The sequence below is a fragment of the Apteryx mantelli genome, chromosome 3 (assembly GCF_036417845.1).
Source record: "Apteryx mantelli isolate bAptMan1 chromosome 3, bAptMan1.hap1, whole genome shotgun sequence".
Classification (NCBI taxonomy): Eukaryota; Metazoa; Chordata; class Aves; order Apterygiformes; family Apterygidae; genus Apteryx; species Apteryx mantelli.
This window is the reverse complement of record NC_089980.1, coordinates 99,465,428-99,609,606: the sequence shown is the minus strand read 5'-3', so window position 1 is coordinate 99,609,606 and position 144,179 is coordinate 99,465,428. Positions and strand designations below refer to the sequence as shown.

The 144,179-nt window shown below is 39.1% G+C and overlaps 2 protein-coding genes across 7 annotated transcripts; one reads left to right on the top strand and one right to left on the bottom strand.

The window, feature by feature from the left end:
- The first annotated feature begins 47,737 nt into the window (after positions 1-47,737).
- On the top strand, positions 47,738-75,930 carry NT5E (5'-nucleotidase ecto). The gene is made up of 9 exons (XM_013948776.2): positions 47,738-48,131; positions 52,845-53,067; positions 58,375-58,563; positions 63,592-63,789; positions 65,280-65,431; positions 69,279-69,387; positions 70,214-70,363; positions 71,933-72,133; positions 73,153-75,930. Exons 1-9 carry the CDS (start codon positions 47,808-47,810, stop codon positions 73,308-73,310), a joined length of 1,704 nt encoding a protein of 567 aa, XP_013804230.2. The 5' UTR covers positions 47,738-47,807; the 3' UTR covers positions 73,311-75,930.
- On the bottom strand, positions 75,531-137,014 carry SNX14 (sorting nexin 14). 6 transcript variants are annotated; one of them, XM_067294031.1, is made up of 29 exons: positions 136,928-137,013; positions 135,991-136,111; positions 135,071-135,147; positions 134,880-134,958; positions 127,750-127,793; positions 122,254-122,341; positions 118,985-119,069; positions 116,231-116,387; positions 115,425-115,500; positions 114,547-114,591; positions 114,376-114,456; positions 114,123-114,237; positions 111,761-111,916; positions 111,404-111,528; positions 110,252-110,310; positions 106,153-106,179; positions 102,166-102,298; positions 93,450-93,651; positions 92,505-92,588; positions 92,269-92,369; positions 91,848-91,959; positions 89,656-89,696; positions 89,360-89,479; positions 80,625-80,748; positions 79,987-80,151; positions 78,847-78,942; positions 77,875-77,966; positions 77,661-77,717; positions 75,531-76,143 (listed from the first exon to the last, which is right to left on the bottom strand). In XM_067294031.1, exons 1-29 carry the CDS (start codon positions 136,930-136,932, stop codon positions 76,105-76,107), a joined length of 2,706 nt encoding a protein of 901 aa, XP_067150132.1. In that variant the 5' UTR covers positions 136,933-137,013; the 3' UTR covers positions 75,531-76,104. The 6 variants fall into 6 exon arrangements, with proteins under 6 accessions (XP_067150132.1, XP_067150130.1, XP_013804382.1 ...); XM_067294029.1 differs by having other exon boundaries at positions 136,793-136,932; XM_013948928.2 differs by lacking the exon at positions 136,928-137,013 and adding an exon at positions 136,333-136,411.
- Between the last annotated feature and the right edge of the window lie 7,165 nt (positions 137,015-144,179).

Below are 144,179 nucleotides of genomic sequence, written 5' to 3'. Positions count from 1 at the left end.
GAAGTCAGGCAATCAGCTTAAGGTGGCATGTGTAGGAACCTTCTCTAATTGAGAGGGGGGCAGATACTTTGAGAGGGCAACAAAAACACCAATGACTACTTTTGGATGGGATAAATCCTTTGGAACTGTCCAATTTTCCTCTGTCATGTGTAAATGGAGATTAGACAACTGTTTTAGGCTAGACACCTAACTCTTACATAGAAAAAGTTAGTTAAGTGGTAAATTTTGAGCCACCATCCTTAAGGAATGAGGGATATATCATGCCATGCCCTTTCCAAAACAATTAAATGTCAATCACTATCCAACAAGAGATTTTATTGTAGAATTCCTTGGCACTCTTTATTCATCATTTGTGGTCAAAAGTACAGACAGTATTATCTGTCAGTCTATAGAGGGTTTTAAGGCAACATCCATTGAAAGTCTGAAATGCTGAAATGCTGAAAGTGCAATTTTCCTTTCCAGCAATATTAATGGATAGACAGAGGCAGAGATATAAAAGTCAGACAGCAGAGCTGAGTAAGCACTGGCTTTCAGTCATAGCAAGCAAACCTATCACCACGTCAGTAGGATGGCATTCAGATTTTTTTGTTTTCTAATTAACTAATCAATTCTCAATTTAGTACATCTTTCCTCCACATACAATGTCTTAACCAAATGCAAGCCCTAAATTCCTCCAGTTCTTTTCATTCTTTTATCAACCACAATCTATCACTGATACTCACTTCTGGAACTGCACTGGGGAAATACATCACTCCAAAGAATTCTTCTGCAAATTTCCCCAACACTATGGCAACAGAAATTTGAAGGACGTATTAATTACTGACTCAGTAATATGCCAACAGCCCTCAGCTCACCCATTACTAAAATGTATTCAGTTCTTTCATCAGTAAGGTTGAACAGTTGTTAAAAATCTGCCCGAGACTATTCCAGTTTATTCCGGGCTATTGCTATTATTCCAATAATCTACAGTTTGCTTTTTTTTTAATAAGAAATTTTTTTTACATTTTAAAATCAACATTTCAGAATAACATTTTTAGATCAATAATAAGCACAAAGTTTTTTTAACTCTTGCAAATGTTAATTGAGAACATCTCCCATTAGATCCACTTGAAATTAACACTTGACAGCCCTTAAAACATATTTTGTAGTAAAAGAATATGAATGAAAAAGGAAACAGTTCAGAATGTTGTAATATATTTTGCAGTTTTTACTATGGTCTCCTTTATTTTTCAGAGTAAGAACGAAAAGGAGAGGAAGAAGATGAGTTGGGGTTGATTTCATATTTTCCTTGGCCTGTTTGCACCTACTTCTAGCGGTAACTCCTTGCATGTTTTACACAGTGTACAATCTTACTTTTTTAATACCTTCATCCTGTCACTTATTTCCCTTTTTAATATCCATAATATTCTCCCTGCCCCAGCTATTAAATCCACTGTGGGAGCACAATGCAGAATATGATGTTTATAAAGCTTGTTGCCTATTTTGACAGTGTGGCTCCATGGCCTGAAGGTTTTGTTCTTAAGCCTGACACAGGCAGCCTGCAAGGGAATCATACTGCTCTAGAGAAATGCTTTTATGTTCCCTAGAAAATGAGAATTTAGCGCCAGAATCCCCTCTTCTTCTTACAGCTTCCATAGGAGACAGTATTTCTCTAAGCTGATCCCCAGCTGCTTTATTGGCCCCTTGAGTCCATTGCCAGGTGATACATAACCCCCCAAAGCCTTAACTTTGCTGGAAGTTCCTCCAAGGGTCTGGATGCAGGAACATTGCATTCTAGAAAAAAGGCAGCTTTACACTTCCTCCCCTGGGTGTCCTTTTTGCTCCTCAGACAAAGCAGAGTATCTGGACTCTATATTTCATTTCCTTCTCTTTGCTTTGCCCTTTCTGCAGGCCTGATATATCTCAGGCCTTCTGGCTCTTTGTAAAATCCAGGTGAGCTTACTTTAAAGTTAGGAGTTGGTCTAATTACTGCAGATTGGATGTTTAATCCTCCTGCTGCCTCTCTTTAAGCATCACAATGCCTGAACTGTCCAGCGTTGGCAATGCTTCTCTGGGAGCTTTTGTTCTTATATAATAATACCCATCTTAGTTGTGACAATTATGAAATGAAGGACCTTACCCTCTTTCTAAGCTGGTTTTGTTTAGTTCCAAAGTGCCTCCAAATTTTCTGAACTTCAGGGTAGTAATTGTCATCAAAATAAATAATTTTTTTCTTATACAGCTCTTCACTGTTCTTCCAGGCTGTCTGTAAAAAATTATTGCTGAGTTGGATATTTCTGGAAACAAAAAACTACATATTTTAGCTAGATCTTTGGATTTTTGTGCTTTTGTCATATAAGCTTTTTACATAATACTACCAAAATGCAAGGATTGTGTAAGTGACAGAGGCAACATTCCCACATTTTTGTTATTTTCTGCATTTTTGGGAATGCCATAAATACTGTCAGTGCTTCTCCTTTGAGCATTTTCTAAATCACCATGTTTTGCTCTTTGGAGCCTATTCTGTTTTACAAGGAAAAATGAGATGTGTGTTCCCTGCAAAAGGTTAAGCAATAAAATCTTTGCAGGCTCTTCTTGTCTGGCCAGCCTCACTTTCATTTCAGTAACAGTGCTAGTCAACTCACTAAGAGAGGCAGCTTAATCTTTCTGAAGTCTTCGTAGTTTGCTTTCCCATTCTTTTATTCATTGTTGCCAACCCTTCTGAATGTATTATCAATGTTTCTGATACTTGGTGATTTCCCACCACAAAGTCCTAGCCCTTGGAGTCAAGTTATCTGATGAAAATCTCAGTTTTTAAGAGTACCTATTATCCATCAAAGACATGGAAGAAAACTGAAAATATGTCCTTAATGTATAGTAAAGATTCAAAAATCAGGACACGAATAGCTCCAAGTATGTACTGTTTCTAAAAATTCTCCTTTTCTTTTTAATCTTGTGATTTCTAGGGCCTGATTCATGATTTTGGAATGCTTAAGACTGGCAGTACTATTTGTTATCAAAAGTACAAATTTTCCTTTTGGCCAGCTGACTTTCTCAGGAGAGCTCTGGACAAGAGTCATCTTGCTTTTCACTGCTTGAGCCAATCACTTCCCTAGCGCTACTTACTTAATATCATACTTTCTTTCCTCTTTTCTTCTGAGGTAAGAGTCTTACACAGTTTTCCTAGTACTTTCAGATCTATTTTTTCAGCATTTAAGTGTAGATGTGGATAGAGTGGGGCAGGCAACCTGTTTTTGAAACACATTCTGCAATCCTAAAGTCATATTTACAGATGCATTTCTTCAGTGTCAATACTAAAGTAAGTAGCCCCTATAGCTCATTCTCTCTTGCATACTCCCTCTTGTATTGACACTACTATCTGTGTGCACCTGTATGTGTTTCCCCTATAGGGAAAAGCATCAGCGAACTGGGGGATCAGGCACAAATGGGGCAATGAATGCTCAAGGACAGTTAGGGTTTATTTTTGCCGGCTTATTCAGCCATAGTGCCAAATATCTCACCACAGCCTGAGATATAATGAAACTGAATGTTTTGGAAAATGTGTCACTGTTGCATTACAGAAGGCTGCTAACACTATCCTTAAAATTAAAACAATCCATTAAATGTTATTTTCAATTTTCTGACTCTGAGAAAAGTAAGTCCTCTATACAGCGTAAGCTGTATGATTGTAAAAGACTTTTTTTTTTTAACTAGCATTTCCACTGTACTCTATTTTTTCAGAATATCTGCTGTCTTGTAGGGAGCAGGACTTGATCTGATGCAAAGTACTACAGCAAGATATCAGTGCTGTTTTTATTTGGATTTTATTTGGAATATGTGTACTAAAAATACTTACACTTTATTTGGTCCTGTCACTATAATATCTGAGAACTCAAGATTTTATAGTCATGGCATACTAGCTTTTAATTGAGGACATTAAAAATAAGATCAAATTATGGACATTGAAAACAAGGAAACAAGAACAGGGAAAAATAGTTAATCAAATATAGTTCAACGTGCATCTTTGTTCTGTCATGGCCTATAGATTAGTACATGGGCAGCAAGCTCAAGTGTGTTCCAGAGTTTCCAAATGAAAATGACTCTAGACAGACCTCAGGTGTGGAAAGCTGGGTTTTGAAAACAGTGCAAACCAGAAAGCAGTAAATGGTCTCTCTGATAAAATCTGTAAATAACACTTTGAACTGCAACCTGAAGAAAACTGGGAATCACTGCAGAGGTTTGCAAGGTAGGCTAAAACTTAGGTGAGGGAATGGTAAGAAGTAAGAAGTCAACAATTTTTGAGTAGCATGAAGAAAGGTTCAGCTACTCATGGTCTCTTCTGCTACTAAGAACTAGAAGCCATCAAATAGAGCAAATAAGAGCCAGATTCAAAACAAACAAAAGGGGCAGTAGTAGGTTGTAAATTCATGTAACTCCTTGACAAGGAATGTTGCGGATGAGGGAAGGGTACTTAGTGGAGAGATCCACCAAAAATGATTGAATAGACAAACTACAACAGAACGAGGAAATCTCAAGCTGACAGTAGCTGGAACTGGGAGAGCATGGAAGCTGTGGGGGGAGCATTGACACAGGCTTGCCCTGTTCTTGTTCATTCCTAGCACCTGCCTGTGGCCACTGCTGGAGACAGGACAATGCGTAAGAGGGACCGTTGGTCTGAACTGCTAAGGTCATTACGTTTTCATGACTTGAACCCAGGTATTTATGTCTTTGTATCAACCTGCTGGACCTCTAAGCAATCCACTGCAGTGACTTTGACAAATGACTTCCAACCGGAATGAATATCCTACAAATTTTAGATTCTCTGGTGTCACATACTTTATTTTCTTATAAAAAGATGCAAATTGCTATTATTCCTGTAATCATAGATTCCATATTAAAAACAAACTTATATTTTCATTTCAAAAAACTCCTTTTAGAGAGCTTTTTTAACTAAAAAAAAAAAACTCAAAGTGAAATGTTCTTCTTTAAGTAGAACAAGAAGAAGTGAGAAGCATCATGTGTGTTTTAAAAAAATCCAGCTCAGTGTGTTAAATAAATACATAATACAAGAATATTTATTTTTCTGTTCCTGGGTGTATAAAATTAAGGTAAAAATGTTTTTAAACAGCTGGATTAAAATATTGCATATAAATTATTATGCTATCAGCAGCTGCACTGCCATTTGCAAGCTTAGTTTTTCCAAATGATTAGAGCTATATATTACAAAATCAGGCTTTGTTGACTTTTCTATCTAATACCTTTAATTGGCTCCCTGAGTAGAAATGCTTTAGGTTCCAATTCAAACAACAGTAGGTCTTGAAGCTGTTGCCATGAGCACTTTAATCATGTGCTGTATGGAACACGTTCTAATTACTAAGGAGAATATGAGCTCTACTGGCTAAATAAAAGGCTGTGATTCAGGCAATATTTCTTTGCAAACACAGACTAAATCTCACTCTCTGTGTGACCTTGAGCAAGCTACTTGATCTTCTTGTGCCTTGTCAAGACAGTTATTAAAACCTGGACTTCTCTGACAAACATGTTACTGTACATCAATATAGAGAACACTAGAGTAAATAGATTACTGAAAACAATCACAATAATGAAATGATGTGGGACCAAATTTCTTTCACTCTCTGTGATTTGCGTCTTCATAATTCTTACTATGCTCACTGACAGAGCCATTTAAACCATGAGATCACTTGTTTTCCAATAAATTAAGTCCCAATACTTGCCAATCATTCTGTTTTAGAGGTCAAGGAAGATAAAGTCCTTCTTTTCCTTGCATAGATCCTTAAGACCACTAGAATTACATCTATTTGCAAGAAGTGCTCACAAAGCTAACAAGTTCCAAATGTTTCCTTTTCTTAAATGCATGTTTGTTTCAAATCACATGTTTTTAATCTGTGTAAACTGCCCACATTTTATTTATCTCAAGCTTGGGTTGTCCCAGCGATATCATAACTAATACAAGTTATGCACACACTTTTAAATGGCCTATGGACACAGGCTGTTGATCAAGACAAAAACACTAACTTCTCATAAGCAAGTTATGAAACCTGTAGTACCAATAAGTAGAAGTACTAATTGTGTACAGTATCATTATTAAAGCTCACTACTTAAAATGGACCTAGCTATAATTCTAACTAAATACATCATAGTAATAGCTTTTGAACATTTTGGAGTTAAAATTGTATTTACCCAAAGAGTATAAATTCATTATATCTCATCTATATGTGATCATTCAAAGGTTAAACACTCACTGAAAGCTCATCTTAAATTATGTGTTTAGTCAAAGGAGGAAGGTACTCCTGATCATAGGACACCCCAGCCTAGACCAGCTGTTTAAAACAAGCAAGGTGAATCATGGGAGTGACTGTCTCAGTGACAGAGGCAGTCTAGACTAAACCTCTAGTTGAATTTACATGTTGAACACCTAAATTCAGGTGAGATAAATCCCACCTAGAAGTATGACAGTCTTTTTTATGGTGACAGACAAAAAAGGTAAAAATGAGCCATAACCAACAAGTGTATCTGATACCAAAATACTTTTACTTCTCTACTTTTGTTAGGTGCATTTTTTGGTCATTCTTGCTTAGAAGAAATGGCTTTGCAGAATAATAAAACTATATACTTTGTATTTAATTTATGTTAAAAAGAATATGCTTAATATTATTGCAAATATATTAATATTATATTAATATTATAAAAGCATATGGAGAAAGAATATGCTTCAAAACATGTGTCCAACAGTTCTACTGTAAAAAAGGCAGTGTTGAAAGAGACAATGTGCAAAACAGTAGAGAAAATATTAAATTTTAAATTCACAAAAAGCACTATTCCATAATTAATGTCATCTCTGGTAGATGCAGATTAATATTATTTAAGCTAACGTCACAGAAACACCCATTAGAGCCTGCAGCCCAGCAAAATTATAGCTAAGATGGCATTTTTATGCTTTCTCAACCGTGCTCTATTCTGAAGACTTAGGATGGCCCCATGAAACTTGCACTGTCCTAGAAAACATAATTAAACGTGCTTTCCTGAGTTGCTTTCTGGTCAGTTCCTACAGCCTGCCCCAGCTGTTGCCATACTGTACTGCACCCAGCTCTCACCTTATAAAAGAAAGTCTCTCTCAAGGCTGTTTTCCTCAGTGTCTGCTCCAACTGATAGCTGAAGCTATCCGAGTCCCTTAACAGCACATTTATTGGGTGTAAAAGATCCAGAGCAAGGGACTGGATTTCATCCTTAGTCACTGTTACTTATATAGGTAACAATGTTCAAACAGGTAAAAGGCAAAGGTAAAAGGCAAACCTGTTCTCCGTCTCTGGGATGGTTAGGGCAGGATGGGAGAGCTTACAAATAACAATGAGGCAAATTCAGAAATGAAAACCTTTCCAGTAGTAAAGGCAGTGAAATGTTAAAGGAGATTTTCCTGGGGAGACTGCAGAGACTCCAGAACTGGAGGCCTTCAGGGACAGGGTGGGCAGACATCCGGAAGTACTGAGACAGGCAAAGTTAACTGTGCTTTGGGCACGGTGTTACATGGGATTCATTCCCCTGTCCTTCTGTTCTGTTATTATTCACTGCTATCTTTCTTGCCTTTTTGAGAACTGCCTTCTTTCAAGACTGAATACTAACTTCTACATTCCCTACTTAAGAAGGTGGTTATGCCTAAACCATTTTCAATACTGAATCACACTACTGCACCTTATATTCTGGACATTATTTTATTTTCACAGCTTTGATAAGCTTTTTTTCCTAGGGTAGTTAAAATACAAATGTTCAAACAGAGGTTGGGTTTGGGGAGTTTTGAGGGGATTTTTTTGCTTTCCTTGTCAAATGGTTAACAGCAAACTGGTATGTTCAGTAAAAATCATCACTTTCACACAGGGATATTCCAAGTGAAACCATGTTTTCCTAAGGATACATTATAGGATGTTTAATAATTAGGGTTTGAAAAAGCAGTTCAGGTAGAATAGGGATTCCAGAAGGTCACCCAGCAACAGCAATGATGTATTTATTTGCATGTTAAATATATGTCATCTTGTCACATCTCAGCAATAAACTATTTAATATCAAGTGGAATCTGAAGAGATTTTGTTGAGGAAACTACAAGAGATCCTGAGGACATGTAAGCTAGTACAGATCCACTAGCATCCATTTTTCCATGGGGAATGAAACTAGACGCAGAGCTGGGAAGGAAATATAAAAGGGTAATCATAAAACATCTTTGAGCAACATTGTTGGAATTATGCTTCTAGTCTGAATCTGATGTGAATGCTAATGAGGTTTCCCAAAGAAAGTGGAAAATAATCTCTTTTCCACTCCTATTGAAATAGCTTCAGCAATTTTGCACTTGGTTCTTGCTGCAATGTCCTGAGTTTCTCTCTATTCTTATCTGATTCTTATAGACATTAAAAAACTAACAATGCCAAATGCTTGAAAGATGTCTTTTCAAGACAGATTCTGGCACATAACACTGTCAAGGCTGTCTTTTCTCTCACCTGTTTCTATGCAGTGAATGAAATACTGACATGTAAAGATACTAATCCAAGAAGCCTTCTTCCACTTTTAGGTTAAGAAAACCTTATGGACAAACCCTGCTGTATGTCAGCATCACACTGGCAGCTGTCATTACAACCCACCCTGTCCAGCCTTATTACTGTGATCAGACCTTGATATGAAACCTGAGGCCATTTGCCATACCTCTCAAGAGAAGGAAAAGAAAAAAAAATGCTAAAAAACTGACTTAGGCTTCCCAAAGATGTAATTGCCAAGTAATGCTACTCAGTAGGTTTCTAATGAACTATCTGTATAACTAATCATTTCTCTCTGAGGCAAAACAAGGCTTCAGACTGTAGCAGTAACAATGCTGACTGGAGGAAGATTTTTTTTGTTAATTTTCTTGAGGCTTTTTTTAAGAGAGTGGGAGTAGAAAATGACCGGGCCCACTCCAATGGAGCGCGGTCACCTAGCTGTATGTGGCAACCACAACATACAATTCTTCCCTAAATTGAGACAGTCCCAGCATAACATTTTATCCCCCAAGACCTCTACAAGGACACAGCTTCCACCAACTCATGGGAGCCTTCCTCATCAACCTCCTCCTGTCCCTGGCCAAACCGGTCACCCAGGTCCCCAGGAGCAGGATACCTGACAGCAAGGATCGCAGCAAGTGATGGGTCTCCATGTGCTCCCTCCTGCACTCCCCTTTCTGAGCAGAGCAGAGCAGAGCACATCAGGCAGTATACACCAGCTCCCAGGCACTTGGTGCCCCCTCCCTCTCCCCTAGTAATGTCTTTCCAAATCCTCCACCCTCACACCACATCCTTTTATTTTTCATTAGTTCTCCTCCAGACTTAATTCTTCTCCTTGTATTTCCTGTTTCCTTGGCCCTTTCCCAATTGGGGAAGGCTTGACGCTTTGGTTAGGGCTGGGCATTAGCCCTAAAAGGAAAAGAACAAATGATTCAGGATTTTGTTGCTCTGATGGTTACAGACCTTCTTCTAACTTTCAGCCTAAATGTATTCATACGAGTTTCAGCCATTCGCCTTCCTTCCAGCATTATACAAGACTGAGTAGCTCTTCTCAATTATGTTTATTCTCTATGCCCCTAATTCACAAAATGTATTTACAGAGACTATCGACATCCCTTTTCAGCCTTTATCAGTCAGGCTGAATACCACAAATCTTCTGAGTCTCCTCTCCTAAAGCAGGCTTCCTCTTCCACTGATTATCTAGTAACCATCCTCTGCACCTGCTCCAGTTTGAATTGTTTTTTCTTTTTTTAAACACAGGCAGATAAAATTGTATAAGAATTCAGCTAAGGTCATATCAGTACTACACAGAAAAATTCCTCTGTTATTTAATGCCTCTGCTGGCAAAACCTTGCCTGAGATTTATATTTCTTTTTCTTCCCAGCTGCGCTATATCCTTGGCTCACTCAGAGACCTTTGTCTTTCACTTCTTTCAAATGAAGCTTTCCTGCTTCATATAAAATTTAAGAGAAGCTATGGCAATGAATTGAAATGTGTTTAATAACTTCTTGTTTCACTTGATTTAGTCACAATGAAGATTAAATGTTATTTATAGTGCTATTTTACTTGTCTAGATTAGAAGAATTTCTTATTCTTGAAATTCCACTAATTAAAAAATTATGCCAATAATTATAAACTAAATGCAGAGTGAAGAGCACTAATCCATGCCAGTTTGGGAGTGCATTTGCAGAAGCTTCAGTTTTGCTGCTGTCAGTTTAGAAGCTTGACTACAATTTCAAAGATGTCATCATGTCACTACAAACATTTAGGCTATTTTAGGAGGTTCACCAGCTGTTTATAGGGATTCAGATCTCAGCACAGTCATTGAAAGAGGTGGGAGCACATGCTTTAGGATATCTTTTGACTCGTCAGACATGTGCTGGACTATCACTCAGTGCAAGTTCAGTGACCTGTAGATCCTGAGAGTTATCATGGAGATTAGCGATTACCTGAGCATAGAAAGCCACAGCCACATTAACCTAAGTCTACCACAGGAGTTGACTCATGAGGTTCTTTGTTTTCCCCTACTGCTTGAAAAGGACATGGTAAAATGACAGATTTCCAGACAGGTAATCTTTCTCCAGCTGCTGTTGAAGCACATGGGTTATATTCTTCCTGCTCATGCTTCAGAACACAGGAGCCGTTGTATGTGCACAACATAGCTGCTGTTTCGAGGCTGAAGAGAAAGCTCTGTCACACCCAATGCTTGATAAGTTAAGCCAGCATCAAGGTCATGAAGCATGAGTGGAGCAGCAAAGCCAGAGACAAAGGCCTTTCACAGAGTATGAGGCCAGATGGATTATCTGATTTCCTTTACAATATGGTCAATAAAAGTCCTTTAGTCTATATATCACAGAGCTGAATTAGTTTTATCAGTGTTATTTAATTCCTCCAGCAAATACATTATCTCCTCTATCATTTTATTCTCTCACTTTGCTCTGTTTCCTGGAATGCGACACATTAGGAAGCTGGCATTCCAGACCAGGCTCTCAATTCTGTTTTTACTTTTATTCAATGATTTGCCATTGGATAAAATAATAGAGTTCCGGGAACATGGTCTGGAATCCAAGTTCTGCCCTCTGCCCTGTGAGAGCCCTCAATACAGGCCAAGAGTCAGATTCCCTCTTGCCTCCTGCACTCTGGCCCCATACAATTTCCAGACCTCCCACTTCCCAGGTGAGTGCTTTTACCACTAGCCCATCACGCAAACAGCAGATGACAGCATGTCAGATGATGACAGTAGCTTTCTTGACCAGATCCAGTTTTCAAGCTTATCTAGAAGGCTTCAGCAAGTACCAGATTGCCTAGTATTTGAATATCAACATAGTTCTAAGTGGGAAATGAACTCCTATCTCTCCAAAGTGAGGAATAAACTCAAATTAGACATGAGTTGCTAAACGTACATGTTCAGGTTATCTGGGTAGGTGTCTAACAAATCTAGGTGCCTACAGGGTTGGTAAGCAAAAGTTAGGTAGGTTGGGTCACTCCTTGGGACTCAGATGGCCCATTCCAAAATACTTCTGCCTTTTATCATTCCCATGCAGGGGTTAATATGGTACAGGCTGTAATGAGCTGGCCAGCTCCTGACATGAACAGAATCTGATTGATTATATGCATAGTACACTAACTCTCTGCAGATGATAATGGCCATCCATGTATCACGCATTTAGCAATCACCAACATCTTTAATACAGATGTAAACCTTTGTATTGATGCCAGTTAAGCTACAATGAAGAGAGATAGAATGTCAGAGAACATTCATTGTATTTCAAAGGGTCACTCCCAGCAGTGCAGCATACAGAACTACACACTGTGTTGTGCTGCCGTTGTTTCTCAGACACATAATTCCTGGGAGTGTACTGTTCCCAGTTTCAGAGGTAGAGATGAAATTAAACTATTATTTAGATAATTTAGATAAAATGTATTTATCTATTATTTTATTTATCTATTATTTTATTTAGATAAAATAAAAAAATTAGATAAGCTATTATTTAGATAATAGATAAAATCCATTGTAGCACAGCACTTTGAAATTGTGATGAGACACCAAGATGGAGATGGTGACCACCGTGTCCAACTTGACCAGCTGTGCTAAGAGAGGCATGAAATGATTTTCAGTAGGTTTTTCTCACCTTCACTTAAATCTATTTTCAGGTATTGACTTAAAAACGCCCTGGAGTTTTCACAGCTTCTGAATAAGCTCAGATTCTTTTAGAATCATTGGGAGATGCAGGTAGATATCAGAAAAGGAATTTGCAGAAGAATAACTCAAGGATAAATTTCTGTAGGGACTGGAAAATAGTTTTAAGAGGTAGGGGTAGAGTGGAGGATGATGTGCAAAGGCAAGAAGAAATATCCCAGAACAACAGTAAGGAAAGAGTGGTGACATACCTACATTTCCTAGCTCTCAATATGGCGATAGCTCATAAAAACATGCATGGCAGACTGGAAAGGCAGCAGTAAAGGACAACAAGGATACAGTGGATGGGTCATAACACAGACCTCCAAAATGGCCAGTATAATTAATTTGAGCTGAATATGAAGAGGGGAGCCAGAAAATTGATTCAAAGGATATGTTTACATTGCAACATAAGCTGAGATCAGTACTGCTAACTGTGAGCTCTGTATCATACTGATAAATCCTAACTTTGTGTTGAGCGCTACCTACTGCTACAGATGGCTTGTTCAGCCCCTGCCCTTGCTTGCTGTCAGCCCCCTTTTTCCACTCTCAGTTCACTTCTCCCTTGAGCCAACATAAGCATTCAGGCAGCAATGCACCGAAGAGCTTGTCTGGCTGAAAAATAAGCAAGCAAAACAGCCTTTTCTCACCTGCATTCATCCCCTGAGCTGTTTCAGTATGCACATTGCAAATGGCTGTGTCAACATAACACAGGAGTCAACAGCCAGAGACTGGCATGAAGCAACTGTTCATGGAAGGCGACAAGACACTCAAGAAACACACTGAATTATGCTCTTAACTTGAAGTCTGCTGCTTCTGCTTCAGATCTGAAAGACAGCTTGTACGCCTGAAACCTTGTTTGTACTATTTTATGAGTTAGTCTAACAAAAAATAATAACAGAGAAGGTTGAGAATTAAGATCTGAAGCAAAATCTATTCGATTTTGCTAAAACAGCTGCTTCCTTAAATAGTTTCACAAAGTTATCTCTGATTCATCTCTGAATTTCTGAGGACTACAAGCCAAGTTTTACAGTGATCAGAATTAAATCACAGATACAGGATTGGTCAGAAAACAAATGGCAAAGTAGCATAGCTTAAAGGCCAAAACCCCAAAGAGCTAAATACTCTTTGAGGAACATTTCCATCCCCTCAGGTAGATGGGTGTAACTCTCAGATTTGATCCCCTTGAGGTCCAAGTATCCCCTGGCATCAAATTAAATAAAAGGAAGGCCTACTTTCTCTTCTGCTCTCTGCCTGGTGCTTCTTGCTTACTTCTTCTCCCCCCTCTCCTCTGCACTTATTTTTCATATCCAAATTTTCAGTGGGGCTGCTTATCCTATTCTGATAGTGCTAGGTTGTCTTGGAAGATGAACCTATCTGATACGTCACATCAACTACTATGGAAGGTTTTCAGCAGATCCGCACTTACCTACACAAGACTGCATTTGGCCAACATCTTCTCAGGATCCATTTAACACTGGCACAAGTGAGATGTTTTTAGGCATCTGTATTTTAGGAAGGATAGGGAACATATGTGGCACTATTATTTTTATACCTATGTCATTCTGACAGATTTGCATTTTATGATAATTAACAGACGTTTGGCCAGAAGACAGACAGATGTGTCAAAATGACTACCAATCAAACTTATTCAGCAATTATTGTGTTAAGATGCTCAGAAAAAAAGCTAAAAGTGAAAAAAGTTTGTGTGTTGCAAAAGAACAGTCCTGGACTCCAGAAAGACAAAGGAAGCCATATTTACTTAAAGTATGAGCAATTCAAAGAGGCTTGTAGAGGAATTAATTTTGTTTCTTTCCATAAAATAAAATGGTTGTAATAGAAAGCGTAATTGATGAACCTATCAAGAAATGTCAAGCCTTCCACAGGTGTAAATCAGAAGCTCAATTTAATTAGTAAAGCACAATTAAAAAGGAAAACAGACATAAAGACTTACTGGATCTCTCAATCTGTATAGCTAATGCCTATGTCTACAAACTCCTCGCAAAAAAACTACTGGGCCTCAAAACTTCATATGTAAAATCAGTCAGAATTAAGCAGCCCTTCTGTTCAGAAGATGTTCTTTCAGGAGTGTTAGCAGCGGTATTTGGACCACTCAGCTTAAGCATTTGATGTAAATGAATTTGTCTGACTCTTCTAAAGAGATTATTGAAAATATGCCCAATTGCTACTTTCTTTTTCAAGCCACTACAGGAATTTCAGACCTCTATGTTTCCTCCCCAGGAAAGAGTCCCATTCAAACATGGAATTCTGGAGTGGCTTCAGTTGCCTGTAGTTATCTCCAAACTCTCCCACCTCCCATTCAAGTGAAGACAGATCTAGTCTTTGCGGAGCCACAAAGTTACACAGAAATCAGCTCAACAGAGTCATCAGGAACACATGTAGCAGTCAAATTTAAGAGAAAATAAACTGGGCTGGTGAACTTCCCTTTTTCTCCTGCTCCAGAATTAATCACACAGAAACTGATCACACTACTGCCCTGGCTGACGAGGAAAGTTCAGTGTGGCTACCCAAATCCTGATTCAGCTGACCAAATGTTGATGCTTATATGGAAACTTGTTGTCTAAGCTAGTTTTTCTAGCCAATGGAGAAAAATGAGTATTTCTCGGGCAAAATCTGTCTTGTAGGATAAGCATCTAAAATAGGCCATGATTCATGTGACCTTAGACCTCTAGTTCTCTGGAGGTACAGTGACTGAGTTACAGACATCCAGAGCAGCCTAAAAATAAGATACAGACATCTTCATGGCTTGGGATCTCAGCCTGTGGCAGATTTTCTTGGAGCTCACTCTGTTATTTTTCAGTGGCAATGCTGCCCTCCCAAGAACAGCAGGCAGCAGGACCTGCTTTGAGGTCTCTAACCCTACAGCAAGGTGGAAGCTTGCTCCTCTGACATATCTTAGAGTATCAGTGGAGAGTTCCCTTGCCCAGCAGGGACAGGTATCTGTTTAGCTAATGCCTATGTCCTGCAGCAGCAGGTTTGTGTTGAGCATCCCTGTGGATAAATTTCAGCACTACATGCTGAAACTTCAAGCCCAAATACAACCTCCGACTACCAGTATGATAACATACTGTAGCATGTCCTCACTACCACAAGCTTCCTGGCTAACTAGAAGGAAGAAATGTCCAGAGCCAAAAAAAGAGATTAAGCAGAATTTAGACACAAACATCCAAAATTGCAGTATTTAGTTCTTCTTCTCTGCCCCCCCTTAGTAACTGTCTAAGCCATATACCTAAAACACATAGTTCCCTCTGCACTTTAAAGTTCATTTCTGGGCAACCCCTGGGAAACACCTCACGATTAGTAGCCTGGGCAGCTCAACACCTATCTTAGACCTGAACCCTGTCAAGAGCCGTAAACCAGGCACTCTCTGTCAATCTCCTCTGTGACACTCAACCCAGCAAGTGCTCTTAATACACTCAAATTGCAGCAGTGGCTGCCATTCTCTTTCAAAACAACTCAGTTTAACCAACAGCATTTCTGCTTCCTCTCTTGCTGCCAGCTGTGGAGACCTATCCTTCCCTTTCACCAGCTCTGGCATTCATTTAACCCCTTAGAAAGGGAATTTAGCTCACTAAACTGGCGGAAAACTAACCCAACAAAACAAAACAAATCAAGAAAAAGTGAATAGTTTTCACCACTTATTGAGCTAATGGATCAGACACATCCCAGAGATGACAGAAGGGAGACAAATAGAACATGTGCCCAGGAATGGGCCTGCCCCTTTCATCAGCAGCCAGTTTTTAGGCTGACTCAGCTGCCTCGTGAAACCTCACCCTTAGGAGAAGAGAAAGCCTGTTGAAGAGACCAGATACACTAAAGAGAACAAGGAAAGACAGACTGAAACTCTTTCCAGTCTAGCCCATGTGGGAGGGCCCAAGTCACCGGAAAAGCAGAACTAGTTAAGACTAAATGTGCTTGAAGGAATGCTGTGAGATCATCTGGCCTCAAATTTGGTCACCCATCAGCAGAGAAATGGAAGGATGGAAAGGAAGGAAAAGATGGAAAGGAAGGGAAGGAGGGAAGGGAAAGAAAGGGAGGTTGTCAAAACCTATCAGTTCCTGGAAAAGGGGGCACTCCTAGACTAGTCATGCCTTTTAAAGCATAATGCAACAGCTGGCTGCGAGCACAAAAAACGATGTGTTCTTTAATAAGAAAATTTAGGACCAATAACATCAAAGTTTACCACAACTGTTGAGGACGTTAAGGACTGAGCTGAAAGGAAAGCAGATCTAATAGAGTAAAACTGGAAGACTTGCAACATTTTCTGGTCAGCATATACAATTGAGAAACATCAGAGAGCTAGAAGTCTGGGTTGAAAAAGCAAGTAAATAATTTGTCAAAGAGAAGAACCTGCCCCATGTTAAATCTATGTATGGATATAATTGACCACATTTCATCTTAAGAGAAAAGAAAAGTTGTGGCCAACTTCAAAGGATACTGAACAAAAGTATCTCTAATGATTAATGAATTAACATCACTGAGTAAACGAGCTATTCTGAATGCTTGCCCAGAGGCAGTCATGGGAAAGTTTCCAGAACTATTGTCATTTTTCCTGGAACTCATTGACTTTAAGGACTCCACAGCTGCAAGAATTGTGTGAGCATTTCAAGACGGTCAATTTCACCACTGATTTTCTGAAAAATTCTTCCTGAACTGATTTTTATTGGTTTCAGCTGGGGAATCCATTGCATCCAGCCAGGAAATGCCACATGCCTCCTAAGCTACTGCTCTATTCTTCTTGCACTGATGCTATCAGAGGCTCAAATTCATTGAAGGGAGAACACTGGGGGCCAGATTTGCCCTCTGATGTATGCACGCAGCTCCCATAGAGCTAATGCAGAATTTTTTAGCCTTTGATGCCTCTTATAAAATGAAGTTTAAATAAGCCTGGAAGTATTGCATTAGAACAGGGAGTTCACACTATTGGTGGTCCCCATTGTCATTAACACAGTTAGTGGCATTCCAGTGAAAAATACAGAGCAACTCTTTTGTTTGTTTGTTTGATAAGATGATCTTTCAGGGTGGGATCTGACTTGCTCAAATCCCGCCAAAGATGGAACTTCAGCATCCAAAACTCACGTACACCAACAGCGATCCACTTTGCCTACTCTCCAGAATTGCCTAACCTTATAGGTGCCTGAATTTGTTAGGCACTTCCCTCCTCTGCCTAAAAACTCCTCAGGCAACTAATTTGCAGTTACACATTCAGCAGAGCCAACAGAACTCACTCCCAAAGGGGGAGAGAGAGAGGGTGTCTCATTCCCCTTCCCTCCTCTCTTATTCCCAGCCACACAATACAACCCTTTCTCTTGTGCTAGCTGTGATGCTCATGGGACTCTTGCTGTGGCAGTTTAACTCATTACACAGAAGAAAAGCATCCATTTCTTTGCTGGGTTTGTTTTCTGCCATTTTAGTGAGTTGAATCAGCTCCCAGAAGGGTCTGAGCTGAACTGCCAGCCCAGGGAAGTTGAGCATGCAGATGGGGAGGTGGAGTGAGACCACTTTTCTGGTAGCACTGACCTTACGTCTCATGGAACTGGTGGCTCAACTGCCAGTCCACATTTGGAAGCTCCTTTTCTGAGAGAGGAGCTTACTCCAGCTGAGACCTCTGCTGCAACCTGTAAGCAGGAAGCTTTCAGGCTCTACCTGTAACCCCCCCAAAAATCTGAAAAATTAAATGTGGCCAGGGCTACACCTAATGGCAGTTACTGACCCCTGGGAAACCTGATGCCTACATCAGGCAATTTAGTTCAGTTGGCTTGTCTTTTTCTAAAATATAAGATATAGATTTTTTTTTTGTAAAGTCGAATAAAGAATGACAAAATAGAGTAAATTATCAAAGTAAACTAAATGCATATAAACGTACGTTCACCTTAAAGAAAATGTAAGCGAAGACATGTAACTTGGAGCAGAACTGAAATCGGTGCCCGTGTGCTGTATGCAGCTCATCTCAATATTCCCCCAGAAGCACACATCACTGGTGTGCTGTTTTGCAGAAGTGCCTCGGTCCTGTTTCAAGACTCCAATTTTCCGTCCAGCAGGAAGCTTTGATCAGAGCTCCCTCCTGAATGCATTCTTGTGTGTTGGAATAGCCATGTGAGGGCCCTTGATGGCAATGTGCTGAGAGCAGAAACAGAAACTCATTTAGTTTGATGTGACAAAACTTCTCCTCAGACAAATGCTCTGTGGTGGTCCCATGGTAGGAACATGTGCAGAAGACCTTGCTGAAGTAATAATACTGAAGTAATTTCATGCCTCCGCCCACTTCCAGGCCTCTGATTAATACAGACCTTGGAAATTTGTTATCCTCAACCGGTATAAATGGATGCAACTTCCCTGATTTCAGTGCTAATTTACATTTAAAGTTTGCTGAGTATCTGGTCTTCACGCTCCTACAATAAACTATTTTAAGGAGCTTTGTTCTGAGTCCTATTTAAAAATAAGAGCTGCTTTTTCATAAGTTCAAGCTTCCCCAAGTTACAAAAATACCCACTCTCTGTTAGTCCATGATTAGGGAGAAGACATATGGACTATCTGTATGAAATATTTAAACTTTTTTGCTTTCCAAAATTAGAGATCAAGGTCTTTAGGAAGCACCCCCCATAAAAGCATTCTTTCCCAGATCTGCAGCTAGGTTTCAGATTTGAATATCCACAAATTTGATATCCAGAAATTACAGAGAAACAGCAATAACCTCTAGAGCAAGGAAATCAATGTATGAACTTTTAAACCTTTCTGAAGCACTAATTCTTTGCACACATGAATTCGAGTTCTTATACTTAGCTTGATATCGAGCCATTTGTTAAACAACTCCATCATTGGTATAACTGGCATCAGTAACCTCTCCTCCCTTCACACATAGGTACACACCTCATTCTTGGTAATCCACTAAACTGCTGGCAGCATTTCTCTGCAGGTACAGCAATTTTTCAAGGATACCCTCTGCTTTTCATATAGAGGGTCTAGAACCCAACGGACACCTGGTACAGGAGAAGAGAGGATATGGCAGATTCCACTACTGTCAACAGAGACCAGCAGTAAATCCACCAGGAGTCTAGAGCAGAGGGACTCAAAGCCAAGTTTAGATCTCATTTGGGGGTGTGTGATGGATCATGTCTAGAAGCACCTAAAAACAACATAAACGGTTACAAAGAGTTTGATGTTGCAAGAGATTCCAAATGGGTTTCCCTCTTCACAGGCTGGGGCTGAGCCTATGGGAGTACAGTCACATATCTTACTTGCAAATCTGGTATTTGAATCATCACTTGAAATGCTGAAATTGATGCAGACTATTAAACCAGTTAAGTTGTTTGAGTTTGATGAGATGTATTTGGTGAGGCCAGTTCTCTAGTAACTGGATATTAAGTGAAAAATATTGAAATGCTGTTTAACAGCCATTTTACTTAGCAAAGTACAATCACAACCAGGTTTGCGATTTTTCAGAGTCCAGTGGAAAAAAAAATGACAGCATTAAGGAATTTCATTGCCTGCCTAGAATGCAACATTTTGCACTGCAGCAGGATGGAAATCATCTAGGTCACTGCCAAACATGTGGACTTGCTCTTATAAGACCTCTCAAATTTAAACTAATTTTAGAATAAAGAGAAAGACTGCTTTAAACTTACTCTACACTACAAAATTTCCAGTGAAAAACTTTTATTTTTTTCTTTTGCATTTCATATACACTTTCAAGTTCCTCACTACAGCAGAAAGTCAACTACTCAAAATGCCAGCTCACTGTGAGAGGTACTGGGGACAAACCACAAAAAAATTGTTTTGCTAAAATAAACCTGAAATTCTTTTTCCTGGGAGCTGACTAACATTTTTTAAAGCTAGCATTTTATTTTAATTTAGTGAAGAAGTTTGTCAGAACTGCAAAATTTTGGACAAAAACTAAATTTTTAATTCTGTCCTTCAAATGTCAGGTGAGAAATACTTTCAAAGTCAAACAGATTTAGGCTTGTGTTTTGACTTTTCCACATGCTTTCTTCTCAGTGGCCTGCCATCCCAGTATCTTCCCTCATATCCTAAGCTTTCTGTTCATGAAGGAGAGTAACTTTGCACACTGGCTTGCTAATATAATGAGCAGAGTTTTAAATCAGAATTGATGGGAGACTAGAAACTGAAGTCCTCAAAGAAGCATTAAACAAGGGCAACCTGCAGGAGAGGCTTAAATTATAAAAGATAAAATTTTAATAAGGTTATAGAAGACTAAAGGAGGATGGCAGTCAATTAACCTTACCTTTCCCATGCAGGAGGTAAGGGAAAAAAGCACACTGAGCTGGAAGTCTTATTACAAGATCAAAATTACGACAGCACTGGCATAACAGACTTGGTTGGACAATATATAGGATTGCCATATTTATAGGAGGTTACAGCTTGTTCAAGCAGGATAGACAGGGAAGGTCTCATATACCAAGCATGTATACACTTTCTCCGAGGTTCAAAAGGAGAGAGACCTCCTGTTTTAATATCTTTGGATAATTTTAAAAGGGTAGAGAACTATTGGTGCTGTCCTGGATTAAAGCACAGCATAATATCACATTAGGAAATCCACAGAGCAGAGCTTTTGGTGATTGTAATCAAAATCATCTGAACTTTATGATTTTGTGTTAACAGGGGACTTTAATTTCCCAGCCATTTTTTGAAAAAGGAATACTGCAAAGCCAGTCTCATCTAAGTTAGTCAAATACTTTTATAGTCAATGGACAGAGACAGGTACTTGAAAAACATTATTAATCCTATTTGTCCTAAGATGATATCCTGGGATGGAGAGAATCACCCCTGGATGTGCCCCCTGTCTCCACTGACTAGAGAGAGAGCCTAGATTTCTAGCCTAGGTTCCTAATATCTAGATGTCTAAGATACATGAGCTGACTCCTCCCCAGCAAGTTCTTGGAATGTCTCCATCCATTCTGGGGTGAAAAAGAGAGGACTTGTCTGGATTCCACTCCAGGGAGTAGGGAGGAACAGGATGAGGAAGGGAGGAGTGTAACTGTGAATATGGAGTATTAAGAAAGGAAAGAGGCAAAGAGCAAACAAAGACTATGGAGTTCAGGAAGACAGCCATCAAAAAATACCATTTGAAGAGATAAAGATCCCACGGGAAACAAACCTGAAGGGAAAAAAAAGTCCCAGAGAACTGCCAGTTCTTTAAGAAGCAATGATGAGGCCACTGTCAAAAAATATCCCTGCACTTGCAGTAATTCTTCCACTCCATGCCTCATTGCCAGAAGTGGTACAGCACTTCAGGAAAAATGTGAGCCTCCTATAGGGAGTTTGGAGAACATATCTAGAAATATGAGATAAATAAGGAAATATCGAATGAACTGGAGTTTTGAAGTCTGGAAAAGAATAGACTGAATTGAAAAATGGTAACAGTTCTTTAAAGACAAGGTAGTGCAAAGTGAAAGAGATTAACCAGACAGCATGAACATGGCTCATTTTGGATCAGCCAAGAATGCTCTGAACTTGCAGTAAAAGAGGTTTATCTTAGACATTAGAGATTTCTCTCTCCGGCAAGGCTGGTGAGGTACTGCAGTAGTAACTCAACAGTCCCAATTTACTAACAGGATTTTAAGAACAGGTTGCATCAATGCCTGTGATGACTCATGTAGCTATCATTGCCTTGGAGTAAGTGATGGAGTACATGAGCTCTCACAGATAGCTCTCACTATCGCTCCATTACTCAGAAAGGCTAAGTTCAGCCTAGAGACACTAATTCCTCTTGGCTCTGTCCATAGTCAGTAGAAAACAGCTCCTTTAGAGGCAGATTCAGAATAGGACTAGCCCGACTAGACTAACATTAGCCTTTGTGAATACCCCCAATAATTCTCCAAAGCTGAGTACACCCTTCCCAACCCCTTCCCTTCACTACTGCCCTAAATAGCTTCATGCTCCTTCCAATGTACTTACGATCTCTCCTTCCCAGCCTCTTCAAATGCCAGACTTCAGTGCTGTTCCCACACAGATTCACATTCCTTCTCACTGTTATCCTTGCCCCATATTTCCTAGTCCTGAACCAGAACAATTTATCAAGAATTTACAAGTGTTATAAACATCTCAGATTGGCAGGGTTGTGTATGAGGAATGCCATGGTCTTAATCACATTCAGATACATTGTTCAGGAAGTGTAATTAGTGTATCGTAACTGTCCTTCATCCCCCATGTATTTAATCAGCACTAACTGATTGGCAGATACTGGTGCTCTGCTGTAATATTCCCTCAGGTCTGAAAAGTAGCCACAAGTCAGGAGTCATTCTTAAATACTTGCACAGAAAACATGTGGTCTCTTTGACTTCCAAAAAAACCTCAGAGCCTCTTCTAAATCAACTATAGATTAGCAGGGCACATTGCCCAATGGTAAAAACAGAAGAAAAACATAATCCCTGACAGACAGAGGTCAACAATAACAACAGACCCACAGCCACTCTCAGGTTTCTGCCAGTGATAGGGTTCAGCTTTCACTGTATGGGTTTATTGCAGGTTCAGTGACCGCAGAACATGCCCTTGAGCCATCAACTTTCCTAAGAGTAGGCTGGCTGAAAAACATTTTGCCTAGGCCTATCATACACCTATGCTTCAGTCTCTACGGCATGTACAGGACTGACATGTAACAGAGGTCATTCATGGTGAGACCACAGGCACTGCTTGAGTCTCAGATGTGTGCATGCAGCCCCCATCACTTCCACTAAAAATCAAGGGAAAAGTCCACTGTGCCACCTGTTGATTTCACAAATTGCTTTTACTTGTTAAACAAGCTCTTGGGAAACCCTTGCTCAGACGACCCTTAGTTCAGAAAACCAAGATTATATCTGAAGCCTCGTGAGAGTATAGTACAAGGTAATCCAAAGAAACATGCTGGTTTCAAAATCATTAGAAAAGTTAGCATTTAAATCAAAATTACTGCTCAGCCTTTAATATTGTAGTCCGCCAACCCCACTGCTATCCAGTTTAAAGATTTTTGTATTATTTGGTCCTGCCTTATGAAATAGCATTCTGGGAGTCCCTGGGTGAGTGGCAGCACATGAAGTGGTAAGGCAAGGACACAGACTCGTATTGACACAGGCAGAATAGCCTCAGTACTGAATACAACTAATTCCCCATAACATTCCTACTAGTCTGTTATGGGGCTATAAAGGACTCTGAATAGACAGTGGAGACTCTAATAATTTGGAAGGAAGCAAAAAGGATGTTTGAACAGTCAAAGAGGTCCACAGGTCATCAGTTCTTGCTTAAGAGATACTAAGCAGCATCAAGCCAAAGCAGACAACAGGACCAAACTGTGTTGGCAGGAGAGAGTCAAGGCTTGGCAGAGGAACTCAGCTATTCAAGAGCAGTAGAGGGAGCAGGTGAATAAGCAGCTACAAACTCACCAACACAAGAATATCAGCTCATAATCAGACAACCCTGCTATGCCATGAAGAAATCAGAAAAGAGCCTGAAAGTGGCAGAGAGAACACCTGCATTGCTCTATGGGTAGAGAGCAGTGTGAAAGACAGGAGTGATGGTTTACTGAAAGAAGAAAGAGTGTAGCAGCACTCAGTGAAGAGAAGGTAGAGGCAATGATCATTTTGATAAGTGCCCAGACTAAAGGTCAAATAAGGAAGAGAGGTCAAGAAACAAGAGAGTAATGAAACAGTCATTTCATCCCTCAGGAAAATAAGCTGGAAATGGGAGACTGTTCAGGGGAAAAGGAAAAGCAGTAAGCAGGTATGAAACATACTGAGAAAAGTAAACAAACCAGCCAGCATATGCCATTTAACAGATACACCTAGTTTACTTTTCTGCTCACTGAATGGAGCTCACTTACACAAGTTAAAATTATGACAAATGCTAAAACCCATTCTGCCTAAGAAAACTAACAATGTATTAATATAAGCCATGCCAAAAGAATACTGAATGTTCCCTAAGGCGGCTATTGAATAAGAATGAATAAGAAATACTGAATGCTCAGAGATTATTATCTTGATGCTGCCTCTATTATACTTGTCATGACCAGAGCTGAGCATTTCTATAGAATAGCCCCGCATACCTCCCAGCAAATCTCCTTCTTTCTTATTCCAAACTGTGAGGTGTTTTGTCTTAGTATTTTTAAAATGCTTATCCATGAAGCATAGATGATATATCTTCCTGAGGTATATGATCAGTCTTTCAGTCTTCTGTAAAATATTCATTACATTGTTTAATAACAACATTGTTTTGCAGCATTTTAATTTTCAGGAGGTGGTCTATGGTTTTCTGCACATAAATTTTGGAGGCAAACAGTAGCAATGTCAAACACTGTACTGGCATTTCTAGCAGTCCATAGCCAGGCAACTCTCAACTCTACTGCACTAGTAATGCCAGGTTTTTATGTGTCCATATAATTTAAGCTGTACCTGTAAATAATCAAGGGTATAAAAGTAGAGAAGTAGACTCCAGCTTGTTTCTGAATGTAAATGCTACAAAGCAAACTGCTATAGTCCCTTTTCTAAGGTAATTTGGATTTACAATGAACAAATTTTTCATGAGTTTTCAGAAAGTATGTAGACAATTGAATTTTAGCCAAAGCTCCAGCACAAAGGTAGGCTGAAGAACAGGAAGAGAAGTGTAATAGTAGTAATATATAATTTATTCCAATATCCCAGTTACACTTGTATCTGCTTTCATCTCTACCCAGATATTTTCCTGCACCTTATAAAGAAATGTCAAGCACATTCCTAATCTGGTGCTGAGTGTAATCCGACATTTGGAAAAGTTTGGTAACTAGAAGGTGAGGTCACACATACCCCTGAGAGAATCTGGATACTTCAAAAGATGAAGTTACCAAGCAAGAAGTTATTTTTGTAACTTGCACCACAATACCAAGACCACACCTTTCTCCATTACTCCTGGATGGAAATTTATCCTTATTTAAATACTGATCTTAAAAGTCAGGCAGCCAGAGGTCCCAAGCAGATAATAGGGCCTTTCCACTTTGCCTCCAGAAACATGAAAAAAGAAAAGATAATTATAGAGGAAATTGCTGAAAAAAGGAGGGGGGAGGGAGATTCTTTATACAAAGGCCCAAATAATTAGGAACCTACGAGCGGTGGAGCGACTCTTTATGATAGCAGAATAGCCCAGCTATTTCTAGTAGGACCACAAAAAGCACTGTAGATCCAAGGTCTTCCTCTGGGTTCCTCCTCCACCATGCCTGACCAGCTACAGTGCTCTAGTCCTCTCTCTTTAACCCATCTCCAGATCCCTACTGTCCTTTCCCTGGATACAGACCCCATTCTCCTATCACCCACTCATCTCTGCTCCCCTTTTGAATATATCACAGATAGAAGGAAAAGGGGGAACCAGAGCACAGCTCATTGCCTCTAGCCCTCACCGCTCCTGCCTCCCTCTCCCAGTCTCCTGGAACAGATACCTCTCACGTATTAGTTTTCAGTCTGGAAAGCCTCTTTTACGCCCTCCCCCCGACCCCTGTTCTTCCCTGGTACCACCTTCCAGTAATATGGACCCACCTTAGACCTTTTCCCACCAGAGTCCAGTTCTTCACAGACTCCCTTAGTCCTTCTTATCCTTCCCTGTCTTCTGGCCCATTGTGAAGGATCCCTATTCCACTTTATATGAGTAAATCATTCAGTCATCACTGTTTCTAGCCTATCCCTCATTACAGACCAGGTCACCTCCCCCTGCTCTTCCACAGCTTCATTTCCATTCCCTCCTTCCCTGTTCACAATTTCCTTTGTACAGCAGGCAGCTTGAAACCTCATTTTTACTCCCTGGCAGACATGCCAGCCTGCTTTGAAGAATTTCCCTCCACCATACTTAATATAAATCCTTTAGCCTTCTGGGGCTGCATTGGTTTTGTGGGTAATTTGAGTAATAAGAACACAAAAATAAATGTCAATGGAGCTGAGCTGTTCCTGAGGTTTTGTCAGTAAAATTCATGTCCTAAATCACAGATCCTTTTGTTTTAGGAGTTAATTGCGCCCTCCCCCAACAAACACACACACCCCACACCCAGGACGGAGTTAATCTTACACCTGCCAAATAGACAACAGATTGCAAGAATCAGAGGGTTCAAAACTTGCTAACAAAAGGGGTTGCAAAAAAGAGCCATGATAGCCTGTTACAGGCATTTTAACAAGTGAGATCAGCCCAAATAACACTGGTCTTTAAAATTTCTCTTTCAGATGTACCCCATTTAGTAGATGAGATATACCTGACAGGAAAGATAGTCCAAGTTTTTGGGTTTGAGTTGGATTTTTTTGCTAATATTTTCCTTTAAATTCCATAGCCTGACTACTTTAATTCCTGATTTTTTTTTAAAAGCCCATGAAAATTATTAAACTTTCATCTGAACACACACATTAGATCTTGTGCGCTGCCTTCTAGCAGAATGCTTTTAATTGAAAGGAAAACCCTGACTCCTGCTAGGTTTGGGTGGGCTGCAATTAGTTTCACACTGGTTAGTTTTGCCAGAAAGTCATATAACTCTTCTACGCAGGCATTCACATTCTGCTCCAGCTGCAAACAATACGCTGAGTCAGCAAAAAGGATGCAAAGGGAGTTTTTCATTGAATTAAGAATCTGCTCTGTCCCCAAACCTTAGAAAGTATGTTGGAGTCCATCAGCCCTGGAGGATCACCATGGGGATGGTGCCAGCTACCGGCACTTGTGTTGGCCCTGCAGGCCTGCCTGCCGCAACGCTGTAGACTGGGGCGCTTGGAGGAGGCTTGGGAATCCACTGACGACAGGGGGCATCTTGCAAGCTTACACTGTGGACTTATATCAGTAGGAAAATAAAAATGCCCCCTTATGCCTGAACCATTCCCCTTCTGTGAAAAAAAAAAGAGTTTCTTACATTCTTTACCTGAAAATCTACTGCAAAATCTACTGCACTGTTAGCAAGATGCAGTGATAGAAGCAAAAGGTAAAATGTGGAGGACACCTGAAATTTGGCAAATTCAGATGCAAACAAATGGAAGTTGGAGGAAACCTTTTTCCAGGTACTTCTGGTTTATTTGGCAATGAAGCATGAAATGGTCTTAATAGTTTGTTATATTTTGGCATAACATGAAGATCTAGAATCTCTTGACAAGTAGACTACGAGCTTGAGTTTCAGTGTAGTAGACTGGTGGGGTTTGGGGTTAGTCCAAGAAAGGTATTTAAACAATATGTGTCCTTTTTGTCCCGTGCAGCAGAAACCATTTTTAGCCATGAATGTTCAATGGTAAACATCTGAAAGTGGACATCAGATAATAAAACCAACATTTAAGTAATTCTTTGGAATTTCCAAGAGCTGATCTTTGGAACTGTGAGATGCTTATCCTTTTCCACGTGGATAGATCTAAAAAGATTATCCTATGTTCTAACAGAAATCCATGAGTTGTAGGCACATTCAAGAACTATCATTTACTTTACTAAACCTGAGAAAGACTTATTTTGATGCCCTTGAATTCGGGCTGGGGGGAGAGGAGGGTGTTCCCATCCATGACTTGGATCAGTGCAGTCAGTCTTCTAACACAGTTTTGCATAAAAGGTTCAGAATAGTGAGACCATATTGAGGTAATTCTTTCACATGCTTCTCTTGGTAGTAATAAAACATGCCAAGTACATTCTATGTTATTAACGAGAACTAAATGGAAAAATCTCTTTTTCATATGGGAAATGTTTTATGGAAAAAATCTTTATTTGAAGTTTTTCCTTTGAAAATATGGGCTTTCATCACGGCAATTTTTTTTGCTGATTTTAAAAGATCATTTTAGTTGCATTTTGACTTAAAAATATTGTACTTTTTCACTAAAAAACCAATATGTTAAATTATTTGAATTTGAAAATATTTCATTCTGAAACATTCATTCACTATGTTTTGGGTTTTTTTTTTTTTTTTGATATATTCACTGCAGGGAAATTGAAATTTTCCAGTGGAACTGAAATAAGTCTATAAAAATACAGCATAAAACCCCCCCCAGTATTTTTGATGAGAAAATTTTTTGCACTAAATACTGTGGCCAACAGTGGTTACAACTTTTCCAAAAGTCTGGAAAAGCTACAATGAAGTTTTAGAACCTTTTAAACATCCCACCTAATACAGTAATAATGTTGCACAGTGAAAGAGTGTGAAAGGATTATGGTGCAAACTGTATCTCAAGAGCACCTGAGTATAAACAATATGGTTGTTTAATTGACATCAACTTCTCCATGCATGATTTTAAATTTGCAGAAGACTATAAATAGATAGCACTTTCACTGAAAGCATTAAATTAGCCAACTGGGTACTCGACTTTGTAATGTGGAGCAATGTGGAGTGATAATGAACACCATGTGTGTGTGATAATGGGGGTTGTAGAAAATAGATCTGGCCAGCTGAGTGAAAAGGAAATGCTAAAGAGGAAAAAATCTGAAGTCCAAGCCAAAACAAGTGACCTAGAGAAGCAAGTAAAGGTTTGCATTTGGGGCGGGCTAGAGGCCTGAGAGAGAGCAGCAATTCAGCAGGGTATTTTTAAGCATATGCTCAAGGCCCTCCTTATGCAGCAGGAAACTGAGCATACGCTCAGAGGTTAAGCATCAGCTAAAGTCTCATTGATGTCAACGGGTCTTAAACACATGCCTAGAGATACATATGTGCTGAAGTGCTTTTACAAATAAGAATGGACTGGGGATCAGGGCCTCAGTCCCTTGATATTTCATAGCAGGCTAACCCTGCAACCTCCTGGCTTTCCAAATTCTTCAGAGTAGATCTCATTTATTACACACACAGGACCAGACTTAAGCATGTATGAACTTGCATTACTATACATAACTGCCATTGGCCCTTTGGTATTGAAATAAATAGAAATGTATAGACACATTTATAATATACAAATAACTTTTATAATAATTTGCCCAAATAATTCTCTTAATGATAAAAATTAAAGTATAAAATAAGCAGAGATGCAACTTTTGAACAGTTCATTTAGCATTTCCATTATTGGTGTCAGAAAACTTCCACATGAACAAATTCAAAGACAGAACTGAATCAACTATTTAAAGTAACTTATTTTGAAAGAGCAGACAGTGCTCTTAATTTATTTGCAACCAATGGATCTATATTTAATTGTGACCTTCTCTTCATGAATAGTCCACTTATCAATTGCGTAGCTAACTGGGTATCACTGTAACAATAGAACAGACCTTTCATTTCTTTGCCAAACCAACTTTACATAGGCAAATTGTACTGATATAAATTTAGAACTCAACAACAATAATTATTCTCCGAGTCTGAGATGGCAGAGTAACATTGTGAAGGAGTCATCAACATTTTTAGATAAAGATCTGACAGATTTAAGCATGGCTTCTACAGCTTTCTCCTGCTTTAAAATGCTTGAAACTATACCATAAAGTGGCATGGGGAATTGTATGGTTAGATTACTAACAACATTAAATATATTTTCATGCAGCTAAATACAGGATTTGAATTTATCAGTAAAAATCCTTCCTGTGCATTTCAGTGAACCTGAACAACCACTTGGTCTCTACATTTCATAATTCTCTGAGGATAAACATGCAGCAGAGGAAATGGTCATAAAGATGCACTACAGGGCCAGCTGAGAACTCCTTTAGCATAGTGGAATCCCTAAAATGATGGCCGGTTTTACAGCACCCTTAATGTGACAGGAGCAAACTAGGGTGCATCTGAGCAGCAGGACACTGCCAGAGTACTGCTGTGGCAACCAGCATGCTTCTCTTCTCCAGTGATGCTACAGCGGCAGTTACCACCCTGCATACACTATAACAAAAAGACAATTTCAACAAACAAAAAAGCTAACTTCTTCATTAAAATTTATTAAAATGGACAAAAACTATATTTTAAAAGCCTAGTAATTAGCTTTACACGTGCTGTCTTTTTGTCACATGACTTTTATTTTTTAAACTGGAGAGCATTACTGTTTGGCATTTCCTGCAAATGCACTGAGGAAAATACACAGCAATATAGCATTTCTCCCATAGATGTTAACATTTAAGAGACTCACAAAAGTGGCTAACATTCAATTTCTGGTTAAAATTTGCTCACTTTTTACTTTGTTTTTTCAGATGAAGACAACCTGTTGAAAGCACTCCCGCATTCCTTTTTGCACTTTTGCCATGACAAAACTTAGCTGACGTAGGCAAATTCAAGCTCTAAAAACATATATCTTGGTATGATTTTGTTTCAAGTTTCTGCCTCTTTATTAACTATGGAAGAGCACCTCTTCTTTCTTGCCCAAGCAAGCTGCTGGTTATCATTCCCATCCCTCCAGTCAGTTGAATAACACATGATGCTGGCCTAGCATAAATACAAAACAGGTTCCTATGAAATTTCAAATTCTGTTTGTACATCCTACCACTGACCACAGCGGAACAATGGTGTGCCAATGATACGGAAAAAAATAACTCTATTTTCTCTCTCTTTTTGTGCCTCTGTCTGAAATATACCTAGCTCCAAAACTATTATTTATAGTTATGAGGTGACAACTGAGAGCTAGCAGTCTGCTGAGTGAAAAAATGTTTGCATTTATCCTTTTTAGAGATATCCTATACATATATGTGCAACAGCTATTCATACTGGATAAGGAGATGTATCTAATCAACTACAGTGCTTACTTAGTGGTAGGAAAAGGACTTCCTTATTTTGTGCAAAGTAAGTGACACAAGCTTCATTCTTTAAGATTGTTCAAAAAAGAAAATAATTTTTTAAGCAAAGCCCACAGCTGCACTAGCATCGTTTAAACACTGTAGAAGCAATTGTATGAGCTCTCTGTGAATACTTTTGCCTATAGTTTTTAATAAATCAATTCCTCTAATTTGCTTGAAAATAGTATGTTATTTTAAAGTCAAACTAGAGCAAAATCTTTACATTTTTCACAGAATCACAGAATTGTTGTTGAGGAGTCTTTTGAGGTCATCCAATCCAACCGCCTGCCCAGAGCAGGACTGTCACCAGCACCAGATCAGGTCAGCTGTGGCTTTGTCTAGTCAAGTCTTTAAAACCTCCAGGGATGGATATTCCACCTCCTCTCTGGATAGTCTGTTTCAGTGCTCCACTATGCTCCAAATGAAAAGGTTTCCTAATGCTTATTCTCATCTCCCAAGCTGCAGTTTGTTGCTGTAGCCCCTTATTTTGCCGCTTGCCACTGTCCATAAGAGTTCAGCTCCATTGTCTCAGTAACCTGCCTTCAAGTAGTTGCAGGCTATTAGACCAACATAGCCTCCTCCTCACCAGGCTACACAAGCCCTGCTCCCTTCACCGTTCCCTGAAGGGCACATCCTTCAGGCCTCTGACCATCTTGGTAGCCCTTCCCTGGGCCCTCTTCAGCACCTCCATGCTCTCAACACCTCAGTCAACCCCACACATCCCTCCTGCAGTACTGATGAACAGGATGATCTCCGTTGTACCAGGGTTGCTCAAAGGAAACCCTTTATTCACATTAGGCTCTGACGCACCTGCTCTGTCAAGCACAGCTGAGGCAGTCGAAAACACCAGCACCCCACTGTGCACCTTGCCCCACTACCAGAAGTGACCACCCCTAGAGCAGAGATGGCAGAAGGCGGTGTGCCCCAACACCTCTCTCCTGTTCTCTCTGCTCTGGGGGTGGTAATTTCCAGCAGCAGAGGGTAGCAGGCAGTTGGGGGCCATAATGCCTGCCATCACCACACCTAAATCCCTTGAAGTCCATTTGTCAGATGGACTTTATCTCAGAATTTCAAAGAATCTCATTATTCTTTGATCATTTTCTCCAAGGAATGGATCGTTTCATGAAAAAGAGTATGAAAAACAGTCCTATGATCAGATGCAGTGTAAGTCCTATGACTGCTGTCCTTGATTTAAGAGAAGCAGGAATCACTGCAGAACTCTTTCCAGCAGGCAGGCATTTAAGGGATCTTGTGGAAGCGTGAGAAGAATACAGAAAAAAAAAAAGGGACACCAATAAGAGAAGTACTTTTGAAATGGACAGACAACACCAGGCAGTTTCAAGTCTTTTGCTAGTCAAGTAATTACCATTGCTTTTTGTCATAATTTCTCCTGTGTGAAAAAACAGTGAAAAAACGAATACATAGCTGTCTGCTAGTCCGAAGCACAGAAAACCTGTTGTACTGTCCTTCGCTGAGAAGGTTAGAAGTGATGCCAAAACAGCAGGGCTGTGCTTTTCTAATCACAAAAAGCTTCATCATCCACATCAGTTCTTGGCCCCTAACAATATAGATCTTGAGATGCATGTATTAACCCTCTCAGGAGTATCATCAGTCCAGCTGTGCCCTTCCCTCTTTAAGGTGGGAGAAAGAACTACAGAATAGAATAACCATATTCTAATGGCCTAAATTCTACCCAAATCTTTGTTCTCTGGGCCTAGGAACATTCAGTCAATGACTGAAAACAACTCCTCTTTTCTATTCCTTTAAGTAGTTCCCTACTCAGTGTCTTGTTTAGACTTTCTGGATTGCTCTCTTAAAAGCTATCAGAGCTGCCTAGCTCTCCCCACAGGTGAAGCAAAGGGAGTGTGATGGAATTTAGGTATCTGAACCTGGTCTGAGGCTGGGAGTCCATAGGAAATTCCACCTGCAATTGCGACACTTGGCAGAAAAGTGTCCTGCTAACAGGGGACAATTGCTCAGCTCTGCTTGTCTTAGCCAGTCATGCGTCCTAGACCCAGCCAATGACACCCTCAGCCCAGGGACTATCTGTGTCTACGGGCTTACAGTAAACTCTTGGGACTGAAATGTATACACACACACCCTCTCCTGATGCAGTTTCCATTGGGAATGCCAGACCATTAAAATGTTTCTAGTTCCCAGCATGGAAACATTTGATCCGCTGAAGAGAGAAACCAACCTTTAGCACATCCTCACTTCAGTCCTCCCAACCCACATTTTGTTTTCATATTCTCCACTATCAATAGAGACATTTTAACAAGCCACAGAAAAGTTCTGGATGTGTTTGCTTAGGTAAAAGCAATTCTGAATCTGCACTGTAAAAAGAGAAGTGATTCAACATTCAGCAATACTTCCTAACACTCCAGGTACGCAACAATACGTTACATCCAGGAAACAAGATGGTCTGACAGTTATAAAAATTCTCTACTCTCATATAGGGTATTTTCATCATCTATATAACAATTAGCAATCAGACTTTGTCTTATTTGCCCATTGCCTTAGCACGTAGGTGAATTCTGGAAAAGTAAAATCTAATTTAACAGGCATATTATGGCAATATGAAGGAGACAACTTTCTTGCACTCCAGGCAACTTAAAGACTATTCCTGAAACTACCTACATGTGTTAGCTTTCCAGTCATCAGCCAACACACGATGGCAATGGCAAAAGACAGCAAATTCCCTCCTCCAGAACTCTTCTGGAGAACCATCAATTTGGTCAGTTAGTCAAGCTAGATATATACCTCATTTGTACCACCACAACAGTTTGGAGCAGCCAGAGACAGGATCACTGTCACACTGATAATAATTACACTGTAATTTTAGTAATACTGTAAGGGAAGGAGATTCCTGAAAACAATTTACCTCAAGTGACTTCCCACATTCTGATTTCAATGTTGTTAAAGCCATTTCACATGGACATTGAAGCTAATTCAAACAGCAGAGCACTGAAGCTAAACTGAATGGCAGAAGAGATCTCTGAACACACAGTCCCAACCTGCCTCCGCTAAAAAAAGAGAAAACAGGATTCACCCATTAAAATGGAACTCTTTCACAGGTTCAAGCACCAGCATCAGTGTCAGATACAACAGAGACAGGAATTTTGGGGATTAATGCTGAAACCAGCTCAGAAACCAAAAGACAATCCTACCCTTGAGGTCTCAGAACATACATGTAGCAGTGCCTGCTACTCCTCAGCTTGGATATGCTCCCATTTTCTGCATACCCTTCCAAGCAATCTTGACAGTGTTATAAGCAGTGTGTATCACTGATTGCATAAAGTTGCCTCTTCCCAATCAATAAACATGCAAATACATTGTGGGACTGAGGCTAGGAAAAGAGGTATAACAAGGTTCCCCCCACTTTCCATGCCTGTCTTAGAGTCAGAGATTGCCACTTGGGGCTTGTAAAATATTTGTAAACAACATGCAAAGCTTCTAAAAAGAAAAAAAAAAGTATTGGTAGTTGGTTTGTTGTTGGATTTGATTGTTTTTATGAGCATTCTGTTATAAAAGAAATTGCACTGTTTTCAAGGTCTGGTTTTTGTAAGGTCAAAAAAGTGCTCCCTTTCAAACAGAGATAGAAGAGCACTGAAAACAAAGAAATGCATACTTTAATAATGTTTCTCATAGTTAAAAAGACACTCCTACAAAAGGACACAGCAAAATTTTCAGAGGTGCAAGATCATATGAAAGGAAATACACACACCTAACCTATGTGACTGCCTCTCTTCTCACATACAGCCAAATAAGCTACTCTTATGTGTATGTTAGTAAGAATATACTATACTATACCAGACACAGCATCTCAGCCTGGACTAACACTCTTACATGGATGCTAAGGACACTGCTAAAGAAACACACACCCTATTGTTAATCATTTCTTTTAGCAAACTTACTTCACAGCCTGAGCTAAGCACTATATTAAATTGTGAAGAAATCACTAGAACTACTATGCTGCAAGTGACTTTTAAATCAAGTGCATCAGTTATACGGTGTTTAGCACTGTGTTGTAAAGGGTGGTAAATGGAGGTGTCATAAATATCCGACTTTATCATCTGTTGACTCATAATCCAGATGCCAATGGGATATAAATCATGTAAAGCATGTTTCCAGATTAGGAAACTCTGACTGTTCACTATTGTTCCAGTGAACCACATTATTTCTTAGTAGGATCAGGAGTGCCCTCTGATGGTAAATACCTAGTATTGAGAAGAGTGGATCCCAGAAAGTGATGAGTCCTGAGTTGTCTATTCAATACCAAATATTCTCAAATGTCCTGCACTATACGTTCATGTTTTTTTGTATGCTTAAATATTTCAATGATGAATTTGTTTCATTGGAGATAAATTTTTGTAGAAAATTTTACTTTTTTTTTGTCGAAAATTTATCTTTCCATTTCAGCTATTTCTATTAGAGGGTCATATATTAGGGATGAAATTTGACAACTGTTTATATATTTATAATTTTAAAAGAAAAGAATTGTCCTATTGATTTCAGGCACAAATTAGAGGATTTCTATAATAAACCCTGACAAAGGCCATGAAAGGTTCTGACAAGTTCAGAGACACCTGGAAATTCAGATATGAAGCTGAACGTCAGAAAACAGGATATAGCTGGAAAAAGCAGGCAAGTTCTCTGAAGAAGCACTTATGTGCCAAAGAGCTTGTCTGTATTTTTTCCAGCTATATGAGCTATACTAATAAAACATGTCAACTCTCCCTACAAACCTTGTCTCACATCCTTAATTCACCACATCTACAATAGAACTGTGAGAAAATGGAAAATCAATTATTTTTTTCCCCTCAGCTTTGACCTTCCCTGTATTTCAGGTATTCAGCATTTCAATATTCCTTACCACTTTAAATTCTATCACTTATAATATCAACTGTACAATATCAACAAAACAGAGTTAGGAACTGGCAGAGAGCCATGCACTTGGAGCTTTCTATGAAGACAACCACTGTGCCCACAACATAAATAGGATCAAGTCCCTCCCTTTAATTGAAGAAGTACAGGACTGGTGCTAACACCTTTGGTGAGGCAAAATCCCCAAACTTGATGTCAACCACACGCTTCCTCCACTATACACTGGAAAGAGAAGTGCAAACTTGCAATATCCAAACCCTTATAATATACACAAATTGCATCTTAGAGTACAATATAGTCTAATCACCTAAAGACCCCTAAAGTTGGTCAGGCAATATATGGAGAATTGCACATTGTTTAATCCTAAATTACAAATGCAAATATCCACAAGCTTCAGAAGAGAAGAAATTTCAGCCTTCCAAAGAAAGACGCGTAAGGGATGCAGCTGGGGAGCAGACATCAGTGCTTTTTCGCTGCCACCTCAGCGGACGTGCAAAGGCAGCAGCCATTTTATTCCTAGACGCATTGCACTCTATTAGCAAAGAGAGATATACACACAAGCTCTGCTCTCAGGGCTACTTTATCTTATTGTTATTTTTGTAATCTAAACCAAATGCCATTTTAAGATTTTCTCTCTGATGATGAAAGCAGAAGATAAAACAACAGATTCAGATGAAAGGGACCAGCAGCATGCCTCTCCTTTCCCAGCTTTTACTCTGGTTTTAGATCCACTGCAGAACCCCTAACATTTTGAAATACTGAAATACTTGGGAATTATTATTTGAGTGTCTCCTTCCCACCTGGGATTACAATCAAATGAGGCTCAGCTCAGGCTGGGATTACCTGGGTGGAGAGAGGGGCTGTTCCTGCATCGTTGCTGACAGTGACTGGAAGCATTAGGCGTCTCCTCGGGAACAGCTGTTTCGAGAGACCAGGGCAAGGGAAGCCAGGTAGCCTGGCTAACCCCCACAGGCTGGCTGATTTCGGCGGGGGGAGGCTTACTGCGACGGCACGCCGCTGCTTTCCCCAGCCGGGGCGCGGGCGGGAGAAGGCGTGCGAAGACACAGAGCCCCCCGAGGGCGGGCGGTGGAGAGGCGCCGCGGCGGGCGGGCGGCTGCCCCAGCGCCCCTGGGGCTGCGGCGCCTCGCGTCGGCTTTGCCGGCTGCGGCCTGAGGGCTGCTGTGCCCCGGCGACGGCCCGCCGGGTGCTGGCCCACCCGCGGAGGCCCCCACACCGGCGTTTCCCCGCGGGACGCGGAGCACGCCAGGGACACAAGGAAGGGAGGCTGCGCCGTTCAGTCCAGCGGGGTTGGAGAGCAGTGGAGCCGCCGCCTTAGCAGCGCCTTGGAGTAAGTGTAAATCAAGAGCACGTTCGTCAAGGGGCAACGGGGCAGGTGGAGCTGGAGGCGCCCGCCACTGCCCGCGCCTGCCGCGTGCCCGCACAGCCGTTAGAAAAGGCGGGAAAGGCCCACAGGGGGAACCGCCGCTGCCGCCGCCATTTTGAAGAAGTTGAGGCGCCGCGCTAAGGCTTCGGGGCTTTTCCTCTTTCCCGGGTTTGTGCTAAATCCATCTGAATCCACATCCAACCTCACGGCCTACCTTGCTTCTCTGCCCTTCCGTTTAATTTGTCGGAGATTTGGCCTACTCCGTGTTGACTCTTGCAGGCCTGTTGCCATCTGTGAGCATGGTCAGTGATTTGCATGCACCTGCCCCTCTTGAATGGCACTGTAGCTGTGCAAGAAGTTTCTAAAGCAGAGCAAGAAGACCTGCTCCAAACCCAGTCAAAAAGTCAAACACTTTAAAAATTGTTGTGAGTTAATAATTTGAACAGGATAATAAACTAGGTGCATTGAAAAATTTAAAAAACACATTTCATTTTGATGTTAACGCTTTTCCACCCATTTCTGTACAAATTAGATAAAATTTCTAAAGAAAATGCACTTCCAATTTTTTTTTAAATTTTTTTTAATTAAAAATGTGAACCAGGTTATGCTGATAACTAACAACTTTTCAAGACATTTTTCTATCAGAAGAGTAATGGGAACCAATACTTTTAACATGATATTTTGCTCCAAAAATCAGCATTTTCTATTAGAGTAATATGCCACCAATGCTATTTGGCATCATAAATAGCAAGAGGTCCCAGTCCTCTTCTGAGATCTCAGTGTCCCATAGTATCTACAGGGACCAGTTGGCAATACTGTTCAGCTCTTGTGTTTGCATCTCAATAGGCAAAGTAAGCACTATAGCTGCTTAATAAAGAGTGTTTCCAAAATATGCAGCTGGGCTGAGGTGAAATACTCATGAATTTCTAAGAGGAACCATTCTGGCAGTCAGGCTATGCAGTACGTGAATAGCTGGGAAACAGCAGTTGGTTTATGAGTATGCAAAAGAATATGGCAAAAGAACAGGGTCTGCTGGCTCCTTCCTATCGGTGTGGCCCATTTGGGATCAGGAAGTGGTTATGCTGTGGACAGCATTGGAAAGAAAGAACCAGAGCTGTAGCAAGGCAAAGGGAGTTACAAATTTTTCAGGTTGTGCTATCATGGTAAAATCTTTATAGCTTCAAACTCTCCTAGGCTTGTGTAGAATAAAATACTGCCTTTTTTTGCTGCATGGCTCTGGAGGAACAAAATTTATGCCATTTACACTTTAAATGGATCTGGGAATTTCCAGCCAAATGATATGACACCATTCTTGTGTGAACATGTAGTTTAATTTTTTATTCTGAAGTTTGACTGGATTTGCTCTTTACAGGGGAGGTTCTGCAACCTTGCAGATCCTATGTCCCCGTTGCTGCCATGAGTAAGGAGTCAGAAGGTGCACTACTGTACTTCTGTTTTGCTTCTCATTTCACTGCTGGAATCTTCTTTTTGCTTTGCTGACACCAGCTCAGGTAAAATAGGAATCAAATGCATTAGATATCAAAAACAGAGAGTCACACACAGCCCAAAAATAGAACTCCAGGGAACAAAAGGTAGTAAAGTCTACAGCCACTGGAATGGATGGGCTTTAATTTGTCAATAATTCATTAGTGTTGTAGATTAGAAGTATCAAGAGTAAAACAGTACAAAAATACCGGTCTTGTTGCTATGGACAAATTGACCTAGCCAGTCCAACACCTTGAATGAGGGGAGACTGACATGCAGACCATGGTCTACACATCTTTACCCTTCAGGCATGCTGAGGTGATGGCAAGATCAAAGGAGCTTTTGAAATGCCAAGTTCTGAGAAAGGAAATTGGGAAGTGTAACTCCAGAGTTAGCTGGAGGGGGCAGGGATGAGGGTCATGTTAGAAGGTGTTAACCACTGTAGAGAGAAGAGAGACTCTTATCCCAGATGGTGCAGACATTTCATTGTTGAAATATAACTGCAACCAGTCCATCTTGTAAGGTAGTGAAATCTATCACAACTTGCACATCAAAAGTGGTCACAGGCTATAAAGGAACAGTGTTTGTGGGAGCAGGAGGGACAAAAAATGTCAGACACTAGAGGCTGTGTCTCTGAGACACTGAGTAGTCAAGAGGATCAGAAAGGAGAGGAAGGAAGAGATTGTCTTGCTGACAGCTGCCTGAGGATAGGAGCAGAGGACAAGTAAGATATTGCTTCCTTTGTAATGAATCCAAGATGTTACCTCCTTGGCCTGACGTTTGCTGAGTAAACCGAGTTAGTTACCCAGACAAGTCCTTTTGGTCCACTCTGTTTTTCTCTATACATTCTTAGTACATTCTGTTTTAATTAGACTGGTTGAGTCCTTGATTGTTTGCAAATTTCATGCAGACTTTTCCTTAGCGGTGCTTCTAAGAAAAAGTAGCTCTAGAAAGATGCCTGGAGCCTATCATAGCTGGGATTTTTGGTCAAAGGGGCATGGACTATGGGGACCTCTCTCACAAGAGATGGCACTTGCAGAACTGAGGTCTGGCAAACACATAGGAAACACCTGGATGATCAGACATATTTCCACTTCTTCAGGTTTTTTTTTTCTTCCTCTAATTTTCTTGTAAGGTTTGGGTACAATGGAAGCCAAATCAAAAAGAGAGATGTCAGTCAGCTTCCATGAAAAAAAATGCTGCAAAGTAGAGATGGCTTGTGCTAAAATTGTATTTATACTGAAAAGCACTGAAAACATATTAATCATATGAAAATAGGGCAGGTGAGAGACTGAAAAATGCAGGTGACAATACAAGCCACATCCAGTAGAGTGCAGCATCACACTAGACGAACAGTACATGAGCACTCTGGTTGTGAACTATTTTCTTGATGATTTAACAATAGGTGTCAGTTGTAAATAAGCAAATCTCCCAAAAGAAGAATGATACCTTTCCATTTATGCATTTTAAATAATTCTTAGATGCTGCTAAGTACTTGATTGTTTTTTTCAACAGAAATATTTTGGGGGTGAAAAGTAGGGGAAGGAAACTGTGATTTACTGAGCAAGGATAGTGGAAATGGGAGCCAGGAAGGTCCGGGCCAGACACTGGGGGAAGAGTGGAGGAGTAGCTGAAAAAATAAAGAGGAAACTGGTGATAGAGCAGGACATTGAACTCAAATGAACGTACAGGATTGACAGGGCAGAGAATGGGACTGAAATGAGAGGCAGTACTGGCAAGGAGAATGGGATTAATACCTGGAACCTGGAGGAGATAAGATGGGAAGAATCAAGCAGGAAAGGAATGAGCAGAAGGGTATAGCATTATGAGCAAAGTCCACTTCTCTGCATGTCTTGGGATGGGTATGTGACACTATTCTGCTTCCTGCAAGTCCTTCTGAAACCCCATGTCTGACCTCCTATAATACTGGGCCAGAAAGGTTGAAAACATGCTATTGCTCTCTGTCATTTTGACAGAAGTCACCAGTAAGAGGTCTGTATTGTGGACTGAGAAGTTCCAAACCAACTGTGATACTGTGGAGACAATATGCTGCCACATGACAGAACTTCTGTTTTTGTTTTTTTTAGTTTACTTTTTGAAAACCCTGGGAAATAACACACAAAATGATTAAAAAAAAAAACTTTATTAAGGTTACAGAGTCTAATGCACACAAATTAGGTAATGTCAGCATTAGAATTATTTTTCTTCAGTCCCATTATGAAAACGCAGCATAATGGGGTCTTGAACCACATGGCCACCTACTATTTTTCCACTGTAATTCTGCCTCATCTTCCATATAGGAAAATCTTGTTTTGAAGTGTTAATGAGGTTTGTACAGTGAAGGAAGATGTTTTCCCTTCCATTCATTTGTTGCAGGAGTACAAAGGATTTAAGGCAGGAGGCAAGGGTTTGTGGAAGAAGGATATGTCATGGTTAGAGCCACTGGACAAAGCCCAGAAGAACTGGGCTTCACTGCAGCACCTTTCACTGAGGTGATATTTGTGGGCTCACTATGATATTTGGGAATTTGCTTAGTACAACTTTTGCTAGAGAGTCACTGGTCACTGTTGTTTTCTAAGTGGTGACCACATGTCTTCTGGAAGCCTGATTTGATACTTGAGGATCAGTGGTCTGCACTGTGTAGGATCACCGAAGGCTACAAACTGAAGTTGTACAGTGTTTGAGAAAAGCACTACACCCTGCTGACTACTCTGAAAGGGCAGATCTCAGGAGACTCAGGCTGGGGAAGCTGGCACTTTTGATCTTAATTTCTCTCCATCGCAAATCCCTGTTTTTTAAAATTGTGATGAGATCACTACTTTACTTCGGGGGTTGTTCTGGAAATTAAATAACATTCTGGTACTGTGGTGAGCGGTTCCATAGTCACGTGCAGTACATGAATCAGGAGTCCCATTGAAAATGTAATTTGTGATATTATAATTAAAGTCATGTTGTAATACATATGCACAGTGAAGCCAAATTATGGTTGTATGGTCAGTCTTGGTTCTGACATTTCCTATCTTTTAAGATTGTCCCACATCTTCATCTTAATATTATGTATCACTGTGATTTGTGCTATGTATTTATATAAGATTGTATGTATATGATATTGTGTGCCTGTATTTAAATAACTGGTTATATAAAGGTATGCTTATATCCTGTATTCATGTGGGATTCATCTCACCTAACTTCAGCCATCTAGACTTGCTACAGTCAGTAGAGATTTTTTTCTAAGCTGGGTGCCCATGACAGGTAGGATACCTATCCCTTCACTCTTGACTACTGTGAGAGCCGATCTTGTTAGCTGTTTTCTCATGGGAAATATATTTAAGAATTAGATATTAAGCATCATAGTTTAAAAAATATATTATGACATTTTGCATTATTAATGACAACCAACCTGCATTATTTATGGCAGGTGCAAAATATACAACTAACCAATTTAATAGATCAGGCAAAGGGAGACCCAGCTAGTCAGTGGATTTGATTTCCAAACTGTTTTTTCTGACCAAACAATAAATAAAAATGTAAGTAAAATCCAACTTTGACCCCAATCTCAAAAAACGTTGGTTTTATCTAAGATTTCTATGCTGTCTTTTCCAGGCTCTCCATCTGATACTTTTCCCAATCCAATTATTTGTTTAACAGCATGCTACACATACTCTTAATCTGAACTGTAAACTCTGGCCTAACAGCTGTATTATATGACCAATTTTGTTAACACCTAACATCTTGAGGCACTTCTTGGGCTGGAATCTAAGCACTCCTATAGAACAAACCATAAATACTCGTAATATCAATGTAATTATGGTTTCCAGTCAAGCAGAAATGAAGTACTACATGCCAAAGATGTATAGCCAAATCTAGGCACTGTGTCCAGGAGGTCTAAATAATAATGGTGAAATGCACTTTATCCACAGTGAACCACAGCATTCAGGCATCATAGGAATGGAGACAGAAACTGAGGAAGTAAAATCCACTTTGAGCAGTAGTGCAAGGCTCAAACAACCCTGTGTGCTTGCTATTCCATTCTATGGGAAGAAGTAAAGACTGTTCTTTACCTACTGGCAAGGACTATACTAGTCACCATTCCCTTCCCACTCCACCTGTACTACACTGCAGGCAGGAAGGACCCTTTTTCTGAGAGGGTTTTTTGTACATTTCTGACTAAACAAACTGCCAGAGAACCCTGTGTACAGCCCCCATGCAAAACTTACGGGTGGTAGATGGCCACTCTCATTTTCGATATCTCAATCACATGTGCAGAGTAGTTAGTGAATTCTTCTCTATACAAGCAAAGTTCTTCAAGTCTTGCTGTTATTAAAGTAAAATTACTCTACACCAGAGAGAAAGCAGTAGATATAATTTCAGTTCATGCCATGAGTCCACAACGAATAGTGATATCAAGAAAAGGGGAAAAAAAAAACCTTTAGTTGCATCAAAAGGGACTGAGTTTCTTTGGACTAAATGTAACCACGAAAATTTGTACCCGCAAGACATGGGAGGGAAAGATAGGGGGTAGGATCTCCGCTTCACCAGAACGGGAATGAAAATGATGTTCAAAGGATTTTCTGAAGGAAAGAAAGGAGTAGGGGGTTATTCTATCTTTTAAGACATGCCTTGGATCCCACAACGACAGTAGTGCAAAGGTATGTCTTGTTCACCCACAGCGATAACAATGCGAAGGTATGTCTTGTTCAGCCCTGGAAGAGAAATAAGACCATGTCTCTCAAAGATTATGTGAGCTGGGACAAGATGAAGTCATGCATGTAGGTGATGAGCTGTTTGAGAAACCCAAGACATTATTTATGACACTGACAGTTTTTTGAACTCCTCCAGGACAGCTTGTTGTTTGTGTTTTTCACTCTTGGGCAAGAAGTAGCTGTCCTCAACTAGACTGTTTTTCAGTTGTACATCTGGAAGGAGAGCTGGGAAAGCCCTTTTCTATGTTAAGGCTGAAGAGGGAAGTCCAGTTATTCCTGTAACACCTCTAAGCAGAGAATTACCAGGAATTGCCGCTCTTAGCAGCTTAATTGATTATTCAGCCAGGTCAGCCTGGAACACTTGTGGTAGGATGTGAGAAGTTCCACCCACGTGGGACGATTACTCAGCTGGCTGCCAGAGACAGTGACAGCTCTTAGTTACCTCAAAGCCAGCCCCTGAAGAGTGGAGCTCCCTTGGCCTCAGTGCCTTGAGTTCCTCTAGAAGCCATCCAGTGCAGCTGAATGGCCCATTCTTGGCCCATTCTAGAATATTTTGAAACCAAGTACATTGTAATGCGTGGTGTGAGCTGCTGGGGCCCTACGACAGACCCCATGGAAGAAACACAATAGCAAGAGAAGTCTTTTTACTGGAAGCCCTCTGCAGAAGCTCCAGAAATTACTCCTAATAACATTCAACCCCAAAAGTCAAGACGTATTATTTATTGTCCTTTATTCCATGTTGGCTACCACAGGAACACTAAGAGCTGGTTGCGCAGACTGCTCTGCTGAGTGACCTAGGGGAACAACACAGAGCAAGCCACTTCCTACGGGCTAAAGTACAAGGAAAGAAGGATAACATGCATGCTCTCTCTACGTATTGTTGGCTGTGCATGCCAATGCTTGCTCAACCAAAGTTTGCAACACTTTTTTGCAACATCTTAGCCCATGTCAGAACCAGTCCTGCATGAGAGCTTTGAAAATGATTCAAGAAGCTCTGGAAGAGCTTTCCTGAGACATGTGCCTGTGCTGAATACAAAGACCAGGCTCTTCTGTCATGGGATATAGATGTGAGCCACTGACTCATCCTGGAGCATGGCTTGATTGCTTAAGAGGAGCAGCAGGGGAGAAAGAATGTAATCAGCTAAGAGTTATATATGAAAGACTCTCTTCCATCTCTTTAGCTCTTCTTTCTTTCTATGGACTTGTTAAACACAGTTTCTGATGCCTCCCTTGTCTCCACTAGCTTCAGTTTCAGCAGTCTCAAGGTGTATTTCTGTAGATTCTCAAAATATTTCGCTTTTCCTTAAAACATCAGTGGTAGGCTAGAGAGGCTGCAATGGGAGTGTGTGGACACTATACTTAGTGGGCATCCTGTTTTAGGAGCAACTGGGAAGTCCTTTGACTCAGATGCCCCTGCATTGGGCATGCGGGGATGGTTCTGGGGTAGGCCTTTTCAGCATGAGGCCTGTTCCACATCCTTCTTCTTGCCTTAATTAACACTCAAGAAGCTGCTTCCCAGGCTAAAGGTGCTGTCATCAAAGCGCCCTTCCCACGGCAAAAGGGTGCTTGTTTAGGTGTCTGATCACCTTGTTAATGAATTTTGTGTGGGATTAGATACTTGCAGAATCATGTGAAGTGAGTAGCTTGGATAAGGAGGATGTTGTGAAAGGCCGTGGCCAGCAGACGCAAGGGGCAGGGTGGGTGCACCACAAGTCCTACATTGTCCACCCTTGAGACATGGCTTCCAGTGTTTTCCCAGCCCATCCTAGACAGTTTCTGACACGTTCTCCCGGACCAGACTAAAGCATTCCAGGGATGAGGCAGCTCTGTGGAGTTTGAGGTAGGGCTGTGCTTTACAGGCCAAAGACAATATTTGTGTGCAAGTAAATTCTGCTTCCTTTTGTTTTTTGCTGTGTCTCTGTGTTTGCACAGAGCTGTAGTGGACAGAACGCTACAGAAATGGTGTGGCTAGGGACTGACTGGTGAGGAAAGAAGGCAAGGCCAAACAGGCACCAACAGGCCAAATGGTGTTAAGGGCACACATGCATGCAAGCCTGGTCATCCAGCAGAGAGTGACTGGCCAGCGTTGTCTTTGTTTCTGACACAGCTCCTAACAGATTTGGGCCACCGAGTAATGCTGGCATTGCCATTTGTCTAGCAGTTTCAGAGCAGAGCTACTGGATCTGGACACAGGTGGTGTGACTTAATTCAGGACAGGTGTTTTCTTTCCACATGTGATCTGTTTAAGCTCTTATAAACTCAGTGGAAAGCTAGTCACTACAGGGAGTGCATTCTGAAGAGCAATCTAGTGGATCAGTCATGATGCAAGAGATTCAATTGCCTAGAGACATCCAGCACCATTCTGGATACCTTTCTGTATCCAAGACAGCCACAGGAGGCTGGCAGATATGACACAGGGCCTACAAGAGATCCTCTTCCTTTCTGGAGGGGGACCTGGAGGCTACACAGCACCAAACTGCACCAGCACCTTTGTGCAGGTAATAAATCCCACCCAGTGTGTCAATTTTAGGGTGATTGGATCACTCTTTAGGTGTCAATGACTGTCCTGACTAGATTTCCATTGGCCATAATGAAAACTTAGACACAGTAGAGCACAGATACGCACCTACCCGTGGACACCTAAATGTAAGCGTCCTGGCTTTGAACTGAATCCCAGCCAAGCTGGCTGCACAAGCCACTGGAGGCGAGGAGCATAGCCAAAGGGAACGTGTGAAAAAGGCGAGAAAGTACATCTCCAGTTTTTTGCCAGCATAACTCATCCCATAAGGGCTTCATCTGGGATGGGATAGGCAGTGCACAGCATAGTTGTCCAAAGAAATGAGAAGGTACCACAGAGCAATTTTGATTCAAGTCACATAAGGGAGCATAGGGACAGTGGATCATGGCCATCACAGAAGAAAATACAGGTTCATTCACTTTCCAGCCATCTGAGGAAACAAACAGACCAAATGAGTTCAGATTCCATCCCGCGGACTTTGGGTACCTGGGAAACCAGGGCATGACATCATCCAGTGGAAAAGAGGCAGCAACTTGTATGGCCTCTGTAAAGCTGTGAGAAATGGTCACTTCTCTACACAGTGGGGAAAATTCTGTTTTTAAGGAAGAAATGGATCAAGTCATTCAGTCACTGCTTACAACATGAGATTGTCCAGAAGTTGTGAAGAAGTATACAGAAATTACAGTACTTCTTCAAAAGCTACCCTTCAAAAATTTCTTTCTCCAAATAGTTCGGTAATTTTGTAGTGGTGGAATATGTGTCTCCCCATTGTGGTTACATGACTTGAAGGAACAGGTGGGCCACCAGCCAGTTTGACTTACCAAAATGGTAATCACTCTGTACCCCTACAGAGTTGTTTGTTTAGGGCGTTGGCAGGGTTTGGGTTTTGTGTTTTGTTTTGTTTTGCCTCATCATGCGTTTGCCAAACCACAGCTATAAGTTTAGTGGTTAACTACGGAAACAAAGTCTTGAAAGCAATTCATGAATCTATTGAAAATATACTAAAAACATTAAAGCTATAGTTAAATCAGCCCTTGAAGTAATTTAACTCTGTATTTAAGACTGAAATAGCACTATTTATTTTAAGCTTTGTTGGAGAAGGGGCAGGAGAAAGGTTGGGTGGAACCCTTAAAACAACTATTTTGAAGTGAAGGTTTAGAAACTCCTCTTTTCTGCGTGCTAATATTCACCAAGGCTTCCTGTAAGCGCTGGAGTTTGCCCTTTCACTGCCAGCTGAATCTGCAGCATATTTGCCCGCCAGTAGCTGACCGAAAGCCTATCTAAAGCAGCCGGCAGCAGCCGTGTGTTAGTGAGGGACGTCGGTGGAGAGGACCGGACGGCTGGGGTCAGCGATGCACGCGTGTGTTGCAGCACCCAGGCGTGCGCTGGAAGTGCTCGGGGCTGGGAGGCGCCCCCTGAGCATCCCCCTGACTCCCGACAGGCGGGCAGGGGCGCAGAGGACGCGGGTGGCCGGAGGGCTCCCGGCCGTGCGCTTGCAGCGGCGCTTGCCAGCCCTCCGCGGGGCGGCGGACGGGGCGGCGGCGGACGGGGCATCCGCGGCGCCCGCCGCGGTCGGGCTCGCGCTTGCCCGGGCGCCGAGACGCGGCGAGGAAGCGCGGCTTCTCCGCGCTCGGCAGCCTCCAGCTGCTCGGGACCATGTACTTAGCGGCGAGGGGGCTTCACACACGCACGGCAGGCGCGGAGCACTTGCGGCTTCCGCGCCTTCTGCCTGCAGCAGGTGAGAGTGGCTCCGAGCGCCTCTGGTGCAGGTCGGTGCCAGCGCTTGCCCGGCGCCGGGGCGCAATCCAGCCCAGCGGCTCCCGGGGCCGCGGCGGCGGCTGCGCGGGGCCCTGGGGCGGCTCGCTCCCCGCCCCGCCGGGCGCTCCCCGTGCCTCCTCCCTCAAAGCCACCCCCTCTCCCGGCCGCTGCGGCCGGCGCTGCCGCGCGTCCGAGCCCCCTCCGCGGCGGAGCGGAGCCCCGCGGCATGGCAGGGCGGGCGGGCGCGCTGTGGCTGTGCGCCGCGGCGGTGCTGGGCGCGGCCGCGGAGCTGCGCCTCACGGTGCTGCACACCAACGACGTGCACGCGCGCGTGGAGGCGCAGGGCGCGGGGGCGCGGGGCTGCGAGGGCGCGGCGGGCTGCTTCGGCGGCGTGGCGCGGCGGGCGGCGCGGGTGGCGGCGGAGCGCGCCGCGCACCGCAACGTGCTGCTGCTGGACGCCGGGGACCAGTACCAGGGCACGGTGTGGTTCTCCCGCTTCAAGGGCCGGGAGGCGGCCCACTTCATGAACCTGCTGCGCTACGATGCCATGGTAAAGCGGGCCGGGGTGGGGGGAGCCGCGGGCAAGGGAGCTTTCCCTTCCCCGCGTGTTGGGCTTTTTCCACCCTTGTCGTTCTTGCAATTGCTGCCTGTTTGCGTGTGTAACATTGCATCAGAGGAGGCTCTCAGTCGTTGTAAAACTGTGATTAAGCAATGACCAGTAGATAAGCAATAAGAAGACAGATAAAGTAGATAAAGGGCACCCTGCTAAATATTGTCCCGAGCTGGCAACCCCATGAGGAGCCTGGAATGGGGAGCTTATGCCAAGGCTGTAAAGAGGAAGAGAAAAAGGCACTGAGCTAGTGAAGGAGCTCTTGTGGGGAAAGGAGGGGGGCTTGGGGTGGGCAGGGGGCCAGAGGGGTCGTGTTGGAGAGGGAATGGGCAGGTTGGAGGGCGGGGGGTGCGAGTGGGCCCGGTGAAATCTGGGCAATGAGCCAGACCTGCTCGAAGGGGTTAACCCTTGCCAAGGGAATGCTAGCACTCAGGGCTGATATTGTGTGCCCCAGCCTGCCCTGCTGGCTTTGTGTCCTGGGGGAAAGGACAGATGGCACACATTGGCAGTGCCCTTTCCAGGGTTAGAGTTTGGGGTTTTTTTTGTTTGTGGGTGTGTTTGTTTTTTTAAATCAGTTGCTCTCCTAACACCCTGATTGTGTCCAGTTCCACTAGACGTGGGGTGATGTAGGGGTCTGTATGTGAGAGGGCTGAAGGCTGGTGGTTCCAGCTCTCGTAGGGTGTCATTAGCCCAGGGACCAAAATGGCATATCTGTGAGGGAGCTCTCTGAGGCCGTGCCAGTGCTGCACCTTTACTCTGTCTCTTCTGGTCTTTTAAGTGCTGAGAAGAAGATAGAAGAATTTGGGACTCTGGATGCTTAGATCTCTTCTGTCTCTGCTTTCCAGGGTAACAAGCATAGGGTCAAGTAATGTAAAAAGAATTATCAGTGCTTATTTTGCTTGTATACATCACTAGAAAGGAGGAGAGAGATTAAATTTGTGTTTGAGACTGACTACATATTTATTTCTTCCCAGTTGACAGCTTGGGGGGGGGGAACCTTGTTCTGATCATCTCACATCCTCTGTCTTCATCTGTTTGTTTTCCTCTAGAAAAGGCTGCATTTTCTTTTTCCAGCTAAAAATGGCTTCACCTTTTTTTCTCTCTGCCCCAAAACTGCTAAAGAAAGGAAAGTGTTGTCCCAGCGCATTTTTCTAGGCTAGACACACTTTGTACCTGACAGTTCTGTGACAGATACTGCTCTCTGTTTGCAAGGCCTAATGAACATTTTCCTAATCTTAACAGTAATAAGGTTTTTCCTCATGGTAGTGATGGGGAGGAAGGTGTGCGTTTAGGATGTGTCCTTACTACCTGCTGGGTGGCACTTCTGGGTTCTACAGTGCAGATATAGCCCAAGGTGATTTTTTTCCTGCCTTCCTTCCCAAAGTTTGCTGCTGGCAGTCAGTTCTCATGCTTATCTTTGCTGATTTGACTGGTTCCTGAGAAAGCCAGGAGATTGTTACAGTTTCTGATCATATCGCAAGAAGAAATTCTTTTAAACAAAATTAGCAGTGCCAAACTAGTGCTTGGTTTTAGAGATACATTCTGTAGAAAACATTGGCATCCAAGTCTGGTTAGGAGATCCCATTAGCTTTTTAATTATAATACGATTTAAAAAAAATCCAGACCATACTGGATATCCAGAACCTTGTACTGGATGCTAATGCCTTAGGTGAAGAAGTCAGCCACTTGCTCTTTGTGGATGTGCTGCATGTTATAATTTGATTACTGTCATTAGATAGAAGAAGGGGTTAGTATAGACTGAGAAGCTACAGAGACTTCAGAACCTTTCTTTGCTACCAAAGAGCATGTGGACAGAGTTGCCAAGTGTTGGGCAGCTTTGCAGCTTCCTTTTGGATACTTCCGTCCATGGACCGTGGCGACCACACAGTGAGTGTGTCCCATGGGAAGGGGGGTAAGTGTCATACTGGAGAAGAGTGAGTTAGTGTTTCTTTAAGCAGAATTTGGGAAGTCATGTCCATAACAGAAGGGGGTGAGGATTACTGAACTGGTTAGAAGTTATACAGTGGCGTAGGATTACAAACAACATGAAGGCAGGAACATGAGTCATAAAAGTTGTTACAGGATGGGGGCAGGAGAGCCATGGGAGGATTTAGAGCAGCCTGATAGTGTTATCAGATGTTTATTCCACAAGTGGGACAAAATTTCCCTTTCACATTTGTCCTTTTCTCATTTGTGCCCTTTATCATCTCATGCCTTATATTTAGCAAGGTATTGTCTTCCAAATCTTCTTGCCACCACCACTGCTTTTGAGTGTGATTAACACCAAAATCCAAAGGAAGTACCACAAAGGCAGTAATTGTGACAGAAGTGTTCTATTTTTACTGTTAAGTTGCATCCTTATGTTAAATTATATCCTGATTTTTAAAAATATTTTTAGCCTGGCATCTTATGAAAGTGAGGATTTATGTGATCACATGCCATATGACTGTGTATTTCTGTTTATTCCTCCTTGTGACTTTCACTAATACTAGCCAATGGATTCAAATTTGTTGAAAGGATATCACAAAGATGCAAAGTTCCTAAAAGCTTTATGCTTAAGGATGGTTTGGTAGAGTAAAGGAATATTCTCCTCCTCAGAGAAAGAGCTGCATCAAAAATATGAGTGTATTATTAGGCACCAGTGATTTCTCATGAATGAGAGACTTTATAACCACCCACACCACGGGAAAGGCTTTGATTAAAGTTTGTATCTTAACAGACATGAAATAATCCAAATGCAAGCTACAAAGCCAAGAGAAACAAGGTTTCTTGTGTTTTTTTTTTTTTTTTTACAACCAGTTAATGGCAGTTAAGTACAATTTAAATTCTTATTTTATTTGCAACCAGTTATTTTGGGCTTTAATTGCATATTTAGGATAACAGAAGGCATATGCATCAGCCAAAGGGAATGACTTGTTACCACTTTGCGATGCTCTATCCATCTGTGGCTGTCTTTTTTGAACATCGCTTGATGTCAAAATGAGCTTCCTTAGAGTTTGATTCCTTTTCTATTCTTTCTTTTACAGCAGATTAGACTGCAGTTAGAATACAGTGAGAATCAGAAAACAGTTAGATTGCATTGTATCATGCAAAATCAGGATTTTCTTAAAGATAGTTATCATTTCTTTTTGAAGAGTGCTGCAGCACCATGAGAACGTTTTGGTTCCTTCCCTAGAGCATTAGATGTGTTCCCACTGGTGTTAGTGGGAGCAGCTGGTTGCAGACAAAACATGCTACTGACTTCCTTATTTTTGTACAGGGCCATGCTGTCACTTAGCAAGACAGCAACTCCCTGCCTGTGGGGATCAGAGGAAGCCAGGAGTCGCTGCCACCTCCGAAAGAAAGATGCTGCCAATCAGTTGATCAAAAATATCGTGCTTCTGTGCTTGTAGTAGCTCTTGGGTCTTGCTTGGGTTGCAATGTGATCAGATTTGATATTGTCTGTTTGGGGAATAAAAATGGGAACAAGCACATAGGGGCTGTTCAACTAAGCAGAGCAGAGAGGTATGTGAGTCTTTTTAGACCGTGGATACAGCTTTCCCCAGTTAATGTTCAAGATGAAATTGTAGGCATACTTCTGTCTGGGAGAGTTGGCTCATTGACTTTAGCACCCTTTTCATGCACAGTTTCAGTCACCTGAAAACTTGTTACATCATGTTCCAAGTTACACTACTAGGGTGTTTCCAAAGATACTTTTTTTTTTTCTTTCCTAACACTTAAAGGTATTATAGGTTCTTCCATATATTGTGCTTCTGCACAGTAGTCCTGTGTGGGGATTTCACTGACTATTGCCAAATTTGCGAGCACAGGCATGTGGTAACTCAGGCTGAGCATGACAAAGGGTGGATAGGAGAAAATTACATGGTCCTTCTCAAGGTAATGCCTTTTTTGTTGTTTTCCAACCTAGAACAACTAAATATTCTCCTCTTGTTAGTATTATCTTGCTATAATGTACTACTCTTGTTTTGTACAATACTTCTAACATTCCACTGTGTTATGCACACATTTGCATGTATGCACATGCAGGTCAACTACAGATTGTCTATGGAGATTCCCACCAGCTGTTAAGCATTAGAGCTGCCACTGGATAATAATATTGATGATGGCTAGAAAATTATATTTTCTTGTTACTAGAGTACATAAGAACTCTTACTAAATGTGAATAAATATGTCAAAAAAAATAGTCCAAACACAAGCTCTTAAAATACATGTTTAAAGGTAACAAATATTGTCATTGGCATTTAATGTTTCCTTCAGTAATTTTTTAAACCGATGTATTTTCCTTACACAAAATACATATTTTCCTTGGTACTGGTTGTTAATCCTCTCTATTGCAGACAAGGGATGAAAAATCACTGTAATCTAAACAAGTATTTGTATTCATATATTACTTAGAGAAGTTTTCAATTTTGATTTTTCACATCTCTATTGGTATAAGATAGAGTATGAAAAGCAAATAGCTAAGCCTTAAAAAAAAACAAAAAACACTTCTATGTTTGTGAGACACAGGAATGCTCTGTCTTAGACAGGATAGGATTTTCTTCCCTAGAACATGAACCTTGTGTTCTCAAATGTATCTTGTATGTCATTTATGAGAGTATTTATACTGGTTATTTGAAGTAGGGTCTTATGTTTTCTTCTTGTTTCTCACAGGCTTTGGGGAACCATGAGTTTGATGAAGGTGTGAGTGGATTGTTGGATCCTCTGCTTAAAAATGCTAATTTTACAATCCTGAGTGCAAACATTAAGGGAAAAACCCCATTAGCAAATGAAATGATGAAATATGTTCATCCTTTTAAAATAGTACATTTTGACTCAGAATCGATAGGAATTGTTGGCTATACTACAAAGGAAACTTCTTTTCTTTCAAAGCCAGGTATGCTTTTCAGTATATAAGTTTATTATATCCTTTATTACTGATTTGTTACTAGCCTATCTGTCTGAATCCAAAGATGATGAATGCTTTCATTTGGAAAGCTTCTTTTATCAGTATAACGCAGATTTATTCAGCCTTATAACTGCCTGGTTTTTGAACTGGTGAATGCTCTGTTACATAGAAGGCCTTTTCATAATGAGCAATTCAGATCACTGAATTATCTAAGAATAGGTCTGTGAAGTTTGTGGAGAAGTTGTGGGGGGCTTTTTGTTGTCTTGTTTTTTTTGCTTGGCTGTTTTACTGAAATACGTGTTCTTTTATATTTTATTTATCCATTTAAACAAGTGTTAAGTTGGAATACAGCTTGTCTCTAGAGTAAAATGTGTTTAAACTAAGACATTTCCAAGTGTATTGAAATTTTGCTCTTGGATACCTCTATGCTTCAGCTCTAGTAAAAGCAAGGAGAGCTTCATGTGTATTTTTGAAATGGAAGTTGCCCAAGATGTTGTTGGTCTCTCAAATTAAACTACAGAAGGAACTACAGAAGTTGCTTTTACTACAATTGCTTCATTCATGAATAAAATTAGAACTGATGAGGAAAAGACTTCTCCATGTCTGACTATTAAGTTATTCCAACACTTTCTATTCTACAAAAAAAAAAAAAGTCTACTAGAATGAGAAACATTTAAATCAGCTGTAGGAGATCTGAGTCATTGCATGCTCAGCATTCACTCCCCCTCTGACTTGATCAGACTCTTTCCTGGATTTTGCAGGAGATCCAAAAAAGGACCTGGGATGCCCTAAGCATTAGTTTTGAAACATTTCCACATTGAAAAAGGACTTCATATTATTAATTCTCTGTCCATTGGTCAGTAGTAAGGAAGTAATGCATAGCTTTCCTGAGAAAAGGAATCTTAAGTACTTTGAGGAAACATTACAATATAAAACTGTCCCTTCTGTGTCATTTAATTCCCATGCAGTATGTCTAAATTATCAGGAAGTGGGCATCTAAGGTTAGAACAGACTTTTATATCTGATTCTTATTCCACAGTGCTGTGTTTTTGGAGTCCTGTCTTTTTTTTCCCCAGTGAATAAAAAATAGAAAAATGATCTATATTTTGTGTAGTCAATAGAATATTACCTGTGCTTGAAGCCATGAAGGTAGATATCATGCAACACCATGCTGAGTTTGAAAAATGGGCATACAGCCACTATTGTCCCACATTGTTCTTCACTAAGTAGAAATAAAGTAGACCCTCTATTGTTCTTCCAAAATGTGTTGTTGCCGTAAGGTCATCAAATTAACCTTCTTGCAAATAAATATACTAAAGGAAAATCTAAATAGTGTTGGAATGATCCTCTGAAGCATTTAAATACATTTCTAATAACAGCTAAACATTATACTCAATGTCTCAATATGCTGTGATATTATACTAGAGACTGCAACTGGAAAAAACCACTATTAAAAGAGAAAGCATGCCAGAGCCATAGATGCAGTAAAGCAGCTCTAGGCTAAATATATCCCATAATGTAACTGAGTGTTTCAGAAGCAACAGGTGTTAATCTGTAGGGCAAATTCTAAGAGCTACCATTTATAGTAATAAGAATTTTTATAACTTTCCACTTCACCTTCTCAGTGTGCAGAACATTTGGAAACTTTGAAAATGTGAATTCAGAAGATGTTAATTTAACTCAGTGACTATATATCACCGGTGACCCAGCAATCCTTCAGACTGATAAAATTAACCATCAACCCAATTCCTTAATTCAGTGAATAAGATACAAGGTGAAATTAAATTTAGCACGTTGCTTATCTCTATATTCTTCTTCATGATAGTTCATGAGTTTTTTTTGTTTTGCTCCCCCCCGACTCTTCAGTAATTATTTTGGTATGCTATACCGTTTAAGGCATTTTCCAGGGTTCAACAGGAAGCTTGTGAATTCCTGCACCAGTGCTTTTCACGGAAGAAATCACACTTGCACAAAATTTCTATCATTAGATATTAATAGCTTCAACACAATTATGAAATTACAACTTGTACTTTTCATAGTCTGTTTAAAACAGCTATCAACAAATTGGAACAAATTATAAGAACTCCTTAAATCTCAGTGTTTTCATTGTCAAGGAACAATTAATTTCTGCTGTTGTACTGTTAATGTAACTCTTTGGAAACAGTAGAGATGAGGGGCACTGTTATCACAATTCATAGATTATAGCTAATTGGCAGTTTTTCTAAAGATCTTCGTATTGTTATATACAGCTACTTCAGCTGAATGCACAGCTATTTTTTCCACATTTCCTGCAAGAATTGTTCATGCTTTGATATACAGGCAGAGTTGTCTGTGCACCTACTTATCATTGATAACCCCAAGACCATCTTTCTCATATTTGATGGTACCAACTGATTTGCTTTAGTTCTGAAATCATGCTCTAAGCCCCACAAAGCAGTTAATCTCTTTTATCTGTCCTGAGAGATGCCGCATACACATTTGGTGCTGTGAAATAATACATCACATTTTTGTCCACAATCTTCATATGAAGTAGAGACCCACAAATGCTTACTGTGCAACCCTACAAGCAGCAAAATATTTACTAAAAATAACAACTTGTCCAACTTTATAAAATGAAATTTTAAATTCCACTTACTTCATTTTGTTCTGGTTAGCTTGCGTAATGTTTTTAACATGCAGCCAATTCTTTTTTCTTCTTGTTAGTGCAGTTTGTATTCTACTTTGAGGTATCTGAAACTCTTTCCCAAACTAAAAAGAAAAGAGGATGCTACATCAGTTTAATACTTTGAAAGAGAAGTGGGAATTACCCACTGACAGAAGCAATGAATAACATTTATATAAGAACTTTTTCAGTTCAACGTTTTTGAAAAATGGGCAACTGAGTACTAAGCAATATACGGCAATATTTTTGCTATTGTTTCTTAGACAAATGAATATTATGTAATTGCTCTGTCTTTCAGTCCCCCGCTGTATAACTTTTCAGCAAAGTTTGATAAAGGGCTATCCATCTCAAATTTGATTAAGGTCCTGAAGTTGTGTGACATGCTACAGAGAGGTCGAGGAGAGGAGATGAGAGAGGTCTCTGTAGCCCCAAGCTGGAATCCCTTTTTGAAGGTGAGGTGGGTGGGCCTCTGGGCAGGTCCATCAGCACTGGCTGCAGTGTGGGCAACTGTGTGTGCGGTGTCATGACAGTCCAGGGAGAGAGCTGGAATTACTGAGGTGGGAGAAAGAGTTAAGTTAGGCATTGTTGTTTTCCTTGGTCTCAGAACCAGGGTTTTTTGTTAGTTTTTATATATGGGTTGGTGATTAATAATAGTACTTCCTTGGTGTATGCCTGCATTATAGCCTGCAGCGGCATGAAGGGGTAACAGAGCTAGCTCTGATCAAGAGAGAGTTCAGTTATCATGGGCAACTAGCTGCACAGTATAGGACAAATCAGCCTGCAGGAAACTCCATGCTGTCACAACTACACGGCATCTAGCTCTTCGTTTAGAGAACTCAGCTGTTTTTACAGAATTGGTCATCAGACTGTGGCTTGCATGGCTGTTGTGACTGGTCCACAGGTGGTGAGATAAGCACACAAAGGTCCTGCACTTGATGAGTGTTTCTAAGGCTTTCTCTTCTGCCAGTAGCTCTGCATCAGGCCCTGCTTCTGTAAGCCACAAGGACAGCCAAGGAGAGACTGACAGCAGTAGCTTCCTTCAGCCTGGAGAAGGAAGGCTAAGGGCGTGTAATTGCAGTCTTCTACTGCCTGAAGGGGGTTTATGGAGAAGTCAGAAACAGACTTTTCTCAGAAGTGCACAGAGAAAGGACAAGAGACAATGGACTCGAGCAGTAGCATGGGAAATTATGACTGGACGTAAAGAAGAAAAATCATTGCGATGAAAGCAGCCCTGAAACAGGTTGCCCAGAAACTTTTCTAATTTCAACTGAGCAATCTCATCTGGCTTTGAATTCTTGCTTTGAGTGAGTTTGGGACTAGATGATCTCCAGAGGTCCAACTTCAATTAGCTGGTGATTCTTTGTTTCTAAGAAGAGGTCTGCAAGAAGAAAAAGTGGGGATACACTGCACAATTTGCTCTGAAATACGCAGTACAGATATTCCCTCTGGCAATAATGGAACTACTCAATGGGTGTGGTGGCTAAGCAATTTATGTAACCCTATTTTATCCCTTTGTATTTCATTGTAGTAGTTTCCTCTTCATTTCCTGAGACATTTTTGCATTGGATTATGAATTAGTTTCACTCCTCCCTTTGTTATAAGTTAATGTAATAAAGGCACATTAGAAAACTGATCGCAAAACTCTGCAGGGAAGAGAGGAATTAGGTAGAAGGGAAATTGGCAGAAACGTTATTTGGAGGTCTTAACCAGAAAATGTAGGATTACAGTTTGTTGACCTGTTCTTAAACTCTGTTCTTAAAACTTTGTCAAAAAAATTAGCCTCTTACATAGCAAGTCCTTTTGTGCAACTCAAGGCACTGTGACCAGGATAAAAGTATTTGTTTATCTAGTGTTCTTGTAACTGTTTGTCATGTTAAAATAATTTCAGCAGGCACATAAACATTTCAGAAAGATTGCGAGTTTCCCAACATTGTATTCTGGAAAAGGTTTCTCCTTTCCAGACTTCCCGTTCTTTATGTGCTCATTTTGGGGCAGTAGCTCAATTGCACACTGTGCTGTCCCTTGTTATTATTGATAGTGGTTCATATTAGGTCAGATAATTTTGTATTAAAAGCCAATTCAGAGTTTAGTGCAGGACTTTGAAGAAGCTGCTGTTTAAAACCTCAGAAGAGAAAAACCAAGTGAGACGAGTGTAGAGTAAGAAGGAAAAGATGGAAGATCTCAAAGAAATATAATTTGGGAGGAAAAAAAACCCTGTAGTCCTAAACAAATGTTTATACCCAATCACTGACATATTTAGTTTCCTTTCTCCAACTGAATAATAATGAAAAAACATTCAATCTGTGATCCTACAGTTGATATCATTGGATTTTTTTTTTCACAGTATTATAATTTGTTGAGTATAGGCAAGAATACACAGTTCAGTGCCAAAATGTTGTGTTAGTCTAAACACATAGGTACTCATGAGAGACAGGAAAACATCAAATCAGGTCAGTTTGAACCACTTCCCACTAAGGACATTTGAAAGTCACTGACATTCTGAATTCCATTAGTTATACAAAGTAATACCCAATATCATCTAGTATTTGTTGGAAAAACTAGTAATTAAGATACTGAATAAGTATTGATAAATACATTCTTGGGTTATTTTTGCTTGTTTGTTTGTTTTTCAGGGAATGATTTAATCTTTGAAGATGAAGTTGAAGCGTTGCAACTACAAGTGAATAAACTTACTGCTATGGGAGTTAACAAAATAATTGCGCTAGGACACTCTGGTTTTACTGTGGACAAGAACATTGCTCAAAAAGTGAAAGGAGTGGATGTTGTAATTGGAGGACATACAAACACGTTTCTCTATACAGGTATTTTACTTCTTACTAAATTGTTGCTTCTAAAGCAAAGCTGAAACTGATTGTTCCTTTTTAAACTTGAAGGACTTTCACAAATATAGTTTACTTCTAGTTAGGCCAGGCCAGATTCATATCTGGTACCTATTGGTAACTTCAATGGAATAAACTGATTTAAATCAATTTGTGAGCAACAAGTGCCCTAACTCACTGAAATGTTCCTTAATGCTGTAGATGTTCAAGGCAGCCTTTATGAAGCTGAGGACACAGGCACAAAGATAATAATACTGGCAAATTATTGCCAAAATTATGGTTCATTTTTCAAGCTTACAGATATACAGGAGTAAACAAAATGCTTACATATTTAACCCTGTATGTGACAAATATATAAAAGAATCATATATAACTTCAAAGGTAGTACTGACACTTGTTATTTTGTAGAACCTGATTCTGTATTCACAATTTCCCTTAGGCCTGCCATTAAAAAAGAAAAACAAAACCAAAAAACCCTATTGGTCTCCCTTTTCCCTAGTTTTCTCTGTATTTTCCAGTTCCTCTTCTTCATCTCTGCCTTTATTCTTCTTTCCTCTAGAGACTTCCTACTTTCACCTAACCCTGTTCAGGAGATGAATGTTATGAAACGTTATAAATATTTCCTTTCTTCAGCAGCAATGCTATTTTAGGCAGAATCTGTCATCAGCACTCATTCGTTCTCCAGGGCTGCTGCCTTCCCTTGTGCCAGTGTGTAAGGACACAAGTAAAGGAAAGGCTGTTTGTTTGTTTGTTTGTTTTAAACCACATTAAATTTAGCTGAAACTTCATTAGCTGATTGAAGTATAACAGGAACTTTCAGTAATTTTCAGCAAAATTTCCCTTGTGCCCATTCACAGCTGCACCACCAGGTAGCCTAGGAACTTAAAAGGTTTCACACTGTCCATTTCATCCTCTCCTCTTTCTACTTTCCTCCTCTCACTTTCTCATGCCTTTTTTATCTCATGTTTACTACAGAACTTACCACCTCCAGGCTCTCACCTTTTACTATCCCACTTGTTACAGAGAAACAGTTGCACACTACAGTTGTATATTAAACAGTTCAGAAAATCTCATGGATCTATCCTCAAGGAATAACTTTGAAGCTGGAGCCAGAAAGGATTTAGGCACCTAAAAGTTAGTGGCTGCAAATCATTCAGCAGACGGGTGCAGCAGAAGAGTGGAACAGACCAAAGGACCATCCATCCCAATGTGTTGTCTCCAGGAGTGACGGCGGGGGGATGTTGAGGAAAGAGCGTACACGTGGGCAAGCTTCTGGAGATGCTTTGCTCCAATGCGCTCCCATCTCCCATCAACTTCCAGCTCAGAGACGTCCCAAGCCAGAAACGGTGTCTTGGTATTTACTAGCCCCCACTGGAAGGTCACTTCCACAAACTCACCCTGTCTCCCCATGAGCTCCTTTGCCCTTTCAGCACTCACAGCGCCCTGCAGCCAGGCGTCCCGCTGCTGAACAGCACATCATGCCTAGACCTTCACCTTCTGTTTGCAGCCTGCCGCCCACTAGCTGGATGCCGAGGAGTAGTTCTTGCACTGGATCACTTGGTCCTTATCCACTCTCTTCACACCACTCATTGCTTTTGTAGATCTCTCAAATATTTTCCTTCTGTCGTCTCTTTTCCAGGACGGACAGTCCTAGCCTACCTCCTCATTCTGCATTCAGAAGCTTTTCTGTATCTTTGACCACCTTTATCACCCTTTTCTGAATTTTTCTGCATTTTCATTGTATCATTTTTGGGATGGGGAAATGAAGAATGCATGCAATATTCAAGGTGTGCGTTCATCATGGATTTACACAGTGGAATATAGACTCCTTTGCAAAGACTTGTTAGTCAATGCCTATAGAGAGTTTTTTCCTCTAAACGGTAATAATATATTAATAATAATAGTAATAATGTAATACATTAATAGCCAGAATGCCTAACTTGAAACTGCCTAACTAGAAAACTGCAGGCAGGGTATGTATGAAATCTAGGTCTTTTATGGCATTTTGGTTTTTGACTCTGGGTCAAAAAGGTGCCTCTCTTCACAACTTGGAGCCATGATCTAAAGCACTCTAGGAATTGATGTATCTGGGTTCAGATCTTATCCAGGGCTGTAAGAGTTCACATGTATGTCTCTTGTCATCCCAGAGAGTACCCCCTACCAGACTGGACTAGGTCAAGCTGTTCCATCCCTTTCCACTTCAAGCTATTCAAGATTCATTAGGCCAGAGACAGCACACAGCATGGGACTCTGCAGCTTTCTGGTTAAAGACCTCAACTGGGACTGGGTTCTGATCCATCTTCCAAGGGCTGTGCAGTTTTGGTAAAACAAGTCTGTCTTATTTTTTTATTGACATTGGAGAAAGTGGGAAAGAAAGATCTCTGTAGGAAAAAGGAAAAAAAAAGCAATCTCTAAGGGAGATGCACCAAATATGTGTATCCACTGCTTTAGATAAAAAATATTCTTTGACAGAATGTGGTCTGAGTCTATAAATTTTTATTCCAAGTACCAAGAAGCACTTGTTGATCTCTCCAGAAGCACTGTGAGTGCATCTGTGAACCATTTCATTCTGAGTCAAAAGAAAACTCTAGGTCAAACATCACAAAGTATCCGCATCTGTTAGAAGTTAGGGATGTGATTCAACTGCAGAGTACCGCATCTTATTTGAAGTGTCTGAATGTATGTGTCTATGTGTGCATTGGGCCTGTAATCTCTCACTGAAGTCCTTGGGAGAACGATTCAGCTCAGTCTAAGTGGACATGTACCAGCTGGTCAGCTCAACTACTGGCTGTCGTGGGAGTTTAGAGACGTAGTGCCCACGGACACCTCTATAGAACTGTCTTAATATAAGGGCCTTAGTCTTGAACTAGTCCAATCTACCTTTCTCTGAGATATTTGCCATTCTTTAGTGTATCTACAGATTGTGACAAATGTTGACTTGACTGTGTGCAAGTATACTTTGAGTTTGTAAACTTGATTCCAATAGTAATGATAATTTTAGATTAAATTACTCTAGTTTATGGATTTCATCAGTAAGGGTGTTCTGAGTATGTAATGTGTTGGCTAGAACATGGTAAGAAAATAGGGAAGTGTTACAGTTTCTTCCATTACCCGGTCTGAATTTGCATATTTGTAATGAAACAAAATCTCACACTTCAACTGAAATGTGTGTGTGAATTCTAGAGCCATCGTCATCTTGGGATAAGATGCACTGAAACATCTTTTCCTTTCAGAAGGACCACATCTATATTATGGAATAATGTTATAGTGATAATTTATCCTGAAAGAAAATATCAGAAAATATCTCTTTAGAAAACAAGAAATTAATCAAGTACTGGCCAAACACTTGATCGCGCACAAGTGATATAAACTAAAAGGAAAGCTAGAAAACATGACTTTCTTTTTCTAATGTTCTGTTCAGTCAAGGACTACACCAGGTGAGAGATCAAAACCAATTCCTTCTGCAGTTCCAAAAAACCCAAAGTCACTTTTGCATTTATAATCCTGAAGGGTTCTCATCAGCTACAGCATTTCTTAAGTTCTTCCCAAGTAAGTGTCAGATAGTGATGGGGCCTTTGCACCACCAAGAAACCAGCTCTGTTGGCAAGGCTAAAAGTAGGAAAACTAGTCCTCTGGTGAATTTGGTTCAGCTTTTAGTTTGTTACTGACATCTTTCCTGGTGGAGAAGAGGGATCAGAGATAAATATAAATCATATTAGAGTTCTGGGAGGAACATTTGTCGTATTTAATATCTCTGGATTTCATGTTATATAAACAACTATAAATGAAAGGAAACAATTGTTCTGAGAGCAGTGGAACTGAAGAAGCCTGCTTTCCTTTGGATTCCTGTCCCACGCTCCCGCACCCCTCAGGTGCCCCGGCTCTTGTCAATAGGAGTGAGAGGATGATGCGTTGATGGGAAATGCACCAGCTTTGGGGACAGGATTGAACAACAGGCTTTGGGGGAGCTCTGCCGCAGGGCATGTTGTGGAGCGTGTGCCATAGCATAGAGCCACCTGATTCTGTATTCATAGGTCTCCATTAGGCCTGCCATTAAAAAAAAAAAAACAACTTTGGTCTTCACTGACTGTGGTGTAGAAGTGCTGGTTGAAATAACAGAGGGGTGTGATATTAGCTCAAATAATATTATCAAGGAGATGGAGAGAAGGCAGATACCTTGAGATGAGTGGTGTGCTGTGTGTTTCCTTTGCCATTCTCCTCCCCTGCATGGTTGCTAAATCCAGTGGTAGCCTGTGCTGACTGAGCTGAGCTCTCTTTTTTCTGTAAATCCCTTGCTTTCATATATCTATTTCCAACTCCTACATCTAATCAATCTTCAAACTTTGCAGTTTTGTAAGTGTTTGGAGTCCATGATTACCTAAGTCTAATGCTAATAAAGTTTGCTTTTGCAGGGTGTTTACAGCCTGTCTGAAATTGTGTTATGAAATGGCATCACTTGCAAATGTTTTGTCCTAAGATGGGTATAGTAAAAAATCAACTGGGTGTACATACAGATTACAGAATTTGCTTGTAGGGATTCTGATTACATATTGTTAATAAAGGTAGTTTAGAGTTTTCATATGAAAAAGTCCTATGTATGTTTTACTAACATCCTAATTTTTCTATCTGATACAGAATACTGAAGGCTCAACAATAAACTTTTCAGCCAGAGGCTCATTTATATGCACTACTTAAAGGTTTTAATTAGAATAATTAGAATGAAAAGTTCCTTTGTTACTATTGTGATGTGATGTCATGGAGAAGTGTGCTGTCACAACTTACAAAAACACCATGATGGTTATTGCAGCTCAAGTCCTGAAAACAATAACATCTCTTATGTATTAACGTAACTGAACAATTAAATGTGTACTTGTCCAATGCATTTGTTGTTGGGTTTGTTTAATATCCCATTTATTTTTTTAAGGAAGAGCAACATTTGAAATGTTATTCTAACAATTCCTTGAAGGTCACATAAGCTGAAGACCCTCTTTACGTGATTGTTTTGTGCAGGCACCCCACCCTCTACTGAACAGCCAGCTGGCCCATATCCATTGATGGTTCTGTCAGATGACGGGAGGAAGGTGCCGGTCGTACAAGCTTATGCTTATGGAAAATATCTTGGTTACTTAAATGTTGTATTTGACAAGAAAGGAAATGTAATTGAAGCAGTGGGAAACCCTATTCTGCTGGACAGCAGTGTTCCTGAAGGTATGTGAAATAGAAATTTGAATTTGCCTACAGCACTCTACTACAATTCGAGTGTTACTATGTTAAATGTACAGTGCAATGTTGCAGAAGAATTCAGCTTTCTTCTTGAGCTTGCGGTTCTCTTTGCTTTAGGGTTCAGGCTGTGTTGCAGTTGTACCCATTTTACTCTCTGTTTCTCTTCCTGAACAGTGAAATACAAAGGCCTTTGCATTTGCACAATTTCAGTGTATATTTTTGCCTATTTAAAATCACTAATAGCTCTTTTGTAGGAACTCAGGTAATACCTTACCATTTAGCAAGGCTTATTTTAGGCAGACCTGTAATTATGATTTAAAAGATTATAAGGACTAACTTCCACTGTTATGCCAGAGGCTGGTTTCGTCAGAACAGAGTTCAGGGCAATATAGGAAAGCCGAGGTGTCTCAGAAATTTTGGAATGCTCTTGACAATGTGCAAGTACGATATACAAAACCTTCTTGTTTTAACCTCTGAAATGTTTAAAGATCTGGAAGGAGGAGAATCTTTCTGTTTCTTGCTGTTTTTGCAATGCCTCCAAGCTCTGTTACCTACTTTGTCTGCTATATAATTATCTGGGATTGATTTCATTACTCTTTTTTTCTTGTCCAGTGATTACTACATGAATCTCTGAGCTTTTATCAGACTTTCTAGATTCTACCAAAGTATTAATAAAATAAATCCTTTAAAAATGATGTGTTTGTAGGTATTTTTATTTACTATGTTATTCTCAGTGATCCATTAATTTAATGAGATGATGTAAAGAGAGTTTATTCTCTCTGAGGTCAGTAAATGTAAAAATTCAGATATATAGGTACTCTTATATGTTGCTCTTGTATTGACAAAGTTACATGCCAGATTACTTAAAACTAGCAGCTGCTACAAAACAGTTGTGACGTTATCTATCTGCTTACAGAAGTATCTTTTGTATCTGTTCCCCCCCCCCCCGAAAGAACTAGATTTGCACCTGGTGGACAGGTGTACAGATACATTAATTCTTGTAAAGAGACTATTCTTTGATGTTTATATTTGAGCTAGTATTCATTTTAATACCATGTAAAATGGGAGGAAGCTATATTAGTATAGAGAGGAAGTATAGAGATTATATCAAATAAGGACCCAGCTAATTTGTATATTAAAAAGTCTTGTATAGAAGCTCTCATCTGTCAGGGTAGGTGCTAGAAACCCCATTGGTTAAAGCTTACAACAGGACTGGGCAAAAATATTTTTAAATGCAATACAGGAAGTTCCGTTGCTGTGGCAAAGGAATAGCTTATTCACTTGATTGTTTCTGTCCTGCCTGCTCTGTTTCTAACCTTTCTTTAAAGTAAATACACGTCATGTTGTTTGAAGAGGCTTTAGGGAAAGCATAACATTTTAGAATCTTGAAGAGCAGGTTTTCCCTAAGCTCTGTATGTACTGAAGTATCATTAATACAACATACCTGTGATACTCATTTTACATTTCTCTGATAGATGAGCACATTAAAGAAGAAGTGGAAAAATGGAGGAAAAACATGGGAAATTATTCTAAAGAGATTGGAAAAACTAGTGTTTACCTGAATGGTACAAGCCAAGCGTGCCGTTTCCAAGAATGCAACATGGGAAACTTGCTTTGTGATGCTGCGGTAAGAAGTTGCCACCATAGGTGACAATTATATCCAAGTATTACTCTAGAGCTATCAGAAAAAATTATCGCAGGCTCTGAACTATCTGTGCTGCTCTCCATCACAGTACTATCTCAGTGCCTTCTCTAGAACGATCTGGCAAAAGTGAGACTATGATGAACTTTGTAGGATTTTATGGAGTGTTTTATTCTTTGCATATATCCTCATACAGAGAACTGTTGTTCACAGCTGGGTCTGGAATATGCTGTGGCTGCAGTTTTAACAGACACAGGAATCTGATCTAATAGCCCATTCCTCATGGAAGAAGGAGAGTTCAGGTCTCATTGCCCTTCTTGCCCATTCTGCTACCAGTCCTCTGCTCACAGCACTTGCCTTGTGCTCAGTCATTGCTCACTGGGCTCTGGTGTGACCTTTTTTAACTCACTAACCCAGGAAAAAAAATCTGGATAACTTTCTGCTGGTTTACTGATGTAAATTGGCCCACAGAAGAATCTAAAAGGTGCCTGATTAAGCAAGAGGGGGGGAAAGAGCATACAGCAAAGAGCAGAAGAGGTAAAAGCAAGACTCCCTCTCCCAGCCTCAGAGCCAGCCCATGAAACTGCTGCTCTGTGTTTCTTGTTATGACGAGTGTCCGTAGCTTTTGTAACAGCCGGTTTTGAGAACTCCCTTCTATGGACTTTTCATGAAACAGAGCCAAGAAAAGAACTCATGAGGTGGAAGATCTTACAGTATTGTCAGGGCCCTGAGGGCATGCCCAGCCCTCCCTGTCTTTGCCCTGTCCCTGCCCAGCCTCAGGCCCTCATTTTGGCCCAGCCTGGGGCCGTCAGTCCCTGGCCTGCAACAGCACAGCTGCTGCAGCAGTGCTGGGCTCCAGCTCCACCACAGCCCTGTCCCTGCCCAGCCATGGGCCCCCCTGACCCTGACCCTGACCTGCAGGTGACCACCTGTCCCATCCTCAGCCTGTCCCTGTCCCTGTGGAGATGCTTGATGCCCGGGGCTGGGGCTGCCCCGGTGCCCTGTTCCCTTGCGGGGCGTTGGGATGGGCCCTGGTGGTGAGGCCCTGCCTTGCCACCACGTGGAGCCCCTGCCGCTACTGACCCCAGATGCCACGCTTTACCAGAGTTGCATAACACCAAAAACTCTCTTTACGAGAAGTAGCTTACAGTTTTTAAACTAAGTGGCTTTGATTATTTTACTCTTCCATGATTGCACTATTTCTTTTAGGTGCTCCAGGGAAAAAGTTTACTAACATGACTTTTCAGAAAAATGCAATAACTATAAATGTCCTGCAGTATTCCCATAAAATCAGGTTCCAATTAGTAATCATAAGTTTTGGTTTAGAAATTTGCTGAAAACTGTTTTTCCAGAATTGCTTTTACTGTAATGCTTAAAATAATGTTTAGTTCAAAGGATAATTTCCAAATTAGTTTAAGATTTTGGAATTCTACATACAGTTCTACTGAAATTCCAGTGTCTTGGGTTTTTTTTTCTTCTAGACATTTTTATACATTTATCTGAAAAACGTGTTCAAATACTTTGACACTTTTTAAGCTTAAAGGAAGTTGCTTTGTTATCCTTCAGAAGTCTGTAGATTTTCTTAATACACATTTTTTCTTGGGAGGTCAAATTTTACTTAAGTGAAATAAATGCCTCTAGACAACCATCTGCATTCATCAGTAGATACATGGATTGCCCTTTATGTTCTTTGCAATACAAGTTCTACGTTTGCTTTCCTGTCTGGTTCTGTGCATTCAGGGATATTAAGGTATTAATTCTGTGCCATGGACTTTAGTATTTAGAGTTGTCCTGGGAAATCTGGAGATTGAGGAACGTGAAAATTAATGGAGCAATTGTACTAGGTGATAACAGAGGTCCATCTAGGTCAGTGATACTTCTCCAACAGTAGCCAGAAATCTCAGAATAAGAGGTTGACAGGACCAGATGGCATGTGATGAAGGACTCTAAAGGAACTTCAGTGTGAAATGGCTGAATTAGTAACTACAGTGTGGAAGCTCTTGTTTAAAACTGCCTCTGTACTCAAGACTAGAGAGTAGCAAGTGTAATACCCATTTAGCAAATGTTTCTGTAGGGAACCGAGGAATTAAAGACTTGTAATCCTGCTGTCTGTTCCAGGCAAATTAGTAAATTAGAGGGTATAGCTCAGACTGAAATCAGCAAACAAAAAAACCCAATTCATTGATTAAATGAGAGTTATGAACGAATGGATCTGTCCTCAAGGAATAACTTTGAAGCTGGAGCCAGAAAGGATTTAGGCACCTAAAAGTTAGTGGCTGCAAATCATTCAGCAGACGGGTGCAGCAGAAGAGTGGAACAGACCAAAGGACCATCCATCCCAATGTGTTGTCTCCAGGAGTGACGGCGGGGGGATGTTGAGGAAAGAGCGTACACGTGGGCAAGCTTCTGGAGATGCTTTGCTCCAATGCGCTCCCATCTCCCATCAACTTCCAGCTCAGAGACGTCCCAAGCCAGAAACGGTGTCTTGGTATTTACTAGCCCCCACTGGAAGGTCACTTCCACAAACTCACCCTGTCTCCCCATGAGCTCCTTTGCCCTTTCAGCACTCACAGCGCCCTGCAGCCAGGCGTCCCGCTGCTGAACAGCACATCATGCCTAGACCTTCACCTTCTGTTTGCAGCCTGCCGCCCACTAGCTGGATGCCGAGGAGTAGTTCTTGCACTGGATCACTTGGTCCTTATCCACTCTCTTCACACCACTCATTGCTTTTGTAGATCTCTCAAATATTTTCCTTCTGTCGTCTCTTTTCCAGGACGGACAGTCCTAGCCTACCTCCTCATTCTGCATTCAGAAGCTTTTCTGTATCTTTGACCACGCTGGTCACCCTTCTCTGAATCTTTTCCAGTTTCATAGCATTCTTGAGATGAGGATATCCACTGATTCTAATCCAATCTCCACATCCCTCTCCTGATCTAACAGACTTCTGTCACATCTTTCTTGTTGTAGTCTCTGTGAGACTGAAGTGTTTGAACTGCAGTCATTCCTGTATGGAAACTAGGCCATCCCTTCCATTATCCGGGTTTGCTTTCTCTGAACCTTATCCTGTCCTACTGAATTATTTTTCAGGATTAACACACAGGGATTTACTTAGCTGCATAATGATGGTTTCCATTTTGTCACTACTCCTTAGGAACTCTCAAGCAAATATTACTGTGTCCTTGCAGCTAGCTTTTATCAGAGTTTTGCCACTGTTGGAGACATGATGCTGGGCAAAGTAGACTTTCAGGTCTGATCTAATATGGCTGTTTTTATGTTTTCATATGTTTTCACTCTTTTACATCTTTCTAGTTTCCTAAGACCATTCCAAATATTGAAGACCAGTCTCAGAGTAGCTGAAAATCTTAATTCCCTGCAAAGGCACAGCAGGAGCTCGATTGGTTTATACATTCACCTACATGCTTGTAATATACATCTATCTTTAAGGTCCTCTACACCTCCTGATTTTCCACACATGCTCAAATCATTGGTGGTCTTCACAATGGTTGGAATCAAAAAAATCATCTTTCCTTTGTTCAGCTGGCCTGCTCTGGTAATGTTATACATACAGGCTATGAGAGGCTTCTAGAGTTCATTACAGGAAAAGGCAAATATTTTTTCTTGTTAAAAAAGCTTTTCAAAATAGAAGTTTTTTTAATTTTTTTTGCTTGTTTTTCATATTTCTCTATTTTACAATGGGGCTGAAGTTAACATCAAAGACTATGTAAAACCCTTTCACCGTGGGAAGAACTTTCTCAGATGGGTAAATTTCCAGAGCCTAGACTAAGTGAGGATTAAAAATCCTTTTAAACCTTTTTTTTTTTTTTTTTGGTAGCTTTATGAGAATGTCAAACATCCTGATGAAAAGAAATGGAACCATGTTTCCATGTGCATCCTGAATGCAGGTGGGATACGCTCAGCCATCGATGAACAGAGCACTAATGGTATGTAAAACTGCAAGCTGAAATACAATTTTATCAAGAAAGGTCAAGTTATCCTGGAAGCCTGAACTCTGTGTTAGGTATGGGCTTGTTTTGATGGGATTTACCCAGCATTTGGAAGCTATTATTTCAGACTTTCTCTAATGTTCATCCATCATTAGTGTACAACTGCACTCAGACTGACATGCATAGCAGTACTAGTATTGTGTGTACATACAAAAACATTGTACCTTTTTGATAAATTTTCTCCTTCCTTGCTCCCTTGGAACAAAGAAATATGGTACATATTCTTCATCTCCTACTGTAAAGAATAATATGTTGCTAAGGTTGCTAGAAGCCTTCTGTAGTCTACCATAGTGTGAGTGAATTCTGGGTTCACTGAATGCTAAGGTTTTAGAGCTCTTATTTTCTTGGTTATCGGATAAACAAAACCATGATAAACAAACTCATTTACCATGAGTAAATTTTAAGCAACTAGAAAAGTTTCCTGACTTAGCAAGAATTTCTGTTTTTCTTGGTCATAGAGTAGTGTTTTGTAATTTCTTTTAGTAGTTATTTGAATAGCAATACAAGCAGTTACATCAAACTCAGATTCATTGGGTTTGTGAGGTTGGATGATAAAACACAAGTTCTTTGATTGAGACAGTGTATGTATGTGACCTCTTTGATTGAGACAATATATGTGACCCTCATCTCTACCAGCCCTCATTTTCTCAAATTGTATTTTCCATGTTCCTTGTCAAATAACCTACTGTGAAATGATCTAAAAATTATATATATATATATTTTTTTTTTTTATGAATGTAAAAGTAAAGTCTCCTTCCCCCAGGTAGCATTACTATGGAAGATTTGCTCTCTGTTTTGCCATTTGGAGGTCGTTTTGATCTGGTAAAGTTAAAAGGCTCCACTCTGAAAGAAGCTTTTGAGCATAGTGTGCGCAGATATGGGACAGGAACCGGAGAGTTGCTACAGGTTGGAGGTATGTATGTTTTCTTCCTTCCTCTTCTGTTTTCCAAAACAACCATCCACAACCAACAACCATTCCAAAGCCTCTGTTGGCCTTGTTTGTATTTATATGTGGAAGGTCATGTTGCACTGCCCCTTTAAGAATAAAAATGAAATTGGCAATACAGCCTCATATACACTAGTTTTGTGCATCGTATATGCCAGCTGACAATGACATTATCTTCTGCGTGCTTAGCTGAGCTGCACAAGCCCTGCAATACATAGGCTGTCACTGTTCCATACCCACAGACTGGTTTCCCAGTTGTTTCAGTAACCTGTTATGGCAGCAAGTAACTAGGGGGAAGATATATTCCTGTAGAGCTGTAACACTGTTTCTGCAACCCAGCAAACTCCTGTTTTCAGCTCTTCACTGACACCCTACCTGAAACCCTGGATTGAATTTCTCTGCCAGCTATTGCCAGTTGTCAGTTTATCAAAATGATATGCCATTGTCTAATGACTGCTGAATTGGTGAGTGTTAGTCCAAGTGTGTTCCAGTAAGTTTCTAAATATGTTAGGGATGAACATTAAATATAAAAAACTTGCACATTTCTTGGAAACACAGCTCCCTAGATATTGATCCAGATTGTGCTAGGCTACAGTCATGTTTATGCCTGCACTCTCTCTGATACAGTGTGGATTTCGTTGTTTATTTAGCAGAAAAACTTCAATGGCAGAGATCAAGGCCTTTTCCCACTCCATATCTGTCCCCTGGTGATGAGGGCACTGTCCTGGAGATGGGATCTAGAACCCGCCACAGGCCAAGGACAGAACCCAAGTCTCTGACACACTTGGCAAGTGCTCTCACTACTAAGTTACCATGTTCTTAGTTACCATTAAGATAAAATAAATAAAATTCTTTTAACAGTAAGGAGGGGGAAAAAAAAGTAGTGGCTCTGGAAAGGGTTCAGGACATAAAATTTAGAGCAAGGAAACCAGGGTAGGAAGGTCCTTTATGTTGCTTTTGGGGTAGCTTCAGTGGCTTCCTGATCTCGGGTCCTAACTCTCCCCAGGCTTTGAATGAGGAGGGTTCACAACTAGAAATGTGAATTCTCCTATGGTGGTTAGAAACCATAGCATTCAGCCCTGGTTTAGCTTTGTTTTTTTCAGAGCAGTACCTGTTATCCATAATAGCTGCTAGGTTAGGGTGACTGGCTTTAAAAGAAATCATTTCAACCTACAAGATAATGGAAAGAAAAAGCATATGACAAGATGACAGAAATAAGAGAAGATGCTTTTATCTGCAGCATCCTAATCCAGTCAATGACTAGTGATTTCTTTCTGTGGAACAGTAACAAGGGAATAGATGATTAGATAAGTAATTGAGGTGGTATAGTACTTTGCAATTCCCTTAATTCATGTTTTTCTTGGATAAAAGCTGGTTTGTGTGGAAAGAATGAGCATGAATTGTTATCACTCAGAACAATACAACTTTGCAGTCACAGAAACTAATGTAAAGAAACAATTAGAGGATAGTTTGCCTTTAGCCCTAAGCATTCAATAGGCTCTGCATAAAATGGCATTCAAACATGTGTTTTCCTAGGCATCCACGTGGTCTATGATCTCTCCAAAGCCCCAGGAAGCAGAGTTGTTAGCATAGAAGTGCTCTGTACAACCTGTAGAGTCCCAGCCTATGTACCACTCCATATGGATAAAATATACAATGTGACTCTTCCATCCTATTTGTTATTTGGTGGAGATGATTATCATATGCTGAAAGACAAGAATCTGGGATACAGTAAAGGTAAGTATGGGCACTCACAGAGTAGCAGAATAGCAATTCTTAAATGTTAAAAGATCTTTTGTAGTACTAGCCTTGGGTTTTCTTTTTATTGAATAGATTAAATTTGCTTCTTATCTGACTGCCTAGGACTATGAGTTTTGATTTTTGGTTCTATAGGATGCTTCAACTTTAAAATTGATTCTCACAAGTGGGATTGATGTTTTTGAATTTGATTTAAAAATGAATGTATACCTGAATCTTGTAAGGTTTCTGGGGGGTGGGATGGGGAGCAGTGTAGCTTGGAGTAAATTTCTGTTTATGCAGAAATAAATTTGCATAGAAAGAAATCATTGGGAATAATGAAGGGGAATAGCTTGAAAAGTTCTGGTAGAATCTTTCTAGTATATCAGAGGGGCAAAACTATAATTACTTTTAAGATGGAGGTGATGCATTGTGGGATTGTAAGCTTGGATCAGAAAGGGCCAAGACGGTTGGATACAGTGCCTCAAGGTTCTTTCCACTTACGTAGCTAGACGGTATTTTGGCAGAACAGGCACATGGCAGAACATAGCCTAGAAATTCCTTCTAAAAAGTATAGGTGCAAGTGATAACTTTTTCTAGATCTATAGCACTCTATCCAAAATGTGTGGTTAAATTAGGTTTCGAGGCTGGGAGACTTATCTCACTCTACCTGAATCTGATGGGAAATTACTATTTTAACAGAGAGAAACAAGCAAACAAAAGCCTGATTATGCAAAGAGAATTCTTTTTTTTTCAGTAAAATACAAGTTGCTACCAAAAATTCTGGCCACAAACCACCACAGATGTTTATCTGCATATAAGAAACAACTCTCTGCATTCCCACACACTGTCCGGATGGCAGCCTGTCTGATTCAGGAGAACAGAACAGCAAAGAGTAGCAAAAGCAGTTCTCACTTAGAGACTTGAACTCAAACTGCAACAATTTAAAGAAACTAAAGTTTGCTGTAGAACTTGGTTGCTGCAGAAAATACTATAATTTTCTTTGTTTGTTTGTTTAGGTGAACCTGATATTGAGGTTGTTTCCCGTTATCTTGACAGAATGAAAAGAGTTTATCCAGCACTTGAAGGTCGAATAAAATTTTCTGCTGGAAGTCTTATCCAAGGAAGTCTTACCCTGATTACTGTATTGTTCTCTATAACATTCTTGCACATTTAATTTTTGCTTGTGATGTTTGTTTTCTTTTGGAGGAAGGCAGGAAGAGAGTGCTGAGGAAGAAGAGAACTTCTCTTTTCTTACACATTACAATAAACAAGTGCTTCAGTTTCTGCATAGAATCAGCAATAGCCCAAGCAATTGTCCCTAATCAGGTAAATCTGCTGAAGCATGCTATGCAAAATGAAGGGGCAGAATTCATGACTTTTCATAGTTTGTTTGCACCTGCTGTTTGAGACTCACATAACCCATAATTCAGAAGCAGCAAAGTATTAGTGAATACTAATTCTCCATCCAGAACTCATCACTGACCAAAGTGGCATCATCTTAATTTGTCAAATTCTTCTTGCAGCTTAGACAATGAGTTGATGATTCCAGTAATTTAAACAACCTTCTAGGAGTAGGTGTATTACTGGTGTTTATCTCCCCTCTCTGATCTCCACTCACTGTTTAAGCTTTCAAGCTAATACTTCTACTTTGCTTCAAGTCATATTTGTCTTACCTACAGCAATGCCTGGAAGAGATAGATTCAGTGTTATTAAAATCATGAGGTCCATTTATGTGCAATTAAAAAAGTTTGTCCATATTATTTTAAGATGCAGCAGCTCACTTGTGTTTTACATTGACAAAGGATACAATGAAAGCTTCATTTGATTTTGATGAATTTTGATTTGGCACAAATCAAGCATGTATAACTTCACCACTTAATATGACCAGTTTAAGGGCCGTATCTTGAGGGAGTACAAAGTATCTAAGTTGATATTTATATGAGACAATTCTGAAAATTATTTTTTTGCAACAACTGCCATGAGATTTCTAGATTAGTGCCAACAATAAAGATGCTCAATTTTATACCTTATTCCAAAAACCAAAGCACAGGACTCCTGACCATTACCCAGTATCAGCAACATTCAGAGAGAATGTCAGCTACACACATTGATTCCTGCAACGCTGTGGAATCCTTTGGAAGCTGCCCAGTAATGGAGCTTTTTATAGCATAACCAGGCTTTATCATCATTATAACTTTTGAGTTATAATTTTGAGTTAGCCTGTTTCTCTACAGAAAGGCTGCATTTTACAATACATAGTTTTAAGAGGCAGGTTAATGAGTATAAAACCAGAAAAAGGATGTACATTTTCTGACACTTTATCAAGAAGGGGTAGACCTATAAATGAGTGTGAGTATTGATATTTTTGTAAGACCATTCAAATTCAGAATCTTGTAATCCATATATTGTTTATTGCTGTATTAAACTGATTAGAAATGTTTTGAATAAACTTATTTTGATTTTCTGGAAAGCAAACTACACTCCTTCAGAGCCCAGCTACTTAGCTCTTGAATTCACTGTACCTCAGATTACATGAAGGTGTAAATTAAGATAAACATTTAATAAGAAAGGGAATATTCAGTATGCTTAATTTCAAGACTTAATTAGTTTCCAAGTAAATTCAAGGGCTGCGCATGAAGTGAGTTGGACTACATAGTTTTATTAGCTAAGCTGTGTTGGAACAGGCACATTTGTGCCTCAAAGTACTTGTAGGTGGGAGACAAGTAACAACTGCACTTGACACACTACTGGGTATAACATGGCATTGATGATTTTTCAATACCAGCCCCTAATGGTCTTAAGTCACAGAAGAATATTCCTGCAAACACCATAATACAGTAGCAGAGACTACATTTATGGACCAAGGTGTACCTGCACATCTTTGTTTTAAAAAGTAGTTACAAAGACTCCTTCAGCATACCCAGAGATAAATAACATTTTTACCTTCCCTTGACAAAGAAAAGGTCAACAGCAGCAATATAAATAAAGCAAGTTGTGTTGACAAAAAAATCCACTAATGCTGTGTTAGAATAGTATACTCTGGTCTGTCTGCAGAAGGGAAAAAGTCTCAGGGAAAGTCTGTTAAAGTATCTCTGTATTGTTCTGTAAGTAAAACTTGTTACAAATCCATGCACAAAAGCCCTTTTTAAAGTCTCTTTTATAAAGTCTAGGGCCAACATGTTAAGATTTACAGGGGGGGGGAAAAAAAAAAAAAAAAACTTCCACGCATTTTTTATCTAATCAATTTTTAGAAAATACTAACAGATTCACATCCTCTTCTCTAAGCCACTAAAGAGGATGTCCGGGGAAAAAAAGAACCCAAACCACAAACCCAGATAAGAAATAGCAGAAAAATAAAAGCTAAGGTAAAAGTAAAAAAAACACTCCACACCCATTGCTATTTTAAAAGTGCTTTAAATTTCAAGGTCAGGTGCTAAATAAACTAAACAATTATTACATGTGCTGTATTTTCCATGCTCATGGAAAGCATGAAGGCCAAAGATAATTTCTGAGATGATTTGTATGCAATAGATTCAATCACATTTCTTTAAATAAATGATTAAGATTTGTCAAGACATTTAAAAACACCTTCATGGAAGCATTTCACAACTTCTTCCAAACAATTTTTCTAAATATCCTTTAAGGAAGACAACAGTTGTAAGCATATGTAGGCTGGTCTCCCAGCAGTCTTATTTCGTATCACCCTGTACTTTCTCATGCAGAGATTTCTGGGAAACAAATTTGACTTTTACTGATAACAGCTAAAAAAATTTTAAATAAAAAGTACAAATGTATTATTTAATTGTAACTGGTATTAAATTTTAATGTCTTTATTAAATAAAGAGGTTTTTAGAACTTAATTTATGATATTTACAAGAAAATATGCAATGCAAGGCTAAAATGTCACATATACATTATGTTAGTGCACAGCAGAAGTTCCTACTAGGTGTTCAGCAAGGTCCCCACATTCACATCCAAGGTGACACAGAGCTAGCTTCCTTCAGACCCTGTCAAATGGTAGTTGAGAAAAATTTGACTTACTAAGAATGAAAATGCATGTTTACATAGAAACAACTGAGTTGAGCTGCAGTGATTAATATTTGAAAACATTCACTAGAAACCAGAGAGAACAGAAAGGAAAGCTAGTGCTTTCAGGATTTTAATACTATTTCTTAAAGTAGGTATTTTCTTCTTTCTCTAGAAGTTTTTCCCTCCCTGTTCCTAACTGCTAAATATGCTTTTCTGAACAAGTAATTTTCTGCTCTGAAAGCACTGCCATGGTATTTTTCAACGGTATTTCTTTCCTTCCTCTGCTAGGAATGCTTTTCCTGTCTCGGCTGTCCCTTTTCCTTTTATCTCGTCTGAACAGGCTTCCAAGAGAGTGGCTGTATATTGTATCACAAGCAAAATTTATATAATAATGTCTTCCACCTCTTATCCTTAGAACCTGTATACTTATGCAGGCTGCAGTTATATACAGCACATCTGAAATGATCTGCTGTATATCCATAATGATAAGTGTAGCCAATATAACTTCAAGACGTCAGATCTAATGAGTAACAGCTAATAAGAACAGATAAATGGCTACCACATGACATTATCTAGAAGCATCTTTATAAAACATGCAAATTCTTAAAACATACTTAAAGCTTTGGTTTTTGACCATTTCATACCATCTTTTCAAGAACAAAATATCAGTATTGTAGTTTTTTGAACACATGACAATGCTTCAAAAAGCATTCTTGAAAATCATCTTGTACATCCCATTCTTATCCCTGTGGAAAGCAGGCTGACATCCCCACCAACAGAAAATTTTTCATTTCTCCCATTACTATTTCTGTTGCTGAAGAAGCAGTGCAAAGAAAATCATAAGTGAATCATAAGTGAAGGTTTTTTTTTTTAATGTCTGGTTAGGTAGCAAACATTTCCTGCTTACCATGAAAACTAAACTGCAAACTTACCATGAAAAACTTTATGAAGGTTTTATGTATATAAGTACAAATATCTGATGGATAATGTACACAATAAGCATTTATATAGCATGTGAATTCTTTCTCCTTTATCTGGATAGAGAATGTTAACATTGCGGTGACCAAATTTAGTGAAGAAACCCCCTGCGAAATATATTCAAGAAAAATCCTGAAGCTCAACCTGAAATTTGTGTGCAGAATTTACCTTCTAAAGACAACAAATGCAGGAAATAGAATGCAGGTAATCAATCAAAAAGAAAGGCACAGCCATCCTGACAACTGATTGCTCTCTGCCCAATTCTGCTGGAGGGTACTGGCTCTGAACCCCAGCCTGAGGACATGTTAGACAAATGGGCCTAAATGGATCTGGAAAAACTTCATTAGCAGCAAAAATGTAAATAATTCAAATTTCAAAGATTTCAACAGATTAGTGAAATACAAATTCTCCAAAAAAATTAAACTTATTACAAGGAATCAAGAGCAAAAATGCACCAATGACCAGAGTCACTAGTAGCTTGAAGAATTTATCTACAACTCTTGGTCTTCGCACATACCTTACTGAGCTCTGGAAAGAGTTCTTGAATCCCAATGTCCAATAGAACATAAGTTAACTAAAACAAAATAAAGTAAATGTTAGAGAAGAGTCTTAGTCAGCCATTAAGAACACTAAGGCAACGCTATTGCTTTTTATTTTTTTACTCTGAATGAGAACTTGCTCCTTTATCAAATACTGTGCCAAATGCAAGTTTCTCAAGTGTGGCAAGTTACCTGTTTGTTGAGCACTGGTTGCTGCATTCCATCAAACAGAAGCCTGATGCCTTCATATTTAGCCTCTTCCCCAATGCACTTGCCTATTAAATCTAGATGAGATATCACCAACAGATACACAAGTCATTAGGAAGCACTGCAAAGCAGCTATACTATGCAGCTATAGTATAGCAGCTGGTTTGAGTAGACATAAAAATAACTCCATAATTCCATTTCAGTGCATTTTTCTTGAACACCAGTAATAAATAAACAAATGTTTTAAAAGAAAATAGTTAAAATTTTATCCTCCTTAAGTGGTAAAAACACTCATTTGGTAAAACGGACATACATTTGGTAAACCAAATACAAGTTTTTTCCTCCTCTTTCCCCTTTTTTTATTTCACGGCTGCATAGCTAAGTCATTATTACATTTTTTAAAATATCAACTTATTGTCCTTTTGCTTTGTTTAATAAACTATAAGCTGGGATTTTTTTAATTACTTTCTGAATAATGTGGAATAACCTGGGCCCCTTTTCCCTAAGTTATAAAGTGTAAGCAGAGCTCAGGTTAAGCTGCTGGCTTCACAGTATTTCTGTGCCCCTCCCCAATCTCCCCCTACCACCACCACTTTTTTTTTTTTTTTTTTTTTTAAACTCAGCCTTCATCTTCATCCAGGTAAACTATAAAATTTAGGTGCATACTAAAGATGAACAAATCATGGTTTTAAGTACATTTCTAGAGCTCTTGCTTTTCAACATATTTTTGTTAATCACTGCACTACAACCTTACTCAGCAACAGTTAATTACAGGACAAACTGAAATCTTGCTTTTTTTTTTTTTTTAAACACATAAGTAGCAGTATTTTAGTCATCTCTAAAACCTCAGCAGTATAAAGTATTATTTGATTTAGAAAGCTAACATTGCTTCATTTGGACTATGTGTCTGCTTGAACAATTAACCATACTCATATGAAAAGTCATGAAATACAGAACCTGGAATGTATCTCATCATTTCTTCAAAAGTCTGCTTTGCGCGCTTCTGTTTATCCTGGAGAGAGCGAGGTTCAGTATTCTCACAGAACACGGCATCTGCAAAGAGACATTGAAGAAACTGTCTTTAGGCAGCTATATATATCATATATAAAAACTGTTTTGGATTATGGCTTCGAAGTTGAGCTTCTTCTCCATATGAGCCTAACTGGAGGTAAATTCTAGTCTCACCAGTTAATAGTCTCATGTCTTTTGATCACATTAGCCAGATCAAATCCAGAATATCCCCCTGTTTGGGGGACAATAATCTTTTTGCCAATTTGTTTCCATTCTTTCTCTATTTTTAAAGCATTATCTTACAGGTTTGATTCAATCCTACTTTATGTTAGTTATAGTCTCTTTACTTACAAATTCCCTTGCACTTCCAGAGGTATAAGGAGTAATTATACCTTACCCTAAAGCACTGTCTGGAATTGTCAAAAATTTCAGATTCACCTAAGACTGAAAAATCAAAAATTGTTGTTCATTAGAAACATTAGGCACTCAATTTTGTTATTAGGCACTAAAAGCTTACTCCTTTCCTTTTTATTTTTATTTATTTATTTGTTTACCTTTCACAAAATCTCTTTTTGGATTGAAATGGTCAGAGCTGGTCTTGGTTCTAGAGCTCTGACCGGATGTGCTATTTAGTTTAGACTGTGGTCAGATAAGTGTTTCTTTACAGTTGTGAGGTGAGGTCATTTTTCATCTCCTTCCCCTTCCCTTATTTGAAGGTCAAAAACACTCAAAAGAGTAAGACTGTGATGCAAGGTGCAAATGAAAATCAATTTAAAGAAAGCATGAAACATTTGCTCTACTGAACAACCCTTATTCTCTTTTTCTTGTCCTCTGCAAACCTTAGCAAATTACTGTTCACAATCCTTTATTCTCTAGTAAGTCATCATTAACAGACAGCACGGCTAACATCCTTCAGCAGCTTGAACTTTTGGGATTTTTTTGTCTACTTGATTTCTAGAACTACCTTGGCTTTAGTTAAGTATTATGAAGTTTGGAGAGTACCTGGAAACTCTCCAAAACCAGAAGGGATTTCAAAATATCAAACAAAAGCAGCACATTTACAGCAAAGATGTAACCTTTACTAACCTCTCAGCAGTGTTATCAAAGAAACCAAACGGTGCTCCTGAAATAGTTGTTCTAACTTATAATGCAGATAATAGTCTGTGTACAGTTCCAATGTGTTTTTGAAAAGAATTCTTCCTCCCATCAAGAGGTGATGCAGCCAGTCAGGAATGCGAAAAACTACCCTACCTGCAAAGTTACGGTAACACACACATTTACAAGATTCTCCTAACAGTAATGACAAAGGAATCACTTATTCAAAAAAAAAAAAAAAAAATGCAAACAAGCGAATAGTATTTTTATTATTTGTGCAACTCTGAAAAATGCACAATGTTCCAGCTTACTTAATAAAAACAGTAAAGGAAATATTTGGTAATTGGTGTCCAGAGTGTACAAGCAGCCTAGGCACACAGGAGAAGGGAAGGGACCTCTATGCCCATAAGTTCATACTCTGAGACGCAGAAAGGTATATAAGAAAATAGCATCTTAGCACAGCAATAATATCTTTTAAAGAATGACTATGTTCCTAACTTATATAGTTCAGCACTTGCAAGCTTAACAATATACAAGAGTGCTACAATAGAATTTTATTTCTTACCAAAGAACCTGAACTTCATATTTGCCATGAAATATAAAAATAATTAAGAAAAATCACTTCTTACCAACAAACATTAAGTAGTCATAGACTCCTTCTACAGTCATCATTTCCATAAAGTAGTTCTGATTTTGTCGTCTTTCTGTGTTCTCAGAACGGTTTGCATTGTTCTTGAATAGATCATTGAAAAGCTAAAAACAGAAATGTAATACTGAAACCATTGCATTCAAAGGCAAAAGAATAACAGCAGTTTTTTTTTAATTAGAAATAGCTAAGATTTTTTTCAGAGAACTTTCAAAGAACTAATGGGTTTTCCATTATATTAATTTTTTTTTTTTTAAAGAAGCTGTTCACTTTCCACAGAGAAAAAAATTGTCAGATGTTGTCAAGATACCCAGCAATCAAAATACCTGCATTCCGAATGCAGCAGCAGTGCTACAGAGACATTAATTCATAAGCCCTTTTGATACCGTCATCTTCACCCATATAGACTCCTTTATTATAGGCTTTGATTCCTTCGATGTACCCTGTTCTGTTAATGAGGGGTATAACGGACCCGAGTCCTTGTCAGCCCTAAGTCATGACATCCAAGCTTTCCTAAAATATCCTGTTGGTTTCCATTTTGAAATAAATACATCAGGTTCTAGACAAAGCATTTCAACTTTTATACACGAAAAAAAACACAAACAAAAAAAACAAAAAAACTTTTCCTGAGCTTGACTGTTTATAACAAAAGCTTTATGCATCCTAAGTTACCAAAGTTCTGGGTGTCTTTTCATTTTTCCAGAGAAATTAAAGTCTTTTCCTAGTACTAATGATGGACAGATGTACTTTTGCTTCTCATAGGTTTAGTTTTAATATATACAGGAATTACTGATTTTAGCAAGCTTTAATGTGCTGAATCTATTTATTCCTCTAGACCACAAAATTCAAACAAAAAAATCCCGCTGATCTTTTCTCCAACTCAGTGAAGGAGGTCACAGATAAGTGTGTCCAGCTGGTAGCAAGGCTGAGCATGTGTTCCCAATAGGCACACGCACAGCACACACACAAATACCTACACACACAGCTGGCCACACAGATCAACACAGACAGATCAACTCATGCAAATACAGATACCACCAATGGCCTCATCCTGTTCCCCTCTCTGGTTGATCAGGATGAAAGCCCAGTGGAATATGTATACATATAGGTACATATACACATATATACAAATATGGATCCCTCCAGTCACTGGCTGAAGTTATGCAGTAATTCAGTGCTTGCAAAAGGGAGAGCCTAAAGAAGTGCAAATCAAAACCTGAGTCAGTAGCAGTAGCTGCCCCGGACCACTGGTCTCTCTGTGCCTCACGCACAGACCCGCAGACAGGTGGATCTCTGGTAGCTGGTCCAGACTTATGGCTCCACCAGTTGCCAACCCCCAGGCCCCGCGGTCCCCCCGGTAGCTGGCTGCACCTCCTGGACCCTCTGGGAGCCACTCACAGGCCCTCTGCTCTCGCAGTACCTGGCCCAGATCTACAGCTGCTTCGATACCTGGCTCCCAAGCCATTTATCCTACTCGTCGGCCAGCCTGGCTCGGTGTTTGCTAGCGCTCACACGCTGACGCACGTGCCACACAACACACGCTTCCTCCAGGCTCTCCAGCTGCTGGCACTCTGGGCTCATGGCCCCTGGCCAGGGGCTGGCACATACAGACCCCTCGCTCACCCCGTCTCTCTGGTGGTGGGCGCCCCAGGCACACGGGCCCCTTTGACCCATGGTCCCCCATGCCAGTGGCTGGCACTTAGACCTCCAGACACACATGCACACAGGAGAGAGCCCCACACCCAGGAAAACAAGTAGAAACAGAGTTTAATGAGAAGACAGGACAGGCTGGGGGGGATCAGGCGCAGGGCATGGCCAGACAAGCGTACTGACCAGCAGCCTGGTTACTTGCAACCAGCCCCTGTTATCTTTTTATTTACCTGTTGCTCCCAACCCACCTTGATTTCTCCCTTTCCCTGTCTTTGGTTCTTCCTCTAAACTTCACATTATAAGTCTTGTACAATCCCAAGATGTTCTTCCTTTGCATCCTGTAATGAATCCAATACCCAACGGCAGTTATCCCCGCACCCCAAACTGTGGGCTCTGGCAGTTGGAAAGGAGGAATCCTCTGAGCCCTGAAACCCTCCAGACTCATCAATCCCCAACAGCAGCAATTAGCTTATTTTATATTTTCCTCAAAATGGAGCATCTAAGGATCGGAAAGAATTTATGCAAAAAACTGATATATTATGGAAAAAAGCTTAAGAGTTTATGCCAAGCTCCTAACAAAAAATATCCCAGGGCCAGAAGCGAAAACAATGTAATTACAGTATTGCCTAGACTGAGAAGACTCCTAATCACACAGAAAAGAATTTTCTGTAGCACTCCCAATTTAAAAATAGTTCCAAGGAACGACTAGTAATTTACTTATACCTGGTTTACTTTGAAAAGTGTAATTCTCTCTGTAAGAGATAAAGCCATAAAACATCTGCATCACAACAGGCTCTAAATCATGCAAGTGTCTAAGCAGAATGCTCTCCATTTTCAGGAAAAATTGGACTAGGAAATCTGACATCACTCAGGTTTTGACTTGCACTTCTTTAGGCCCCCCTCTTTTGTAAGCACTGAATTACTGGCATTATTTTTACAAAGTTCACTCAGATCAAACAATACTAAGCTATTACATAAATTACATGAAGGAGCAAATATGGTTAATGTATTAGTTGCTGACTGGTATCCAGGAAAGTAACAAAGCCAAAAAAGAAGAGATAATTAATCATGCCTACTGTATGCAAGTTTGCCTGGTATGTTGTTTAAAGAATGCTATGTAAACTGAAGTCTACACACCCCCTCAGTACTGAAGCTAGGACATTGGAAGATTGTAGTTGAATTAGTGGGACTTAAACAAGTGTCACTGATTCTTTAGATACCCTCACAAGCTGACAAAGGTGATGCATACTGTGACAACTCAAAGTAACCCATTGTACAATGTAGATAAAGTTTCAGAGTCCATACAACCCAAATTAAATCATTAACAGCAGTCCAACGGGTGATGTATAAAAAATAAGATGACTATCTTAGGGTAAAGCTTTTTGATCTCCAGAAGTTATTTTAACTCTCACTGCAAACTAGGAGTGGTTTAAATATCTTTCGAATATGGTATGTACCTCTGCACACAGATAATGTCTTGCACCTTAAGTATAATGGTTCCTTGTTCTTTGACAGGCTTTGAAAGCTTGTTCTCTCTTGCACATGGCATTTCAGAAAGCAACAGTTCATCAATTTCTGCCAAGGTTACTGAGCCTGAACACTTTTTATAAAGCATATACTTTGTACTGTTCCAGTGTAAGTGTGTACTCTACAGTCACTAACAATGCACGTTGGAAGCATGCAGCAGCCACAACACAATGAGACATTACATCTCTAATATTTTGTACTTTCCAGTTTTTCAGCTCAGAGGAAAGTGAAAAAAAATTGGATATATAGTACAAGAGTGGAGATTATACTCAGTAATTTAGATAAATATAAGCACATGATTTTGCCTTTAAATGTTTTTAAATTTTTAAATGCCAATGTTTAAATGTTTGTTTTAAATGTTTCTGCTCATTTTAAAATTTGAGACATGATATAATGCTCACTGTTGTAATTACACTAAAAAAGACAAGCAAGACAAACTCCCATGTTATCAATACCAAGATCTTTAAGAGTAAACAGGAACTGTGATTATAACTCTGAAATATTTTTAAAATGGCTTTCAGGAGGGGAAATTCCATGTAAAGGTACTGGCTAATAATGGAAGTCAAGCTCTTGAAATTAATAAAACACAAAAGAAACCTTAAGAAAAAGACCAACATTAAGAAAACACAAAGAAAAAGACCGAAGAAAACTGTTGTACAACAGACTGACTATTCTACCTCAATGGAAGAAGCTAAAAAAATAAACCTGTGTTCTCACAGCAAGTGTCTAATAGAAAAAAAGACAGTTACTCAACTTGCAGTAAGTGCATATGCACAAATCGACACACACACATTCTGTAGTAGGTGTGAACTGCACAGGAACAATATAATTCTGAACAATATCCATAGCCAAAAGAATGAATATTCCAATTCTTTTTCTGCTCACTTGCACTAAAATACAGAAGACTATACCAAAATGGTAAGAAGAAAGAGTTTATGTAATGTCTGAACCACATCAGTTAGTGTATAGGAAAGCAACTGTGCTTTGCTCCACATAACTATGGATAAATATATACTATACTGTCAGTGGTTCAAAAACCGCTCCTATTGCTGTTGACAGGCCATTGCAAGCCAATGGAACAACGCCTTTGTACGCATATTTTGTCAATGTATGCATCAGCCAAAAACTCCTGACTGTTCTCGCGAGCCTGGCAAAAGTATGTTCTAAGACTAGCTGTTTACAGATAATCCGAATAGAAACAGAGCTGAGGAAAGACAGAAGTCTCGTCGGTGCCCTTAGATGGGGCAGCTACTGGGGGGGGAGGGGGGGGTGTTGTATTTTACCAGCAAGGTTGGCAAGTCTTTCTATCTGGTGAAGCTAATACAGGATAAAATCCAATTGCTATTGGCTGTACTGAGATTGGCTACCCACACTCATTAAGCATTTGTAACTAAGTCTTTCCACCAATATACCAGGAACATTCAAAAGGAAGAAGCGTGCAAAAATTCCTTCAGTCAGAGAAGTAGGCACATTTCTGATTAAACTTGGAGCTTTCATCTGCCCCGACAGACTTTCAGGCATTTTTTAGCCAGCCTGTTAATGAAGAGCTCGCCTGGGTGTACTCTGTTCATGGCGATAGAGCTGGCAGTGCAGGAGCCCAGCAACGTACACTGAGCACTAAGCACTCTTAACAGATTCCAGCACGTTGATACTGGAGTAAACAGATCTGTGTCAGATTAGGTATATGGGATTACAAGTGGCAATACAAGTATCAGCTGAAAATCTACTCCAGCATTTGACAAAAATTCTGTGGTCAACAATACTTTTGCTATGAGATTACATGTTCTTCTCAGAGATGGGCACTTAGAGAAAAAGTAGCCAGCATATCAATGCCCTGCCTTGCCTGCTTTTTCAGCATCTACAAAGAACAGTTGTGCTGCAACCTCATCCATCTTCTATCTCCTTTTTTTGCACTGCCTGTCATATATATTCACTGGCTCCATACAGGTAACTCACACAACGTCATTATTGGTACAAAAATTTTGCACACATATCCATCACTGACTATTGGGAATGGATGACTAGGCAGATGACCCTGAAGGATCCATTTAGGGCTACTGCACAGTGCTTATATAATCACTAATAAGTAACATGGTACAATAGGAGTGAAACTGCAGACTGAGGACCTGAAGTCTATGCTACATGAATTTTTTTTTTTCCTTTTTGGGGGGTAGGGGGTTACCTCAGTTTAGCTTTGGTCTGGTCCTTTGGACTGAACATCCCTTAGTGCCTGCATCCCTAGAGAGCATTTTCTATTTTAGTTCCATCTGAAGGAAACTCAGTTCATAAGCTCCAAAACAGCTCTCTGATATGAATCAAGAGGTAAGTGGAGATGCTCAGGAGATTTGCTTCCAAAATGCACCCCTATCCGAACTGAAATGGTAAGGCAGATGAAACCAGCGTGGCTTACAAATCAAATCCAAGAAGTGACAAAGCGTAAATGGGATGGTGCGCTGGTGCATGGCACAAAGTTTTTCCCAAGCATGGCATGACTTGGGAAAGAGAAAATTGGCTTCCAAAGGAGGCACAAACACCCCAATGGATCGGCAAGAAGGCTGAATTTCACAGCGTGCATGGGAACACTCAGTAGAGGGCAGAACACAGCATAACTTGGGTTATCAGGCTTCTGATAATTACTGTGGTTGTGACTGTGTGTGCGCTGCCTGAACCGAGAGATGGCAACTTCATGAGACAGCAGTCAGCCCATCAATGCCTTGTACATACACACCTCTGCTGGTCAAAATTTGTAGTGTAATTTGAGCATAAACAGATCTAAGAATACTGAGTATCTGGATCATAGCACTGTCTTCCAGCATCAAAGCAAAGTGTCTTGAGTGCCCATCATTAAATAATAAACATATCTCTGTAGGATATACTAAAGGTTGAAGCTTTCCTTGTATTTAAAGCAAATAAGTCCCATAACAAACAAAGATTTCTTAAGAAATTCTAAGATACACATAGAACCAATTAGTTATTCATAAACTATGAAACTAGGATAAAGTTGTTTAAAAAAACAGTGAACTTCAACTCTTGCAATAGACGGTCAGAAGGAATAGATGAGCTAGAGTTAGCCTCATCTTTTTAGGTCCTCTGCACAAAAACATATGTTACATGACATAAGCACATACTACAGGTTTGCCAACATTGCTGGGAATACGTCTTGACTCAGACTGTGCAAACCATGTCTCCAGTGGAGTGCATACATGCACAGTGAGTCAGTCAGTGGTGATTAGGAGTTTCCCCCACAACACTATTTCTGAAAATGAGGTATGGAAAACATAAGCCAAGCTAGTAAAGATCTAAACTTAGTCTAAAAAACCTCAGAATTCCAAAGTGAAAACTGCAGCGTGGACAGTTGTTTTCTTTCCTGGGATCACCAAGGCTGAAAAAAATTGGCAAGACCTCATTTCAGAGCCGGAATTTCTGCTCGTGTTCTTTTACGAGAATAACATACTGATGCTTCAGAGAACGAGTTTATATTTTAATTGAGCAATGCCATATAGTTTTTTTTTAAATCTTTTACAAATCCAAAATGGTTTTGAACACCACTTTAAACAATTATTTTTGATCTTTTAAAGAATTCTTTCAAGCAAAGAACTCTGTTTTCATAGGAACTTGTCAAAGTGCAAAGCTTGCTGCTCATTTTCTTTAAGTATGGTAAATGCATTAAAATACTAATGTTAGTACTTCTTAGCAGATTATCAGTATAGTAGAAAATTAACTGATTGTTCATACTATGCTGTAGCTGTCCGCTGTTTTATAAAAAACATCTGAAGAATTATGCATGCACTGTTTCTAGCTCAAGTCAAAAACTCTACACCTGATTTTTAAAACTACTGATACACTTATACTCCATTGAATAGACAGCTACAGCAGAGTATCTCAACCTTGAAAAAACTGTTCAAGGTAAGAAAGGACTTGAAATACAGTCTACTAATTTTGTGTGTGCACACGCATGTGCAAGCGTGCGCACGCACACACGCAGGTAAACTAACACTACAATATTGGCTGTAGTAATTTACACTTCAGGTTTAGAACATGAAATCTAATCTAATTAATATATCTAACTGCTATTGTATTTAATCAGCATAAAAGTCTTGCAGTTGCAAATTTTGTAAATGTCTTAATACTGTAAAAAGAGCCGTACTGGTGGAGATAAAAAGGTCCATTTTTTCAATGGCCCATCATCAACAAGAACTATAAATGGCTGCTGGGGTAACAGCAAGAAGAGAGCAAGCACATGAGGTACTTTCCAGTAATACTTGCCCAGCCTCCAACTATTTTCAACTCAAGAGAATTCAAGAGCTGCATGCAGTTTCTCTGTAGGTATTCACTCTGAATATATTTCCTTTTTGTGAATTTGTCCAGTCTCACCTCACAGTTGTTTAAGCTTCTAGTATTCACGTCACCTTTTGGCAAGGAGTTCCACAGATCTACTAACCAACTGCAAAAACACTCATCTTCTGTTTTGAACCTGGCTCCTACCAGCTTCATTTAGTGCCCCTCTATTCTTGCACCGGAAGAGACAGGAAATAATCTTTATCTCCTTGTCCTCATGCTATGCATTATTCTTTAGACTGTGATCATACATATCCCTGATTTATCACTTTTTCAGACTGAAGCGTCCTAGCTGACTTAGTCCACTTTCAACTCCTCTTCTCAAAGCAAATGACATAGTGGAAAAGTGTATCGTACTGAGTGTTCTTTTGCAATATATTATACCTCAAGCGTACACAGCTTAAATGACCGGTCCAAAATCATTCCAACTCTGTAACAGGGAAATAAAAGGACCTTGGATTTCCAAAATCCTAGTCCAGGAACATTAATGCTCCTCTGTGAATTCCACAAAGACATTAATGATCTAAAACAGTAACACAGAAATTTAAAGACCAATCTCTCGTTAAAGCCCTTGAAGCTAATGGAAGCTTTTCCAATAAGTTTACCAAGCTCTAGCCACAAATGCAGGTGGATTAAGAAGGGAACTACCTTTTACTAAAAGGAGCTAAAAAGTCAGAATGGAAGCACTGGGCTTTGCCAGTAAAAATGTCAGAGAGCGCAACTGTAGTTAAGACTTATTACACAAAACGGGCATCAATGAACTGTACACAAACATTTCATTAAAGGCAGATAAACAGGTACCACCATTTTGACAATTTTGGCTTATAGCCCTTTGACAACCCTTTTAAACACTGAAGTTCTTCAAAAAGGAAGTTGCCTTATGGTATTAAAACATTCCCCATTTTACATCTTTGCTTTCCCTCTTCTTTTCTCAGTATTTCCCAGGCTCTCTATTCCATTTCCTCACCTCCAAATCCAATCAGAATTAAAAAAAAACAAGTCAAAAAACTCATTCACTCTAAGATGTATACAAGAAAAAGGGAAAGTTCTCTGCATGTCCATTCCTTCTCTTGTATGAAAATATAAGACAAAAATAGTTAAGCTGTTCTATTTATGGCTTTTTCAGTTTATTCCTTGCATCTTCAGATTAAGGTCAATTTTCTCCACTTCTGTAAAGTGGAGAAGGAAGAAGATTTACTGTACCTTCTTGTTGTTTTCAGAAGTTGGACTGAGAATGGTAAGTTCTGGCCTACTTGGTTTAGGCTTGGGAGATTCACAGGAGTTGATAAAGTTCATGATGAATGGCTCCAAATGCTGACCTTTCTGAAATAAGATATACAGTGAGTGACCTGTCAGTTATATAACTATGGGGCTTGGGGGGGGGGAATCTCACCACACAACTGAGTTTCCAAACAAATTTTTGATTAGCCTGTAAGTTAGTAAGCTGGTAAAAGTAGTCATTGAAGTTAAAAAGTTGGCAACCTGAAAGACCTACTCACCTCTTTAATCAGCTTTCCTGGAACAGATTTTATAATTTTACCTATAATTAAGAACAAAAAAAGCCCTTCTGTTATCACTGCCTGATATTTAAGATAGCACAGCTAATAACTCTTTCCATCTTTCTTCCATTTTTACATCTTTTATGTTGGCCATTCAGACTTTAAGCTCTTTAGGGCAAGGACCACCTCTCTGTATAAAACTTTATAAATATTTGTTGAGACTTCTTAATATAACAGCAACATATCATGACAAATTACTAAGCTACAATAAGCAAAAGACTTCCTGCTCTACCACATTTTGCGTGCTTACTGTCTAGTACTTCATTGAAAATAATGCAATAGTTTAAAAAAATGTAGCTTTTAAGCTGGCATATAAAGTTGTGAAAATAAAGTTTTCTACATATCCAGCTTTTAAGTAACTGAGTGCTTAGTACTTTGCAACAAAAGATGCTTAAAATATGAAAATTATACAGATGATTATCTGATTATTTAAAAAACAAAGTACCCTAGGTCTGCCTTTGTTATTTTTCTACAGGCTTAAAAATAATAGCTATATCTCCATTTGTACAACTGGATGGCACTGGTGGTTAGATAAGAAATTCTGAGAGGCATCTTAGGGAGAGGGAGACAAGTTACCAAAGGAGATGTAAGCAGAGCAACACGCTCAGGCTTAAATGTATCTTCACCCAAGATAAGGATTATTTTCAATTATAGGCACCAGCATAGGCACAGTTTACTCAGTGTCTAATTTCCTCATCCTTCATAAACATTTATCACAGAAGCTGCCACAAAAATTCAGATTCTCCTCTTGCCTGAAAAGATCAGCTAGTCTGGAGAGACTCAGGAATCATGCAGTCTTGAAAATACTCGTAAGCAAAGATTTACAAATTGGACAGGCTACAGCTGTGGTCCTAAAAAGCAGCTCTTCTGTATTGATCAGGCTATCAAAATATGACATAGTAACTTTGAATGCTGAAGAGTGAGAGTGTCCAGGTTTAGTTTCATTTTAACCGCTACAGTTACAATAATGTTTTTCTTACCTACATGTAAACACTAGATTTGGAACTTTCATATGTAAGTATGTACATAGGAATGATCAAATTATAATAATAAAATTATTCATTCTCACAAAAAGTCCTTCTGAAATGTTGAAACTTATTAAAATGACATTATAGGAGGAGAGGGAAGCACTGGCTCTCTAGCATAGTGTCAGATATGAGATGCCTTCCCTTAAATGCTCTAGTTATATAAGCTGTCTTGAACAATGTGCAGTTGCACCAACAGGGGAGGTTTTTGTTTGAAACAAAACCAAACCCTTTAACTGGAGGATGACCACGGAAATCTCGTTCAACAATTTGCTAGCGTACTAACAGCACGACGGCCCCAGCAAGCTCACCCAACGACCAGGAGAACCACAAATGCAATAGCCCAGTTCATTAACAGCTTTCCTGGACCACTCTAGTGCCAGAAGCACAAGTGCTGTAACTACATCATGACAGAACTGCCACGAGGTAAACACTGTCAGCTCAGGCACACTGTCATGTGAAAGCTACATTCACAGCCAAACTCTAAATTCACATTGCAGTCCACTTTTTAGATTCACCCCCAAGAATGGCATTAGGCCTCAAGAACTTCTCAATTGTTTTTTCAACAGGTCCATTTGGACCTGTCTCAAATTCTGTAAAGTAGCTCATGTTAAAAGAGGTCCTAACACTAGTTAAAACTAAAAATATTAAATATTGCAATTTTCAGATTAAGTTAAACAGATTTTAATCAACTAAGATCCAAAGGTAGATTAAACTAAGACACTGTTTAAATCATCATTAAAAAAAACAGACAGCTGTAAAAAATGACTGGCTCATCCAGACTGGAGTTGTACCAATGCTATAAATCTTCTTGAACTACAAAATTTGGTAGAGAAATCTTATCACCTTGTTTGCTGACACAAAGGTTCAAAAGCAACCACTTAATTCCCCCCCCGCCCCCCGTCATATCAAAATGTCCTTTTCCTTCGAGGAAAAAATACCAGCATATCTTGCTCCCTGAGCTATGATTTTAACAGCTGGAAGGAGCAGAGTTGTTATTTCCAAATCCAGATCCTTACACAAGAGTCCATCTATACATTACTACTTTCATTCAATCACAGTATCTATAGCAATACCATTTGTCGCACAAACCAGCATATTACATACCAAGATTGACATCAGGCAACATTTTATCAAGAAACTGGGTCTCTCCTCCATTAGGAGACAGGAAGTCAGCTAAAAGCTGGCTGTTACTTAGTTCTGGATGTTGCAGAAGTTTCTTTGAGGTACAAGAAAAGAAAGAGAAGTTTAAGTACTTTAAAAACAATCTTTAAAATCAGTTTCGCTACAGCAACAAGAGACATTTACAAAGCATTATGTTACTATAGATATTAAGTGTCTTTTGCAAAATATTTACCAGTTTTCAGTCACATGAAACTTCAACCATAAGTTTCATTTGTTCACATGAACCATTTTTATAACCCTTCAAGTTACTTGGGGGGAAAAAAAACCACTTAGAAACATTCATTTATTAGTTTTGTATCATTAGTTTTATTAATATGCTCTCCTCCAGAAGTTTGTTTCATACCTGCAGATATTCCTGAAACTCCTCCCTCTTGGATTTTAAGAACTCATAGTTCTTGGGGCCAATGATTCTCTTTGAAGGAAGCTGAGCATCTGGAAACGTACCTAATAAAGGTATCAAGAGATTTAATTATTCTTGAAGCAAAACAGACACTGTTTTCGTTATTTTAAATTTCAGCTCAGTACTGAGAGGTAGTCTAAGCAGTGGGAAAGTGGCTTTCCAGAAGATGGGGAACATACCATGAAATTCTGTTAGCTTTGACTCAAGCACATAAAATTCAAGGTATCTCCTGTAGACAGACCAGTGTTCAGGTTCATGCCCAACTGAGGGGAAAAAAAATAAAACAGCAAAAACATGTTAATGTGTTAAAAAAAAAAAACTGGCATCAGCAAGGAAGTTATCATCTCCTTTAGTGGATCCCTAAATTCTAAGCAATGGACCACTTTATAACTTTAGAATTCATTAGGGATGACTATGCTACATCTCTTTTTGAACATTTAACCGATAAGTTACAGAAATATTACTTGTTGAATACAGTTCCTTGCACCATCAGCTTGAACCCTGATCATTCTTCTTCCTGAAACATATCACTAAATAACTCTTAAAGACTTTCTGCTTGTTGTGGAAGTGTTAGTTTCACTAATGTAATTCCACGCAGACCTAGGATGATGTTATTCTTTCCACTCAACAGGGATGTAATGCTATCTAGACACTGATAAACTACCGGTAAGCCAGAATGTTTCTTGATTACGAAAACATTTTAATTTGTATAAGTAGTACATTTAAAGGTTACAGAAAAAGCTATTTATTTGACGGTATTCCAAACCAGGAAATTTTTGCATGTCAAACCACATACCTAAAATGTATTCACTACTAACAGCATTATTAATATGACTATATTTTTGAAACTAAAATGATGTTCAAAGTAGGTGAATAAAAAAAATAGGCCAGATGTTCATTAATATGAGTCACAGGATCTTTTTTTTTTTTTTTTTCCTGGAAAGAGGGTAATTCCCAAGCTTTGGTGTGAAGCCTAAATGAAACTGATTCATTTTGAGGAGTCATTCCCAAGTTGCAAATAATACATTTCAAACACATTTCCCCAGAATTTTTAACTCATTATTTCAAAATCAGAAAAGCATGCGTGTACAACACACATTTTATTTATCCACAACGTTGCATACCTGCCCTTCTGTCATTTCTCTCTACATCAATACAGAAGACAGGAATTCTCTCCTTTCTGTCTTTTTTTTCCAAGGAAGGATCTTCAAAGAAATCTACATATGGGATGCTGATTTTCCACGCAGCAAGGTTGCGGGGTGTATTTGGAGTACTAACAGCCTCCTCAGGAGAATCATCTTCCATTACCATAACACCTTCCTCAATCTGTAAAGATTTAAACATCAAATCTACAGTTCTATTTTCAATTGGTTTAGTGTACCTTTGCAAATCATACCTATGATAATGAAACATAAACGAGTCTTTGTAAATGAAGTATGCGCTCAAGCTTACTGACTGAGTACTAAAAGAAAAAGAAAACTTTTTCTTAATGGAGAAATGAGGTGGAAAAATTACTGGTTTAGGTCTATTGTAGATTAATTTGAAATGAGCAACTTTTAATGAAATGTGAAAAAATATATAGCATAATCAACTTCCATATCTGATACTTCACAATAAAAAAAAAAAAAAAGATAAAGGTATTGCAAGATGCACATGGGAGACTGCGTTCCAGACAGACTACCTAAGTGGCTCCTGTAGGTAGCCAGCTTGAGTCCAGCATAGATCTAGCTATACTGCATTTTCCAGCCTACTTGGACAAGACTGAAGATGTGAGCTTACCAGACAAGGCACAACAGCTCTCTGAGCACATTGAGACAGAAACCAACGGTGTACCAAACTAACAGATCTCCCATCCCTGGAGCAGAGTGCAATGCAGGGCACTGTAGAGGCATATAACTGACTTGCTCTGCAAGATGCAACACAGCCAGGATTGTGACTGAACTATTCCTTCAGCTGAGAGCTAGTTTTAAGCAAAGCCATCATAAGCATCAGTTCCAGCTGCAGCATCACACTCCCAGAAACAGATGCACCACAGAACAATGTAGATTTAATCCTTGCTGGCTGTGTGCAGGGCAGCTCTAATGCATTGAGCTCATATTCCATGCCATAAAATGTAATAATATTTTTTCCATACCCAGGCTGACCTTAGAACCAGTGCCATATGAGCACTGAAGAAATTCTTTAAAACTCGAACAGGATTCCCAGTGCCACACTGACATACGCTTTATGTCCATGATACTGCTATTACAAATGGGGTAAACTGCCCACAGATAATGCATCATGAAACTACCACACAGCATACTGAATTCTCAGGTCCTAGAGAATGACAAGGAAAGTTCTACAAATCTTTTAGGACCATAAACATAAAAATTATCTCATATACCTGAACTGAAAAATCCACACTTAAACAGATAATCTTGAAAAGCTATTTATTTCTCCAAACAATAATTAACCTGAATCTCATCTTCACCACGTAGAACAAATAAGAACAAAAAAGTAACCTGAAGCATGAATACGATTTTTACAAATGAGGAGAGAGGGACTGTGAAAAGGAAAGGTGGGGCTGGTCTTAGACTTGAGTAAGAGACAAAAGTAAAGCAGAAAGAGTTTGAGAGATTAGCTCTAGCTAAAACTACATGGGGGAAAAAAAGCTATCGTGTCTTCACAAGTGTAGGAAGTAGGTTAAGAAAAAAAAAGGCAGTCATATTTCTTTATAAAACTCAGATCGTTTGAATCTAATCTAGTCTGCTGCCTGGCAGCAAAAGCTTCTAATGGCAGGTCCTGCCATTTCACCTGCCAGACAAGGGACAAACTGCGGAGCTCGACTCGGAGCTCCACAGAAGTCCATCATTCTGCTACCACTGCTGCCACCAGCCCGCACAGACTGCAGCTGAAATCAGCACTTAGCTCTTCTCACTGTAATTTACAGAGCTGAGATTTATATTCAGATAATAGTTACTGTAAAGTGCATGCGACAATTGAAAAGTAAATTATTTTAGTAAGCCTCATACACATCCACACGTTTGAGAGTGTTGTCATTGGTTCAAATTAAAATAGGAGATTTTAGTGCATGAATTTACAACACTTGAGTACCTCCCAAACTAAAGAAAATTGAAAAGCATGAATCTAACTTTCAAGTCATTTCCCCTTAGCTTCGTAATTTAAAGTCAAATTCCCCTCAAATGCCAAGCCTAAATGACTTAATAAGTTTTCCATGTATGGGGATAATCCTACTAATACATTAAGGCAATACAGCATCTCTGAAATAACTTCAGAAGTTGCACATCTGGCTCCTCATGTACCAACAAACGTATTTTGGATTTGTCTGCACTACAACATTCACATGGTCATGACTCAACTGCAGCTGAAGCATGAATTGTTCAACACACACGAGTAATCTTTGTTCAGTTTTAAGCTTTGCCTTCACATAATACTGAAATGACCCTCAAACTGATTACAACGTGGACCATTGTCTCTCAAAATAGATTTCTGTAGATCCACTAACTGAATCCCTTCTTTTCAAAACACTTTTATGCTTCCAACTACCCAATTTACTCAATGAAAAGAGAAGCTGTGACAGGCAAAGAGCAATCTCAATGGCCAATCCACAGAGGTCACACTCAACTAAGAAGGTTCACAGTTTGAGAGCTAAATCACACACTGTGCTGCTTTCACAAAGCAACCAAAAATAAACTGAGCCTGAAATTAACAATGAAGGTTTACAAACTGCAGGACTAGCTTATACCGCAGAACAGAATAAATGGGACATACGCTTTCTGAAGAGCAACAACAGGGGTGTGAGGGAGCTTTACATATACCAGGTCTTCTGTATGAAGTCTTACGCTCATTTCCCCCTCCCCCACACTTTAAGTGGTTGTCACAGCTGGATAAAAAGAGCAGAACAATGGTTCAGAATAGCAAATTCAAGTAAACAACAGTTTAGTTTCTGCAGGATGGGGCAGTATGAACTGGGTATGATTTACACTCAGTCCCATAGCCTTTGAGAACAGAGCTACCAACACTTTATAATCCATCCTGACCATATCTGTATATTGGCATTAACACTAAATACACAATCTCCACTAGAACCTCCTTGCAAGAATGCAGGATCATTCTACAAGCAGTCAGACTTACCTGATTCTATAGTTTTTGACAAAACTAAATGCTTAGGCCTGACTTCATCAAAACTCAACTCTTGCCTGCATTTGCTAATTCCTTTCTTTGTTCATTTTACCATTGCTTGCAGCTCTCATCTCCTAGTATTTACTTAGTTTCAGACCCTGGACTATCCTATTGGTTGACACAGTGATTACACCAGTAGTACTGCAAAGAGTTAGCATACAGGTAGAGCAGGTACAGGTCAGCGTTGTTCTGAACTGCTCACAAAGGGGCCATAACCTCCCTGTCCATCTTGTTCGCTTGGCCCTTTTGAGGGCTGTATTAAATCAGCAGCAAGTTTTCACACACTCAAACCTCTTTTTAGCAGATTCCTCACCTGGCTTCTAGCCTAGCTGTTTTTGGTAACAATCCCATGCAAATTGCCAGGCATTTCCACGGTGCCTATCAGAACGTTTACGTTAACTGTAGGCCAGAAAGCATGAATTTCTGGGGGGTTTTAATCCTCTTTCTAAACTAACCCATAACAGTTATGGGTTGCCTTAGTCTCCTTCCACTTGTTTTACCCATCTAACTGTAAAGCCACAAATCCAGGTCTACAGGTCTTCTTGCTGCCCTGGGATCAATCCTTGTGTTTAATATGGAGAATATCTTTAGCTATATTTAAATTTAGCTGACAAAGATTGAGTCTGGTTTTATGGAATTATTACTATCATGTCAGCAGCTTACAAAGTTGTTTCCCAGAGCCACAGAAACCTGCTAACAGTTTTCTACCCCTATGTGGTTTTCTCAGACTAAATGGATCTTTTTTCTACAGGATCTACCTGTAATCAACATGACTGTCGAAAGGGGAAGAAGGGGGAAGAAGGGGGAAGAAGGGGGAAGAAGGGGGAAGAAGGGGGAAGAAGGGGGAAGAAGGGGGAAGAAGGGGGAAGAAGGGGGAAGAAGGGGGAAGAAGGGGGAAGAAGGGGGAAGAAGGGGGAAGAAGGGGGAAGAAGGGGGAAGAAGGGGGAAGAAGGGGGAAGAAGGGGGAAGAAGGGGGAAGAAGGGGGAAGAAGGGGGAAGAAGGGGGAAGAAGGGGGAAGAAGGGGGAAGAAGGGGGAAGAAGGGGGAAGAAGGGGGAAGAAGGGGGAAGAAGGGGGAAGAAGGGGGAAGAAGGGGGAAGAAGGGGGAAGAAGGGGGAAGAAGGGGGAAGAAGGGGGAAGAAGGGGGAAGAAGGGGGAAGAAGGGAGAAGAAGGGGGAAGAAGGGAAAAGGGGGAAGAAGGGAGAAGAAGGGGGAAGAAGGGAAAAGGGGGAAGAAGGGAAAAGGGGGAAGAAGGGAAAAGGGGGAAGAAGGGAAAAGGGGGAAGAAGGGAAAAGGGGGAAGAAGGGAAAAGGGGGAAGAAGGGAAAAGGGGGAAGAAGGGAAAAGGGGGAAGAAGGGAAAAGGGGGAAGAAGGGAAAAGGGGGAAGAAGGGAAAAGGGGGAAGAAGGGAAAAGGGGGAAGAAGGGAAAAGGGGGAAGAAGGGAAAAGGGGGAAGAAGGGAAAAGGGGGAAGAAGGGAAAAGGGGGAAGAAGGGAAAAGGGGGAAGAAGGGAAAAGGGGGAAGAAGGGAAAAGGGGGAAGAAGGGAAAAGGGGGAAGAAGGGAAAAGGGGGAAGAAGGGAAAAGGGGGAAGAAGGGAAAAGGGGGAAGAAGGGAAAAGGGGGAAGAAGGGAAAAGGGGGAAGAAGGGAAAAGGGGGAAGAAGGGAAAAGGGGGAAGAAGGGAAAAGGGGAAGGGAAAAGGGGGAAGAAGGGAAAAGGGGGAAGAAGGGAAAAGGGGAAGGGAAAAGGGGAAGGGAAAAGGGGAAGGGAAAAGGGGAAGGGAAAAGGGGAAGGGAAAAGGGGAAGGGAAAAGGGGAAGGGAAAAGGGGAAGGGAAAAGGGGAAGGGAAAAGGGGAAGGGAAAAGGGGAAGGGAAAAGGGGAAGGGAAAAGGGGAAGGGAAAAGGGGAAGGGAAAAGGGGAAGGGAAAAGGGGAAGGGAAAAGGGGAAGGGAAAAGGGGAAGGGAAAAGGGGAAGGGAAAAGGGGAAGGGAAAAGGGGAAGGGAAAAGGGGAAGGGAAAAGGGGAAGGGAAAAGGGGAAGGGAAAAGGGGAAGGGAAAAGGGGAAGGGAAAAGGGGAAGGGAAAAGGGGAAGGGAAAAGGGGAAGGGAAAAGGGGAAGGGAAAAGGGGAAGGGAAAAGGGGAAGGGAAAAGGGGAAGGGAAAAGGGGAAGGGAAAAGGGAAAGGGAAAAGGGAAAGGGAAAAGGGAAAGGGAAAAGGGAAAGGGAAAAGGGAAAGGGAAAAGGGAAAAGGGAAAAGGGAAAGGGAAAAGGGAAAGGGAAAAGGGAAAAAAAAGGCATAGCACTCAGTCAGTTCCTCTTACCTGCACTCTGGGCACCTCTTCAAAATCTACCACAATAGGCAATCCTGCCACATGTTCTAAAATCTGAATCCTTCTCTCTTCAGCAGCTCACTTTTATGGTTACTGGGATCCTGCCTTAAGTCATTATTGAGGCTTTTAAATTTGGCATTTGTCTGGCAATTGCTTGACAGTCAGTAGAGGGAAATTCTTTCAATGTTCCCCTAATATAAGGAAGGTTGTCAGAAGGTTGCTATCCATACTGATGCTGATTTCATTCACAGTGCTGAGTCAAGTGATCATGCAAATTAATTACCACTAGCAAACTACCTCATTCTTACCCAATATTACAACTACCATTTTAAACCAGAAATATTGGGTTTTCTGCCATTACATTCACTTTAAAGGCATTCATCTATTCTTATAATTCTTTTTTTTTTCTTCCGATATACAAATGTTAATAGAAAATGTGCAACTTTCCTGCATATGGACAGTTTAGGAATAGTAAACTTGCAGCAATTTAGTGTTTTCTTTTGACTTTTCTTCTTTCCATCCACGGCTACCAATTGAAAGGACTTTGGTATTTCCCAATCTTTGTCTAAAATGCCTTGAGTAAAAATGCATCATCCTCCTTCCTCCAGAATTCATTTAACAAAGGAATGTGAGACGATGCTGAAATTAAAACTTTTCATTCCTGCCTGAGCTAAGACCATTCCGTGAATCTGAAATCTTTTCTCAGTAAGGATTAGACTCTAGCCCATTCATTGTCCATCTCTCTCACTGAAGTTGATAACTTCTCACAGGAGCTCTAGCACAAAAACATGTTCCTTCTAAGAGCTCTAGCACAACTGCTTCAATAAGCACATCAAAAAGTATATATCAAGAAATCTCTACTACCTTAGCACTTGGTGGTGAGGTCTACCGGCAACAGAAATATGTTCAGGCTATCAGTAGATCTTTAAACAGGTTTGAGAAATTTTCTTAAATACTTTTTTTACGTGAGGTCAAACAATCAAAAACTTGTGAATATTTAAGTAGTCCATTTTGCAAGACTTACTCAGAAGTAAGTGTTTAATAAAGAAGCTCCCTGTAAAGCACAAGAATGGCTAGTTTCAGAACAAGTTAGGGCAGACTTCTGTATTTGACCTAAGTTTTCAGCTTGATTCCACTGAACCTACAACTGAATAGCAGGGATGACACATTAGTTTCCCTGCATGAAAAATTAGACTTCGACTTCTTTTCTCCAAAGATTTCACCTAATTAATCCATAATGACTAATTTCTTTCTCCTGTGCTTCTAAGCACTTTTTATGGTGCTCCTTATTCTTATCCTACGATCAAAAACAATTCTGGTTATAAAAAAAGGCAACATGTTAGTGAAAACAGATAAATGAATTCTGCATTTTGTGTTCAGCATCAAAATAATTTTGTTTTAGGGAGGAAAAAAGTCAGTATTCTCATCAACTCAAATATTTTGCAAAAAGCCATTTCAGTTTCCACTCAGATTAACGTCAGATCAAATTTTCTACAACTAAATCAACACTGGAACTGGCACCTTATTCCACTTACTTTCAACACTTACAAGGGATGCTCTGGAAAAAATAAAGATGGATAAATAATCTAGTTTTGGAAGAGAATTTTTAAGAGGATACTACTTCTAAGAGAATAGACTGCTACCTCAGCGCTGTACGCAAAGCTGCCACCAACACTGGAAATGGAAACTTGTAAAATACTTTAACCTACACCTCCGCTATGTTAGTATTCAGAATGTCAAGGTAAGATGCATAATTTTGAAAATGTATTCTTCAAAAACTAGACATACTAAGAAACATTTTTAAATAATTCTGCTTTGCTTGGATAGCTCAAACTTTCAAAAATTAAAAGGGAAACAAGCAGCTATATTGTTTCTGCTGAAATAAGATATAAATTAAGATTGAAGTTTTTCTCTCCCCAGGAAAACATGCAATCTCTCTCTCGTGTGGATTCTTTAGGAAAGTGCAAGCTCAAACTTCAGCTTTGTTTCTCAGCTGGGCTATTTCAAAGGGTCTCTCTCCTTAGCACCAACAGCAGTATAAGAAACTTTCAAAAACTCTGAGGCCTCTATTATTTGGCTGATGTTAACAAAATTAAACAAATACATTCAAAAGTTTAGAGGTGGAGCATTGGTTGGAGGAAAGAAAATGACAGAGATTGCCTAAGCCTTATTTCCAGAGAAAAGAGGTAACAAAATTTTGTATTATATCCTCTGCTTAAATTGGGAATTATATTTCCACTCCCCTTGGCTAGCAGAATCTGAAAGCAATGTCAGGAAGACAACCTATTTTCCTTATCTGGCCTCCTAAGAGAGAGGAGGAACTTAACTTTCCAAGAAAATAACTGCAAGAGTTCTACTCACTTAAAGACGTGACTTGTATGAAAATTTAAAGAAAAAGATATTTTGTTTACAGGCTAAGAGGAGAAAAATGGTAACCTAGAGTTGTAAGTTATGGAGTCTTTCCAACCATCTTCTGAAATGCAATTCTGAACACAATGAATAATATAAATTCATTTTATACTTTCATCTTTAAGCTGTGCAAAATGAGCAAGCAGTTTATCAAGGTAATAGATACTTAGAAGTTGTGCTTGGTGAGAAATAGGTACAACAGTTTGTCAGTCACTTAAAAAATCTTTTGAATGGGCAGAAACACTGAAATCCATGATTATCAAAAAAAATTCTGACCCTCCCCCTTTTTTTCCCCTCATTTTCCATATGTCCCACAACTGTGCCTCAAATACCAATGTCCCAAACAATAATTCAACCATTGGCTGTATTCACTGTTGTTTAGCATGAAAGAAAAGCTTCAGCTGCAGGAGACACCCAAAACAAATGAAAAAGGACTACTGGCTCATGACCTTGAGAGAAAACACTACATCGCAGGCCAACGTCATAGCAATTTCTCCCATACTGCATCTATGTTTTTAAGGAATTGTGGCAAATTTGAGATGAATGGGCATGTCCCATGTATACCACTTTATCATCTAGAATTATAAAGAGACAGAATAAATTTTTACAGAGTAAAATTAATGAATTAATTGCTTACAGAGGTAATTCATTGCTTACAGAAACATCTGACAGAATGACTTTTCTAAGGAAGACATTACTTTTAAAATTTCTCTCTACTCGAGCAATAAGTGCAGAGGTACACTACCTAGGAGGATGTGGCCTTGACTTATGAATGAATGAATGCAGGGAAAATGAGGCAATTTAATTGGAAGCTGGCACACAATCCCTGCAGTGAAGTAAGACAACAGAACACACAGAAACTTAATAAGGAATGAAATAACAAAAAATCAAGATTTAAAGACATATGTAAAATTTTTACTCACAAAATCATCTTCACCTTCATTTAAGTTGTAGTTAGGCAGCATAGCTCCTTCCATTGCAGAACTCTTGAATACACCTTTTATTTTGTTGCCTATTCTGCTGATTCCAAATGATTCTCCTCTTTTCTGTGTGGTCCTAAGATTACAGAAGCCGAAGTTTACAGTACAAGGCATATTATGTAGCAGTTCAGTAAGTCATTGTACATCATTTGGAGATAAGAGAAACAGCTGCATAAACAAGTAGCTGACATATTTACAATTCCACTTAAGTTAAAATAGTTTATGGCAAATTTGTTTGTCCTTTAACTGATCAGCAATATCTTGAGTACTCTTAGAAGAGATATGGCATTACCATAAGCTTAATCATGACTTAACACTTACACTCGTATTATTACAGTAACGCAGGACAAGGAATAAACAATTAACTATGCAAAACAATTTTGTTTTGACATCAGAAACTGTTACAGGCACGCATACCTAGAAGAGCACTAACTCTGTCCCTTTCCATGTATTCTTGTATTTAAACATTTATCCACTGTTGCCAAGTACCATAAATGGCGTATTTAAAATGTATTTTTTGCATAACATCCCAGAATTTTACAAGCATGTATGATGCAAGATACATACAAGCATTAAAGACAGACAAAAGGAATGTGCAAGGAGCAGCACTGAACATGAGAGAAAACAGATGGCGACTGAAGAATCTTGGCTTGAAGAGTCAATCTGCCTGAAAGATGAAAGTGTTTTAAAGTATTGTTCAGAAATAAAGCAACTTATGATAAAGCATCCAAAAAGCAACAAGTTAAAGAAAAAGAAAGAAAATTTGGGCAGGAAGTGCGCTCATTAGTGAGAAAACAAATTTTAGCATTCCTATGCCCTTATACAAAACCTGACAGGGAAGACTATATCGTGCATAGAAATGCAAGTTGGAACAAATTCCAGAAAGAAAAATGCTTCTATTGAACACAGAATTAACCTGATACTACTTACATCCATACAATACATACAGTTGATATGGAAGTTAAAAATCAATAAAGTGAATTGCAGAACCAAAGACGCAAAAGAACTTAACAGATTACTATGATCCAAAGGATAATTAGTATTTTAGAGGACAAAAACAAAAACCATAATTGAACACTGTTTTTCCTTTAACTGAAAAAAATAGTAACTACTACATTTAGCTGCTCAGGAAGACAGAAGAGCAGGGACCAGCAGGTAAAGCATCTTCATTCCCCATAAAACTATACTGACATCGCCAGCTGCTGACTCAAAATTGAGGGTAGGAGGGGTTTATTAAAGGAAATAATCTTCCTGTTTATAATAATATCCATTCTGTGTACACATAACTAAAATTGCATAAATTATCCACTGTTCTTCCAAATCTTTTGCCTTTTCTATCCCTTATTCATTATCAACTCCAAAGCAGAGACAGGCACCATCTGTCTTTGCTATCTTTGCTATCTCTGCTAACAAAAGATAAGGTTGCCTGACCTAGTATAAAGCCTTGTTTGAACAATTTTACCTGTTTTTTTTAAAACAGCTTTTCCTACATTTTCATCAACTGAACTTTCTTCCGTGTTGAGTACCTATCTGAATCTTGTTCAAGAGCTTAAACATAGGACTAGCAAAATATGAAGAGTGCTCAGACAAAACTAGACAGCTTTCTAGAAGACTAATAAGTGAGACCACTGGCTTGACTTCTCCAGAAGTTTTCACCATTCCTGTGGGAACTCGCACAATTCTCAAGATTTAAAAAAAAAAAAAAAAAGTACAAGCGTAGAGATTTGATAGAGCATCGCAGTCTTAAATTTCTGAAAATTCTTTTTGCACTGATCATGCTCTAGCTGGAGGCAGAATACTACTTCACCAATAACTGCAGTACTGAGTTGTATGGGGCCAGAATCTAAACTAATAGCTAGGAACCACCATCTCCTGCCCTACTGCCCAAATTTTGGGCCCAAAGAATGCACCTAAAGGATTCAGAGCAACCCCTAAACTGGAACAGGAATAAAGTGACAAACATAGGATGGGATACTCTTCACAAGGAGAGAAAGAAAAATTAAGAACAAGGATATAGGTGAATAAGAGGGGACACAAACACATATAGGACAAAGTATGGAGGGAATATGGGACTGGTCTGGCAGAAATCCTTGAACAAGCACATACAGCACAAGCTAGCTTAAATGAGCATGGAAAAAGCCTGGGGAAGTTGGTAGAAACAGATATACAACAGAATGATCAAAGCTGAAGAAGTGGAACAAAACAAAAAATGATCAGGAATCAGGATGAAAGGCAGAGGGAAGAGACAAGACGAGGATATGGTCAGGTTCAAGGCACAGGGAAAGAAAGGGTTAAGTTAGAGGAGAGGTGGTGGCCAGTTTGGAACAGAAATCAAATCTTCCAAGTCTCACCACTCTGCTACTGTCAGCAAATATATATGAAACTCATTGGCAAAAGTTTCCCACTCCCTCTAGTACTGATCCACATAACAGCATTAGTAGATCGTCATTCTATAGTTGCTTTCCTGGCAGAGCTCTGTGTGGAGAATCTACAGGTTCCAACATTCCTGATGAATGATGTGATGACAACGGGTTGGAATATATTTTTTCAGTTTTCTTTCCTTCTTTTTTTAAGCTTCAGAAGTCACGCATGCATAATGTTAAAAATTACAATTGTCAATCACTCAAGAACTAGGAATTGCTGAACAAAAACTGCATTAGTGCCACTGCGCACTATGGTATTGTTTCAATTGTGGATGGTTGCAAAATAATTTTCCCACAGGATCCATGCCTTGCTTAGTGCACAGAACAGACCTTCTGAAGTGATCAGTCAGGGTTATGCAGCTGAAGAAGCTGTTGTCTGGTACTTCTCCTCTCTTCTCCCCCCGCAGCTGTTCACAAGTTGTATATATCATCAGACAAGCTAGATTTTTACAAGCACGTGAAATCAGAGCATTATTTTTTTTAGGCTAACTTGGAACCCTTACACACAATGAGGAGAAACGGTGAGCACATATGGCTGCACCTAAAAATCAATAAACTGCACTTATACTTCAAATGTTATTTATTGCTTAGCACTCTAGCAAGCTATAACTCAGTACGCTAAACAAACATAAAACAAAAAGTTTCTTTGTACCTTGATCCCCAATCTGTAACATGGAGATGATAATGTTCTCTCAAAAGTCAAGAATGATACGAGACATGTTTGAGACACTGATGCTCTACTGACAAATTCTAAGGAACAGCCCATGATGAAAAAATTGTTTTCTGAGTTTGGATATTGTGTATTTAATATGGCACAGATAATGAGAAAACAAACCATTGAACAACTACTAAGGTATTAATAAGCAATTAAGCGATCACAGACTACCCAGAGCATGAATGAAGAAGATAATTATCAAAAAAAAGTATGCATTTTAAGCATGTGTTGTAATCAAAACTACAACAGTCACAAGGCTGCAGAGAGAACTAATTTGGGCGATTCCTATTTTTGAGTGTTTGACTTTAAACCTTACAGCATTCATAAAAACAGTTATATTTGCATGCGATGAAAAGCAATGGTCATATCGGACACATCTATGCAAGACAGAACAAGCAGCTAAAGTGGATGAAACCTCAAATCTGGAAATGTGATAAGGAGTAGATAAAATTTTGGAAAACTGATACAGAGTAGCTAGCACACACAGGCAAAAAATGCTTAAAGTTATGCAGATGTATTTCAAAACTAATAATGGACAAATAGTTAACAGCAAAGAATAATATATTGCAAACTTGTGAAAATTAGTAATTAAGCAATTTCTAAACACTTGTGAAGAAAACATGAGGAGTAAGCTTATTTTGGGAAGAAATGCAATTTAGTCCAGAGAAGACATTTACATGTTCTTAAAAATAAAATAGCCAGTTAACTGCTGTTATAAAGGCTGTGTGATGTAGGCATGATAGATGCAGTCTAGCTAACAGACAACATTTATTGAGTGTTAGATTGACTTACCGAAAGTCATCCAAACTCAGGCTACTTCTGCAACAACAGGCATATAAACTGCCTTAGAACCCAGGGGAAAATAACATAAAAAAAATCCCAAACTTGAAAGACCTATCCCAAGCAAAGCTGAATAACCTACAACCATCACTATAGATTAATCAAAAAAAATGGTACAAATAAAAGTTTCTTACCTAAAATCTTAGAAAACGAAATTTAATATCCAAGAGTTACTAAAATCACCAGTGCCTGCACATTTGATTGGCATAATCACCTTTGAACTAAAAACCTCAGTCATTAAAACTTTAAAGCATTCACTAACATTCAGCACAAGCAGCTACCAGTTTAAAGAAAATGTTTTAAATTCTTAAAGCTAACTGTAGTGCTAAGCTGGTAGCAAACTTTTTCTATAATCTGTGTTCAAAAATCATGTGGGAGTCTAGTTCATTTGGCCAATACAAAGAAAAGGCTGTCAACTTATTTTATACAGTAAAAATCTCTGTATTAGATATAGTAAAAAACCACTACTATAAACTCAGAATGTAAAGGTCTCTTAAAAAAAAATAATGGATTTTAAGAATGGTCATCTATTTGACATTCTGCATAACTTGAGTCATAGAATCAATATGCCAGCCATCAACTCAGTAATTCCGATAGGAATGTTCAAATGTACTAGCATAAATACAATCACTATACACATGGTTTGTCTTTAGTTCACAGGAGCTACTGAACTCTGGACAAACTGATACATCATATAGCTTATGGGATTTAAGTTGTCACATTTCAGATTTTATTTTAGAAAAAGAATTGATTCTAAAGCATCTAAGGCACCTTCTTCAGCATTGTTAACTGCAAAATTGGAAACATAACCCAGCGAATGGAAACTGATGCTGACAAACAAAAGCAATTACATTGCACACAATTGCTTACAGACTTCTAATTCTGTAGGTTGTATTCCTAATCACTCCCCCAAATTGTTAATATCTCCTCCTACTTGGGCCCTCACTTGAAAAATGTTTTAATTTTATTGCACTTCCAAAGATGAGAAATCAGAATGCTTCTATTTCTGTATGTCGTCATGATGCACAGAAAAGCAAGGCAAGTATATACCTATCCAGAAGTCTGGGAAATTATACCACATAATGGCTTCTTTTTTTTCTTCCCTGTTAGGCTTGAAACACAGCATGCCTTTAAGTAATATATTACAAATATATAAATGAGAGAGAAATAAAATTCTTGTCCTCTCTTCCATATGCCCAAAATTGAAGTCACCAGAATTAGAACTTAAAACGTAAGTTTTAATTGGCCATATCCATTAAAAATGAGGTAAAAAATACCAATTATAGAGTTAAACTGTTGACAACCACTGCTCAGTTATCAGGACATTCCCAGTGCGACTTCTTAAGATTCCAAAAATACTTGGGACTTCTCACCTATTACCTTAGTAGTTTGCATAGCACATTATTTGTCTGATCTGTACACCAAAAATTAAGACTGTTTTGTACAGTAAATAGAAACAGTGATTTAAAACAGAAATTAAACACTAATAGACAACCCTTTCTACCTTCCCACTGCATTCTCCAGAAAATGCTTCATAAAGATAAGTTTCTGACCTTACAAGGAGTGAAATCTTTCAACACATTGCCCATGTACATTCCACTGGGACTTCATATCCACTACTTGATCTCACAGACTTTTTAATCAGCAGTATCCATGCAGTACATGCACAGTACCCCAGCAAACCATCAAATCAAAGACACAGAAGACAAAGCTGATCTCTTTGCCTGTATTTTCTCTCAACTGGAACTAATGCTAAAAGAGGGGAGAGAAGGCAGGATGAGGTATGTGCATATGGATAACATCTGGAATAATTCTGTAAGTGATCTCTTTTTCTGGCAGTGATTGTCCATAGCACATTTTACAGAGGGAAACTCCTGCAAGCTGCAAGCAAACTATTTTCAGATAGGACCTATGTTTCATGCAATATTCACTGAGGCACCACTTCAGACACATACAGTATCTCATATAAACTGTAATACCTACTTAGGCATTCAAATCATGCTAAAATGTGAAACAGATACATTTTCAGTAATGCTGAAGATGCTGTTTGAACTCTAAAGGAATGTGTTGTAACAGTTCCCAAATGCATCACCTTTGCTATTTTGTAACCAGAGATCTATTTCAAAATCTCCAGGTAGAGACTGCTTGTAATTTCATTCATTTTATTTGAAAAGCAAAGCACCAAGGAGGTGACCTAGCTGGTTTCATACTTTAACTAGAACACCAAGATGTAAGAAGTGTATAACAAAATACCTCTGCCCTTTACATGAAACTTTTGGGGAAAGATACCAGAAGACAGATTTATAGGTCTAGATGAAACCCTGTAGGCATCTTCAACAGAAGCTTGAGTGTGTTTTAAGGTTACCATTCCCAGTGTAGTATCATATAGGGAAGAAATGCAGCTGGCCTAGCTGCCTTCCATGCCTCTCTGCTAAGGAAGAGTTTGTAAGCACCAAGTCAAGAGAGCTACTCCACAGCTTGAGTCTTAGGTCCATGAGAGCTACAAGGACTATGTATAGATGTCACAGATGGATCTATTGGAGAGAACAACAGTGTGAAGTTTTTCAAGAACATTAGCAGAGATAAGAGGGATCACACATTATATACTCCTCATAATAGACTGAGTCAAGGGGGCTAACTAGGTATTTCTTAACTAAAAGTAGAAGAATTTGATAAGCTGGTCTTCCTCCTCTAGAAGGCAATCTAAGATGACAAACATGAGCATTTTCTACAGTATTGTGGATCTTGTTTCATACACAGAAAGAAAGCCTTTCCAAATTAAAAACTGTCTCATTACGATTTTTTTTCTTTTGATTAGAACATAAGCAATTCAGAGTCAAGCTATTCTACGACCGAGGCATCCAGCATTTAAAAAAAGAAAAACAAAAAAAACAAGAAACAAAGAGACCTCGAGCTTACTCACCCCACCCCTGCAGTGGAAGATCTCCCATCTTCCTTAAGGTCAAAGATATTGGGATGACTAGTTGGGGCACATAAGACATCCAACCATTCAGGAGTCATCAAAATCAAATGGAGTACTGTTCAGTTTTTCAGTAAGCTCTGAGAATTAAGAGGCTCAGCAGTTTTACAATAGATATCCTCTACAAGATCCAAATGGGTCCAACTTCCACTGGAATGAAACAAGGGAACTGATGGATCTGCTTTGTTGGTTGACATGGGAACAGGTCCACTCTGACATAGCTCTAGTCTCAAAAGAGTTCTAGGAAAAACTCACTCTTCAAAGACAAGCACCTACTATGGCCACCACCAACAGTCCAACAGACTGTAGTAGTAACAAGGGACAATAAAGATAGCAGAGCAAAAATTGCAAACTGTCTTTAGTATCTGCATCATTTTCCCAGTGTGAGCTGCATAAACACTTTGGTTTGCAGACCTTGAAATTTGCTCCTATTCTCCACTCCACAGGAGATATTTGGTCTTCTCCACAGGCCCTAAGAGCCTGAAGGTGGTCTGTAAGCATATAGCCCAAACCAAGAGATGACGCTTCTGACACTACACCTCTGCAAGGAATGGGAAGAGCTGGGGAAGGGAAAACACATTTGACCTAGGGGAAAAAGCAAATCCTTCTTGTTATAACAAGAGGGGATTCCCATAGCACGACAGGCTAGTTAGGTTGGACACTGTACCTGCTCCTGTACGGCTTGAAATCCAAGGTGACCCAACTTTGTACCAATACGGTACAAATGGTACACCAATATGGTGTTCATATTTACAATAACTGGAAATCACCATTTTATTTCCATGTTATCTTCTTTGTTGTCATTGTACATTTACTTTCCCCTTCTCCCTTCTCAAATGTTGAGGTCTGAATCTTATTTTAAATTCTTTTATGTAAAACACTTCAAAGTGAAGAACCATCTTCTATAATATTGCTTGCTCCTCCAGCAAGTTATTTGTCTATTTAAAAAAAAGTACAGCTAAAAATGTAGTCAAATTAATATCAGGCAACAAAAACACATCTACGGCTTAATATTTTGAGACTTTCAATCAAAAAGCAAACAGAAAAAACTTAAGATTCTGCCAAACGTACCTGTTAAACTTTGAATTGCGTGTTGGTGACTCTGCTCCTCTTAAAAGGTGCCTGAAGTACTAAAAGTAGACACAAGAGAAAATATCAAAGAAAACACTGGCCTACTGAGGTAAGGGCAACTATGCAACAACATTACAGAATTCAGGAAACAAGAACAGAAGTAAGTAAAAGGCAAGCTGACGTTAACCTGGCAGTTAGGATATTAATCTGGAAAAGGACATACCAAGATTACAATATATGCTCCCAGGAATAGTTATTTTACATTAAATAGTCTTGGCATTAAAAGATGAAAATCAAAACAGAAATAAAACTAAAATTAAGCCCCATAACCCATGCCTCTTCCTCGTTAAACATCATGTGTTTGAAGCATTATACTACAATTGAAAAGGTGACCATCAATACCATCTTCAGGAGAGGCACTTTATGAAGAATGACTCCAAGGTACGCACCCTATTCCTAGCACAAGTCAATATATTCTGGCTTAAATGTGGGGAACTTAACATGCAGCCTGATTTATACACACAAACTCTAAAAGGGACAAGAATTGAGACTCACCCCCGTGCTTAAACATTTCCTATGGGAAGGCTTTAGGCAGCTGTCTGCTTGGCACAGGGAATTTTTTTAAACTTACTTTCAGAACCCAGTTTGCTCCACTAATCATAGAACACTAATCATCGTTTGCCTAACAAATTATTTTGAATGACCCTCCTGAAAATAGACACCTGACTTTTAGGAGCTGGAATGCTTAACAAAGACACCTAAATAAAAACTTTGAATCTTTTTTTAAGTACCTTTATATTTTGAAAAGTAAATAAAGAGAGTCTTAATACAGTTTCATGTCTATCATGTAGATTGGTTATGCATCAAATTTGCAATTATAAAAGGAGGGAAGCCTTTTGTAATAGCAGTGGTAAATGTTAATTATTACAACAGGAAATGAAGATTTTTTTTCTTTTTATTCTATTGATGATGTGTCAAGCCAGAATAAACACAATTTTCTTAGTGAGATTTTTCCTGGCTCTGCAGTGCTAACTAAAGTGGAATATGAAGATAAGCTTTCAGTTACACATGCACATACTTGCTGTAAATAGGGTATCATCTTAAAAAATATAATCTTGCTTTAAGACTAGTCTTCAACTCTTTCTCACTTACCTCATCGCTGTGACAAAACATGGGAGTAAAAACATTCTCAAGGAGAGAAAGAACGTGCTCATAAGCTTCAAAAAGACATCTCATAGTTTGAAGTTTCACAACATCCACATACGGACCTTCAGCAACTACAAAAATTTTGTAAATATAAATGATGTTAGTTGTTTTTTTTCCTAGACTGAGTTTTTGTTTGCTTTGCAAGCTAATGCAAGTCTGACATAGACTTGTTTAAAATACAAAAATATTGACAAAACAAGGTTTAGGCATAACATAGCAGGGTGGTAACACATTTTAAAAATCATGATAAAAGTAATGCTTTCTAATTCCAGTGTAAATTATTCCTTTCAATCTCAAACTTACTTCTTTGAATCTCTTCTACTATGAAAGGATCAAATCTAATTTTGTCAATGCTTTCATCCAAACAATAAGTTTTGTAAATTTTCTGTACTTCTTCATGAAGAGCCATCTTCTCAGTATCTGATAGTTCTGGTCGCAAAATTCGGTCATTGAATTCCTCTAAGAAATAGGGGAAAGCAAAATGCATTTGTTGACCAACTTGGCAAAAAAGTGGCATCTTGAAGTGGTGTATAATATCAACTTACTTTCCAACAGATACAGTCATTCATAAAAATTTAAAACAAATAGGAATAAAAGACATCTCAAAATCTCAAGGTAGCTGCATTCTTATTAAAATTCAAATTTGTTCATAAAATTAGTTCTCAAAAATATTGCAATTAAAACTAGTTATTCCTTATCATAGTAAAGAAAAACCCATGAAAATGTACAGTTGTTCCTGGCAAGAGAACAGAATTTTTCTTCTCAAATTACTAACCTGGAAGTGGTAATTTCTTTTAGCACGGCTTCCAGTTCAAGCTAAACACACACAGAGCCCCAACAGACCATTAAACCACAGTCATCTGCCTATTCTGCTGCTATTTCATTCCTAAGATCCAACAAGTCTTAATGTTTTCAATAGCTTCTTTAATATCAGACTAACTTGAGAATGAACTTCCCTTGACTAAAAATCTATCCAACACAATTACTGTGCAATCCTAGTTAATTTATTGTTCATGCCATTAATGGCATTACCATTGCCCAGAAAGAAGAAAGAAAAATAAGGTAGGGTTCACTTGACTTTTCAGTTAATGGACAGAAACAGACTTCTTCAGAGAAAATCTTCTGAAACTCTTCCATTAGGGGAAAAAAAGAAAAAATAAATCAGTTCTTCATATCCAAGATATTTCTCCCTACCTAGTAAATAATAACCTACAGTAGAGACTTAGTTTGAGACAGTATAACTTGAGAGACCTAAGACAGGGCAGATAATCTTACCGTTTGTTTTAAAAGCTAATACAGAGCCTTGACATCTTAGAGTGCAAGAGACAAGCCCCGAACGAAGAAAGTGCTCAGAGATAAATATTTATCACTGGCAGTACCTACAGTCTGAGAAACACTCCTGCTAGAGGAAGCAGCTCTAGAGAACCGCGCGTCAGCTTAGAATTCTTTGTACATACATCAGGCATTAATTCCTTTTTGGTGAGGTGAGGAGTTTTTCCTGACAAAAAGCCAACATGCTTGGAAGGATTATGAGCCCATAATAAACTGTGTGCAGAGATTATTTATGTTTCTTTTATGCAGCTATTAATGATTTCTGCAGTATTTTATGAGATAAAGTCTGCCTCATATTTAATTTCACGTCTTCCTGCTATACGTATAGGTTTGGGATAAGATGACAGAACCATTATTTCCTATGCAACATAGAAATATTTGCTTACTTTTGCAATAAAGAATAACATAATCCTTGCAGCTATCTTTGTTACTGTATACAACACAATATGATAAACTTTAATGATGTGGAAAGGTACAGATCACTGTAGTGGCAATATGGTTTAATGGGAAGAAAATTTTAACGCACAGCTGATATAAGAAGATACCCATAACGTTTTTTTAGTTACTGCTCCTCTAAAAACATTCCTCCTCCTGACTAGTCAGACAGGCACACACACCCGTGTGTGTGTGTGTGTGTGTGTGTGTGTGTGTGTGTACACACACACACACACACACACACACACATATATATATGATCTTGGCAAAAAAAGTTCTCTTGACAAGCCAGTAACTAACCACCAGTAGAGCAAGAAAACTTGAAAAAACCATTGTAAGTTACAGAAGCTTCACAGAGAAACATAACATTGGAAAACAGGAGGCTTTCCAGCCAACACTTACATAACAGTAAAAACAAATACAAACATCATAATCAAGGGACAGGTTACTGAACAGGAGGTTTCAACAGCTTTACTGTTCATTTTATGTTTCTGCTTTGTACACACATCAGAACTTTAGGTCTAGAAGAACATGAGAAGCTTCTTACGATGTACAGCTCATTTTAGAAATACTTTAATAATCACATATTAGAAAAGGCAGCTTTATCTTGTATAAGTGGCCAGAACTTTTTTCCTTACAAAAAGATTCTATTTTAAAATGTACAACCTTTATCAATAAACAGAAATACAATTAAGAGCAAAATTCCACACTGACATTAACATTGTCAAGATCAGCATTAAAGAATCAGGACATAATGAAGTAACTGAACACAGATCCTGAAACTTAATCTCTTGCTTAACAATGCTGCCTAGTTCCAAAACTGAACATTCACTTGAACATGCAAATTCTTAAAGCTTTTAAAGATCAAGTACAGCTCAGTTCATGTATGTAACCTTACCTACAGTCAGGCAGAACTGAAGCACATGGACTGCCCCTTCCTGTTTCAGGAAGTTCATAAACCGGAATAAAAGGTCTTGTTGATCTCTGATTTCCTTTAGCTCCAGTTTCAGGACCTTAATAGGTTAAAAAAGCAGTCAGCCAATTTTCAAACTTTCACTAAGAACATAAATAACACAAAAATTTGTAGAAACAAGGACAGTAGGTAAAGTAATATTCAAAGAGGAAAACAAAAAAATATTTCCTTTGCTTACAGATGGTTTTTTATTTCTTGCCTCTGCAAATTTCTGTAGGAACGGAACCAATGAAGAAGTAGGCTCAGTTGCTTTCTCAGGCTGTAGAAAAAGTGACAAAAATTGAGTAAGAATGCTTATTGAACAGGTAAACAAGTAGGTTACTAATATTTTAATATTGTCAATACTCACTGGACTATCATCAATGAAGATTAGCAGCAAGTGGTTGACAGTGTCCTACAGAAAAACACAATATAAAATTAAGAAAACCCCAAACTAGATGAAAATCATTTCATTATTATGTCATGTCCAAGTTTAAACCCGTGAATACATTAGTAATACTCTAAAAAAAAAAAAAAAAAAAAAAATCTGGTTTGGAAGGTCTCCAAGTTTTCACAAGTCAGGGAACTTCAAGAGATCTGTACTGAAACATTCTTCATTTGGTGGAAGAAGACTCTACAAGGCATTTTCACTGTTAGTGCAGATCTAACAAGCTACTGGTTCTTCCACAGTTACAGTACTTTCTGCTTGCAACTAGGTGATCTCTTCATAGTATAGCAATTTCATCTATTAAAATACATTCATAAAAATATCAAAAATTATAGTATTCCATATTTAGAAATAAATGCCTTATTTTTAGCAGAATTCAGGACAAAACAATTGGTTTCAATACAGCAACAAATAAGCTGGTTTACTTTGATTGTTATAAAAATACAGCTACAGTTAAGTAATCGAGCCCTTGTTTAAATGTAGTTATATCATCATAAAGGTGCTTATATTAGTGCAGCATTCTCCCATTTTGTGGGAATTGTAGTCTTTTATTAAAAATACATTCTTAAGAGATCATGCCAAAACTGTATTTTTAATCAGTTTGGTCAGTTACGCACTCAAACCAAGTTATAAAGCACAACCAAAAAAAAACAATTGGGCACAATGTTTTTTTTTTTTTTCCTTTTACTCAGTCCAAGCCACAGCAACTAAGCCATTGTACACCATTTGCTTTACCACAACATACTGCTTGCTTAGGAGGAAAACAGTAATACTGAAATGTCTGTGCTCCAAAGTCTTACAGGATCAGCTAAGAAATCCATAGAGGGAAGGAAAACGGAACCTGGCAGGATCTCTCTTATAAGAAGTGTCAGGGATCTGGGGGGAAGAGGGAAAAAAAAAAAAAAAAAAATCAGTAATCTGATAGCAACTTACTAGCTTACATAATTTTTAAGGGAATTAAGTTGATAATACCATTATATTTTACTCAGAAATATATTTTAGTGTTTAATAATATCTTAAGTGTGCAGAAATACTTTTAAGACTGATAAAAAAACCAACCCTCATATGCAAAGGGCTAAAACTAGCCTTGAACATGCAACCAAAGGGATAAGATGGAGAAAACTGTACATGCCTAGGAGAAAATTAGCATTCTGGTCTCCTATTCTCTAGCAAGGATTACCCCCAACAAACTATTATACAAAAGGAGGAAACAATCAGCACCAGCATTACACAGGATGGAACTTCCAACCAGGAAGAGAAGGTGGCAGTACAGTTTAAAGAGTGGATGTAAGTATGGCCAGGGACACCTAACAGTCCTGGCTCTGACAGGTTTAGACCTGAACTCCCTTGAACCATCTACCTCAACATTCTCCCAGAGCTCTCTTGGACTTGAAGGTAGGCCTCTGTACACAATACATCAAAACCAGCAGAGAATAAAGTCAGCGAAAATACTAAGCAGGAGTTTGCCATTGAGTATGCACTTCGTTTGCTTGATTTTTACAGGGAAAAAAATTTCAAATTAAGGATAACTTTGGTGTTCATTCTTTCACTGCCCAAAATGATAACACTACATATGCAGATATTTTTAAAAATACCACTCTTATACCTGCACTCTGTCGACTTTGGGGGCAAAATATAAGGAAAAAGAAGTTCAGTAAGTTTTCTTAAGTAGTGAAGTTCATCTCTTCGACTTCTCAAAGCAACATGGAGTTCCGGTCCATATTCTTCTAAAGCAGCTTGTTGCAAAAATTCTGCATTTTTCACTGAAAGTAAAAGACAAAATTACAAGTTGTTCCAGTTTTTTGTTATTGCAAAACAAGAGGAGATTGTTTTTCAGTTGTGCTAAGTTAATACTTTTAGCACATGTACAACTGCCAAAGAATTACAATGTAGTAACTTCAAAAAGCTACCTAGGCTTAGACTTTGAGTCTGGCTATGTAAAAATTAAGCCTCACATAGAAATGAGAATTCCTTCACCAAATAATTGTAATTTGTAGGGTTTCCAGAATGTTTTTTTAATTCATAATTACTGAAGAACTCAACATTTTGATTCTTCTAAAAAAAAATGTGTTTCCCAAAGTCTGCCTCTACTTGCTTTTGCCTGAGCTTCTCCTTGGTCTACAGCTTATTGGGCTTTTACGTACCGACTTGCCTACAATACAAAACTTAAATATTTATTCAGTCATGTTATATTTGTTTCCTGCTTAGAACATTTAGAAACAAACATGAAGCAACATATTTTTTAAATACAATATAAATCAAACTAAAACCAGCAAGGGAATCTGGAAGAATGTTGCAAGTAGCTGTTTGGCATTCTTAAGAATACCTGATTTATCAAATTAAAAACTCTGCATATTAATTAGCAGCAACTATTTTATATTCCTTCAAATCACTTCAAGTGCAAGAACTGAGCTGTAACAATTCACACCTAGCTGTACTAACAGTCCAACACAGACTCAACACCAAGAACCCCAAAAGCATAGGTTAGGCACATAATACCTACCTGTAAATCAGAAGACTAAAGCATGTTTTAACATATGGAATTTAGTACAGAAGCCAGTTAGCCTGTACTTCACAACCAAGAACTATATTGGCTGTTGTGGGATATAGGAATGTATACTACCTGATAAAATCTGCCAGGTTGGTGTCACTAAAAGCAGAGAGGAGGAAAAAGCATTCTGGCAATGGCAGATACTGAATCATGGAGGTATCTGTGCAAATAGTAAGGACTTGTAAGGAGAACTAAGGAATTATGAGGAGAGGTACAGGTAAGAAGAATAGGAAGAAAAAGAAAGGCCCCCTAGAGCAACCATCTTAAAAAGGATACAAAAGTAAACAAACAGGAAAGGCTAGGCTCAGTCAGTATTCAACGCAAGGCCTGAAAGCTACCTCTGAACCATATACAGTGGGTGGCTGTTTCAACAACACTTGCTAGAAAGCTCTGTTACATGAAGTCACTTTCAGCTGCCACTTCATATATTTGCCCTCAGGGAGCAAGTCTTTTCCTTGAAAACACTGAAGAATATATTTTTAATGCCATGCACTGAAAATCTAGTTCTTTGCTGCTAGAAAGGAAAAAAAGGGAAAAAAAAATGTTTCCAATTCCTTAACAGAAATCAAAGGAAGAATGAAATCTGGCATAAACAGCACAGCAAGACAATCTAGTATGTTGAACCTTTTGCTGCGCCATGAAAACAAGATCAAATTTGCTCACAGTATGTCTCATTATTCATACCCACTACTCACATGATCAGTGATAATTTCCAAAAGTCAAATAACATGTCTTTATGTATATCAAGGAGATGTTTTGAGGGTGTATACCAAGAAGACGTTGGGAGGGTGGGGAGGAAAAGTTCATGACTCCAGTGAAAGTAAACATCTATGCTTAAAAGTTGAATGAAACCAGATTTAGTAGACAGTGTTGTGGAACACAGCCAGTATGTGGGGGGGTGTGGAACCAAGACAACTAATTTTCCAACAGCAAATGTACTATTTTGCAAATATTCTTTCAATGTGCAGTTTTAATATAATTTTTACATTAGGCTTGTGAAGATATTCTTATTTTGGATAAGGATTAAATATGCTACTGCTCAAAATCTCACCATGGTTTATAAACAATCATAACATTTCAACACAGTGAACAACTCCACTAACACATTAGCGTCATCAGATCAGAAACGTTTTAGTTTGTACATAATCAGAATTCTAAAATATCAGAGCCTTGTGTCAAATTAAACATTTGCATTCTTAATACATTAGGGGGGTTTTATATTTTAAAAACCTTCCTTTTCTTCCTGTGCTGTTTATACAAGTAGGACTTTTTTTGAAGAAGAACTATCAAAATGCTGGTATGTCACTTTTGCAGCTGTGCCTACAGCTACTACTCTCAGCATCTCATATTTCTCCAGCGATTCTTCAATAACCCTAATCACATTCTTTTTAAGATTTAGTAACTCACGGATGTGAAATCATTCTAGCTATAAGAATAACAGCACAGCGTGTTTATTAGATACAGACAGACATGCAAATCCTTTCAATTATAATCGCTCATCTAGAATACAGAGAAAAAACTTCAAGAAAAATTGCAAGGTGATCTTGATTGCTCTGAATAGACAAGAAAAACATGTTCCTGTTTACCACACAGAGAAAACAAAATAGTATTTCAAAGTTATGGTGATATCTGAATGCTGAACTTCAAAACAGACAAATAAGGAAAAAGTTATGATACAAATAATCTTGTTGTTGCACCCTCCAGAAGACAAATGAATGAAAAGGATGAAAAGACTAAGCAAATATGATGACAAACATGCAGAATAAACTTGCCATTTTAAACTGATAAAGCATTATGACTTTACAGTACCTTTCTGCCTGGCTTTGGCTATTACTTCTATGTGTTTCATTGCTGCCTTGAGCATTTTCTTTGTTACAACAGTTGGGACATCTACCTAAAAAAGAGAAGTTTCAAAATAGAAAGAGAATTTTTTTCCCCAAAATTTATTCAAGAAAACAACTATTAGACATATTAATTTGATTATACGACCCCATTCTAATCATAAAATGAATCCTCTAGAAACAATAAATTAATTCTCTAGAAAAACTGACAGTATGCTCATTTTCTTGACAAGGCATACAACAATATTTGCCACTAAGTGTCATAAACAGTATTTTTAATACATTTATTGTCAACTGATTCTTCCACTGCAATAATTACAGTAATACAACTTGATTCCCAAGTCACTGTAAATGAAGCCTAGTTCTACATGGAGATTTGACCACTCACAAAAGCAAGTTAATTACATTTTGCTTCTAGCCCTTGTGTACCTTACCATCAAGAATTATATATCAATAAGAACTAAAAGCAAAATGAAACCCTCCTCTCTGTCCATGTACAGGTAGACATGTCTCAACTCAGATGATGGCAGAAGAACCAAGAGAGAATTCTTGAGTTACTAAGGCAAGACCACTGCTAGTGCCAACAACACTACCACATGCACATCACATGGTCCTTGTTCATAAGCTGAATAAAAAATAAAATACAACTTATTTGTATGATTTTAATGTATTATTTAATCAAAGGTATTAGCTAGATTCCTGTGCTTATACTTTCCTTGATGGTTGTGAAAATGAAAGAAATATGGAATAACTCAGGTGCAAAGGGACCTCAGTAGGTCTCTAGCCTAACCTCCTGCCCAAAGCAGGGTCAGCTGTGAGATCAAACTAGGGTGCTCAGGGCTGTATCCGCTTGGGTCTTGAAATCTTACAAAGATGGAGACGGTCATCTCCTAACAGGTCAAGCGCTCCAGCCCCAAACATCCTGGCGGCCTTCAGGTGAACTCACGTCACTCTATCAATGCCTCTCATGCACTGGGGTCCCAAAATTGGATGCAGTATTCTAAACGCGGTCTAAAGAGTGCCAAGTCTCAACGAACTGGCTCTGCACCTCTTAATACAGCCTAGGATACTGTTGGTCATCTTTGCTGCCAATGCAAACTGCTGGCTCACGTTCAGCTTGCTGTCCACCCTGAGCCCCAGGTCCTTCTCAGCAGAGCTGCTCCCCAGCCAGTCTATCCCCAACCTGTACAGTTTCAAGGTATTCCTTCCCACGTGTATGAGTTTGCATAGAAACTTGTCTTGAAAGTTACACATTGTATGCTCTCTGCTTTAAGCAAGAATAAAAGATGCCTCAGAGAAGTAGAAACAACCAATTTTAAGTATTCACAACTTAAGACTTCTGGACAGGTTTCTTTCCTAATAGAGTTTATCCCTCATCAAGACTAGGGGGGGGAAAGAAGAAAAAAAAAGCCACGTAGGCAGCCTTAAACAGAAATGAAAGGAAATTGTTGGAACCAAATAATCCCCTCAAAGATTCTTTTCTCTGAAACAGTTTGTAATTTTAAGTCTTAATTAATAAGCATAGATTCTTCAACTTGCATACCTACTCTCATTTCTAAGCATATTTTCATTAGCACATGCATCATAGCTATCAGTTCAGGCTGCCTCAATCTGTGGTGGGAGGGGTATGTGCATGCATACAAACACTTTTGCTGAGCAGAAAAGGTATGGGCTGAAAAGTATAGTATAGCATGAGACGCCACGCTCTACTGAGTGATGAAGCATGCCATATTCCAGTTCTATTCCAAAATACAAAGTTATTATGAGCACCCATTTTGTCCGAAATATTTATAGCACTTTATACAAAGAGACAAAATAAATTATATTATTACATAGGATGTATACAAATAAATCTAACCATCTGTAATGAGAAATGCACTTTAGTGATACTCTTTAGGTTTTGGAGCTCCCCCAACAATGTTTAATACCTTCACAGTTAGAACGTCTTTGAATTGTTGCTGCATATATTCTCTAGCCAGATACATAAAACTGAATATATTATTTATACTTTGCTACTGACCAGGGCAGATACAGAAAATTATTACTTTATTTAAATTCAGACTGGATGGTAAAAGATGATACAGTTCATCTGAGAAGACACAATTGATACATTATTACATGATCAATAAAGGAGGCACAGTCCCAACATCATTCTTTTCTGGATCAACAATAGATTTACAAACATTTCAAGTAACAACTGCATGCATTAGAACTACAAATTAAATTGTAAGACTTGCTCTATATTTTCACTTTGAAAGATTTACTTCAGTTTCACACCTCCATAATGTCTGCACTTCCCAGAATATTTACTAATTTTCCCCCACATTAACTTTAAAAGCAACATGCTTGAATTACAATAAACAAGAAAGTCATCTGGATTTGACATACAGCAAGGACAGAATCAGGCTATGAATCAGTCATGATAGAGTACATTTACAACTTGTAGCTTAGGAAATATTCCTGTTACTAAGGAGGGGAAAAAAGTCACACACACAGCTCCAACAGAGGGGCCAACACTGAGTAAATCTGGAAACTGAGTTTAGCATCTCTTCCTGCTTACAACAGCCAGAAATTTAGAAGCAATTCCTGTAAAACAGGCTTGAAGCACTTTACCAGAGAACATCATGGTGTATGTGCTAATATATTAAACACTGTTAACAGGTAACTTGAATCTTTAAAATTTAGTCTTCAGAACTTTTTGTAAGAACCAGATTAGTATATGACTCATATCTATTCTAATTCTTATAGCAAGCTCTTCACTTACCAGAACAGTTTCTTATTTTTAAACAATATAAAGACTTTGACTGTATTCAAAGAATCCAAGCAACGAGAAGCCATGAAGTCAGGTACACTGCTAACCATTGTCTAATAATTCTTCTTCCTAATTCTCAAAATTATTTCTATTTGGATTAAGTCACTAACAGACAGCTAAAAGACCATCCCAAGGTTTTAAAACTGCCTTGCACTGCTAAGAAAGATCTTAGAAGATGAAGAAAGAAGAAGATGAAGAAAGATCTTTACTTGCAAGAACCTTCAAAGACAGTTTATAACCAGGAATAGGTTAAGGTCCAAAAGGAGGGAATAGATAAGCACAAAGAGGAAACTTCCTAGAAAATTGCCTACACTGGCTGTAAGATTGATTTTAGAATCATAATTTTAAAAAGAATTCAAGAACTGTTTAGTTACAGACGTTATTTCAAATGGAAAAACAATGCTAATACCTTTAAGCCACTTTACCTTGTGAATTCTCCGAACTAATACAGATGCAAAAAATCGCAGCGTGCCTCTCAGTTCATCCACAGAGGATTCATCATCAGTAATATTTCTGCAGAGGTATAAAACAAGTCATGTAAGAAAACAGAAGAAAATATTATCTTTATATTAATCCAACCACAACACAACTAGCACTACTAAAAGTTGGAATAAGAACATTCAATGGTGACATTTCAACACATATTAATCAAAATGAATGCCACTGAGTGGGGTCAGAGAGCGACCAATATTCTATTTGAGAAAAACAAAAAAAACCCCCATAGCATTCCCAGGATGTCTGCGCATGCAGCAATGGCTTAAGAAAAATGTCTGAATGTAACTTGCAATTATATATTGATTTATGCTCTATTAATAAATATCTGCATAATTTTGATGAAGTAACATCATCTAACTCAGTTTCCACATATATGAAAACAATGACTGTCTCCTCATTCAGTGGCATGTAGTGAGTCTGAATTAACAGCTGAAAGGCCTTTGGAAAAAGAAGTACTGCAAGCGTGTGTTACAATTAAGCTAGTCAAAACTGGATTTTTCACAATACCTACTCCAAGACCTTCTATATCCCAAGATTTCAAATAATTTTGTTCTGTTTTTGGTATAGATTTGACTATGTTAACTTTACTTTTTGTTTAAGTTTTATTATAGGGTTGGTAGTTTCTCATGTAACTTCTAATGAAGTAGAATATATCCCTACTATTTCAGCTGAGACTCTTCCAATAGAAAATTTGCATCAGTATTTTTTCCAGCATGTTCCTATACTTAGATGCCATTTCATACCATATTCCCTCCCTCCCACCCCCCAAAAAGTTGGGTCTATTTCTTCTCTAAACAGAGATGGCCATTTCCTAGAAGGAAAAAAAGAAAGCAGCATAGGAAACTGATAAAAGTTGGTTTGTATGTAGAAAAATTAAGATATGCTAATGACAACATTTACTTTTTGAAAAGTTTAATTGTAGCATAAGCTGTAAAACTCTTTATTGCTCATAAAGAAAATAAAATGAGAAACTCAACCTATAGCTGCCTGGAACAGAACTGAAATTATTTAACATGGTTAGTGCTTAGAAATAAACAAAATTAAAGAAGAAGTTGAAACAGATTCCCAAATCACTGAGTCAAAATATCATTTAACTTTAATGTGGCTTTCCAGTTTCCAATTGCTGCAACACAGTATGTTCAATGAAAAAACATGTAAAAAATATTTTAAGTTGATTAAGGAAGGAAGAACACCTAACTCCATGTTGTTTTTAACAAACTGAGTAAAAATGGCAAATATATTAAGTCTTAGATGCAGAAAATGCAACCAAATTGAGTGGAAAAAGAGACCATAACAGCAGCATTCTTCAAAATGCAATAGAAAGAAAAAGACATACCAGCATTTAAGCCTATATGGACATTAGGCTATGAGTAAAGTTATTGATAAAACTGTATTATAACAGCTGAGCAATGATACAAAGAAAGCTAGATCCTGCTTTGGCTAATAACCACATGTAAAAGCCATTACAGCTTTTAATAATACATGAGTTTGTATTTGTATTAAAAGCAACCGTCATTTGCATTTAAAAAATTTAAGTACAAGATACAACAATATGTTTGAAAAATACTGAACATTTTATGCCCGTATCATCATATTACATTATTCAGCATCCATTTTTTTAAAGCAATGCTAGCCTGGGTTATATAGCACCCAAATACACGTTGAAGGTGAACCGTTAGCTACAGACACTGGTGACCTGTTCATAAAAGTACACAACTAATTGCATAAAAAAGCATCTCAAAGAAAGCAGCCTGCTTTCCTATAAGGGATGCAACCATCTTCTCACAGCTAATTGTATGCAGACAAGAATACTGTAGGGGGCAGTTTGGTTTGGTTTAAGATAAGCAGTTGACATTTTGGAAGCAAAATGGTTAGCAAATACTGTTCTACACTATCGAAAGAAACCAAGGGATTAGCAAACAAATTGTATGGCTGTATTATTAATATCTGATGGAAAACAAAATACATGAAGTAATTTGGACCAAGAAGTTGTTATTTTATTGACACTTGGATAACCAGCATTTTGGTTAATTCTACTTGGACAAGACTTTATGACACGTACTTTCGTGACATGCTGTGGATTTACAGAGACATTCTTTTAATCAGCAGCAGACTGAAGACTGGTTAAAAGAACATCAAGAACCTGTAAAATCCCAGATCTCCAATGACACAATGGAAGGTCCAAACAACTTGCTTGTAAACATTTTAAAAATTGGCTGCATTTTGCCAGGCTTTTTAAGGAAGAACTTAAAAACACAACAGTAAGTACAATGGAGATATTTGCCAAAATAAAAAGGCTTAGTCAGTTAATTGTAAACAGTTACTGAGTCAAATGTCTCAAAAAAGATACATCCAACTGCTGATCTACTATAAATTAAACCATGTACAAATACCAAAAGGATTTCTTAATCTGACAATTATTCTTATGAAATTTGGCAACTATTATCTCAAAGATTAAGAAAATAAGCTGCAAGCTGAAAAAGAATGTAAGGCTATGATTTGTAATTCACCACAACTCTTGATTTTTCAATTATATTACTTGCATTTAAAATAGAGGCAATTCCATGTCTAAAATCAGTTTTTTTAGTCACTATCAAGGAAAAGGTTCCACAGTAATACATTACAAAAATGTGGCAATTACTCATATTACATTAGAATTCAGAGAATTGGTTACAGTTGCATCAATGACCAAAAAATTCAGCAGGCATAAAATGAATCATTTAAACTTTATATTCATCTATTTAAAATGAGGTGTAAGTCAGTATAAATAGAATATTACCTAGTCGTCTTGTATAGCATATGGTATAAGCAATCGACTCAGACTGGTATTTTGTAGCTCTACAAACTTTGATTACTTATAACTATGCACTATTTTTCTTATATAGTTGGAAACTATTTTTTAAAATCTAAATATTGAAATGTGACTGGTATAAATACTTTGAAAAATACCAAATCAAAAATGCATGTAGATATAAGTACATAATTCACTACATTTTACTTACTAATTTCCATTCCCCTAATTTAACATGAGTTTATTCTCAATAATCTCTAAATTTCAACCTGCTAATAAAGTATCACAAATACTAACACAGTGTATTAATGAAACAAACTTAAAATAAGAGCGTTTCCCTGCTCACAGCACTTTACTTCTGGAGCAGTAAATTCTATGATTTTATCTCATGATAAAGATTCCTTGTAAGCATCACACTGTCTCTGCTTCTGGGTGAGACACATCACCTTACTTTTCTGATATCCAGAGTGTGCTAGGTGCTGCAAGACAGCATCAGCTAGCAGAACACTAGAAAAAAAAATCTGCATAAACTGCATTCACTTGAAAGTGGGTCAGCTGGCATAAGGAACTGTTTCTGAACAGTCTCTGACATTTCTGAAAAGGAAAGCAGCAAAAATTGTCTTTTATCAGCCTAATCTGACAAGTCTGAATTGCCTGCTGGTGGTTAGTACCCACACTGCTAGATAAGCACAGCCTGGATGAAGAGGTTTCTGATTTGGTTCTGTGAAGAATTAGCTGGGGTCAGTGGGGTTTTATAGCTCAGAAACATTTCATGAATGCAACTGTCCTTTCTCCAGAGTCAGATCAGATATGCAAACAGTGTAGTTCCCTATGGGAAAAGCCAGAACTAATATGCTCTACAGGACAAACCTCAAGTAGCTGCGTACATACATAGTTCAGGCCTCCCTGCACTGCTGTTCCTAGGAATATGGGAAAGCACAGAAACATCTGAATAGCACTGCACAGAATGAGATCAGATCTGACATTACTGGTCTTAAGCTGAAACTAATAAGCCCTTCAGGACCAAGCTATTTCCTGCAGAATTATTCAGATAATACTGCACTATAGCTCACTGCACTCCCCAGTACTTCAGGTCCACGGAAAGCTTGCTAGGTCTGATCAGTACGGTGGGAATTTGTGGAGCTAGCTCAAATCTAGAGATGCAGCCACGGAAAACCACAAACACGGTGTAGGAACACCCATCTCATGCAGCTCAGTAGGAAGCAAGATATGGCAGAACCTGTTAGTGCTAGACTCAGTCCGGCTCCATACCAAGTATCTTTTACACTGCACTTCTAATCGTACATATTACTATGGTGTACGCACTATATGGTGTATGCTAGGCTTCCATCAGCTTGGAACCTGGAGATGAGTGTATGTAATATGTGGAGCACAAGTTTCCTTGCCAGTTCAAAACATGGAAATTTGGAATGGATTGCCTACCAGCCAAAAGATCCTGCCTAATTTGAAATTATAAAATTATGAAATTATGCAATACAGAAGATGGCTCCCTTACATTTGTTACTTTATCAAACAGCTCAGCAGAACATCCTCTAATTTTCTATACTTGAGAGTTAAAAACCTGGAGTTTTCCAAATTGATGATTCACAATAAATGGTGCTCAAGCTCCCTCTGCTGTTTGCAGAAACTGCTAGATTCTCCAAGGTATTTATTCATCATATAACTAAAATAGATGTAGACATACAGACATCAGCCACAATTAAAAACCAGTCAGGCAAAGAAGTCTGCCCAGGAAATTTTAGATGTCACAGAGTTGGGGGGGGGGGGAAGGGGGGACGGCACGGGGAACCACAACGGAGCATAAAATACAACACAGAAGTCTAAATTTATTTTAGCACAAACCTGAACCTCTCCATTTAATGAAAAAGTCAAATTCAGAATTAAAGCAAAATGTTGTTTTACCTCTGTTTTATTCCATTTTAAATTTAATTTTTAAATGTTGAAATAACATATTAATCTCAGCATGTTCAGTTAAAAATAGATTTTTTTTAATTTCCTACAAAGCACTAATATATAAAGTTACAAGGCAGCAAAAAAATTCCATATAGGCCATTGTCACAATACTACTCAACTGAGTTCAGCATAACTACTCACAGCTTTAAAATTAGGCAAATCAACAGCTGCTCTGCAAGGAGGCAACAACATGTATTTAGAAGAGCCTTTCTATACCAATTAAAAGTGGAATTTTTATTTTTAAAATACATCACCATACAGCTTTTTAAGATTAAAAAAAATTATGGAAAAGATCAGAAGAATGCCTCTGATCTGCAAATAAATTTCATTTTTTGAGTTTTCACACAGGGTTTAAGCAAGCCATGCATATCTCCAGGTAAGAGTTATTAGAAAATGAATATATGAAAAAAGAATAATCTAAAAATGTTTTTAGTATCAAATACAAATTTCAGAACAATCTCTACCATTTATAAATCATAAAAAATTGTTCTAACTGCACATAAGAGGCACCAACATGATGAAATTGATATACTTAAATTAAAAGAATGCCTTATATTTTATTTAAAAAGAAGTGCTTGTTTGCAGATGTTTATTTCTAAAACAGTATCCTGAGTGATGTTTATGTTATTCAAAAATAGTAACTTCTATGGAAAGCTCATACCTGTACCATGGATAAATAAAGTTTTCCAGCACCAATTCAAGTACCTGTGCAGAACAAAAACAATAACATTACAAAAATAAAATTTATCACAAATCATTGTTAGAAGTATTAAAACAAAACAAATACCTTTCAAATCTCATAGAATATAATCTGTATAACATAAAACTCTTACGTACAAATATACAGTCCTACTGTGAAATCAATCGTTTTGCATAACAAACAGTACTTTGGACAAATAGTAATAAACTGATGGTTTCATCAGATCTCATGTGAAACAGCTGCCACTACTACTACAGACAGTAGTAGTATGGTGCTATGGTCATTCTGTTAGGCAGCTACTATAAAAAATGGAATCTTTCTTCCAACAGCCATTCCCTGATTTTTCAAGATCAGGACCCATTCTTTTCTGCTATAGTGCACGGCATCCTGCATTCACCCAAATCTCCACCTTTTCTGACTCTCCTTCACCCTACAATCCATCCTGCATGCTCACCACTCTGCCCCCTACAAAGCAAACAAAAGAAGAATACTAAAAAGCAACTTCTATAAAAACCACTCCCCTTTCTCCAAATCCTGCACCACAGCTTTCAACAAAGCCTATCTTACTGTCCAGCCATCTCCTGGAGCCCCGGAGTGCTTCCAAAAGCCCACGCCCCACATGTACCACCAGGGCTTTCTCTTTCTTATCCCTAGCCCCAGCATATGCCATCTACATGGATCTCTATAGGAGAGTCTCTCCATCTTTTCCACACCTGTTCCTCACAGGCCAGGCCCATGGTTGCCTTTCCCATGCTGGAAAACCTGGGTTCCTTGGCAGGATGCGGTACTGTTGCACCCGTGCCACAGGCATGCCCTGGCTCAGCTTGGCTTTCAATGGCGCAGCAGGAAGGGAGGGAGGGAAGGCGACAGTCCCTGTTCAACCAACAGCTGCTACCATAATACACACGAGGTGAACTGTGAGCCCAACTACAGCTTGGCACAACTCCTTACACAACAGTTTCAAGTACCTTTTACATTCCTTGCATGAAGATTAGCGCAGAGAAACCTTTTGGAGGGAGGGGAAAACAGGAGACAGTGCCAAGAAAAAGATGGGAGAAAGGAGAAGGGTGGGTGACATTTGCTTGAGATCTCTCCTCCTTCACTATAATACCAAGATATACTTCATATTATCTTCTCCTGTAATGGCCTATTCCTCAGTTAGAGTCATTACTTTGGAGATCAGTTGGCCCCCAGCAGCATCAATGCTGATCAGGGTATTAAGAAAGAATGCGTTGTGTCACTACATACGGCTGTTATGTCATACTCTGTAGAGAAAAGGTTTTGCAAAAAGAAGTCACAGTATTCAAAGAAAAATATAAAATCTGTTTGAAAGTAAAGCTGAATATAACAGAGGATAATAAAAGCACCGTTTATGAAAATAAGTATTACTCTTCTTAGAAGATTTGCTGCTACACGCATTCACACTGAGTACGTGCACACCGCAAGAATTCAAGCTCGTTACGTAGATTTGTGCTATCTTTAGGGCCTCTGCTCTACTCATGATGTATACAAATAAGCTTAGTAAAATGAACACCATGGCCTTTCTAAAATCTTCTCAATTTTTTAGACTTGAGCAGTTGATGGAGCATTCTTTATCTTCACTACTAAGAAGACTGTCTACTCAAATTTGATTAGGTACCCTCCTCCTTCCAATTGTTTCATTTCAAGGATTTTCCTCCTCCCTTTCTTTTTAAAGTGAAGGACATTTTCCCCCCAACCTCTCTGAAAGAAAGCTTTCTTTTTTTGGACAACTTTGTATGGTCAACAGCACAGACATCTAAATTCATCCATGTCTTTTCTCCCTTTCTTTTCCTCCTTCCCTTCTGTCCTATACCAAGAATAGAATTTTAGTAGTTTTTTTTCTTTTTAAAAAAAGATTATTGTTCCAGGTTCCTCCATCCAGCCTAAGACTTTAATTAAGCAATCCCAGAACCAAAGCTTTCCTGAAACCGTGAAATTTTAATACGATCACGTGTGGATGAATAGGATAATTGCTTTTTTTTTCCCCTATGTGATATTCCCATTAAAAGCAGAGGTTTGAAGAGGCAAATCCTTTACTTCCCAAGACAGAACAGATCAGCAAATGCCACAGAACCTTCTTTAGAAGCTAATCTTCAGACAATAGGAGGCAGATCAAAACTAGCTCCAGAGTGAGAAAACACTACCTTAACAGTCATTAACAGCAATAGATCAGAGTACTTTAGACCCGATGCCATCCATAGCACTGCCAGTATATAAAATACCAACTTATTCTAGAAGCCTCAGTCTAACAGGTAGTGCAACATTGTTTTTCTTCATCCAGAGTTTCTACAGAACAACCCTCTTTCAGAGCTCAAACGACAGGCTCTCTCAAAAAAGTGCCTTTCAAGAGGAAAGGCCTGCAGAAAAATCCATACTGAGTATCTGTTTGGGGGCCCCTTTTCTTTCTTCCTCTGCTTTTGCCCTGCACTTCAAGAGCAACCATCAAGAGCAACTACAGCAAATCATCTCCTCTTTGGAGTGAAGAGTGCACTTGGATAGCCTTCGAGCATAAGCCATTGTATTCAGTGTGAGTTTAATGTGCTCTTCTCAAAGGAGGTTTCTTTAATCTATGGTGACTTTTGGGGGACAGAAAGCCTGTCCATCAGGTACATGTCACTGCAATCTCAGTTCATCAACTGCTAGCATAACTTGTTGATACTCTCTTAGTCTATATTTCAGAGGCTTCTAAAGTTATTAGAAGAATTATTTCTAATAACAAGTGACCTTGTTCTTAGTGTTAATTAAGCCAAAAACTTGCGGTTCCGAGAATGACCTTCCTGTAGTTATTACCTCAGCAAGGAAAGTAAGGGGGAAATGCAAGACCTGACGACCCATTCCACCTTCTGGATAAGATCTCCTTGAGATTCACCCCGTGTGTGTTACTGACTTCCACTAGAGCCTTTTCACAGACTTGCCAGTGTTCCTCCTAATGTCTCCTATTTCCCAATCCATACCTTAAGTTAGGGCTCTCCAGTATTACTTAGGTAGGGCTGTATGTATTACTTACACAGCACAAAGCCACGTAGACAATCCCATACACAGAGGCTGATCAGATAACTAACTTAAAATACACTTGAAGTCCACACAATAGAGTTGAGAACAATGGTAAAAACACATTCTACTAGAGTTCAAGTTATCTATATGGCCTTAACAAAAAACACCTTGATGGTGGACTTGCAGAAAGTAGACCCATGAAGCTCTATTTGCACATTTTCTGAACACACGGCACAGCAGTTACATATGATGCTCCGTTACACCAAGATGCAACATTGAAACTGAGAGACAATGTGAAATTTTCCATACTCCAAAATACAAGCACTCAAGGAATAATAGGCAATTATTTGCCAGTAATGGGAATTCACGGCATACAATCCATACAGACTTTCCCTGTGAACCCTATGAGCCTTCCAGATGATATTAGTGTAATTCTGTAGCTCAGAAAAAAACTGTAACACCATCCACTACATTCTTATGAAGCACCAAGAAAGCAGGACATGTGTACTGTCTCCTGGTCCTGCAACATCAGAAATATCATCCAAGCTCAACTGTTCGCGCTGCTCACGTGCACCAACAGAGTGGATATGACAACATCTCAAAGAATGCTAGTTAACAAGACTTAATTTCCTTTTCTGTTAAGTTTTACTCTTCCATTTTAAATATAAATGATGAGTCATTTCATTTAAACCCTACCTGTTTCTCAAACATTTTGTAAAAAGATTGGTTCTCAATGTGTGTACAATTTTTAATTAGAAAGAGATTAAAAGTGTAAAACCAAATGCAGGACATAGCAGTATCAGAAACAGCTGAAGAAAGAACCCAGAGAATTTATTTCCTAGCAAACAATGCAATATTGCAAGCTATTCAGTCTACTGCTGCTGCGACAAGCTTTCTGTGGACTGCCATGGAATAAACTCCAGTTCCCAAGAGGAAAAACTATGAGAACTGAGTGATGAACGATTCAGTAGCAGGTCAGAACTACCAGGCTGGATTAGACTGCAAAGCAACACGGATTTGAAAAGTAAAGCACAAAGAAAAAGCCTTAAAAGACAGTGCAATTAGATGGCTGAGACTATGATCCTGAGGGTAAAGCAAGCCTTTCCCAATAAGAATGCAGGCCAGTGTGCTGCTACAAGAGTTCTGGATTGTCAAAGAGCATGTTCAAGACAGTAACTAACTTCTTGCCATTCATTCTTCCAGCAATGTATGGAAAGATTAAAATTACTTTTAGAAATAACGAAAAGATAAAATTCTGGTCGCATACTAAAAGCAAGAATTTGAGAATCTGAAAATTAATGAAAATTTTATGAGATCAACAGACAGCACCCTGTTCCATTAACCCTTTTCTTTCATGACGCTGAGCAAGAAAACCAATTGGCCTTCTTTTCTAAATATTACATAGATTTGATTTGCAACAGTTAAATCTAAACTGCTCCTCACACAGCAAAAATGAGATTGTATGTAAAGAACCAAATTCATTAAACTCAGTACTGCAATTCGATTCTCTTTTAAACAATCCGTAACACTTGAAAGTATACTTAAAACTGACCAACCTAATTCAAAATGAAGAAAATATTGGGAAAACTAAGATAAAGCACAAAGATTAGAAAAACTGCAAACAAAGTTATACTTAGGTCATGACAATATTTTTGTGCAGGACACAGCCCAAACTATTAAATATTGATAGATCCATGGCTGAGGCAGTTCAGATTTCAACTATAATAATAACTATAAATGAAGGTGGGAGGAAAGCTCAAGCACAGGCTTTACTTACCGTTTTAAACCATTTATAGGAGCTAGGTAACCAAAACAAGGTTGCAAAAACATTAAGAAATAGTAAAATGGGACAAACTGCCACCACAATCCAAGAGAGAAAAATCCGTATTTGTAAGGAAAACTTGAATTTCTTCTGATTCAAATTTGTATTAAATTAGTCTGTAAGCACTTGAAAACACAAGCCTTGAGACTACAGGACTGGTTCAAATTAGAAACATTGGGAAATGAGAATGTTGCTAAAATTCTTCAACCTGCAAAAGAAGAACTAGAAAAACTAATGTTCAAAAATCACAGAATTATTCTAAATGATTTGAAGACTCTGCTTTTTCAAAAAGCACTCCTGCTGCTGCACACCTTTAGAACCTCATTAATCTTAATTCAGTTCTCGCTGTATCAGTTTCCCACTAATGTATGATTAACCCACAAAAGAAAATAAGAGCCATCTCCCCTTCCAACCCTAAGCAGGCTATCTGATTCCAGGCACACATTAAATGCTGCATTTCCAGGGCAGATGATCAGGAGAAATATGGTGGGCAGAACCTCTGCTACCCTTTCAACTAGCACAAAAGAGCTGCAACAGGCAACCAATGCAGTGAATTTCTTATTCCAAGCATTATAGGAAGTAAGTGGAAATAGTGACTCAGGTGCATAAACAGACTCTGTTGGGGACCATCAAAGATTATTATCCTGCCTCACTGTCCCAGGACTGCACAGAACTTGGGTCTGGCACTTCCTTCTAGTTAAGCACCCAAAGAAAAGAAAGGAATGAGAAGCATGGCATAGAGATACGAAAGCCATGTCTAAACTGCTAAATAAAGCGGGCCAGGGACATGCCACTGAAGTAAGAAAACACTTTGGTAAAAGCAGAACTACAGTAACAGTTAACAAATATAAAAATACCAATGTGTGGCAATACATTTTAAAGATCTGTCTTAGAAAATAACCTTTTTTTTTTTAAGCATTAATTCCCATTTAAGCTACTGCATCTTTTAAGGAAGAAAAAAAAAAAGTTTAACAAAAGAATTTCCAGTCCTTCAGCATTTACCTTTGCATCCTTTGGTAAATGGTCACAGTTATTTGCCATGTAAATTTACATGCATAAAAGTATTTCATGTTTTATTACTAAAACAAGAGATTTTTATAAAAATAATGGTATGAGTGATATTGTATTTTAATACACTTGGGCCTAAACATATAAAAAATTAAATAATTTTAATAGATTCAATAATTTTAAAACAATAACAGTTTGCTTCTGAAATTACAGAGCAAGTCACAACATTAAATCAAAGGAAGTTACCAAGTTGCTGGTGTGGTGTTTTAAAACATTCCTCAACTGTCCATCCCTCTCTTCCCTTAAGGCTTTCAACCCTTTGCCACTTCTGCTATGGGGCACGCCCCAGACACCACCACTCCAAATTGAATTAGGTATTAAAGTATTAGCTTATACTACAAAGGCAGCTCTGACCTAATACATTGGATTGTTAATAGTGGGAGCTGCTATGTAAGAATATGCTCACTTCTGACATTTTATTTATTTGTTGCTTTATCACAGAACTCCAGAATTAAAATTCTGAAAAAATGAGATTAAGCTACATAAGTAATTGTGTGTTCTTCTAGCTCTGAAGAAAGACTTTGGCAACTGAATAGATAATCTTTTGCATTTCATCAATTGCCAGCCAAGAAAAAAAACATGAACAAAAAGAAAAATAATTCTGCAGATATTTTCTGAAAAGAACAAAGCAAAACAAAATTATTTGAAGACATTTCCTGATTTAGGGTCTTATTTAAAAACAGCTATTATGCTGTTCTTCTTTGAATAAATGCATTAACTTCTTCTTTGGAAGGATTTTGTTACAGCTTTGTCTAATGACTTTAACTACCTATGAACACACATTCAGCTTCATTACAGAAATTTTGCAGTAGAGCAAATCACTTCTTAACCTCCACTCCAAGAGACTAAGCAGGCTAAAATCTGTAACTTTGTGAGAATAAGACATGCTTTTTAATGACTCAAACATAACTGTTCCTTCCTATACACTTCCCAAATTACAAACGTTTCCTAAGGTCTAGGCATGCTATTACAGAAACAGTCACATGTGTGCGAAACAAATATGTCATCTTGCCTTTTTGCTCTTGGCATATGCTCTGATTCGATTTTTGCAAGAACAAGTTAACATATGCAGGAACTACATCTCACTCACTTCTACTGGACCAGAAGTAACATGTCCAAAAGGGACGTGAAAGAAAAAAAAAAAAAATCACTGGGTTTCAAGGAACTAAAATGAAGCAGCAATTACCTCTGAGAGGGATGCATCAACCTTTGAAGGCACTTTCAGGTCCAGCCACGGCTGATAGTTTTCTAGAAGCAAAGCAGGCCTGTAGGAGAGCGTAGAAAAGCTAGTGTAACAATATTTGATTGAAAGTTTCCTACTGCCACGCACAAAACATAATAAATACTAAGATTAGCAGTGCCACATAGTTAACTTACCTGTGCCTCTTGCATTTGACCTTGCCACAGACAGCACAACTGTGACCATGGGGAAATAGTTCCGGGAGTTCTAATTGCTAAGAGAAAACATTTAGACAAATTTACATTCTTCAAAATCATAACTCTCTTAATATATTGATACATTAGTCAATTTGCCTTTCTGTATACAGTTAAAGAGAACTGAACAGCATAAAGACAAAGTTGTTTTCCCAGCAAGAAAGTGAGATATAGTATGAGAAAAAAAATGAACAGAAAAAGCACTTTCACTCAAAGTTCGAGAAAACATACTCTCTCACTTCTCCAGTCATCTCCCCATACATCAGTTAGGTAGTGTCTATTATGAGACTTTCTCTGCAAATCTTGCCTCACTCATACATTTGAACTATTGTAACTACAACACTTTTGGTCCTATGAAAATCAACATTAAACTATTCTAAAGTTAGAAAACAGCAATTTCATTTAGGAATTTTTTTCTTTGAAAATCAATTTCACTTAAAGAAGTTTGATTACAGTCAATAATGAAGATTCAGTACTGACTTGCCAGAGGACGAGCAATAAAAAAAAAAAGCAATAAAAAAGAATGTGATTATTATATGATTTCTCAACTATTGCACATCACCTGCTACTGAATTGCCAAAAGTGAAAAATGAGTGAAATGGTTGGAAAAAAACATCCATGTATACTCCCAAAAGAAAGCTTTAAAGACTCGTGTAGATTTGATGGAACTTTCCATGAATATATGAAAAATTCGGATCTTAATCATCATACGAGTATGTTTGCTGTAAAAGTCATTAATAAGCAGATATTAACTGTATTTGTGTCATATTTTTAAAAGCAAAAAGAATTAGACAAAAATTACTACCCATATCTATTGTTTTTAAATTTAAAGAACACATGAAAACACAAACAGGCATATTTACCTTAGATTTATATTTTATTGTGAAAAGAATATTTGGCAAGAGAGAATCTGGTCCTAACGAACAGTAGAATGTGACAACACCAGCCACAAATGACCAGAAGATCATCAAAATGTGAAGATACCTTAAATAGGAAAAAAAATATATTACTCTAGAGAAAGATATCAGTAATACATGGTATTTTATGTTTTTTTTAATTATATATAAATATTAGTATTTGTTTAATTGGTAGTTCAACCAGTTACTTGAAAGACTAAAGCTAACTCCGTCTCCCCAGCACTTATACAGAATTCAATTCCAGCTGCATGAAACTGAAAAGCCTGAAGAAGTCTACAGCGGTCTCACCTTAGAGCTAGGAAAGGTAAAACAGTCCTGCCAGCAAATTGGAGGACCTCAAAACCGCACTTGAGAGGCTGCTGTCCCCATTAATCTGCTGAAGCATCAGGTCGCGTTATGTAGCACCAGCCTTCCTGTTCTGACCAGCAGTCCGAACAGGTAACGCTACGGCAGCACCGAGGAGGAGAGGACGGCCGTAAACCAACCAGTTAGCATAATTTACGTGTCTGTTCCTCAATTAGGTGCCAGAGCTACCCGCGGACGACACCGCCGCTGGGCAACCGCCGGCCTGCAGCCGAGGCGGGCGGAGCGCCGGGGGAGGGCGCCGGGGGCGGCGGCGGGGCACCGCCGGGGGTGCAGGCAGGCAGGCAGGCGGCCGCGGCCCCCGGCCCTCCCCCTCCCCCGCCCCGCGCGCAGGGCGGCGCCCAACCGCCGCTGGCGCCCGCCCGTCCGCGCGCGCGGCCGTTACCGGTTGAGCAGGAGGGTGGCGGCGCCCAGCCCCAAGAGGAGGCAGCAGAAGAGCGGGTACTGACGGCAGGTCTCCCGCAGCGCCTCGGCGCCCCGCACGCGCTGCCGCAGCCGCTCGCGCGCCGCCCGCACCCACCCCATAGCCCCGCCGCCCGGCGCGGCGCAGCGGAGCTCAGCCGAGGGCGCTGCCGCCGCCTCCCCGGCGCCCGGAGGGCAGGAGCAGAGCGGGCGCGAGGAGGACGCCGGGGCGCGCCGCTTCCGGTCCCCGGGGCATGTGACCGCGGGCACGTGACCGCCGGCGTCAGGCGGGGGGGTGGTGGAGGCGCGGCGGCCGCCATGTTGTCGGAGGGGGGCAGCCCTACGCGGCGGCGCCGGTGGGAGGCGGGCGAGGCGCCCCGGGCCGGCGGGCGAAGAGCACGGTACGGCCTGGGACGCAGGCAGCGCTCTCAGTTCCTGGGCCGGGCGCCCCTGCCCCCCTCCCCGTCCCCCCGCGCCACAGCTCGGGGGTGGGGGGAGGCGGCAGTAACGGTCCGCCCGCGCGCGGCGGCTGCAGCGGCAGCCGCGGGCCCGGGCGGGAACGCCGCGGCCGGGCACGGAAGGGGGGGAAGGAGCGGGCCAGCGCCCTCCCGGCACGGCGCTCCCCGGAGCCGCCGCGCCGGGCTGGTTCGGGGCGGCCGGGGGCAGCGGGGCGCGTCGGGCAGGCCCGGCCGCGGTGCTGCTGGAGGAGCCGGGGGTTGGCGGAGGGAAGAGGTGGAGCGGAGTAGGACCGAGCTGCGCCGAAGCTGGGGAAAAAGCCTGCTGCGTTTCGGGGGAAGTACTTGGCGTCCGGCAAGATCCTTCAAGCAAACCTCCAGTGACGCGCTTGGGTGGCATTTCAAGCCCTGCTGTGTAACATACTGTACTGAGCCCTGTAAATAGAAGATCTCTGATGACAGAGTGCTTACATAAATACTTAGGTTCTGCACAACAGGGTCTGGCTCCAAGCAGTGAGAAACTGCTACATCTGATTAAAATGCTCTGTATTTAGATGATGACTGAACTAAATCATTCAGTAATTAGGTATAAGCATCTTCAGTAACTTAGTAACTACGTGTAAAAAAAAAAAAAAGGAACAGAAGAAGAAGATGGAAAAGCCATCCTCATTAGTATCTGAGCATATCTAGACTAATTTAAGACTGATTCAAAATGTATTAATGCCTAGAATGTAGTTTATTGCTAGTGAGGATGATTTAAAGCCAAGTTCACTTTAATGAAAAAGCCTTCAGGTTCCATGTAAGTCATGAGCTTTCAAAATGCTTGAATGCTTTCAGCAAGTCTATGGTTGGAAGCTCAAAGTTATGTTAATATGACACTACGGTTGTGGGAAGATTAGTTCAGGGTGCAAAATAAAAGCTCTTAAACAACTTGTCCTGGGAAATATTATTTAGAGATAGGAACTTCTGAGTTACAAATATGAAAGAAACCTGCTCAACTAGAACTGGCTGCTTTTGTCTCGAGAAGTTGGTGTTGCTTTTTATATTCATTTCCACTAGCCCCACACAGGCATACTTAGGCAAAGGATATGTAAGCGCACATAGAATACTCCTGCTCAGAGTATTTAGAAAACTAAAGCCGAAAGTAGCATTCAGACACTTCTCTCATGTTTGTCATAGTATGCAACACTTCCCTTGGCCTCTAGAGCAGGTGAAATGCTATGGTTTGACTTCGGTATGTTGACCTTTCTCAGAGAGCTTGGCAAAAGCCCAGGGTAGGATTGAGTTTCTTTAAGAGTCTCTGCACAGTGTTACTTCATGTCATTCCTTGTGTTTTCTATTAGAGAAATAAGGTGTATATAAAGAGCAAATTTCTGTACAGTCTTTATCCAGAGGAAATTAATTTTCCTCAGAAGACACGCTATTTACTACCTTCTTACTTTATCCTCAGCTTTACTGATTGTGATATTTAGTCATTTATTTTGCTATAATTTAATAAGGAATAACTTTTTTTTAAAAATCTGTAATTCTTAAAATACTTTATAAAGATATCACACCATCATGTATCTGTCATACCATCACAGGAAATTACTTGCACAGTAAACCAGTAGCAGGCAGGAATACAAGTCAAACCTCTGCTTCCATTTGTGTCCTGGGTAAAGGACATTGGGTAAAGTTGCTTCAAATTGCATCTTTACCTTAAAATGTTCACATTCACTTTTGGGGCTAATTGTACCTTATCATCTGAAAAGCTGCTTGATTTCCGTAAGTTTACAAAGTCAATTCTCTAGCAATAAGTATGAATTTATAACAGGGTGGGTGGGGGAGGGGGGATTGTCCTGATGGGGAAAATTTCTACATTTCACTATTCATTACACAACTGAAATCTTTTAGCTTCATAACATTAAATCCAGTTTTCTTATAGTATCTCCTCACCACCCCTAAATTACAATTATTTATAGCCATAAGCTGTCTCAGTAGGTCTGTATGCTTTTCTTACACTAGCTTTTCAGTTAGTCTGCTTACATAGTTTATATATCTTCTGGCCAGACACAACAACAACCTGCTTTATCTGCCACAGAGACAGCAGTGTTAGCATTGCAGATCTCCCTCTGTAACCCTTCCTTCTATGACTACGCAGATGGTTCAGCTAGGCTAAAAGATATAGCTGAGCTTTGTTCTCCAACAACAACAACAAAAGTGAGATACAAGACCGGACTTTCAAAAATTGCATTGAACTTCATGTGAGAAATGAGAGCTTTAACCATTCCCCAGCAATTGGAAGTCTTTCTGTCTTTGTAAAAGTTTTTGGAAAAGTTCTCTGGTTAACTGGGGAACTAAGAGGGAAAATGCGCATCTAGAGACGGGCTCTGAAGCTACACTGACAGGACTAGGTTATTCTGGAAAGCTAGGGTTTTTTTTTGATACTTAAAATCTAAAAGGATCTTTTGCTGATCATACCAGTGTTTTATTATGGAGTCAGTTCTCTCTCTTTTATTTATTTTTAAGGCAACCAAAGATGACAATGTCTAGTATTCGAAACAAATATATCTGTAAATTTGGAACACAGCTTAAAACAAAGTTACATTTGTTGGAATAATATAAATTATGGGCTGAAATTCTATTCATCAAAGCTGTGTTTCTTTAAGCTTAAAGAAACTCATTTGTTTTGTTTAATAAATCAGGCAGTGAGTTGTAATGCAGAGATTCTCCCAGGCTGCTTGCACTGAACTTACTTTGCAGGACTGCTTTTGCTCACTAGTAGCTCAAAAATATTAGTCACAGTCCATAATGTCTCCTTTTCAAAGCCTTACATATTTATCTTTCTTTAGGATACAGTTGTCCAGGCTAACTCATATGATGCAATCCTTTATATTTACCCAATGACGAATTAATTTTCCTTTGTAAATCATTCTCCACAACTACCTGATCATTTTTTGTGTGTCTCTTCCAGAAATTTAAATCTCTCATATTCAGGTCCCTTCAACTACAAATATTTAGTAGAAAATTGTCTTTAAAGTTAATTTTACACAAATATTTAGAAGATAGATAAACGAAATTAAAAAAAACCTGAATTTGGTGATTCATATCCCAAGAAAATTAAGCATTAATAGATACCTTAGACTCAAGCTTAACTCGTCAGTTAAAAACTTACACAACATAGTTACTGATTTCACCCTATGAACTGAGAGAGTTAAGGTCTGTACAAAAAACATAAGGTAAAATTTTATATTTAATAGTGCTTTTTGACCTTTCTGTATTGAGGGAGCAGTCAGACTTGGGGAAAATACCAGCTGATCATTTTATATACATTTCTGTTGTTTGTTGGTTTGCATAGGATGATAGTTACTAGCATGTAAGTAAACAGAATGCTAGTTTTACTGTTATAAATGCAGTCATGTTCATTTGTCTCTGTTAATGAGTTAATAATTTGCTAATAATCAGAGGTAAATAGCATTTGGGAGCTAGTTCCCAATTATGCCTGCTCTCTCTATCACCCATACAGATGTGTGCTTGTCAGTTGTATGGAAACATGTATTGCCACTGGTTGGTTTAGGTTCTTAAATGTTTCCAGGACCACCAGGTTATGGACCATACATTGAGCAACAGTGGTGTAAGAATAAAGCCAACTGCATGAGGAAAGGATAGCCTGGGGCCAAATGTACCTGCTGGCTACAGTGGGAGAGGCTTTGGATTCCTGGATGAAATCTCACACAAATTGTTCTTTAAAAGAATGGGGGGGGGGGGGGGGGGGGTCAGCTGCTCAAGAAGAGTAAGGAGCAAAATGGCTGGAAGGAAAAGAGGAGTTGTTAAACAACAACAAACCAAACTAAAACAAAAAATCACAACCTACACATGTCTAAAGATCATTGCTCTCCATAACGAAGGAAAAAATGAATTGCCAGCTACTGAAATTGCAGAGATTTAAACTTTTTTTTTTTTAAACGAAAGAGATTCAGTGAGCAACTGAATAGACAAGTTGGGTGGGGGGGGAGAAAGGGAGGCTAAGGGGTCTCAATCACAATAGGCCACCCAAAATTCATTGTTAGTTTCCTAAAGAGTCTGTAAAATGCAATTGAATTAGATGACCTGAAAATACCTACCAGGCTGCATGTCTAAAGACTAAGTCATGAAATGTCTGACTGGCATCTGGCAGAATCAAAATCTGCAGGAGAAAAAGGCAAGGAGACTCTTCTGGTAAGGAAATTCAAGTGAAGGAACTCACAGCAAGTGAGAGAGTTTCCAGAGGGTCAGTTTACTGTGCCCATCCTGATGCTGGGGAAAGGAGAGAAAAGCAAGAACACTGAGGAAATACTGAGCAGGTCAGAATTTCACCAGGACAAGCACAGTCCATTTGGAAAAACTCGCATCAGGAAGAAGAAAAAATGTCAATGAGCCAGATTTTCCTTGAGGAACTCTAACTCCTAAAAAAGAAATCAAAAAGGTTCATAGCAATACTAGTATATGCCAAACTTTCTCCAGTGATTACATGAAAAGGATTATTCTGGACACTTTTTTAATAGACTAAGTTACGAGAATTCAGATATTAGAGATCAAAATAAGTAGCTTGTCCTGTGGTAGATGGCAGTTTGTAGAACATTAAAGCAGAAGGGCACAGAGGGGAGAGCTGCAGGATGAGTGTAGAAGGAAAGGACAGTTTACAGACTATAGGAAATATAGAGGCCTGCAAAATAAAAGAACATCAATGAAAATGCATAAAATAAAGGGAGGCACTAACTGATACAAGAGACATATTCTCTGATTTGTTGCTTGGGGATATCCTGAGAAGGAAATGAGGTATTTTTCCTGAATTGCAAGTTGCTTTTTGAACAGCCATGAGCATTTAATGTCCACAAAATCATGCAGAAAGGAGTTCTACTGCTTAATTACATTGTGTGAGTGAAGATAGTTCTTTGAACATCATGTGTCTGTTTCATTTAGTAATTTTTTCATTAAAAAGATGGTGAAAAATTGTTCCTTATTCAGCACCATTGCTGCTTATGATTTTAATTAGACTGTTTTGTCCACCCGAGCTGTCTTTTCCCAAATGAAGATTCATGCTCCAGTTAATTGTTCCACCCATGGAAATACTTTTGTACCTTTGTCCATCTTTGTTCTCATTGTCCTTTTCCAGCTCTACTATATCCTCTGTTTTGTGGTGGTGTGGTAGGAAGGGGCTGCAGCAAAGGGAACAAAGCTGTTCAACAAAAATAGCACAAGATGCTATTTATTAGTAGCACTGGTGACTTCTTAAGTTATTCCTTAAATTGTTTTTTGGCCTAAGTGAAAAAAGAACTCCTCTGAACTGAAGCATTCAAGTAGTCAGGAAGTTACAGAACCAGCTGTATAACAGATATTGTTTTGCTTACTATTTGTTGACTGAAGATGTAGGCTAGGAATTTGACATTTTCCTGCATTTAAATGATGTACAGGAAAAAAAAAAAAAGCATTTTCAGAACAGTTAAAGAGAAGATAAAAAACAATGGGACATAAATGTTAAGTTTTCCTGGCAAAAACATGGAATACCTGAAAACAGCAAAATAATTCTGATTTATAGTCACAGACAAAAATGATGCTATGAGAAAGCCTGAACAGAGGGTTATTCCTCATGAGGATGAATTTTGAAGCTTTTTAAAAACAACTTTTTGAAGGACATGGGCAACTTGCTGGTGTTACTTATTTTGTGGGGTAACTTGAGAACATATCTTATGATAAAGCTCCACAGTAAGAGAAATATGGCAGCTTTAATCAGAGAATTTAAAAAGAGGGGCTCAGTACCAAGCTCTGCAAGGCCAGGCTTCTTTACAGCTCATAGTTCATCAGTGTCATCTATTTTCTCCCAGACAACTGCTATATAAGTTCCGAAAGGTACTCCAGACAAAACCATTTTTTCTTAAAGCGTTGGCATATTTAATAGAAAAGTGGTACTATGACATATTACATATACCACTTCACCTATTTAAGTAGCTAGTATTCTAGCTGGGAAAGACATTGGAGCTATTAAGATCTGAGATTATATGGGGGATTATTATTAACACTCAGTATTATTCTGAAGCAAATCAGAAATTTATTTAGAAAGTGACTGAATGATTTGCTTCTATGAGCTACCTGGCTTCTTTGTTGTTTTACTGAAGTACCAGGGAACCTGTTTTAAATGCTAGGCATGCAGTTTTATCTCTCTCACAGATACATAAGCATTTTGAAATGTATACTAGTAAATTGGCATTTTAATATGAAAATCAGCTTAGCATCTTTCATAATAAACCACAAGAAATGAATTTTATTCTCCTTAAGAAGCTGACAGTCCTCCAGTCTAACCTCCAAAGTCTGAGGTGTTCTCTGTAGGTCCAGTTTCTGACATTTTTTCCCCAAGAGTTTTAAGTGAAGACTGATTTTTTTGAATGTCAACAGATGCATCTAAGATAGCTCATAAATCCACATATAGAATTGGGAGGTCTAAGATATATCTGAAATTGGGTTGCAAGCAGTTCAAATACAAGACGACAGACATATTTTTCGCTTGAGAAAGTGTATTTTGCATCAGAAGAAATGCTATCAGAATGGAGAAGGGATGCTTTAATACCATACAGACTCATAGGGGCCTCGTAACCACTATTTGTCTAGGAAGAATAATAAATTCTCCACTGATCATGACCATGCAATTTGGATATGGTAAACTAAAGTAGCAAGTGCTATCCTACCACCATATTGAGGTGTATTGTCTCCATCCAGTGTAGTTCTGGAACATATTTGAGTCAGAAAACTTAGAATACCACTCCGTCTCAATTCTGAAAAGCCTATGCAGTTAGGGATTCTTCTGGATCACAATGGTGGGGACCAGTGCCCAGCTCTTCTCCCTGCTCTTCATTTTCCCCTTCATTTGTTCATTAGATTGGAAGGATTAGTCAAGGTAGC

Bases quoted from the DNA above. Each gene is read 5' to 3' on its own strand.
- NT5E (XM_013948776.2), top strand. From the start codon at position 47,808: ATGGCAGGGCGGGCGGGCGCGCTGTGGCTGTGCGCCGCGGCGGTGCTG. The intron at 48,132-52,844 runs GTAAAGCGGGCC...TGTTTCTCACAG, and splicing joins TGCTGCGCTACGATGCCATG to GCTTTGGGGAACCATGAGTT. The intron at 63,790-65,279 runs GTATGTGAAATA...TTTCTCTGATAG, and splicing joins GGACAGCAGTGTTCCTGAAG to ATGAGCACATTAAAGAAGAA.
- SNX14 (XM_067294029.1), bottom strand. From the start codon at position 136,932: ATGGGGTGGGTGCGGGCGGCGCGCGAGCGGCTGCGGCAGCGCGTGCGG. The intron at 127,794-134,879 runs GTAATTGCTGCT...TGTTCTGCACAG, and splicing joins TTGATGCATCCCTCTCAGAG to GTACTTGAATTGGTGCTGGA. The intron at 92,370-92,504 runs GTATGTTCCCCA...TACCTTTATTAG, and splicing joins AAAGCTAACAGAATTTCATG to GTACGTTTCCAGATGCTCAG.